Consider the following 144,179-nt stretch of genomic DNA (forward strand, 5'->3'; position numbering starts at 1 on the left):
TCATGATTTTCTATGGATATTGCTCATGGAGATTTGATGCTTTTATGCATATTTGATGATTTTATCATGGATATTTGATGATTCCTATTGTGGATATTTGATGATTTTATGGACTTTCTTTATGATTATGATACCATGAGCATTAGGGTAGGATATCTACATGTAGTGTCGGGAAGTGGCTTGCAATGGGGGTCAGGGCCCTAAGAAGCTGCCAGGGTAACTCATTGTAAGTTGGATTAATAAGTGATAACATTCACACTTAATACTAACTGAATGAACCTAAAAAGATAAGAGTTTTGGTTCTCGCCCATGCCTTGAGTGCTTGTATAGGCTAGGATGGGAGTAGAGAGAACACATGGTTGCGACCTTGCATTCCATAGTATGTCTTGTTAGTATGAAAGGATACTAGTGGCCACATGAGATCTGTATGGACCCGTGGAGTTTAGCTAACTGCAAGGGTAACTTGTACGAGATAAATGCGATGACACTTTTTCGCTTTCATAGTAGGTTCCTATATGTCATTGTGTGCCTCTGGGAAGTAGATGTATGTTTTGTGATTGGAACCTTTGAGTTAGTATACCTGGACTTTAGAGACTTGTGCTATGTGATTTTTGATAGCCTGTTTGGGACTTGAGATTATCTCCTCAGCACGGTGGGAGTGGACCACTTAGGTACCACGTGGTCGGGTGGTAGTGTATTTTCCACTCTTATCATTTGAGATTCATTGAGACATCGTGGCTGATGCGTCCTTCGTGATGGTGGATATGTATCCTTTCATTGATGATTAGCATATGTTAGATGATGTTATCTTATGCTTATATTTGCATATTAGATTACTTTCTACATATGATGTTGTATTTATTAGGAGTGACATTCCTACTATGTTAATACCGATGATCTCTTCGGTGATTTGGGATGTTACACACGGAGGGATGGCTAGGGCCCACGATGGTCTAATGATGCTATTAACGGTTGGGAGGAACCATGCACTTAGTTTATTTTATTTGATCTTTATGATGGATGTAAATGACTTTTATGATGATGTATCATGAGTATCATGTGATTATCTTTACTTTGATGTATCATGGATTAGAATAGGATGATGTACCTTATTCTACATATGTATATTCTTTTAAGCCTTCATACCCTGTGACATGTACAGTGGATGAATGAGCAGTTGGATATGTAATAATTGAACATTGGACTTATCATTATTATTTCATGTGGATGTTGTATTCATGTATGTAATCCAACGTTAAGGGATCTTAAAGAATGTAACATGTTGTGCATATTATGTTTACTCTTTAGATGGACATTACTGTTGCTTCCGTTATTGTGAATAAGTTTTATGTGGTATTTACTTTCAAAAAATAAAAAAAATGTTACCAAACTTAGTGAAATTCTAGGTTAATTCTTTGGATCCCTTGGCGGGGCATTACAGATAAAAACAATTGACATAAATAATTTTTTTTTTAGATTAAAAAATATGGTTACAAAGTAGAACAAAGTACTCAAAATGACTAGTTTATGTCATCTTGAAATTATTTATAGTTTTGGAGATATAGTCACTTGAACATGACGTTTGTTGCAAAAATATTGATTTCAGTGTCAAAATTGGTCAAAAAGTGGAACCCATTATTGTGGGATCACCCATATATATATATATATATATATATATATATATATATATATATATATATATATATATATATATATATATATATATATATATATATATATATATATATATATATATATATATATATATATTTTATACTATATATTATCAATTATAACTTACAATTTTTTATTTATTTCTAATAATTTATTAATGTTAACTTACTCTTAATATTCTAGTAATTTTTCATTATTAGTGATGTCTTTAAAAATAGTTTGATATACTAATTATTTTAAAATATATCTATTTTTCAAAAAATATTTAATATAACTTAATAATCTTTTTGAAACAACTATTTTATTATGTGAACACACCTAAAGAGTTTCTCCCAACATATTTTTTTCAATCAAATCACTAATTTAATATATAGTTAATTTTTAATTAAAAAATAAACATTTCAATACTTTTTAAAAATATATCTATTTAATTTTTTTTTAATAACTTAATCATCTTTTTGAAACAACTATTTTATCATGTGAAACACACCTTAAGAGTTTCTTCCAACATATTTTATCCAAAAAAACCACTAATTTAATATATAGTTATTTTCTAAATTAAAAAACAAGCATTTCAATACTTTAAAATGAATATCTATTGAGAAATCCAGCTTTATTAGACTCTCGTTCATGTCATTCACTTATAGTTTGCTTTTAAGCTATAGATATACTATTAGACTATGTATTATCAATTATAACTTACAATTTGTTATTTATACCTAATAATTTTTGATGTTAACTTACTCTTAATATTCTATTAATTTTTCATTGTTAGTGACGTCTTTAAAAATAGTTTGATATACTAGTTATTTTAAAATATATCTACTTTTCAAAAAATATTTAATATAAGTTAATAGTATTTTTGAAACAACTATTTTATTATGTGAAACACACCTAAAGAGTTTCTCCCAACATATATTTTTTTCAAAAAACTACTAATTTAATATATAATTATTTTTTAATATAAAAACAAACATTTCAATACTTTAAAATTATATATATGATTTTTCAATAAAAATATTTAATATAACCTAATCATCTTTTTGAAACAGCTATTTTATCATGTGAAACACACCTTAAGAGTTTCTTCCAACATATTTTTTTCCAAGAAACGGCTAATTTAATATATAGTTATTTTTTAATTAAAAAACAAACATTTCACTACTTTTAAATGAATATCTATTGCAGAAATCCAGCTGCAACTTAAAAAATATCAATTTGAAGCAATAATGGACCATAGTGATCATCAATAGCTGATCTTAAAACTAGAATAATAATAAAAATAATAAGAATAAGTGACAACGTTGCGAAAGAGACGAGTTGATTAGATTACATGGGTGGGAGTTTGGTCCGAGAAATGGGCGAAGCTGCTCAAGTAGCACAGTTATTAGAGGAGCGCCTTTCCACTTCATCGCCACCTCACAACAACCACGACAACAACAATGAACAACACCACCGCACCCACGACAAAGCCACGCGTGAAGTGGGCGAGGAGCGGCTCGAATCCATGACCTCCAATCGCTCGCACTGCAACCCCGCGCGCTTCAAACCCTCAGAGGAAGAGGAGGAGGACGAAGAAGCAGCAGCAGCCGCGCTCAATTCTAGTAAGCAGGTCTCAATCGATCGCATGCGATCCGTATTGCAGAAAATGATGGAAAAATCTCAGCCTTGTCATGACTCGATCGACAGAGTTGTTGCTTCTTCCGCTCCTCCCGCTTCATTGACGGTAACAGTAGCGCTGCCATGTAACAAGAGAAAGGAGATGGAGTCGTCTACTTCTAGGGTTTACAGAGAGGAGCTCTGGCCAAATCGTGCCATCGATGTGCTGCTACTGAAATTCGAAGATCTGTGTTACGATTCTCACAGAGGGCGCCTCTTGGGTAAGACTCACTGGGGAAGAATTGCAGCTGCCGTGAACGATGCCTGCAGCGCAAATTACAGCGGGGTTCAATGCAAATATAAATGGAACAGGTCAGGGAATTATTTCAAATTATCTTTTTTTTCGCTTGTGCTTTCGTTTTCCATTCGATTCTATATTGCATCTTTATGAAAAGACATGTATAGTGATTTGAATGCAAGATTCAGGAAGAGACAGATTTCTTGACAAATAGGGAATCTCAATTTTCACGTAAATTCATAAATAAGAGATAATTATTGACGTTGAATGAAGTTAAGTTGTAAAAACACGGGAAGCTTGAGTTTTACTCCCAGGAGATGGAAGCAGTATTTAACTTGACTGTGAAATAAAACATTCAAATCAGTGGTTGTATCGTACACTGATCGAATGTGGTTTGGATGACCTAGCAATTCCTTTTGAGTGTGATGACTAATGCAAAGGCTATGAAGAGGAACTAAGTAAATTTAATAGCTTTTCTCCATATATGGGATTAGGTACAAGTCTTAGATGAATTTGATGGAATCAAGAATCAAGTTATAAAAATATCACGAGCCTAAGTTCAAATCCAAAGAGACATTACAAATTGTTTAATTATACTTAAAATTCAACATGCAACTTGTTGGATATGGCATAGCCGATGGTGAGGATGGGTGCATGCTATTTGGGCAAAGGAAGACACGTGTCTAAGTTATGGCAATTAGGGCCAAGATTCTAAATTATAAAAAACAAAATTTGGTAAATAAAAAAGTCTGTCTCCTTTTGATGAGTGTAAGCGCAAATTCTGGGAGAATTGGCTGGAAGATGTTCGATAGGTTGTGGCAACTAGGATATACCTTAAATTGGGTTTACCATTTTAAAGCAAAAACCTATATTATACATGTAAATTGAAAGGTAAAAAGAGTGTTGGTCGTGTGTGTTTTCTCATGTTGAAAATAAATGTGAATTAATGATAACCTAAAATATGCTAAAACTAAGTTTTATCAACTATCAAACTTTCGATCCAATTTACAAATCAAAACAGAGGAAGCCTTTGGCCAATATATGACTAGTAATATGCACCAAATTGAACTCTGTTGATAATGCTTGGTGATTGAGTCACTGGTTTAGAAGAGAACAATTCACTCTCTAGGCATATGACAACTCTTAAGTCACCTTACCCATGACCACAATATGCAATGCGTCATTCTCTAGGAGCCCCAATTTCTATGTTCGCCTTTAGAAGGCTTATAAATACTTGATTACAATCCATGCACTCCTAGGTAGAATGCTTTTGCCTATAATTACCTCATGGAAAAGCCCCGAGCCTTGCATCTGTTAAATTTGAATCAGAATAAGAAAGAAGGTACATAAAATTCAATACAAGCAAGCACCCCCTAAGATTACCCCGGGAAATAACCCTTCTCACCAAGGGAAACAACCCAGCCCACCGTAAATAATTTCTTTATTGGAATTATTTAATACAACATTACAAGGTCTTAGTTCATATCAGTCTTTACAAAAGCATGATGATCATATGAAGATCAATGTTAATGTGGAAATACTGATCTACTTAAACATGAAGATGCAATACATAAATATAATGTCCCTCTGAGAAAAGCTGAATACGAAAACTGACTAACATTGGCAGACATGATATTCTGAATACAAAACTGAATATAAAAACTGCCGAGCATTTGACAGACATGATGTGCCGAATATCAAGAACTGTAAAACTTATGCAGATAGTCCTCCTTAATAGAATAGAAAAATGCTGACGATCTCAACATCATGACTCTTCAGCCAAAAAAAATGGCACCCAAAAACCAAAAGTGTATATGATGCTCACAATGCTCATTGGAATTCAATATGGGCAAGAAAAATACTGACGGTCCTAACATCATGACTCTTCAGCCAAAAAAAATGGCACCCAAAAACCAAAAGCGTATATGATGCTCACGATGCTCATTGGAATTCAATATGGGCAAGATGAATCATTTTCTCAAGACAACCCAATCCAATGGCAGTTACAAAACTGAAATCCATGAGCCATAAAGTTGTTCGTCTCACAAATGAGGAAAACCGACAATCATAAGGAAGACAAAATAATAGAGAGTATATGTGTCCTTCCAAGAGAATGGTAGAAAAGAGGACTTCCAGCCGAGCATGATTACGTGACACAAGGAATGGTACATCAGAAAAACACTTCATGTGCTGCTGAGGATGCTGAGATGGAAGACAATGATGCCACGACATCATAAATAATCTCTCACAAAATAAGTTGCTGGTTCAGATTCTGGTATGGATGTGGGTTCAACATTTGCTTAAAAACTTTTTTGGGCTGGGTTTGGGTTCGTTTTAGGTTCATTGTGACAAGATTTAAAAAAAAGAAGAAATTATATATGTGTGTGTGTGTGTAAAAATTTGCTGCAGCAAATAAGTTCATACACCACTATGCTAATATTAAAGCAATTTAATAAAATACACCACCATATATATTAATGATTTGGTTCGAATGACATGATAAAATGTCAAAATACACCACCATATCAATTTTTCAGTTCAAAAATAGTAATGTCAACATTACTTATCAGTCATATTTGATCAAATATTATAAACAATCATCAAAGAATTCATCATAATTAGTGCTAGTGCCACTAGCAGCAGCAGCCTTAGGATCAACTTCAACATCACTATGTATCTCATGATCACCATCATCAATTGCAAGTGCATCAAAGTGGGTTTCCAACTCTGCAGACTCTAGTTCAACACCCCAATGTTTCACCTCCCCTTTTTTGTAGGTATTCTCTTTGTGAGTTGTGAGCCTCAAGTTTGAATGTACAAAGACCAAGTTATTTGCCTTCTTGGAGTTTAGTCGGTTGTGTTTTTATTGAGTGGATGAAGGTGTATGTGCTCCAATTCCTCTCAGATGATGATGAATTAACAACCTATCAAGATTTACAAATTTGAAATTATAGAGTGAAAAGTTTTGAAAATTTATCAACAAGAAATTAGAATTTAGAATCTTAAGATTAAAGGACTTACTTGTGATAAAATTTTGATGGCAATGGGTTGCAAGTGCTGGTATATTTGTCAATGGAAGTACCACCATTTACGAGCATCAACCTTGTTGTTGTTTTCAAGACCACAATCATTGGTGCTCGCTAAACTCTTAAATTCATACTTCATTGTAGGTCGTAGGTGTAGACACCTAAATCTGATTACACCACTAAGTAATCAAATTTAGTCATCTTCTAGGACATTATTGATTAAATATTTTATATTTAATTAATTTATCATCATTCCCTAGTCAATTAATTAATTTAATTAACTATAGTCCAATTGATAAAATCAAATGATAACCCAAAATTAATTTATTAATTAAATCCTTATTCCTCTATTAAATTAAATAAATGCAAAAAACTATTTAATTTAATCCCACATCCCCATTTATTAAATAAAACATTTAATACATAAATTCCAAAACCCTAAACCAATCCTAAAACTCTATCATTACTTTAAACCAACCCATTCACCCATACTAACCTCGCTTAGCCAACTCACTAACCCATCGCATCAATGCTAAGCCACTTACCCTCTGACCCCCCTCTTAAGCTAAGCCTAATCCCCCTCCTAAGCATGTGCACAACTATAAGCATGGATTAAGACTTTCTAACCCAAGCCAAAGTTAAAAGTCTTCTTTCACCCTCTTACATTCCTATCCAAGAGCATTAATGGCTCTTACATGCCTTAATGACCCTTAAATGCCTCTTACATCCCTTTTCCACACCACTCCTCCCTCATAACTCCCTTTGACCCTCCACTTTGACCATCCAATCCCCTTGTGACACTTGTTACAAGGCTAGGGCTTTGAAGAAGCACAATCGATGTGCTCTCCTTTCCTTACATCCTAGCGCTTCCTCATCAAACCTCCATTTTCACCTCTTGATCCTCCATCTCACTACCCCTTGGCCTATAAAATGGACCCCTCCCCTCTCACAAATCATATTCAACTTCCATGCAAACTTATAATGTCCCTTTGGAAAACAAATCACTATACCACACCCTTGCCATGCAGGAATCCTCACTCACCCCATACACCATATTTCACTCATTTGAAGACTCTTATCCATTGAAGGCTTGAAGCATACTTGAACACACATACATCCACACTCAGACATATTGATAACATCAAGGTCACACTTGGGGAGCTTACAATTCTTGGTTTGCTTGCCTCAACGATGTTTCCTTCATCTTATCATAAGTATTGCTAATTTACTTAGTTTGTGAATGTTAGCTTAATTATTGATGTTCTTTGTACACTAGTTTAATAGCTTTATATTAGGTGCTTGGGATAGAGTCTTCAAAGGGCTGCCTTGTACCCTTGAGCAACTTTAGGATCTCTATATGGGGCAACTCTAGTGGTACTCCCCTTGAGGACTGATTGGCTATAGAACCTAGGGCTCTATGCAAAGGGAAGTAGATGCAAATGGCTAGTCATTTTGTTCCATCTCTCTACCATGATTACCTGTAGGTTCTTGAAGAACTTTTCATTAGTATCTTGTTCTTTCTCATTTATGATATTTCAAATATCCTCAATCATGGAGTCAATGCTATCATATGCCTCACTCAAGCAAGGCCTATCCATGTCAATGTATTAGATCATGCTCAATATAGGCTCGGTGAACTTCCGAAGGTATTCAACACAATCCCACCAAGTCATCTAGTATCAATGCCTTAATGGCAGCTGCCTTGGCACTATTAGATTGCTTTCATATGTTTCTATTAGCACTGGTTACCATTCTAGACAATGCCTCTTTAACATTCACAAGGCGTCTCAAAACATTAGTGTTGGAGGCAAAGGTGGGTCTCAACAACTTATTTAAAGATCAAAACAATAATAGATTAAAAATTAAAAATCAAGATTAAAATTAAAATTTAAATACATAGAAAATTTACTAAACTAAAGTCACTAGATTTCTAAAACATGTTTAAACTTTAAACAATTGAACTTACCTTCAAGAGTTCCAATTTTGAGAATTGTCTAAATATAGCTTGCATTGTATGGTGGTTCACAATAAACATTTGGATATCCTATGCTTCTTCATACATTTTTTTTATCCACTCAACCTTAGGGCCAATTTTTTGCAGCATTAGGTTGAGTGAGTGCACATCATAAGGTTTCCAAAAAATGTGTTTGTACCACCTCTCAACCAATAAACTGATAGCCCTACAATTCTTGGTATTGACTGTAACATCTTGATTTCGCGGGTCTTATTTAACAACTAACATCTCCAAGAAATACAATTATTACTTCAATTTCATAGGAAGACAATTTTAATGGTCATGTTCATGTGAAAGAGATTTACCGTAAAATATAGTTAAACAAAATTTCTTAACTTAAAACATCATGAATGAATTTATTGTAGAAAATAAAATCCACATACCATGGAATTCAAACCAAGAATTCATTTTAGGGATGCTTTGCAACCACCGAAGTTAGTCCACATATACCACTATAACAATATCAAACGACAACTACCATCCAATACCGCTATATTGAAACTAAATGACGATTACCATTAAATACCACTATATAAAATTAGGGCATCACATACCATTGTATCAATTAGGACATTGATTACCATTGGATCATTTAGGGCTTCTGATACCACTGTATCAATTAGGGTTTCTGATACCACTGATTCAATTAGGGCTTCCGATACCACTGTATCATTTAGGGTTCTAGTTACCACTGAATCAAATTAGGGCTTCAGATACTAGTGTATCATTTAGGGTTCCAGTTACCATTGAATTAATTAGGGCTTCAGATACCATTGTATCATTCCTTTCCTTCCAGTTTCTTAATTGTGGCAATAACTGAAGATTAGAAAATATGCTCTTATTCAATATTCATATAAAAGAAAAACAATCTATAAATCTAACTCTCGCATCTAGGTGTAAAATATTTGTAATGATGAAATAACTCAATTAATCTTACCTTCTCATATATAAAAGAGATAATACTTGTTATTAATAAACAATTGAATGCATAGCTTATCTCTGTTTGACGCACGTCCGACATCTTAGGGAGAGGTGAAACATTGTCAGGGGCTTAATTACGCAACCTCAGACCTCAACTTTATCCCCACACAATCTCTAACGAGAAAGGCCCTCCCTACCTGGAATTAGACTTGGAACATCTGTCATCCACTGAGCATCCATGTATTTTTTACACACCATACAACTTGATAGCCAGAGGGTACAATTTACAGGATCGTGCATGATCTATTAAATAATTCAAACTAAAATGATAAACATTTTAATGTCATATCTGATTCTGTTTAATGTTATTCAGATTCTTTTCTCTCACCTCATCACCCATTTCCTTGGCTACACAGCCGGGTGAGTCCCAGGTGTTCAGAATTCTGAAAACAACTGGCTCCTTCAGTTGATTCTCATCTGTTTCATAATTATCATATATTCTAGCTTATCACAATCTGTGACTTGAGAGTTTATATTCTTTAAAGATTAGAATTGATTGTTTGATTCTAATATTCTTTGGCATAACGATTTATGGATCCTTACTATGGTTACTTGGTTATCACTTGCCATGAACAAGGTTAAATTTTAAAGAAGTTCAATCAGTAAATTCAACAAGATACCATCATGATAAATGCTGAAACTTGCTGCCATGAATAATCAATAACAAAGACAAGGAATATTCAGCAAAACTTATAACTTATTCATGGAAGGGAAAGAAGTCTCTAAGTCTAGCTGGCTGCTATTGAGAATGATTTAAAACTTTGGTATATCACAATCTAAAATAACTAACACATTACTTGATAAGAGTTCGAAATTGCCTGAAAAACTTGCAAATTGATTGAAATCAGTTACTCTCCAGTTGCTTGAAGACGTTACCATAATGCAAATGATCTTTTATTCATAGGTAGAAATACTATAGGGCAGGGTGTATACAACGAGTTATTTGGTCAGAGAGGGGTTCGGGTGTGTATATAGTATCCGTCTACTACCCTCAACTCCAAATAACACTCACGAATTTCCAGCAGCAAAATCGATTGGTATGAAAACGTGAGAACAAAAAAATGCAAATTCGTATCAGCAGAGGAAGTACATGAAATATAAGTACGGGTATGGAGCAAGGAAGTTGAAACGCAAAGCAAGAAGAAGTCGGAAGGAAAGAATATATGTGCCCGACTCCTCTCACGGCTTCCTTAAAAGCAGAGTGAAAAATGACTCTTTGGCTCCCACCGGTTACAAAAAGAAAGAAATCTATTCAAATTCCCAAGTGTTTAATTCGATTAAAACAAAAAGAGGAAAAGATAAATAAAAGGTTGGAAGATAAAGTTGGAAAATTATAAGACAATTTGAATTGTCAAATATTAAATTGATTTCCAAGCCAAGTGTTAATTTAGTTAAAAGCAAGAATATTAAAATGGAAAGAATAGAGTTGGAAGATTGTAATTTGAACATTATAATAATTCAAATGTTATTATAATTCGAATATTATTATAATCTTATATGTACATTTAAACATCACTTTATTAAATTATTAAATTATAATGGTGCCAAATCATTTTTATATTATATGCACGTATATAAATATTTATTAAAATAATATGATGAAAGATAAATTAAAATCCTTTGAGATACGTTTTATATTTTAACTCAATTATTTTATGTTTCTCAATTTATTTATTTAAATAGCTCATGCGGGTCCCACAAATGTATTCTGTTTCAAGTTGCTAGGTTCTCAACCCATCTGCCCAGTGATGGTGATGCTCCTGTGCCTAATTCTTTTCTGACAATGCTTCCACCCCTTCGACGTGTTTCCTGCAAGGAAGTTCTCCACAGTTAAATTATATTATCATAATAAATTATTTAATCATAATGGTTAACCATCTTCTCAATTCCATGAATTCGTGACAAATGATCAACTAGCTTGTTATCTTCATTTTGAAATTATAACAACTAACCATCTTACCATTTCACATGATTATAATCAATATAATTGTCAAATGACTTCATGTGAACCTCAATGACTATATTTTAAATTAGGTCAAAAATTGAGATGTAACATTGACAATTACTACTTGAACAACATTTTGAAAGGCAATTTATTACAAAGTAATTGGAAAATATTTGCTTGTTATTAACAGTGATCAAGAGATCAATTTATATAAGAGATTGAATCATGTTTCCTTAAGAAACAATTGCAAAAAATATAAACATTCTATTCTAGAAACAAAAAACTAAATATTAGAAACATTCTAATATTTACAAAAGACTACAAGAGATAACCATTATATACTAAACAAAGATAATAGAAACTATTTATTATCATAATACCCTCCCTTAAGGGTTAATATATCCAAAGCATTAAGCTGTCAAAAAGTGTAAAAGACAAATTCTGTTTGCTCAAGGTGCTCCACAATGTTCGCTGTGGGCTGCGAACTAGATTGCTTGGATAGGACAGCTAAGTGCTTCTGACATTCAACCTTCATGTGCCCATACTTGTGGCAATAGGTGCATGGAATGTTCTTTTTCTAGGAGGCTTCTGAATTTGGAGCAAAGGATGTTTGCTAAGAAGACTTCTAATGCTACTTTGGATAATGCTCCAAAACTTTGCAGATGAGCATAATGCTCCAAAATAAACCGCAAAATTTTTAGGAGAAAAAAAAAAAAATCAAACATGATTTTTGGGGTGAAAAATCAATAAAAAACCAACATGATTTTTGAGATGAAAAATCAATCAAAACCCAACATGATTTTTAAAGTGAAAAATCAATCAAAACTTGACATACAAAGCTTTGATTTTTAGGAAAAATGGTAAAACCCAACAGATAATTTTTGAGGAAAAAATTACAAACCCACAAAGGAACCTCACCCAACTTTGCGAATTACAGAATTAGAAATGCTTAAAGGAAAATTAATAGAAACCCATAAGAATGTTTTTTAGGGAAAAAAAATTAAAACTCATAAGAATTTTTTTTGAGGAAAAAATTAATGAAAACCCACCAGAATTATTAAGGGAGGCAAAACACGAGACTTTGCATGGTAAAACAACACATTCAAACAAAATACAAGTACATGCAACAAACATGCAAGTACATGTAACTCTCAAAAAGTAGAGACCTAGAAAATTTGAAGGGTGACCCAGGAGAGCTCAAAAAACTCAGAGAGAATATGTTGTTGGTTTCTGGATCGCTGGCTCGAAAATCAAAGCACGAAAATTGAGGCACCTAGAAAAAATTAGACAACCCAATTGAAATCTCAAAAAACCCACCAAGAATCTGTAATTTTTTTTTTGATCTAGTACAAAAAAATATTGTTTTGAACAAAAATGACATGTGCAGAAAAAATAGTCTGATCTGGATAGAAATGGGTTGCAGAACTGAACCAAAAGTTGGCAAATTCAAATCTCTTAGAACGGAAACCCTAATCAGATTATAGAGAGAGTTGGAAGCAAATGGTGAGGGCAGTTAATGAGGCTCCAAAGGGTTCAAGGGCCTTGGTTATGAGAAGATTTGCACCACTTTATTGGATGATGAGTTGGCCTGTGTAGAGGCTGCCATGCTACCCATCAAGGATTTGTGGATTGAAACAAATGCGGTATCGGATGGATGGAAAGATGTGAGGAACCGTCCTTTGGTGAATGTAATTGTCGTGTCTACAAGAGGTGCAATTTTTTTGAAAGTTGTGAATTGTGAAGGAGAGGTAAAGGATAGTCTTTTCATTGCAAACATTCTCATCCAAGCCATTGAACAAGTTGGCCCTCATAATGTTGTTCAAGTAGTAACTACCAATGCCAAAAATTGTAGGGTTGGTAGTTTCTTCATTGGGGAGCGTTACAAACACATTTTTTGGACACCTTGTGCTATGCATTTACTCAACCTAATGCTGCAATGCCACCCCTCAAGGATTCATGGATTGAAATAGGTGTTGACAATAGTATCAGATGGAAGGGAAGATGCGAGGAACTGTCCTTCGGTGAATGTTATAGCAGTGTCTACAAGAGATGCAATGTTTTTTAAAGTTCATAATTTTGAAATGATGTTTCCAAGGGTTCCACTGTGCTCTTACTTACAATCTGTTGTTGAGGAGGATGCAAGAATGGATGGTCCTTTGCGGGTGGTTCATTGGGATTGGTAGTTGAAGACATAGATGATATTTTTTCTTTCTTTGAAGGCCTACCACTTTGCAACAAATGAGAAGAATTTGCCCTCCCAGCCGCTTCATCTGCTTGCTTTTGTTCTTGAATGTATCTATTCACACTGTGGGTTGGATTAAGGTTTTAGGTGCACTTTGTCAACTCTTGGCTTCCTTGTACAAAATGTAATGCCGTTTTGAGGAATAAAGGACAAATGTGCTTTCATTCTACTATAAGAGCTACTAAATTCCTCTTTGCAATGGTTGCAAATCCACATGTAACCTCCCCCACTTGGGATGGTTGAACCATTTCTACATATTTCCATAGTGGAGAGCATTTGAAGCAAGAGTTTCCGGTAGTAGAAGCACTTCCATCCATTCCTTGAAACAATTTCGTATCAAAAAAGATCTGTAGCTTGATCTGCAGTCAATATGTGTTTGCAATCACAGAACATGACACTACATCACAGTTTTTAAATTTTACATAATAGTAAATTTCAAATTTGTAAAATAATAAATATTACTAAATTGTAGTCAAATATTATAGTTTATAGCAAAATGAAATATTACATGGAGCTTCCAAGGGCAAATATTACAGTCAAATATACTCCTAGGTCTAGACGAGCATGGAGGTTTGTTAACATAAGGCAAAAGAAATATGTTATTTTTTATTTAAAAACAAAATGGCCTTGTATGCTCATTAATTAATAATATTCATTGTTCAAAATTAATAACTATAACCATCTATGAGATAAGCAAAAAAACAAAGGAAAAATCTTAAATAATAAATATTTAAAACATTTGAACATCTGATAAATATTAAACATACGTCCCATACCTGTAAGCTTTGATAAAAAAATTTGGTCGATGGAGGTTGTCTGCTATTGTGGAATGAAGATTAGTCTGCTGTTGTGAATGAAAATTGTCTGCTGCTGTGGACAAAAAATGTCTGCTGCTATGGAAGAAAAAATGTCTGCTGTGATGGAACAAATTGTAAGGCCAAAAAAAACTATTAAAAAATGTCTGCTGACCATGTTCTAGGGTTTTAAAACTTTGAAAACATTATTGAAAAGTCCAAAAATAAAATTCTTATGAAATTCATTGTAAATTCTTCCCAGGCTTACATCTTCATCTTGGAAGTTGGTCAAAGTCACTTCAAAGTCGTATGGGGTCCTTCACGCTGACTTTGCAGCAAATGTGTCAGTCATTAGCTGACTTTGATAAAAAAAGGTGGTCGATGGAGATCGTCTGCTATTGTGGGATGAAGATTAGTGTGCTGTTGTGAATGAAAATTGTCTGCTGCTGGGGACAAAAAATGTCTGCTGCTATGGAAGAAAAAATGTCTGCTGTGATGGAACAAATTGTAAGGTCAAAAAAAACTATTAAAAAATGTCTGCCAACCACGTTCTAGGGTTTTACTTGCCAAAACAAAACTTTGAAAACATTATTGAAAAGTCCAGAAATAAAATTCTTATGAAATTCATTGTATATTCTCCCAGGCTTACATCTTCATCTTGGAAGTTGGTCAAAGTCACTGCAAAGTCGTTTGGGGTCCTTTACGCTGACTTTGCAGCGAATGTGTCAGTCATTAGACGACTTTCCTACGAATTCACACTGAACCCAAATTACCAGTGAATCGACTTCTGAATTTGCTGTTTGGAGAATGAATGTTGTAGCTTAGCTCATAGACATCGCTGGAAGATAAGGAGAATTCATGGGAGTAAAACTAAACAGGTTCAATGAAGTGACTTACGCAACAGTACAGACAAAATACTGAGAAGTTATCATCAAAGAGGAATCACGAATATAAACAGAAGAAGATGCAAATCATACTTTGACCAAAATTTTGGAGTGATGGCAAGCATTAGATCTCTATCGCAGCTATAATCTCAACAACCTCAACTACACTTTAACATTCTGTAACATCAGATTGTTTTACCCATTCATTTAATATTCAAGCAAGATTTACATATTCACATGCACAAGATTATTAGTTATAACAAATTAACAGAATTTTCGGTATTGCTTTAACTAACAAATGAATTAGAGAAATCATAATCTAACTAATGCATTTATAAACTATCATCATAGCTAACCTTTGCATAATGAAAGAGAGAAATCATTTCCTACTCGATAAAATCTGGAAGGAAGTAATTGCAACAATCACATAATAATTTCCTAACTAATTGAACATGAATAAACATAAAAGGAGGAAAAACACCCGCTAACCAAAAAGGTTAAGAATGCAGTCTTGATTTGTCTTGTGCAAGACTTGGCATTAGGTGGAGAGGAGAAGCATTGTCAGAGGCTTGACCTCCCAACCATGGACCATATGTATCTCCTCTCATTCTCATTTAAGAATGGCCCTACTGCGGGATCAGGCACGTAACACCACCTCGACCTACCACCTGAGCATCCTGGTGTTAGAGTGTCAGCTATACCACTGACTAGACTGTGAAGTCCTTCCCATCAACCTATCCATCTGACTGCAAGCTATCCCGACCTCTAGTGATCACAGCAACATGTTTGCTGCTAACCTACCCTGACTAGGGATTTACATGGACACTTTGTACCCGATCACCCACCACTCGACTTGACAAACAATACTATACCCTATTGCCCACTATGAGCTAACTCGATCTATCATATAAGTTGCTTTTGTTTCTGTTGATGTTTGGTTTGTTCTTGTAGGTATTTTCCACAATCCTTTGATAGCAGCCTACACCTTTCATCTCGACCATGCTTGGTCGTCCTTGATGATCACGAGTGTGGCTGTCCATAAATCTTGAACAATTCTATTTACCACACTCATAAATTCTCTGCCCAACCTAGGCCTTATATGGATATTAGAAAGTCACACATCATACAATAATATTATCAACACATTGTGAAAGTACCTTATCTTAATCTCAAAGGCATATTATTTTATACCTCTGTATAAGAGTGTACAGTTTGTATCTTTCCCCAAATTATTTTAGTTCTGAGGGCAAAATAAATAAACATGTATACCAACTCTTAGCTGGACCGACTGTATACATTTTTTATTCGATTGCTTTTGATCATAAATTCTATTAGATTGGAAAGGTTAAGCATGTTTAGAGATCTTACATTCATGGATTCTAATTTGATTGGTATAGTTTGAAATATATTTAAATCTTTCATTCAAAATTAGCTCAATTGTAGAGCTTCACAATCATAAGAATTTGTAATGGAAAAGTGCATGAGAGATGTACGACTTGGCAGACTGCAAATGCAAGGGCGTTTTTAATCTCTTTATTGGATACAAATTGCTAAAATTGGCCTTGATCAGCTCCTCAGATGTAAATATTTTGATCCTTTGCTATTGCTAAATTCACCAGGCATGAAAGTAGAGAAGAGTTGTAGAGCTTAGAATGACTACGATAAGTCTGTCTTCGAGCTATGTTTGCTTTAAAATTATCATCCGCCAAGAGGAGTTACGTACAAGGTGACTTGAAAAGTGGTGGCATAAGTTACATTCTTGATTTCTAAATTCAAGGGTCGAAAATAAAAAGGCGATGGACTTAAAAATAATAATGCATTGACATAAGATGGAAATAATAATTTACTCCTTATGTTTTACTATAATGGTACTTATTATATTTACATATATTTGTATGTGTAGCATACATATATACATATATACACGTAATATTCCAAATGTATGTATTTTTGTGTATATGTTGTATTTTAAGTATACGTATGTATACATGCACGTCAAATTTGAATATATGCATGCATACATATACATGTATGTACATGTACAAATGAATGGAAGTAAAGTAAAACATGTCTGCCATTACAAGAAGGATTGGGATTGACCCATTTCTTAAAGGTAACAAATGTTCTTAATTCATTTTAATGTTCAAGTGAAAATTTATATATCTTATTAAACTTGTTGACCTGGTTAGCTCATTGTGGACGCATGGTATACCCTTGCTTACCTAGCTCATTTTCCCATGGCCATGTTGGTTAGGACTCGTACTTGTTGGCTCAGTGGTAGGTTGGTTCCCTTGTGCCCAATTCCTTCCTTGGTAATGCTTCTGCCCTTTGTCGTGCTCTTGCAAGAAGAAATTTATTGTGGTAATAACATATATTGTTCAAAAGAAAATCTAGTTATTATAGTTAATAGCCAATTTGATGAATCATTTCCAACTCTTATAGTGGCATAATGACTAACCGACACCTTCCATTTCTCATGAACATAACAAATAACAAATGTTCCTATTAGTAATAATAAAAAATGAGTAAGTCGGGTGAATGTGAAACATCAACAGCTAGATGATTTTTAAAGATTGCAAAATATGGGATGTAACACATTCACCCCTCTACACTCAACTTGTAGGATATCCCTTAGTGCATTCCCACCAAAATGGTCACCTTGTTTTGGAATTCTTGATCATACACCTCAATCACCCACGTTTGCCATAGACATCCAACTATTGAAGATTGAGTTCTTCATAACACTTTATTAGTGTCTATGTCTCCAAGTAACAATCTGTCCAATTTTCATCATAAGGATTTCATCAAACACCTCCACGGTTTAACCATTAGGATGACTATCTAGCTCTTCCGAATATTAAAAGAATGCTTTTATGCTATGATGCATTTTGTATTCCTTCATATTCTCCCCCACTATAAATTGTTGACATCCTTGGTATCTATAGTATGGCTTGAAGAGACAACTCACTTGTTTTCCTACTTGAAGACAGAGATGTTGTCTCCTTGCTCACCCAAGCTTCCATGATTGACTCCATTCTACTATGCCTATGTACAAATTGGTTGGATTCATTGAGTGCTTATTATGCCTGCAAAGTCTATAAATGTGGTGGTATTAATGGATAATGCCAAAATGAATGTACAAGAACAAGTGTGAAGAGCACTAGAGAATAGCACAATAATGTCTGTAATTAGAGAATAGTAATGAGAAATTTAGTAAGAATGAATTATGGAAATGAAATCTAACCAAGCAAGTGGATATGGCCCCTCTGTTGAGTGCTTGAAACAACACAACCTTGCTAGGGTATCTTCCCAACTTGGAAAATTCACTCTTAGACTTTCTATTATCATTCTCAAAACTTTTGATACAATTTACCTAGACTCAGATTAGTCTTTGGACCAGCCATGTTTTCAACACTTCCTATTTCCATTATCCCCCCCCACCTCTCTCTCTATGCATCAATGGGTGAAGAAGGCTGCTCTATATAGGCCCTTACTAATTGGCCACTTAGTTATTCTAAGATAAGATGAATTAACTTTTGTGGCATGTTTCGTATAAATCAACCAACTAGAAGTCATCTTTCATATAACATTCTATCACACCATGTATACTTCAAAATATGCTTATAATGTCATCCATCATAAATTGAACTGCTTTTGGACTATTATTGGCTATCCTCACTGCATGTGTATTCCTTGATTGCAACAAGATTCATCATCTTTCTGAATTGCAGACATTTCTCCCACTTATTTACCTTGAAAATGACACTTCTGCATTTGCCAAGGTCCTTTACGATTCTTCAAAATGTATTTTTACCTTTTGCCACTGCTACTTTCTTAATATTTCTATGAACTACTTCGATGATTGCCCTAGAATACTTATTGTTCAACAGATATTGTTGTGGGTGCCATTAGCTTGTCGAAAACTACCCATTTAACTACTTTTATGCTGATTATAAATTATGTGATGTTTTATTTGTTGGAGATATAGTGTTGGAAGCTATTCTTCTTTCCTAAATTTGAAGTTTATTATAATCTATTTTTATTTAAGACAATCTCACTTTGAAGGGACAAGACATTGAAGAGTCAAGACAATGAAGGGGTCTTCAATTTGTAATGGCAAGACAAGGAAGGGTCAAAACAATCTGTATATATTCTTCAAGGAGGAATTCATATATACATATGAACAGATTGATATTCTTTGATGGTCTGTGTATTTATATCTAGAGAGGTGCTATTATGAGTGCTGAAGTTCGGCCTAGTGTTTGGGGCCTGGGTAGATTGTAAAGCAATCTTCTGCTATTTCATTATTTATTTAAGAGATATATTTGTGGCTGGTTTTTTCTCCCTCGAGTTGGAGGGGGATCTCCCAGGATATTTTGCTGTGTTTTTTTCTCATTTATTTTGTTTTTCTGTTTATCTTCATTTCTGCTATGAAACTTTAACATTATTGGGATTCAGCCACATAGGTTTAGGTCAATCTTTGTCTACCCATATTTCATGAGTAGTGATTCATAGGAATCCTTATCTCATGATCATGTATTATATATGCTTATTAATAAATGCAAACATAATTTGGGAAGATAATTTAATGTATACAAATGTGATAGTTTCCTTTGTTATCTTGACCAATTCAATTCCCTAGATCAATTCCAAATCAAAGATATCCATCTCAATCATTGTGGAATTCTTGTGGTCCTACCAATCTCCTAGTAATAGAGTAACATCCTCAATGTGCTTTGTATTCCTAATAGTAACGAATCCACAAATTTACCAAATGTTTCTTATTTGATTGGAAGGCTTAGATCCCTTACTCACCTTGTTTATACATAGTTGTAAGTTGCATGTGTAAACATGCTCACCACTGACTTACTCCATACAACAAACTTAACAAATATCAACTTATTTATCTAATCCCTCAAATTTTCTTGATTTATCCTTTAGGCCCTAACATCATGTTAAGAAGTTGTAGGACAACCATCTTGAGTGTCCTTGAACTCGATTTGTTCCTTTCAACTGAGGTCTCACATTGTTGTGCTAGTTGGTTTTGACTGAAATGATCTTCCCCCAAAAATACCTTTGGTCTTTTTCCTAAAATGTTCACGCGGCCTTCCATCCCTTGCTAGACCTTTGACAAAGGTAGTAGGACTTTCCCTAAAGACAACTTGATGGAACGCCACTCCTCTTTGATGGCTTTACTCTCTCCTTTTCTACTTCTTACTCTTCCTATGTTCTTGACAACATGTTTAATAGACTGTCCAAAGTCCAACAACTGGCTTTTGGTTGTTATGTAAGCTACTCGATGTCGGAAACAACTTGTTTTCCTTTGGCACATTCTTAATCTGCAACATCAAGGATGAGAAGGTCCCTTGCAGTTTTAGTGATCCATAGCTTGCCTGAGAGGACTTGACCTTTTTGAGAGCTAGTCTAGACCTGCTTTTGCAAGAGCTATACATGCACAATGCACACAACTACACATCAGAAGTAATATGCTCAATCATATGAAGTATGTTCAAAATTAAATTGATAATGTTAACATCAGTCGTATACAATACATGATATGGGGAAAACATGTTCTTCATTGGGATTCACCCAATAGATGGCAATAGAGAAGGACTATACTGGTTTACAAGAGAGAGATTCTCACTCACATGGTCATGACAGATCTTTCAGCCACTGAAGAAAATGGATGATAATGGCCATCTTCCAGGAACTTTTCAACTACTCTGTTAAATTCTATAATGCTTTTGAACCTGGTTACACTCATGACAAAACTCCAGACTTGCCAGAAAATCCCAAAGATAGCTTGCCCTGCCTCCAGTTCACTTGAATCCCACTCCCCACTCCCTGAATGTTCAACTCATTAATTTCTTTATACTCCATAGCTGGAATTCCCACCCTTGGAAGCTTTTGGTTGAAGTACTTGTTTCCACTACAAGCCTCAACGATAACTCCCTTGCCATACAAGTTCATTATGACATCCACTTTTTTATTGTCTGTTTATCTGCACGCTTCCTAGAGCACTCATTTTCGCAAACAACAGGTCTCCTAGTTTAACATTACAAGGTTTTCATCCAAAAACTCCATTTCATTTTTAGAAGGTTTCTATATATATTTTATGATGCTTGCAGAATACTTGTAAGTTTTTTTTATGCAGTGAGGTGCTTTTGCCATTTCACTGCACCTTTTGTGTGTAAGTCCCCTGGTTGATGTGTGAGCATCATGGAAAAGGAAAAAGGTGTTAGGGGATACATTTCTCCGATGTTAATAATAATTGTGAGACATGGAAAGCTTAGAAGGTGTTTTGCCGTCCAAACATTTTCCCAACTTCACCGCCTCCTTTCTGTCAGTTAGATCTCTTAGAGCTGATTCCATACTTTGTCAGGCCCGTCGGCCCTTGCTTTGTAATTATTGGCAATGTAAATGTGAATTACTGCAAATTTCTGTAGTATATGATTTTATGAAAAGAAACTTCTGTAATAATTTTGTAATTTTGTATCGGACAAGTGTAAGTGTTGCTCAGAAATTTGCGAGCTAGTTGTAAACAAAATGGCATTACCCTCATTGAGGATTTTGTTTGACAGTTATATTCTAGTTATATGTAGATTGATTGGTAATATTAGTTTTGATTTTGATGCTGATAATGAGATTGAAACTAAACGGATACAGAATTTTGGCAATGCATATTTGAGGTGAAATAATGAAGTCACTTTATTTCCACAAAGGTCTAGGAGGTGTGATGGTTTGGCTATTAACAAAATCATCGCTATCCTTTTGTCATCAGAAAGACTTCACCAACTCTCACGAACTTTTATAAATAGTCAAAAACCATTCTATACTCTTGAAAATGTCTTCCGTTGTTTCAAATTGTCTCTTGTAATTAACCAGAAAGGTGGCATTGTTTATCTCTACCCTCGAATGACCTATAACTCCTTTTTCTCGACCAGAAATATTCATCAGCTATTTATATATATTAGTAGGTTACTATTCTATTGTCAAGTCATCCATTCCATAAAATCATCTTTTAACACTTTGTGAAAATCAGCATCAGAAAACTTTATTACTTATGTCAATGATACAAATAGTTAGCAGCATGAATACCTCACAAAGCGCTTATATGTTTGTCACGTTGTCCAACTATCACAATGTTTTAAAGCAGTTTTGGTATGAAAATCAACTAAATTTCATAAGATTTTAAGCATTTTTTCACTGTTGAATTTTGGCAAAAATTAAGTAAACTTTTCCATCCTTGAAATTTTTCTCAAAAATCAACCTGTAAAAAGGTTTAGTTATTTATTCTAATGACACTGATGTTGAGTTGAGTCAAAATTTATTATCATTCGTACCTTCCAATGCACTAATTTTTGTCTGTGTCTCAAGCTACTGCTTTTTAGTTGTGGCTTTGGATTGAAAGTCAACTTAGTAAACAACATTATTATTAACTCTTATTTTTACCTTAAGGTCAGATAAATGTTAGAAATGAACTAAACGTTGATGTCCTTTAAATAAATTTTAAAGAAAAATTCCTTCATTGGCATTTTGTATGAAATAGGTTGTAATAGATTAGCCACAAGCCTATATGTATTTTATTTTTCTAAAATTAAAATTGAACGTGGTCATGAACAGGTTAAAAAAATCTTACAACAAGGCCAAACTGCATGGTGATCCCTCCAGATTTGTATTTTATAATCACGTGGATCGTATTGTGAAGAAGGCCTCGGGGCAGAAGATTGAGGAGGAGCCAGAACCAGAGCCAGAGCCAGAGGAAGAACAAGAACCGGAGGATGATGAAGTGGCAGTGGAGGATGATGATGTGGATAGTACATGTGAAGCTGCTTCGAATGAGTCGAAGTCTAGTGGGTCACCTTCCATGAGTGCTACAGAGGATGATGATGACATGGATAGAAGGCCTAATAAGAGGAGAGAAGGGTTGGTATCCCTGAGCAGGTCCTCCTTTGGGAATAATATGGAAAAGCGCATGGCAAACCTTGCACAGACCATGGAAAGTATTCAAAGGACTAGAACTGATGAACTTAAGAAACTTCTGGATGCTCAGATGGAGATTACTACGGTTTTGGTCGCAAACAAAAAGGGGGTATGTTTAATTTCAAGCATGCTTACTGCCCTGTTTTTATGAAAACCTTTTGTTGTTTTTTAATGAATAAATTATAACACTTCCATTTCCAGTAAAAACACACCCACTCCCAGTGGATAGGGTTGTACATGAGGCTTAGATCACCATTAAGCTTGGAAGCCTCATTAATGTATGGGACCACACCCAATTGAGGTTAAGTTTTGTCACTGTTGTGGCATCTTTGTTGCACTAGACCTTGGACCTAAACTCTTGAATGAATGGGGCTTGATGCATTTTTTTAGAGGCGAAACATCACACATCTGCATACATTTTGATATTTTTTTAATGTTGAAATTTCACATATTTTTCATATGTTTCAGTAAATGAATTAAATGTGGGAAGGTAATTTTGTATATTTTCTTTGAGATATCATGTTTCTCATCTGCATACATTATCTACATATGCAGTTTTCCTTAGGAAACAATTGGGTTTGTGCAAATTTTTATAAGTGTAATGTTCCTTTTGTGCATCCATTTATAGTACCTGTACTACTTTTCTCGGGAAGTAGGCTGTCTGCATTTGTTCATGCTATTTATACTTCCTTATTGTTACATTTGGGGCAGGTGCATACAGCACAATCTAGAGATCAGATGCCCATTAACTGAACACATGCTTCACTATTGGGTGTAATGGGGCTTAGTGCATTTTTTTTGAGGCATAGTTTCAATCTTTATTCCATTTTGAATACTTGTTATCTATTATCTGCTGCAAGAAATAACTTTAGAGGCCATCCTTCGTTGTTGGGTATGCTTTTTTAATCTCTTTAGAGTTACGATCAATCTTTAGATGTAAGAGTTCTTCTGAGCTGCATCCATTTTTAGTTTATGCATTTCATTTTTGTGGTAACTGGAGTTTGGGTGAGTTTTTAGTGGTTTGCGATGCCTCTTATCTGGAGTGAAACTTAAATAGTATGTCCATGTGGAGATAGGTGGGGGAATGGTAACTAGGAAAACTGCTTATGCTCTGCACTCAATGATCCTATGGTTCATTTGAATTTTCAGTTGAAACGATGTGATGGATCTGCATCTGGAACTGTTACTCGGGAAATGAGAGAGTCAGGGTTGGCACTACCACGGCTAGGAGGCAGTGCTAGCTTTATTCCACCATTGAACTTTTCAATGGTTGATAAGGGGGTTTATAGATCAGGATTTCCAAACAGTTCAAACTTCTCATTTTTGAAGACCTTGAAGCTCCGCTCCATCATGTAAGTATTCTTGAGGCCGAACTTGAATTTTTATGGACCTTACTTGTGATTGTTACTATATTACTGGTCATATAGTTGTTTTTATTTGGAACTGATGTTACGAGTGGAGAAGACAGTCATGGTAAATCAAAGCATAGGGATAGCTAAAGATTATAATATATATACATGGGTTCTATTCCAGTTCAATCAAGGGAGACTTACATTGAGTCAATTGTAGTGTCTTGTTATGATGTGTTTCAACCATTCAAGATACACATATATTGAACATATTAATTCTCAGATACAAATCATGTTTGGATAGAGCTCATGCATGTTCAGGAGTGATATGAGATATGTCTGGTATGGAACCTGATGCAGATTGAATGGAAATTTAATAGATCTTAAAAAAATAGAAATTGAACAAGAGAGTTTTTCCCATACCATTGAAAAATGAGGCAAACTGGCTATTCTGTCAGACATTCCACTCATCTTCGAGCTTATATTTGAAGGACTTTGAATTATTTGCTATTCTTAGAAGTATTGAAATTTTCTTTGTGTGTGCGCACATTTGTACACAGGCATATTATCTATAAATACCTGAACAATTTGAGCAGTTGTGTCTCAAATATCCTATCTAATACCTATACACATTTGCATCCTTGTGTTCTTCCATGATTTCTTTGCTACACTATTTAAGAATCGCATATTATTCCTCTAATTTTTTAGGGTTCATATTTCCTTTAAACATTTTGTGATACACCCAATTTTCATACGAGTGATCTTGTGTTCATTTATTTGAAGATATTGATAATACTTAGGAAAATAGAAAGTCGGTAATTATCAAATATGAATTATATGCTAAGTTGCTAACAAGTCTCTTGTTACTGAATATATGCTAGCTATCTTTCTCAAGGTCCTTACCCAGAAGTTAACTTGGAGTTTCTAAGAGCTGAAAACATTCAAATTTACCATTTTGGAAAAGAAAGCTTTCAGGTCAGATACTTCCAAATATCTTCGTTCTTATATGCTTGGAACTTTGCAGTCTGTTGAATTTTTGTTATAAAAACAGGGATTGTTTTAATATTTTCTGTCAAAGGCTTTCAATATTGTACACAAATTTTTGGCGAACAATACTAATGCTACAAATGAAGAAGAAAATGATACATTAGAATCCAGTTTATTGAAATTGTACTTGGTAAATCATTCGCATGCTAACTTAATGATTTCTTAACTATTATTTACATACTCTTTCATTAAATGTTGTATTTTGATGTTTTTGATTTTACTTTAACAAAGAGGATTTTGATTGAAGGAATCAAACACATATAATGAATGGTAATGTCTCATTTGGCGGTGGTTGACATATGCAGTTTACATACGGGACCATGTGTCTTGGGATAGTACAATTGGAAATTGACATTGTCAAAGGAGTTGGCTGAAACATAATTTCAGCTAGCAGCCAAATAAATAGGAGTTGGTACCATCCATTCAAATTTATTCATAAATTGACTGTGTGAACTTAACATGACAGTTACTTACAGAATATTTAATGTCAGAAAAATCCAAGATATCAATTTGGAGTTGGTATCTTCCATTCAAATTTATAAAAAAATTGACTGTTTCACTTAGCATGCCAGCTACTCACAGAGTGGTCAATGTCAGAAAAATCCAAGATGTCAATATGGATTACAAAGATCAATGGCCACATTGTTAGTGTGAACAGGGTGTACTTTGAAACCAGTTCACCTATTAGTTCGATTCACACATGTTCACATGTTAACTTTACTTAGGGCTTGAGGAATCTTTCTAGATGTCTCTAGCATGCATTTGACCTTATCTATATTTGCTGCTTGAAACAGGATTAAGACATTTGTCACAATCTTGTTTTGTCTTCTTTCTTAATCTTGTGAATATAAGCAATGTTTCACATGTACGTTAAGTAGCATAATTGATCTATTGTTGACCATTGTACCATTATTGCATCCTTCATTAAGCGAAGTAATCCTTTAGCTTTACTCTCTTGTGGAAGATTACCTTTGGTTTTGTTGGTGATTTTGGGAGCTTGAGCCCTTGTCAAGATACATTTGGAACTGATGTTACAAGTGGATGATTCAGGGAAAGCAGAGAAAGTGAGCCAAAAAGTTCTTTAAATTGCATAGAAGACAGACAATTTGCTTTCATTCAAACTTCTCACTTCTCATAAATATCATATTGAAGTCAAGATTCATTGGTTGTTCCGCTTCAAGAGTTTATGGTCTACTTTGGATGAACATCAACCTGAATTCCATGGGGAGTATGAGTGATTTTCTCACACGAATAGATGTGATGCGTATGGGCTTGATTGCACTGCATATTTTTGACAAATTGTTGTTCCACATTGAGGAGTGTACTAGACTAAAGCAGGTACTGGATAGATAGAAAGGTTTGTTTGGTTAATGAATTTTTCGCTTTGCTTATAGAGGTAGAGTGGACATATCTTTCTCCTGGGTTCATTTCCTTCCATTGAGGATTGTTTGGTTAAGTTCGATTCATTGAGATGAAGATCTTAATTGGTTGGTTGTAGAAAAGCTAAATCTGATAAGGTGCATGTTTTCTTGATTTTTTCCAAGTTAAAAAGGATCATTTGCAGTGTTTTATTCCACTTTGTATTCCACCATGGATGCCTTAGATGAAGCACTTACATGCCTTCTTTTGAAACATTTTGTGGCTGTTTAATGAGAGAGCAAATAAAGCTTTATCTAGTTAGATGCATTTTGTAAGAGTCGAGCATTGCTAGCGCAAACACCCAAAGGAAAAGGAAAGAAGGATCCCAAAACTAACACAATAAAGCAAGGCTCCCACCTCATCAAGAGACCCATATTTGCATATTACAAAAATGGGCACAATGAACATAATTGTCACAAGAATTGGTTATAAAAGTTGAAGGATCTTCTTTAGGAAAATAATATCTCATTGCCCTCAACAATGTCTGTTGGCTCACTCTCTTCTTCTTCACAATTAGGGACAATAGGATTAGCTAATGAGACAACTAAGATGGAGAGTAGAGCACTTATTACTTGTAAGTCCCAAGTCTAGGAGACAACTTATTTTTGAAGCTTCATATCATATGGTTTTATCACAAGGTATGTTCTCTTCATTTGAGCATTTCACTTTAACACACATATTCATGGGCAAGAACACATTTTTGTGAGAAAAATATTTATTGACATGGGAGAAGGCACATTCAGTTATGTACTATTGCATTCCTTCCTTTTCAATCAATCAACTTTATATCTACTAGCACTTGTACTGAAAGGAGGTGCAATGATTATGCCGATTGTAATTTATATAGTGTTTTGAAACCTAGTGGCAAGTAATTATTTTATTTTCATTTGGAAAATATTATTAAACATATTAAATGAATTAAAGATAAATACTCAGGACATTTATAATTATAATTTATTTTTAATACATCCATTTGGCTATGGTGAGATGACCATGAGCCTGTACATTTGATCCTCTCCATCTGAGGAGCAGAAAAGAGATCTCCATTGTTCTTGATTAAGTTAGCAAATAAAGTAATTTCTAGATCATGCAGGCCCTCAAGGAAGAGAAACAAAGCTTTAGCAACCTTCTTTTTCTTTGTCACAACCTCAACATCAAAAATGCCTGCAATAATTTCCAGTTTGGGATTTATATTCATCTTTGAAATGGCAAAACTAACAGCACGTTTGTATCTCTCTTGTTGTGGTGCCTCAGCCATTCTGGAAGCCCTATAAACTGTTCCAAAAACCTCTTTCATAGTAGTAAAAAACTTCTCCAACAACACTACATTGTGACGATGTCTGGTATAAATGAGCCTAGCGACTTGTCTAATTGCAGGAAGCAGTGCCTCATCCTTGAGCTTATAAAGCATGTGGAGTTGATTGTCCACATTATCCTTCCCATAGTTGCAGAAAACACCGAAATGTTCTTACCTTGCCATTCTTTTCATGTACAAAACAACTTTCGCTGAATGCTCAGACTTTGTTTAGTGTTTTTATTAGAAATTAGAATAACAGTTATTACAAGAAATATCAAGATTGAAAATTCAAGATAGTTCTGATTTGTGTTTAAACTCTTCTAGACTTTACCTGATGTTCAGACCAATATATAGACACTGCTGAAACAGTATTGCTTCTAAAGGAAGATTGTATAAGGGCACTGCCTGTTTTTGGACAGAGTATAGAGAGAAACAGAAAGGTAAGTCTATGTCTCTGGCAGGTATTCTTGTATATTCAACTGTATATTTTCAACATAGAAAGTGATAAGAAATTATTTTTATGAGTCTTCTTAGCTTGATAACTTCATATAAGGAATGGTTTCCTTTCATTGAATTACAAACAACTTTCTCCTCCCCTCTTTTTCCATATGAAGGTCTGATGGTTTCTGACACAAACTTCCATGCTGACACATTTTAGTACATTGGATTCATAGCTTTCTATGTCTGTCCAAGTCAATGATAATAAATACTAAAGAAAAATGGATGCTCAGAGGTTATTGCTTCTCTTTGATTTTATCCCTTGGCGCGGTCTTAATAAACTGTATTAGCTCCTTTTAATTTGGTGACATGTGAAAATAACCAAACATGATAGCTGATGGGAATATAATACCCGATGATACTTTATGCACTCTAATATTCTGCACTACTTATATATTCTTTAACCTCTATCAAATATAACATTGGGTTCTATTGCAACTTGTCCTGAATATTTTTACCTAAATTTGACATGGATTTTTACCACCCAAAACATTTCTGTCACAGTGTATACTAATATTCTTAAGGGTTGCTTAAGCTTAAAATAATTCTCCATGCTTATTGCAGAAATATGCCTCATAGATATTCATCGTCAAGAAGCTTGAACTGACCACTCTAATCAATGCATTCAGTGGCCAAGACACAATTGATATGTCACTATAAACATGATCATAAACCAGGTGAGATTGAAGGATTCCTTCATTTGTCACCATCTCCGTGCACTTCGGGAAAGTGTACCCACTAGTTGTTTATGTTGAGCGCTTTCTATTCCAGATAAATATTCTCCCATCTCTGTCCTGGATGATTATATAATAAGATGTCTATATTTACTATACATTCACTATCTTTTAACGTCTTAAATAAATAATTTTCTCTCTTTTGCCTATTTGGTATAGTGTTTTGGTAAATGCATTAATTTTTTCCGTTCTTCATGGGGATCTATTCTATCTATATGATCCATGCAAGAAATGAAAAGATAGAGCAAGGAACGACAACAATCCAAATAAGTTAAGTGTGAAACAATGTTACCATGAGATAAACAAAATCCAAGAGCATACACCTAGATGGTTCAACAATGGAGACAAGGATTTATAAGGGGAAAGCAAAGAAAACCCGTTGTGAGTATTATGAATGTAGGCAAATGCCTAGAGAAGAGAGAGTGAGAGTGTTGGAGCAAAATAGCTCAATACAATAACATCAAAGTGATGTGTAGAGAAGAAAGAGAGAGGAGCATCTTTTTTAAAGAGATGAGAAAGGAGTTGCATGTGTTCGCATGTGTAACTCCCATTTTTATGAATGCCACATTCATAATAGGTGTGTGCAAAGTGTCAATATCCTCTTAAGAAGGATAAACTAAATTCCTTAATAAAGGAATTATAAAAATGAGTTGTCCTCACATGTGGAATAAAGGAAAAATAATGACATGTCCTCCAAATGTGTACAATAGGACAAACTACATTTAGGGATCCTTGGAATATCCCAATTAAATGCATCCAAGGGAAGATTAATGTTTCTAAGGGAAGATTAATGTTTCTAACAATCCAACACCTCATCTTGGGGTGTCTATACAATATTCATGTGCCAATAATTCCATGACCATTTGTCAAAAACACCAAAACTGAATATATTAAAAACCGGACTGGTATTTCATATTCTTGTGGCAGGGATTTTGTGGTAGATCAAATGTAGGGTGCATAGATGACGAAGAGAACAATGAGTCCAAAGCATGCTGCAATTTTTTTTATAAGAAAAAAATACATTTCTGTCGTGTATTATGGTGGCTCTTGCTATGAATATCATATATCCTGTCATTTCTCCTTGGTATTTCCTATCCAAAGGAGCCCATGCAAAGATGTAATGTTTTTCTGTGTTATTTTCCTCTCACGAGGCTTACAGACAGCTTAAGTGTTTTTATATAATGTTGCACAGGCAGCTGAGACGCAGAGATGTGTTCTGGAAAAATGATTTTGTGCAATTTTAATCCTACTTTTTCTTAATTCTAAGAGGGATCACTTATCTTTTACATTTCATCACAAAACCTTGTAGCTTTAATAGCCATATCATGGGTTGGCAGGATCGGAGCTCTGATACCATTTGTAATGTCCCCTGCCAGAACACTAAATTATTTATTATGGATATTTGCCATTCCCATTTTGACAGACTAAAGATTTTTATTTCTTCATCTTTGAATGGTGATTTCTCAAAGTTTTTTTATTTTACATGTTTACTCTTTCATTCTAAGAGTCATGTCTTTACATAAATAATAATTCTAATAATTATATTATATTGATAATATAATTATATTAATAACATATATTATATTAATAATATAGTTTATATCAAATATATTAGTATTAAAATTATTACTTTAATGCATAATATAGATACTTTATATATTTAGAGTATTAATCTTTTGGAAAAAGGGGATAAATTTTTTTCCATCAAATGCAAATTACAAAGCAAAGGCCAAAGACCCCCATCAACACTACATATTCCTATCTTCCATTATCAGCTGCTCAATAATCTCACAATACTCAGAAGGTAACTCATCCCTACCACTAATATTCCACCTAACCACGTTCTCTGAAGCCCACTTAGCCAAACAATCCGCTACTCAGTTCCATTCGCGAGGGATATGACGAAAGGAGACAGAGTCCAAGGAGCTACAAAGACTTAGAATTTGTCTGGCCAGAGAGGCAAGTTGCCAACTAACATCCTCCAAACTCTGATTATTCAACATATCCACAACAATCTGAGAATCAGACTCTCAGGTGATCTTACTCCATCCTAGAGAGCATCCTCTCTCAACAACAATCTTAATAGCAAGGGCCTCCATCAAATTATTAGAATGTTGGCCCTTGTAAATAGAGAAGAGAAAAACCGCACCACCATCATTACCTCTAGCTATAGCCCCAATACCAGCATGACCAGGGTTCTCCCGAGAAGAACCGTCTGTATTAATCTTCAAGATCCCAGCCGGGGGAGGAGACCACCTCTCATCTCGACAAACCCGTTGCTTACCATGGCGAGGTCTTTTTCCAAGAGTGCACCCCCGACTGTAATCCCCCAGGTTCAGATTCCTCACAATAACTTGATCACCAGGATCTATAGTTTCAGACATATCACACTTAGTAAAAATAGTCTGCTGAAACCTACTAAGAATCATCTTCCACAACTGAGAGCTACCTAATTTGGATTCACAGAAAATTCTGCGATTCATTTCCAACCAGAGGTTCCAGAGAATGAAGATCGGCCCAACCATCCAGGCAACCTGCAAGAAAGAACTCTTCACTGGAGGTTTGCCCAAGCTTTCCCAAAAATCAGTTAGAGAAGTAGTGTGAATACAACCATGACACCAAGCCTCCCACCATCTATGCCACATCTCTCTCGAAGAAGTAGAGAAAAAATAAGTGGGAGATATGCTCCTCATTGTGCGAACAAAGGAAGCAAACAGAAGGTCCCTGAAAACCTCGTTTGCGAAGATTCTCCCAAGTGAGACATTTCTTCTGAGCTAGCAGACATAAGAAAACATTACATTTGGGCCAAGAAAAGTTGCACCAAACCTTCTTCCACTAGTGCACTTCAGTTGGACCATGTAAGTTCCTGTCAAGTATAGCATAGCGTTGAGCCACAGTAAATTTACCTTTTGGGCTAGGACTCCATGCCAAAATGTCCCTTCCATTAAGGGAGCTACAAAACCTATTCTCCAAAGCTTTAGAAAGAAGGGCACGATCCTCCTCAAGGCCACCCACAGGCCACTCCTGAGGATCCTTCTAGCAAGTCACCTCTACCTAGCCCAAACGCTTGACAGTCTTAAAATGCTCCACCTTAAACCATCCAACATTAGTAAAAGAATGGAAAAGAGGCTGAAGCTGGGGAAAGCTAGAGAGAATGGGAGGATGTCCATCACAAGAGTCCTGCTAAAACAGAGCATTCGAGCCTTTGTTACAAATCCAGAAGAGATCCGCCTTAACAAGTTGGGCTCCCTTCTTGAGAGTGTCTCAAATACAAGAGCCTTTACCCACCAAAGCAAACTGTGGCAGATCAAAGCACTCGGCACTAGGAAAGTACTTATGGGCAAGAATCTTGGCCCAATCTTGATCCTGATTGTTGCACCATCTCTAGTATAGCTTGGTAGCCAAAGCCGTGACAACAAGAGCCATCGATCTAAGGCCAAGGCCACCAGCATGCTTCAACCTACACACAGACTCCCACTTGACTAGGCTCCACTTCGAGGATAGAAGGCTGCTAGACCAAAGAAATTGCTGAGATAAAGCATCAAATTCCCTCACAAAATTAGAGGGGGGAATCTAGACACAACACCTATAGATGGGGAGAGACTGCACTACAGTCTTTAGAAGGACCACTCTCCCAGCAGAAGATAACCATCTCTAAGTCCAGTGACTAACCTTACTCCGGAATTTATCCAAAATCCCCTGCTAGTAGCCCCTCCGTTGGGAACCCAAGGACAAAGGGACCCCAAGGTACATCAAAGGAAGGGAGCTAGTTTGAAATCTGAGAATTCTAGCAATCCTACTCTAAATAAGCCGAGGAGTATTAAAGAAATAAATAGAAGACTTATCATCGTTAATACTCTGACCTGAGGCTTTCAAATAGGTATCCAAAGCTTTCTTGATATTCACTGCCTGATTCTAGCCATGCCCATCAACCCATTGTCATCCACAAACTGAAGATGCGAGTAGGAAGGATAGTCATTCTTCCAGCTCCAACCTTGGATAAGACCCCGCCTCACTTGAGATTTCAGAAATCTGCTAAGACCCTTCGCCATGATCATGAATAAGTAGGGAGATAAGGGATCCCCTTGTCGAAGTCCTTGAGAGGCACCAAACAATTCTGAAGGTTCTCCATTAATAAGAACTGAGAAGGAGGACGAGGTCACACAACTAAGAACCCAATTCACCCCACTCCTCATCAAACCCAAAAGTCAAAAGGATTTTCTGTAAGAATTCCCAACTCACTCGATCATAAGCTTTAGCCATGTCAAGTTTAATGAACATAGTTTTCTCCTTAGAATTAGCCATAGAGTGAACTGCCTCCATTGCAATCACTAACCCATCCAAAATTTGTCTTCCTTCCACAAAGCCACCCTGTTCAATAGAGATCAAAGAACCAAGGAATGGCTTGAGCCTCTCTGCAATCAATTTGGTGATGATCTTGTAAACAACATTACATAACGCCATGGGCCTGAATTGATCCAACCGATTAGCCCCATCCTTCTTAGGTATGAGAGCCAAGAAAGTAGAGTTCAAAGATTTCAGCATCTGTTTGTTTCTATGAGATTCCTAGACCACATCTAGGAGATCAAACTTTATTATCTCCCAAAATTCTTGAAAAAATTCAATCGAGAATCCATCTGGGCCAGGGGCCTTACCTTTCTTCATATTAAACACAACTTTCTCCAATTCAGGTAACAAGATAGGGCTTAAGAGAGCCCCATTCATCTCAGTAGAAACAAGGTGAAGGATACAGTCCAAGATGACCTGCTGTTAAATCCCAATTTTTAACATAGCTTGAATATAGCCGTTGAGGTTTGCATGAAGTCAGTTGGCAGTTTAATTTGATATAATCAGGCGAAATGGTAAGATAGTTGGTCGTTATGATTTCAAGTGAAGATGACATATTAGATGATTGTTAATCGCGAATTCATGGAATTAAGATGAAAGGTTAATTGTTATAATTATTTATTATTAAATAATATATAATTTAATTACGAAGAATTTCCTTGCAGGAAGCATGTCGAAGGGGTGAAAGCATTGTCAGAAAAGAATTAGGCAGGACGTCACCATCACTGGGTAGACGGGTAAAAGACCTAGCCAAAATACATTTGCGGGACTTGCATGAGTTATTTAATATCTTAATTAAAATAATTGGGATAAAATATTAAATGCATATTAAAGGATTTTATATTATCTTTTGTCGTAGTATTTTTAAATAATTGTTTATAAATGCTCATTTAAATATAACAATGATTTGACACCATTATAATTTAATTAATAAAGTAATGTTGCTTGTATATGTAAGATTTTAATAACGTTAGAATTATAATAAATTATTATAGTTCTTGAAATATAACTTTGCAACTCTATTCTTCCAATTTGATATTATTTGCTTTTAAATGATAACCCCTGGCATAATTAATCGATTTAAACATTTGGCAAATTGAGTTTTTTCTTTTCCTTATCTTTAAATTGGAATTTTTGATGTATTCATATTTTCATTTTGGAAATTCGAGGGGGCTATCTTTATAACCAATGGGAGATGGAAAGTCATTATTTGTCTCTTAGATGGAAGCCGTGGAATATGTTCTTGTAACCATAGGAAGCCAAAGGTCTGGCTCGTAACTTTATTTTTAAAACCATCAACATAACTCGGCAAGAGGGGGGGGGGGGGGGGTAATCGGTTTTCTTTCATACATGAATTTCCATCGATTTCCTTGCTCAGAAATATTGTGTTAGTAACACCCGATTTTGAATTACTTGCATCCTTTCATAATGATATCATTCACCGTGGGATACAGACCAGAGAGGCAGGTTGGAGACAGGCGGAAGCCTTTTTAGGTTGCAGAGGCAGTATGTCACCGCTATCCACTGTGGAACTTCAAGCTTGGAAGGCAGGAGTAGTCGAGCAGAGAGGCCGTTTCAGACCATAGTGACAGAGGGTCTTGTAAGATCTTTTTAAAGCTGTATTACTTACCCTTTGATGATTCAAAATGCTAAAGTCTATTGTAAAATCGAACAGTCATATGATCATGAAATTCGTTCTTCTTCATTTGGGGTTACGAGTCATGTTTTAAGACAAACACAATTCTTATTATAGTAGTTTCTTCTTTATATTAGAGACTGCAATTTATGATTGAAGCCAATCATGTTTCCCATTTATAGTCTGCTTTATTTTAATAGCGATGACAGTTAATGATAAGCCGGTTAGAAACCTTTTCAAATTCATTGTAACTTACTAAAGATTATTTGACTGCCAGTTGCAATAACATAATAATGTTTTTACTTATAAACAAGACTGATAATCTTTTAATATTAGAATATGTAATCCTTTGACTTTTGCGTTTCTTTAATTACCTATTCTAATGCTGAGTCGGCTCTAAGTATAAAACATTAAAAGCTCCTTGATTCCAGTAATCATGCAAGTATGTCATCTTGCTTTCATGCAAAAGATTACAAACTGTATCCAAACGAAATTCATAGATTTGTCTTTGTTTACATTCTGAAGTTAAATAAAACCAAGTCGGTTTCATTCCTTTTAGATCAGTGAAATCCTTTGAATTCCGTCAATTGCCCTATGCAAGATTATAGCAATGGTTTATATTCATTAGAGTCGGAATACATCCGAAATATGGTATGACATTGAAATTATAGAGTCTGTTCTCTTATATTTTTTTAATATATATATGTATGTAGAGCTACTTGAATTATCTTCGGATCTATGATAAGAAAGTAAATCAACCCAGTTTAGAATTAGGCCCATCCTGAATTATACATTTAACTGAGAATGAGATAATGAAACCAAAAGGAAATCACTAGGTAAGATGACAGTATGTGGTGAAGAAGTTGTAAGATATCATTGTGATCTTTAACCTAATAACACTTGGGAATCACCGGCTTGGAGGCTTGAATAGGGCGAGGAGGAGAAAAGAAAGGAATCTTCAATAATATGAATCAACATTATCTATGTCATTTCAATATTTACCATTAATATGAATTAATTAATAACTCATGCATATTCCTGTTATGGTGATCTCTTGCTGCCAAGTCATATGGCGAGTTATATATCATGACACCCAGTGGATGGAATGATGTTCCCTATCAATTCCGGGTAGGGAGGGCCTTTCTCGTTAGAGATTGTGTGGGGATATGATGTGGTCCGAGGTTGGGTGGTTAAGCCCCTGACAATGTTTCACCTCTCACAAGATGTTGGAAATGCGTCAGACAGAGATAAGTCGTGCATTCAATTGTTTTTCGGAAACAACCATTATCATTTTTATTTATGAGGAGGTAAAATTAAATTGAAATATTTCATGATTATCATTACTTTACACTAGATTGATTTGTGAATTGTTTTCATTATAAGTATTTATCTAATCTTGAGAAACTGACACGGATAAGTAATTGGAAGGAAAAGAACTCTGAAGCCCTAATTGATTGGGTGACAGTTGGAACCTTAAATGATACAGTGGTAGTGGAAGCCCTAAATTGAATCTGTGGTTGCGAAAGCCCTAAATTGAAATTTGTGGTCGCAAAAGCCCTAAAATGAATCTGTGGTATTGGAAGCCCTAAGTGAGATAGCGGTATCAAAAGCCCTAAATGAACTGAAGGTAAACAATGCCCTAATTAATACTATGGTAAGTGATGCCCTAAATTAAAATAATAGACGTACTTAATTTGATTTAAGAAAACAGTCTTTTTTTAGATGATAGTTGTCATATGAAGTTGTTATAGCGTATTTGTGGACTAACCCAGGTGGTTGCAGAGGCATCCCTAATTTGATTCGAACTCAGTTTTTCGAGGTATGTGATTTTCACCTTCTGTAGTAATTTCATTTGATGGTAATTCAAGTCTTTTTAGTTAAGAAAATTTTGTATAACTGTTTTTTAACAATAATTCATATTCACATGAACATGAATGATGTAATTGCCTTCCTATGAAATTGAAGTTATAATTGTATTCTATGCTCATGTTAGATGATAAATTAGACCCTGGAAAACTGGTTGTTACACCTGCTCCTCAGTTATAGCAGAAAGTTGCCCTTGGTGAAGAGATTAGAAAAGTAATTGACAACTTCTCTAGACATTTCTTCACCAGAAAAGATCTGAGCACCATTAGTTGAGACAAGAGAGGAGAAAGAATTCCCTTGCCTCTGGGCCTTAATTGAGTTATGAAAGAAAGCAGTGTTCCTATCTCCCTCCTGAAGCCAATCAACATGAGATTTCTGTTTCCAGAAGATCTCCTCACGAAGCTCCCAGTCTATAAGTCCCTTGAGGGCTGAGGCTTCAGCTTTACTCAAATCATAAGTCAACCCCTGGTCTCAAATCTGGCTAGTAATATTATCCAACTTGGTCTGGGCATCTTTCTTCTGAGCATGTAGATTCTCAAAGGATTGTTTATTCCATCTCTTAAGCCTGTACTTCACATGTTGAAGCCTCTTGCTGAAGGTAAACATGGCTGTCCCATGGGCAGGCATCCCCTCATTCCACACAATCCACCATAAGGTCCAGGAGAGATAGGTCTCTTAGCCACATCAACTGAAATTTGAAAGAGGGATTTTTGGTGACCTTGTAAGAGATGATGTAGAGCTTCATAGGCCAGTGGTCAGAGCGTCTCTAGTCAAGAATCTTAGAACTAGTAATCCACCTGTTGTTTATCTAATAGCAGAACACCAAAAATCTATCAAGCCTCTTTGAGATAGCCTCATCCCCACATCTCCGATTATTCCATGTGTAGACACCATTGGTTGGCTCCACATCAATGAGTTTCAAGGAACCAATCATATCCCTAAGCAGATTTGAAGATAGGTCCAACTTGGTTAACCCCCCGCATTTTTCGTCTAGGCTAGTAACAACATTAAAACCTCCAGCCATAATCCATGGGAGAAATGGGTCTAGGGACTGGATGAATTTGATATGGGCCCATAATTGGGACTTGCCTGAAAAATCAGTAGGAAATAAATATTGGATAAAAGACACCTTTCTCCAGTCTCAAAACTAGAAGCAACCAAAGAAATGGAGGACCGACTAGAAATCCATTGCAAGGGGGAAGCCTTCCTCGGATTCCAGAAGCAAGCCACCCCCCCGAACTGTTTGAAGCACCCACACCCTACCAAGAGCCCTAGGGCCAAATACATGAAGCACAATTCGCCAAACCATCCATTGTAAGCTTAGTTTCTTGAATAAAGATCACATCCGGACCTTGAGATTCAATTAAACTTCGAACAACCTTTTGTTTGGTGATGTTGTTCAAATCCCTTACATTCCATGACAAAACAATCATTTATGGGGTTGGGAGAAGTGGGAATCAATGGGTTTCACAGCCCCAAACTCAACCAAAGTATCACCCATGATCTTTACCTTCTCTTGATCAGTCTTCTTGCCACACTATGCCAATTTATCTACAGTCCCCTTTTTAAAAGATTTTTGCTGAATGCCCAAAACAGGAGGAGCTTTAATACCCTTTAGAGAGTCAGAATCCCCCTTAGGAGTAATAGGAACAGGGACCACCAAAGCTAAGCCCTTCGGATCTTGTGACTCTCGAAGATCCCTAGATTCGAGAACTTGATGAGGCAGATTGATATCTATCTGTCCAACTTTTTAGTCTCTTGAAGATAATATCAGATCCTCTTTTTGCGTATCTTTAACTTGTGCTTCCTGCTGACCCTTAGCCCTAGAAGAAAGCTCAACTGGAATACCTTCCTCTTGGACCAAGTCACCAAGAACATCAAACCTGTTAAAGGTACCCATAGTCAGTTAGTCCATCATGGGTCTCTTCTTACCTTTGCCTTTGTTATGAGACTTAACCAGAGAAAATCCCTCACTATCAAAAGGTCCACTAGATAAAGGAGCCTTCCCCTTGTCCATCTTGGGAGGGCCGGGAGTAGCCAAGGGGGGAGACTTATTCCTGGGGCATTTGTGATGTAAATGGCCATACTCATGGCAAATTCTGCATCTAAATGGAAGGGTCTCGTAATCCAGCTGTTGGATCCAGGAAGATGATCCCATGCAAGTCTCCATAGAATCTGGTAACGGATTATTTAAATCAACTTCTACACAAATACAGGCAAAAGAAATTACCTTACGGTCTTGGGTTTGTGTAGCCGAACCCACAAGTTTTCCCAGAAGCAAAGAGATTGAGTGAAGGATATGTTCCCTCCAGAATTCCAAAGGAAGCCTTGGTAGGCGAACCCAAACCGAAACCCGTGAGGGAATCTCCTCAGCCGAATTGAACCCGTATGCCAAGGCTTGATGAAGAGCCTCACTTAAAGAAGTAAGGGCCGCCTTCAAATGCCTTATTCCTGTCTGTCATGCTTGAAAAGATAACCAGAAAATAGTTATTAGCCGCTAACAAAATCTCCATATCCCCTTTTGGGTTCCATACCCGGCGTGCCTAGGAATCCAACACAGGCAAAGAAAGGCGAAGACCCAGAAATTTGCAAATAAGGGCATAATTGCACCAATATTCGACATTCTTTGAAACTTGTGTAGGTTGAATAATCAAAACTGGCAGGTCCTCGAACCTCTGCAAACATCCATTAACTTGTCTTAATTGGGGCATCCCTTTTGGAGAGGAATCACCATCTCCGGATTGGGATTTACTAGTTATAACCTTATCACTACCATGCATTAGAAAAGATGGCTCACCCATCTCCATGTTGCTGAAGGAAATCTGAGAGGAGGCTATACCTCGGTCCCCCATGTGAACAAACCAAGGCTCAGCAGAATGAGTGAAAGATGGGGCAAGAGCCCCACAATCACAGGATTCCTCAAGCCCTCCACCAAGGACACACCAAGGGTGGAGCAAGGACTGAGATCACACCCATAAGCTGGAAAATGGCCACGGCAGCGATTAGACCAGCACCCACCCAGCCGACCAATCAACGTCCTCTAGAGTATTAATCTAAATATTATATTTATCGTTTAATTTTAAATAGCATATTTAGTATTAATATATTATGCAATGATTATAGCAATATTATAACTCTAACATTATTAATATTTTATCATTATTTTATTATTTATCCATATATATGAATTCAGGGATATCACAGTCCTCTCCTCTCAGATTTTGCTTGATTAGATTAAGTTGAGAAGGGAGATTAATGAGCTGAATAATCAAGCTGATTCAGCTAAACAGGCCGCTGCTGGAGCAGCCACACCCAATGAGAACAGGTCAAGGCTAGGTAACATCATTAACAAGTTGGTCAAGGATAACAACATATCTAATATGGTGGTAGTTACAGAGAATGTGCCTGAAACCAACGCTGGTAGGACTCCATGTCTTATGATTAGTGCAGCCCCACGTGCTCCAGCCCTACTATGGAAAGCTCTAATGAACAATTCAGCAAATGTAATCAGAGATGGAGCACTTAGGCTCAAATGGTCAGATGGCCATCTTCCAGTGGCAGCTTGGTTTGAGGATTAAGTGTAATTGATCTTTATTTTGTTTTGTCTATTTTTGATTGGTCTGATGTTATAATGGATGATCTGAATGGGCCACAGATCGATTTACTTAGTATGTTTATTCCGTAAACTGTGGTTGGTATAATAATACTCATATGATTTAGCAGACTTTCAATTATATCTAATAGAATATATATATTTTTTATCATTATTTTATTCATCTATTATTTATCTATATATATGAATTCAGGGATATCACTTTGTAAATCTTTGACTCGACTGGCCGAGGATTACCTTGTGGAGCTCTATCAAAGTTAAATTTGTATCTGTTGCGATGATTGGCAAGCTACATTGAGATGATTGGCAAGCTTGATTAGAGTTTTTCAACAGGGTTAAGTTCATGCTATGTGATTAGTCGTTATGTGATCAGGAGGCATTACATGGGTACTGTCATGAGAGATTCTTGTTAAATACACTGTTGTTTAAGGGCTGCTATCTAGAGGTTTGCGGTGATTACATTTGGTCATCATTTTTTTTAATTGTTAATATTTCGCTTTTTGATTGGAGCTACGAACCAGTGAGGCCACATGTCTGGGGGATCTCATCCCCAAATCCAACACCCAAGATATACGAGCACATAAGCCCAGCAGGGACACCAAGCGTGAGGGGTACAGCTAGTGCACCCAACGTGGGTCCGACACAGGGTCCACGAGCACTTCTAGCTCAATGATGATCTTGAAAGTTGACCACTGTCATCTCTATCTCCATTGGTGATTGGCTTGAATACCATAATCTCCATCATCATTACTTTGCCATACACATGCACCAAGCCATCACCACACACGACAATCAGGATGGGCCCAACCAGTATCCACACTGTTTGGGACAAGCGGGGATGTGAACCTTGGTTGTACCATTGATAGTGCAACCACATCACCACTACACCACAAGGCGATCCCCATTTGGTCATTATTGTGATAGGAGTTAGCGGTTACAAAAAAGTTTGATAATAGGATTAATATGTGTGCTAACAAAGAAGAGTTATGAAGTGTTCGTCTACATTGTGAGTTGAGGTGATCGATATCAATATGGATAATGATTAGAATAGAACATTTGTGAGTTAAACATGGGTATGAAATATTCTCATTATTTTAAAAAGATTGAGGATTGAGTTGCAATCACCGAATGATCATCAAACTGCGTCATAAAATTCATATCATGTTCGCATGGTGTCATAATGTAGACATATTAGTTAAAGTTGAATCGAGAGCATATAGTATAAGTTTTTGGTTTCTGGCACTGTGGTGGCAGAAGTAAAGCCATATGACAACAGGATAGGTTTTTGTTAAGAGATCAAATGTGCAGGAGCTTTGATGTGACTATAAACATTATAATTTCAAACATTAATGTTCGTAGGCGTCAATGTGATTTTCATGGTCATGATTAACATCAAAATACACACTTCAAGGTATTCAGATATGATGTTCTAGTTTTTGGTATTTTCAAATTCTTATTAAGATATTATTTTTAATATCTTTATTAAGGTATTATCTCCTTAGTTAAATACTTTCTATAATAGTCAACTACTTGTCTGTGGTTCATCTTTCAGTATAGATAGGAATGTTTCCTATCCTGTCTTCAGTTTTGTTTCTAAATTCGTCTTCAGTCTACGTTGTTTCTAACTAAACAACGTCCTTGTAATTCTTTATAAGGAACACATTTGTTCCTCAATTAATCAATCAATCATTTAGAAATTTGTTAATCTGCCAATTCTTGAATCTTGTAACATGGTATCAGCGCTAATACTTAATTTTTTTTGAATTTTTTTTTTATAATTTCTTCTTGAAATTATTTGTTAAAATTTTTTTCACAATTTTTCCTTCGATTTTTCTCTCAAACCCGCTTAGGGTTTTCGGCCTAGAGAAAAAAATCCTGAATTTGGGTTTGTTTGCAAGTCATCTATCAAAATCATGTCTGTTTCTTGTATGGCTATTTCTCTGCTCACGCTAGATTCGTAATTGCTACTTCACACGACAGCTAGGGTTTCTATTCGGCCAATGAATCGCAGTTTTTTTCGAGAAGAAACATTGGTATCTGCTGCAATGAATCACGACTTCCAGTTCATGCGTCTTTGTACATTGTGTTTTTTTCTTGGAGGGTCAAATGACAAGTTCTGCCGGTGTTCTTCGCATGCAACTCGGAAACAGTGAAGGTCATTTTTTACCCAAAAATGGAGAACTTCGTGTTGTTTTTTCTTTTGTTCGAGTGACCTCTAGGTGTTGTTTTTTCCTCCTCCAAACTGCTCTGACTTCATTCCAACATCGATTGTCTCTTCAAATGGCAGTTTCTACTCAAAACAACATTATTTCTGCATTTTTCGACCTCCATTTCCACCAACTAGTTTTTTACGTGAAACCCTAATGTTTGGGGTTGGAAATTTTTTTTGATTGCATATTCTTGGTTGGTTTTCCGAGATCTCAAATGGGTCTTCATCAGTTTTTTGTGGGTGCCTTGTTTTCCGTGCCTCAATTTTTGAGCCTGTGGATTTGAAATCCGACTCTAGATTCTTTCTGGGTTTTGTATCAATTCTTCTGGGTACCTGTCAATTTTTTTTGGGTCAACTAGGAATTTGCCTTGAAATTCGTGCTTGTTGAATTTCAGTCTTGAAGTTTGTACCTGAATTCTTCGAAATGGCATCTTTGACTAATCTGATGTTGGAGGGCAGTCTACGATTCAATGGCCGCAATTCTAACCACTGGACGTAGCGCATGTTGTTGAGCTTCCTGATCAAGGCGAAGCTGCATTTGTTGCCTTTTGAATCCGTTTCTGTTTTTTTTTCTGGGTTTGTTGATTTTCTCCTTAAAAATCATTTCATGTTGTCTGTAATACGCAAGGTTGCGTGAGATTCTGGGTTTTACTGTTTTTTCCACAAAAACGAAGTTTTGTAATTGCAATCTGTTTTGAGTCATAGCACTCTTCTGGCAAAGCTTCTTGGTTTCAGCATTCTGTAGATCCAGGGAGGGTCTCAGTTATCCCAGAATGTTCCGACATCCGTACGTTGACCATTAAGGGAGGGTATTAAGATAATATCTTTAATATCTATATTAAGATATTATCTTCTTAGTTAAATACTTTCTATAATGGTCAACTATTTGTGTATAGTCCGTCTTTCAGTCTAGATAGGGATGTTTCCTATCCTGTCTCTTTTGTCTTCAGTCCAAGTAGGAATGTTTTCTATCCTATCTTCAATTTTGTTTCTAAATTCGTCTTTAGTCTACGTTGTTTCTTTTAGAAACAATGTCCTTGTAATTCTCTATAAGGAACACATTTGTTCCTTTTTTAATCAATCATTCGGAAATCCTTTAATCTGTCAATTCTTGAATCTTGTAACAATTCTAATGGTTGTGTTTGGTGGGTACAAAAGTTGTAACGACTCTATGGATTTGGGAAAATTTGTTAGTCAAGAAACTATGATATATTGAAAGATATGATTAACATATAATGACTGGCAAACGGTTATGATATATTATCGGTGGTTAGAGTACATGTTAATTCAGTTCTTAGATGAATATACTTCTCTAACAATTTCATAGAGATAGAAATTGACAGAAGCTTGTTAGACTACGACTGATTATTGGGTGGGATGAATGATGCAGTAAGTCCTCTGCAAAAAGAGTTTTAACTTAGTTAATGTATGCAGATTGAATGACATGTAATTGCTGTAATAAAATTGCAGTAATGATGTTTGATTAGTGAGGTTGGTTGGAACAAGATTGTGAATAACAAAGTTATGTTTTTCTTCCTGTTGACATTGTATGGAGTTCGGACCAAAGTATTAATGTGATGTCTTACCATATGTGAAAGAAGGGTTTTATGAAATGCATATAAATAGAGTAACTCTATGATATGGTTTTTATTCTAAATCTTTATAAGGGATTGGTGGTCCTTGACGTAGGTGCTTCTAAAGTTTGTAAGGGGTTGATGCTTGTTGGAGTGGGTACTCCTAAAACTTGTAAGGAGTTGGTGCTCTGAATTTTGCCAGTGAAGCCTACCATAAAATTTGCTTATATTGGTTTTTCACACTTTTAAGGGATTTCCACTCAAATATTGGTGTTATGGTGTTATACTGGCATCTTGAATCTCTTGATTGTTTCATCTAATGTTGTTGATGTGGCTCTATGATCTGCTGCAAATGTTAATATTATTATGATAAAATTTTTACTGATTAAGAGTCTCTTTTTTTATATAGATCATTGATTCATCCCCTCCCCTATTAGTGATCCTAGTATTCCAATACTATCTCCCTTCTCAAGGTCTCTTACACCTAGACCCAATTCTCTTATGCAGCTCACTAGTAATATTCCCATGGGGTGTCATGGATATGGTCATAGAAGGTGATGATCAAACAATGGAATAATGCTCAAGGTTGAGTCTCTTCATGTGCAAGGATGATTCCAACACCAAGGTGGACATGGAGCATCAACAAGGCATTTACAAGTCATTCATCAAGCTAGCAAGGAGTTTTAAAGTTGGAAACAAAGATGGAAAATGGAGGTGCTTAAGGTTGGAAATAAAGATGGAAAATGGAAATGCAAGTGCAATAACTTACAAGGGAAAGGATTGTGAGATGCCTTGCTTACATTTTTGCTTGCAAACTGATTCAATGTTTCATAATAAGGCGTTGTTTATGTGATGATCAATGTTGTAATCCAAATTTGTTAGAAATCTCAACTAAGAGTGGTGATCGAATTGTATACACATCTCATGGAATAAGGAAAGTTAGGATCTAAATCAAGTTCAAATACAAAATGATTGCAAGAGAAGATGAAAGTCTACAAGTTCAATGTCATGAAGGAATATCTGGGCCAAGACAAGATAATAACTATTTCAAGTATACAGAATTTCAAACACAACTTAATGAGAAGATTTCCAAAAGGAAGGAGGATGAAGAAGTGGAGTTGAAACTAAGATTGCTAGATAAATGTGCTGAGGTGATGTCCACTCATCTTTAAACCATTCAGAAGATTCCCACAGCACGTCTAAGAACATTCAATCAAGTTGTTCCAAGTGTACATTTGCATTGCATTTAATGCTTTACTGCGGTGAATTTTCTCATTGTTTCATCCTCTAGTGGATATGTATCTCACAACAATACAATTTTCTTACTGGATAACTTTCAATGCTTGTAGGAGGTAGTTGTATCAGGGTTTTATTGATTAATTTAAGTCATTGATCTTGAATCAATCTAAGCAATTCATTGTACCTGGAGCCTCTGTATAAGGCTTGGTCAAATCATTTGTAATGGGAAATCTTGTGAAATTGATACTATAATGCTATCCAAGTAATTGTAGATTCATTATTGAATGCATCATGAATTACTTGTATTATTTTGGAGTATTGCATGGTTTCCTATTTTCTTAGTTAGAATAGGATTTGTTTATGTTGAGTTGAAGTAGTTGATTAGTTGAATGGAAAATATTATTGTTAATTTATGGTCTGACATAGGTTCATACCTTTTGGTACTTGCTGCATGCAAGTGACAGTGCAAGGTTAGGTTAAACTCCTTACAAGCACTTTACTTTAAATGAGTTTTAATTTGGATTGTGCCAGAATTCGATATTTGAGTGCATGTTAGCAATTTGAAATAGAATTGCACTTTCTCTTGTGTAGTTGTTTAATTTGGCGAAGCAAATGGTTGGTTTAGTTTTATCTCATTATCAATAGTTTCTTGCATTGCTAGAATTAAAGATAGGATTAGCATATATTCCTAAATCCAATTCCTTTTGCACTTCGTGTTATTATAAGTAGTTGAAGAGCTTGCATTTGCATTTAGAAAGGTTGATCTCCCATTGAATGAGTAGGGTAAGTCCCTATGTGGTTATCAACAAATCTCTTCACATTCATCAAGTTATATCTAACACAAAGTTGCTAGTTTATAGTGTAAACCTTAGGGTTGCCTTATTTGATCACACAATCGCCAAATTGTTTAGAATATGGAGCTTCCTTGTTTAGGAGAGGATAGAGTCCTTGATATTTTATTCAGCATTTTGGAGTGGTCACAAAACTCACATCAACAGAATTGACAGTAGGAGGGCATGAATGAATTTAGTCATGAATGCTGGATTGTATTAATTCATCAAGAAAAAGAAGAATCACCAAGAGTAGAAATATCAATTGAAGCCGTTATTTCAAGAACCACCTTCAATTATCACACAACATCAACAAAATTTGTGTTAGGAGGGTTTGTTTAAATTTATTTATGGAGATAATCAGCAAGTATGAGCTTTCAAAAGTTACATCTGAGATATGAGAGATTTCTTTATGTTAAAAAATAAAAAAAAATGAAAAATTAGAAAAATCCATAAACGAGAAAAGGTTTCTCAATGAATGGGCAGCAGCTTCATTGTCAAGGTGTTTGTCAAGTTGATATTTCTCAAGTTTGGTTGGCTTTCAATGGACATTTAAGTAGTCTAACTGGAATCAATTTGCTAATCACGTGTAACTTTATCCAGTTGACTTTTGTTTGGAACCTTCCTCCTTGAAGGTTGTTTTGCCTTTAAAGCAGTAATAAATGTGGACCTTTATTCTGGTTTATTCTTCCTTTCACCTGTGTTATTTTCAAGTCTGCATAGCATAGCTTCTCTAGTTTCCCCTTCAAAGCATCAGTCCTCTGGGCATGACATTCATATTATCTATAAACTAACCAAGTTGAAGGAATTTTTTTTCTGTGAAGGTTCTTTAGGTTTTCTGTAGTTGATATTGAGTGTCTTGTCTAATACTAATCTTTTTTAAAACAAAACCTTTAATATTAGTTTAGTTTGAGTAAAAGAGATACAACCTGAACCTCATTTTGCTCAGATCTAATAAAAGAACGTTTGATGCACCTTTTGATAAGTTTCTTTGTAATTATTTTGGTTCTAAATTCTGGAAAGATTGTATTATCATTGATTGTGGTCCTTGCCTAATTTTATTGATACTTTTTCACCTATGATTTTAAGCAATTTTCTTCACTTTAGACAATTCTAAAATTTTCACAATCTTCAATCAATGTTATGCTTGACAGGGCTCTACAATGGGTATTTCTGAGGATGTTATATGTGAAGCATTGAAGATATTACTTGGTACAAATTAATATAGTAGGAGCTGTTTGCTATTATATTTTTCTCGAGTGAAATTTTATATTCTTTGTGTTATTGAAGTTAGTCTATTTTGATTCAGATTTAAGAAATCATCCTGTGCTAATTCATTGCAAAAGAGGAAAGGTGTGTATGATTAATTTGGGCAATAATGTTTTTAGCTTTCTTTAAAAGTTGTTTGCATGAGTGGCTAGGTTGTAAAAACAAGATATTAGTGACCCTGAGTTTTTATTTAAAAATCTTAATTTCATATTCAGAACATGCTGACAAATTGAATTTACGCAGCGTCCTACAAGTTGTTTGGTAGCATGCTTGCGCAAAGTACAGAATTGGTGCTTGGCATCAGTGTTCGATGAATATCAACGATTTGCTGGGATAAAATCCCAAATAACAGATTTGCAATTTATTGAAAGGTTCAATTTACATCATATTTAGGTCATGGTTATTCGTTTCCATTTCTTCATCATCCCAGGGAATCAAATGATGGGAACTTGAGACTCATAATATACATGTAAGCAAGCCCTGTATTATAAAGAATGTAATTTGTTTCTTGTTACATGAAGGGTTTATTATTTTACCAAACTAATCAGGGAAGTGATTTACCTTTTCTGTTGTAGTATATGACCGTTAACAACAACATTGGTAATAATCCATTGATTAGATAGGAAGGTTGGCTAATTTAACAATGCTACGAAAGTATGTCCATGGCATCAAAAGTGTGCAACCACTTTGTCTACTTCCTACTAGTTTTCAACTGGGTCTTGTAAATGGGGTTTCACTAGCAGGGAAACCAATGCCAGTTTTGGCTTCAGTTTAAAGAAACTGGTTCACCAATGCTGTATGTATCAAGTCTTGATTGAAATCCTTTTTGGGTTTCCTTGTGCTTGTACCAAACCTTGTTACATTCTTCTAAATTGTATTGTTCCTTAAACAAACAGAAATATATACAGCAGCATGCTTTGTATAAAGCTATTCTGAACTACCCTGTTCTATCTTTTCAAGTCATCTATCAGCATATGAGACATTTTGTGTTTTAGAAAGCTGCTAGAAGAGCAAATAAAAGCATGTGGTAAGTAGATGAATTTACAAGGAGCAAGTAAAGCATCTAAGTGAGTGTAACTGATATGATTACACGATTTAAAGAAGATAATGAAGTTAAATCTCTTATCTGATCATCTTTTTACTGGAACTGTGTAAATTCAGATAATTCATCGCGTTTTGGTTGTACAGAATAGGTAAGTCTGTATGGATACTCTATTAGGCATTACATGTGTCAAAATCTTTTCCAACCTTGAAGCAGGCTATGGGGTAGAAGGTTCCAGTTGATTTGCTAGCAGCTTCCTTATACTGGGAGTTTGGACGTCATGCTTGATGGGCCCTCTTGAGAAAAAAATGTACTATTGACCAGGATTACACTGTAGAGTTTGGAGGATCATCTTTGCACTATAATTCTGATTGTCAGCCATGGTGTAAACAGTGTTTCCAGTCGCTATTTTCATTGATTTTGAAAATTTTTTTGGCATCTGAAAAAGGAGTGACATGCTTCAGAACCATTCATCAAATGACTAAATATAGATGCACAAATGCCAGGCAAGTGGAATGTTAATGAACAAAAAAGACACCAATGGAAGCCACATGTATTGGTTGTTTTTATTTTAATATAATGTTGAAGTAGGTTATACTTGGTGAAGATACAAATCATTTGCCAATTATTTGGATCCTACATCGACAGATCCACTCCTATTCATTTATGAGTAACTTAATGGGGTGCTTTGAAAATTTGGCTGGCATTGATGTGTCTGCTTGTCTACAGATCTAAGAAGAATTAAAGTAGCAAATTATAATAATATTCAGTTAAGATGGGGGCAAAGTTTGATTGATTGCCATCTTTTATGTGTTTTGAACTGTATGGTTATTCAAAGCAAATGGAATGGTTTTTTAGGTCCATCAGTTGTCTGTAAAAATGAAATCAATGTCAAGGACAACCATTGGGAAATGCTAATAATCCTGTAACATTAGAGATGGTTACCTCAGCAACACTTCTGTTTGGTTCCCGCAATCAATTACCTGAGCCAGCACAAGGCACAAGTTGATTGTGTTACAAATGTAAATGGCAGAAAATTTGAATGAATTAATCAGAGATCAAACTGATCTATATATACAAAGAGGAGAGTCGAATAGAATAGAAACATTCTATTCTAGACTATACTAAATATTAGAAACATTCTAATATTTACAGAGATATAAGATACAATAGTGAGCATTAAAAGGAAACATGGAGGTTATTTTAATACCCCCCCTTAATGCTCAATCTATTTACTACACCAATAGATCCCCTGAATTTAACAAACTTGTCAGGACCAAGGGGTTTAGTGAAAATATCTGCTGATTGCTCTGAGGTAGGAACATAGCGTAACTAAATAGATCCATCTTCTACTAATTGTCGGATGTAATGGCAATGAAGCTCGATGTGCTTGGTTCGTTCATGAAACACTGGGTTCTTGGCAAGTTTGAGTACACCCTGATTGTCTGAAAACAAAGAAGTCGGACCTACTTGAGGAATATGCATATCTGCAAGCATCTACCGGAGCCAAACTGCTTCACAAGCTGCCTTGACAGCTCCTCTATATTCTGCTTCTGTAGAGGAGAGTGCATGTGCCTGTTGCTTTTTACTGGTCCAAGTAACTGCTGCAGATCCGATACTAAACACATAGCCAGAAGTAGATTTCCTATCATCAACTGAGCCGGCCCAATCGGAATTAGTGAATCCACTGAGCTGAGGAGTAGTACTCCTTGTGTAAAGAAGACCATAATCTGAAGTACCATGTACATAGCGTAACACACGTTTCGCTGCAATCCAATGATCAGTCTTGGGGTTTGTCATGAACCGTGAGATTTAGCTGACTGCAAAACTGAGATCAGGTCTAGTAGTAGTAAGGTAGATGAGACTACCTACTAGCTGCCTGAAGAGTGTTTCATCTACAGGAGGAGAAACAGATTGTGCGGACAATTTCAGACCAGTCTCCATAGGAGTGGAGGCAGATTTGCAATCCTGCATTCGAAACCTATCAAGCAAACTTCTGGCATACTTGGACTGAGACAAAAAAATGCTGTTGTCAGTTTGCCAAACCTCAATACCTAAACAATAATGAAGTAATCCGAGATCTGTCATATCAAAAGTTCTGCATAGATCTTGTTTGATTTCTGAAGTCAAATGTTCTGAATTTTCAGTAATGATCAAATCATCCACATAGACAACAAGAAAAAGAATATCATTACCAGAGTGTTTAATATACAGATTACTGTCTGACGGACTACGCTGAAATCCTTGAGTAACCAAGTAATGATCAATCTTTATGTACCAAGCCCTAGGGGCCTGTTTAAGACCATAGAGGGACTTCTGGAGTCTACATACTTTGTGTTTTGAACTAGCAACCTTAAAACCTGGGGGCTGCGTCATGTAGACTTCTTCTTGTAATTCACCATTGAGAAAGGCGCTCTTCACATCCATCTGATGAACTTTCCAACCATACTGAGCTGCAATTGCAAGAAGAATGCGAATAGTGCTCATTTTGGTTGTCGGTGCAAATGTCTCCTCATAATCAATGCCTTCGCACTGGGTGAATCCTCGAGCAACAAGTCTAGCTTTGTATTTGTCCAAGGTACCATCTGCATGGTACTTGACCTTATAGACCCATTTACAGCTAATGGGTTTCTTCCCAGGAGGAAGATCTGAAAGAACCCAAGTGTGGTTCTTTTGAAGACTCTGAAGCTCAGAATCCATTGCTTGTTCCCATTCTGGAATTCCTTTGGCCTCTGCATATATCTGGGGCTCAGGGATATTGTGGATGTTGGCCATAAGAGCTATATTAACTGTGTTGTGCTGAAGGCTCTTATTTCTGGAGGTTCTACCCTCAATGAGTTCATCAGGACAAAGATCACTAAGCGTTTGAGCCCACCATTTTGGCCGAAGAGTCGAGGAGCTAATATCAGATGCTGTCGGAATAGCTGGAGGAGAAGCAGGAGCAGGAGTTGTATTATCTGAAAGTGACTGAGGTGGTGTATCAGTAGCATCAGATGACTCATATAAAATAGAAGAACCTAAGTCAGAGATTGCTGAAGACTGAATCTCAGAATGTGGTGGGGAGTCAGAGAGCGGAAATGGTCCAAATTCCTCATCAAACACAACATCACGACTGAAGATTAAACGATCAGTATTTACATCAATCAGTCTGTAGGCCTTATGTGTGTGACTGTATCCTGTAAACATAAGTTTCTGGCTTTTGGAATCCAACTTAGTGCGTTTGGCATCAGGAATCCATACATATGCCAGAGAGCCAAAAACTTTCAAATGGTTGATCCTAGGTTTGCGACTAGACCAGGCTTCCTCAGGAGTCTTATGATTAACTGCAAGGGTGGGTGACCGATTAAGAAGGTAGACAACTGTGGATACTGCTTTTGCCCAATATTTTCTGGGAACATTTCTATGTTCTAGCATAGCCCTAGCCATTTCTGTGATGGTACGGTTTCGACGCTCTACAACACCATTTTGCTGAGGGGTGTGAGGTGTGGTGAACTGACGTTTAATGCCATGAGTAGTACAGAAGGCAGAGAAAGCAAAAGAACAAAATTCCCCCCCATTATCAGTCCTAAGAGTACGGATGGAGGAACCAGACTCTTTTTCTACTAGAGCTTTAAACTGCTGAAATACAAGAAAGGCATCTGATTTTTGCTTAAGAAAATATACCCACATTTTGCGACTGAAATCATCCACAAAGAGTAAAAAATACCTGTTCCCAGTAATAGGAGTATTCATAGGACAACATACATCAGCATGGACTAGCTGGAGTACTCTGTATGCTCGCCATGTTTCACCATTCTTAAATGGTGTCCTATGTTGCTTCCCTGCTTGGCAAGCTCCGCAAACGCGATGGTTCTGGGTCTGAATATTAGGTAGGCCATGGACTAAATTATCTCGAGCAAGTTGTGCTAGATATTGAATGTTCAGATGACCGTATCGCTGATGCCAGAGATTGCTGAGAGCGGATGATTCGGCGATGAAGGCATGCTTAAGGGAATCGCCTGAATCTACAAGCCTATAAATACCATGATCCTCAAGACCGGAAGCAAGGGTAGTGCAAGAAGCACGATCAATAATCGAACACTTATTTCCACTGAAAACGACATCCAACTGAGGGGAGTGCTTTATAATCTGACTAACAGACAGAAGATTATGTTTCATGCCAAGAACATAACATACATTGAGAAACATGAGTTTTCTTCCTCCAGTCTGAATCTGAACATTGACCTTGCCGACAATATTGTATTCTTCACCGCCTCCAAAGATTACTGAGTCAGAATAGGGAGTGAATTCAACAAACCAATCACGCCTATGAGTGAAATGTCGGGAGGCACCAGAATCGATGTACCAGGCAGAAGATTTCACATGATTTGTAGGTATGCTGGCCATAAAGGCATGGTAGATAGATTCTTTCTGCTCTGAGTGTTGGGTAGCATTGGCGTACTGTTTAATTGAGTCCGACTTCTGATGCTGCTGATACAGATGCTTATAATATGTGAATATTTCAAATGGCACAAACTTCGAGGTGAGAAAATGAAAGACCCAGAAAAATTGGAGAAGTACCCAGAAAAGAGCTCGAAAAACCCAGAAATAAAGTGTTGTCGAAATTCGAATCCGCTAGCTCGAAAATCGAGGCACAAAAAACGAGGCACCCAGAAAAATCTGATGAAGACCCATTTGAGATTTCAAAAAACCCACAAAGAATATGTGATTAGAAAATTTTTGGAGGTAAAAAAACTAGGGTTTCGAGCAAAAACCTAGTCGGTAGCTTCGAAGGTCAAATTTGCAGGAAAAATGGCAGATATAGGCAGATTTTGGAACAAGCGGATTTGAGATAGACAGATCCAGGCAGATAAGGGCGGATTGAACACGTTTTCACTCACACAAAATGCCGAGTTGCAAAAAAACGGTGAGTTGCAGAAAAACGACGGTAGAAACCCGCGATTTGTAGAAGATCAGACGTGAGCCAAAGAAACCTGCGATTTAAAAAACGTGAACTCGGGATTTGCAGAATGAATTTCAAATTTCTCAGAACAGAAACCCTAGACGGGTTGTAGAGAAAATGGCAGAAATAATTTCGAAATTTAGAGCAGATAATTTTGAAAGAAATTATAAACTATTCAAAACCATTTGAAGCAATAGCTCTGATACCATGTTACAAATGTAAATGGCGGAAAATTTGAATGAATTAATCAGAGATCAAACTGATCTATATATACAAAGAGGAGAGTCGAATAGAATAGAAACATTCTATTCTAGACTATACTAAATATTAGAAACATTCTAATATTTACAGAGATATAATAAGATACAATAGTGAGCATTAAAAGGAAACATGAAGGTTATTTTAATAGATTGTTCTGCCAAGAGTGTGGAGAGTATTGATGTTGAAGGCCATCAAGGCTTTGGTTAGAAGAGTGCAATGACTAGTCAGTTTGAGATATATTTCAGACATGCAGCTAAGTAATATATGAATTTATATGCAGTGCAAATAGGAGTACTCAACAAGAAGATTCCTACTTTGAGGACCACACATTCCTAGAACTATCTTGAATGATGACTCAAACTATTCAATCTTAAAACTTATATGCAGTGCAAATAGGGATGTGCAGGGCGAGAAGATTCCACCTTTGAGGACCACACAGTCCTACAACATGTGTCTTCATGGCTTGTTCTCAATTTAAATAAGAGGTCGCTGTCATTTGTATAACAGATACCGAATTCATGGCAGTGCTATTACATTTGCAGCGATCCAGAAAATTCATCATGGTATCAGAGCCAACTACAAATGTAACAAAGAGAAAAATGTACATAGCATCTAGAAGATAGATATGTTAGAAGGGCTTTAGATCCTTTCGAGTAAGTGTATTGACAAACATAAAGCCATGTTCAATGGCCACTGCCATGCCTCTCACGCACAAAATGACAACATACGATGCAGATTATAAAGCATCAGATTTGCATTTGTTTGGGGGTGGGGATTCTCAAGTAAACATTTCACATCCTTTCCTTATAGGTGCAAATGACGATGATCTTAAAATCAAGCACTCCAATTAATTGAAACAATTAGAGACTCAAAAATGATGATAATTTTTTCATGGATGTACATCTCCTCCACACTCTGTACAAAATGACCTCCTTGATTGTGTTCTTTTAGCTTAATGCTTAATACCAAGACATGATGTAGCGTTTGACATAGTTAATGACATAATTAAAAGCAGATTTGGTTTGCTCTAAGCTAGGTTTGGAGAAGTCTATTAGAAGACTAGTCTTTATGACATGTTTGGTCCCATGGTAAGGAATGCGACACTCCAATTGTCATGCACAACCATGGAAATCCTTCATTTACTAACATAGTGACACCAAACAATGTAGATGAGTTGCCTATAATTGGTTCAGATGCCATATCATTGTCATACTGCATAGATTCATGAGAGACTTGACCCACATGTATCCAGTAGCTCCTTATGAATTATAAAATTTGATAATACAACCTTATTAATCAAATTTCAATCCCTTTTTGCAAACATCGTTAGACCATTCAAATGATGAATTCTTCCCATTATATTGGCACGCTTGGAACACCACAACAACACTGAACTTCTTGACCTGAATTTGGGTCAAAGTGGATAGTTCTAAAATAGGGAGTCTTGGATACTCTTTCAAACCTCTGCCAATAAGATATTTTGATAATAGAAACCATTTACAAATGGACATCAACATTACTACCTATTGATAGATTTAAAATTCCAATTCCCTTAGGGTGATATTTGCAAGAGTTTTGCATTATGAAGGTGATAAATATAGGAAGTAATTCAAAACAAGATGATTGGTTGAAAGAAAAACTCAATGCAAGGAAGAAGGTAGGTCACTAAGAAATAGATATTAAAAACCATATGTAAGGTGGAGATAATATAGTCCAAGGCGACCACTTTGATTATGTAGATTATAATCAGGTTATCTCATTAAGGACAATATGCATACATTGCTTGCACAAATATTAAGCCTATCACAAAGAGAGTGTAGTGTTGAAGGGAATAGACCTAATAAGAATGGCTCATCGATTGATAATATAGAACTTTGCTTAATAATCAAGACCTACAATAATTTGCATCAAGAAATGATGTGGTCTTTTGACTTGTATACTACTTGACAAAATCTAGTTGATGGACAAAAGATTGAATGGGAAAAGTATAATATACAACAACACCTCTTTGTTAAGTCGACCCCTTTTGCACAATATATAGCTACCGTAGGGAGATGGGGATCCACCACAAGAGCAAAGATATGTATACGGCAACATTGATTAACACATTCAATCAATTGGGTAATAAAATTGATTAGTATAAAAGACTGAATGACAACTCATATTATCACGGAAGCCACCATGGACGATATGAGGAGGTGAGTATTATAAGAGGATCATACGGACAATATGGAAGACACCTTACACTGAACATGAAGGTTTGTCACATGATTTGGGTATTTAACATCTCATTGATGGGATAACATCATGACACCAACCTAAATTCTTCATCAAAGTTATATTAGGATGAAGAGGGAGCCTAACATTTCATTTGAGTCAACCTTTAAAAAGAGGAAGCAAATAGAGGATGTGATTTAGTCAAACCTTCGATGATCTCGATCGTATTATTTTAGAGGGAGTGAATAGTGTTTAGATGGATTCTCTAGTGATCAATAAATTGTAACAATCAAGAGACTATGATTCATGAACATACCTCGTGACTATATGACTTAATGGGCCTACCCCTTATGTACATCATGAAGAAGTGACGACTTTTTGATGCAGGAGCATCTTGCATGGGAAAATTATTGGGGAAAAAAATAAAAAAAATTGAAAGAAAAAAAAAAAATTGTGGAGAGAGAAAGTGACGAAAATTAGAGGAGAAATAATAAAAAAATAAAAAAGGGAGAAAAAGGAGAAAAGAAAGGAAAAGAGGATTTTTATTTTCAAGGTGCATAGGTGGCATAATAGAAAAAATAAAAAATAAATGGTTGTCATTCCATTTATCGAGGTGTGTGGGAAGAATTCTAGAAAGTTATGAATATTGTAGAAAGTTTTGGAAGTTGTAGAAGGTTGTGGAAGTTGTAGAAGGTTGTGGAGGAATTCTAGAAGGTTGTGGATAAGTCATGCATGGGGTGGTAAGTGCCTATTTAAGCAAGGCATATGAGCATTTCTAAATCAAGCTCAAGGGGAAGCTTGAGGAGTAGAAGCTCAAGGGGAAGCTTGAGGAGTAGAAGCTCAAGGAGAAGCTTGAGAAGAAGGGAAAAACTCAAGGAGAAGCTTGAGAAGTGGAAGCTTGGAAAGCTTGGAAGGCTTCAAGGTGCGAAAGAGAAGAAGGAAGTGAAGAGTGAGTTTTCCTGAGTCTGCAGATAGAGCGCCGAATGTGAGGCAGTTTACAACAGGATTATTGTGGACTTGTGAGTGTGTAGACAGAGCGCTGAATGTGACGCAGTTTACACTTGGATCTTGGATAAAGTTGGAGAAGAGCTAGTGGCTGCGGTTTAGAAACAAGGAGATTGCTTGGTGGCTTGCGAGCACAAGTTGAGATCTCAGAGGTTTCTACCAGAGTGTGAATCTGGACTAGCTTAGGCTTGGATTGGATCTTGAGAGATCTTGGAAAAATGTTATTGTAATTGCTATTAGATTTTTAAGTTTAATAAAATTGCTTGGGAAGCATTTTATTTTCTTGGTCTTTATATTGTTGCATTCTTGGTTGTGAGTTGGTAAGGGTGGTGAGGCCCTTCGTCTGTGGTATCAGAGCAGACCGTCATTAGTGGTATCAGAGCAGGAGATCCTGAGTGTACAAGCAGATCGCCGAAGTGTGAGGCAGTTTGTACCAGGACCTTGGTTGGGTGAAATTTATCAGAGCAGGAGTTCCTGAGTGTACAAGCAGATCGCTGAAGTGTGAGGCAGTTTGTACCAAGACCTTGGTTGGGTGAAGTTTATTAGAGTGGGAGTTCTTGAGTGTGTAAACAGATCGCCGAAGCTGAGGCAGTTTGCACTAGGACCTTGGGAGGACATGCAGATTGATGGATTGATGTGGAGATGGAAGACTGAACTTGTTGAGAAATGATTGTGGAGAGTTGGTGGATTGCAAATCCGTTGTCCTAGACTTGTGATGTGGTTCCTAATTGTTCGTGTGAGGTGGCAGGTTGCAATCTGACTTGCAAATAATTTGGTTGTCACAAGGAGCGTGGGAAGGATTTGTTGCAGAGGGTTTACGAAGATCTTGGAAGATGGCTCCAAGAGGATTGGACCCTAAGATGATTGTGAAAATCCATGATATAGTGGAGAGGAATTTTTCTAAGATGATTTCTCGATTGGATGATAGATTGGCTGATCAAGTTAAGGAGGTTCGTGAGAGAAGATGGCATCGCAAGGTTGAGGTGGAAGAGGTTGGTTTTGCTAATCAGTTTGTGGAGTCTGATGCAGAACCTGCAGAGCAACTAGAGGTTGTTGTTGAAGATATTCCTAATGTTGTTGATGGTGGGACAAAGGTTGGTTTTCATGATCAGTTGGTTGAGTCTGACATGGAGACTGTAGAGCATTTGGTCATGGATGATCTAGTTGATGCTGGTGGTGACTTGAATGTTGCAGAGCACTTGGTCATGGATGATCCGGTTGTTGGAGGTGAGTTATGTATTGCAGAGCATCTTGTTGTGAGCAATGAGGTTGCTGGTGTTAAGAGTTTGGAATGTGTTGATGGAGATCTACATGTGGTTGTTAATGTGGAGTTTGTTATTGCTGGTATGAATTCACTAGTTGCTGATGTGGATGAGAGTTTTCTATTGAAGCATTATGTTCAGTTCGTTCCTGGGAATGAGCATGTTGATTGGATGGTTGAGATGCTAGTGTGGAGGATTTGCATGGTGGTTTTGTTGTCCTTATTGAGGTGGAAGCCTTTGGTGAAGATGAAGATGGTGGTAGATCTTTCTTTTGGCATCAAAGTGTGGGACACACTTTTCTATCTACTGGGGGAGTCTGATGCAGGAGCATCTTGCATGGGAAAATTATTGGGGAAAAAAAAAAAAAAATTGAAAAAAAAAAAAAAAATTGTGGAGGAGAGAGAAAGTGACGAAAATTAGAGGAGAAATAAAAAAAAAATAAAAAAGGGAGAAAAAGGAGAAAAGAAAGGAAAAGAGGATTTTTATTTTCGAGGTGCATAGGTGGCATAATAGAAAAAATAAAAAATAAATGGTTGTCCTTCCATTTATCGAGGTGTGTGGGAAGAATTCTAGAAAGTTATGAATATTGTAGAAAGTTTTGGAAGTTGTAGAAGGTTGTGGAAGTTGTAGAAGGTTGTGGAGGAATTCTAGAAGGTTGTGGATAAGTCATACATGGGGTGGTAAGTGCCTATTTAAGCAGGGCATATGAGCATTTCTAAATCAAGCTCAAGGGGAAGCTTGAGGAGTAGAAGCTCAAGGAGAAGCTTGAGAAGAAGGGAAAAGCTCAAGGAGAAGCTTGAGAAGTGGAAGCTTGGAAAGCTTGGAAGGCTTCAAGGTGCGAAAGAGAAGAAGGAAGTGAAGAGTGAGTTTTCCTGAGTCTGTAGATAGAACACCGAATGTGAGGCAGTTTACAGTAGGATTATTGTGGACTTGTGAGTGTGTAGACAGAGCGCCGAATGTGACGCAGTTTACACTTGGATCTTGGATAAAGTTGGAGAAGAGCTAGTGGCTGCGGTTTAGAAACAAGGAGATTGCTTGGTGGCTTGCGAGCACAAGTTGAGATCTCAGAGGTTTCTACTAGAGTGTGAATCTGGACTAGCTTAGGCTTGGATTGGATCTTGAGAGATCTTGGAGAAATGTTATTGTAATTGCTATTAGATTTTCAAGTTTAATAAAATTGCTTGGGAAGCATTTTATTTTCTTGGTCTTTATATTGTTGCATTCTTGGTTGTGAGTTGGTAAGGGTGGTGTGGCCCTTCGTCTGTGGTATCAGAGCAGACCTTCATCACTTTCAAAATGATATCACTTGTATCTACAAAAGTTATTGAAAGGTGACGATATGCAATAACTTAATTTTCTATTATGTTGGATATCTTATGATATCTCTGTAGATCATGATAGATTAACTTTTGCATGTTAAATGTTTATATGGTAAGCATTACGAGAATGTGTGTGCACATACCTTATACATATATTTTTGAGTATATGGTGAATGTTACACGAATTGAAATTGTAGACCATTACCTTATTGAGTACATGGTGAGTATTAAGTGTTGATACTTTGGAGATCATTACTTAGAGTATTTGGTGAATATCATATATTTTGAAGGCCAATATTCAATGTGATATCAAAATGAAAGATGTCCTTAATCTTGCTAATTATAGGTGAGGAACATCTTATAGTGAAATGTAAACAAGATCTGGCTTCTGAATTTGATATGAATGGCTGAGGTCTACTACATTACTTCTTGGGACTAGAAGTATGGTAACATATTAATAGAATTCTTCTAGATCAAGGGAAGTATACATTGGATACATTAAGAAGATTTGGAATAATGGAAAGAAAACCAAAGGAAATTCATCTAATAGGTGCAAAACACAATCTAAGATATCTTTGTGGAACTATTGGATATGGTGTAGAATACAAGAATGAAGAACTAAAGCTTAAGAGGGTACATAGACTCTAATTGGGCAAGAAATTTTGTAGACCGGAAGAGCACTTTGGGATGTTGCTTTACCTTAGGGTTAGGAATGATATCATGGTTCAGTAGAAAGTGATCATTAGTAGCTCAGAGTTCTACTGAAGTAGAATACATTGTTGCTGAAATGGGAATCAAAGAGGTAGTATGGTTAAGGAAGCTTATCTTTGATCCATTTAAGAATCCAATGGAACCTATTATAATCAATTGTGATAACTAGAGTTGTAATAAACTCTCCCTAAATCCGATTTTTCATAATAGGTCAAAACATATTGAGTTACCATATCACTATGTACGAGATATGGTTGAGAAAAATGCAATTGAGCTTAAATACATACGTTGGTACCAAGAATCAGATTTCTGATATACTTACCAAGTCCCTTGCCAAAACCAAAGTGGAATCATTTACAAAAGGTCTTGATATGATTGTGATTCCTGAGAATGAGTCTCAATGAATTTGATTTTTTTGTTTGTACTTAAAATTGTTGTATTTATATGAGTCTTATTGTAAGTAATGACTTTCAAATGATTATCTTTTTGTGAGAGTTATTATAAGGAGATATTCTTATCAATAACTATGATATACATTTTGAGTAAGTGTTGTACTTAAATCATGAGAATATGCATCTTGTGAGACTTACAATTGAGTGCTTAGATGCCATTCATTTGAGCATCTTTGAGTTGTTTGTATAGATGCATATAGGGTATGTTGGAAGTATGCATTTTGTGAGACTAACAACTAAAAGCTTAGATGTCATCAAATTGACTATCTTTGGGTTGTTTGTATAAATGCATACTAGGTATTTTAATTAACTATGAGCTTAGATGTCATCTCATTGACTATCTTTGGGTTATACAAAATATTGATTGCCCCTTACCTATGATTATCAAAATGTATTTATCCTTCTTGACTAAGAGGGAGTGTTAAAATCTTGTAGCCATTTCGGATAAAATGCATCCTGAATATATTGGATATCTAAAGAGCAATGTTATTATTAATATAATTGAAATTAAAGTATATTATTTAAAACCATGATTAAATTAAATTATCTAACTAATTAAAAGATATGTCCCATTAATGGGACATGTCTATTCGTAGCTTGTTCTCAATTTAAATAAGAAGTCATTGCCATTTGGAAAATAGATATTGAATTCATGGCAATGCTATTACATTTGCAGCAATCCAAAAAATTCATCAAAAATATTGGTTGAAGTAGTAAGGAGATATTGAGATACACATAACGAATGCCCGTTCAAATATTCTATTGAAGTGATAAAATGTGCGATAAGTTCTTTTAATTCCATTTTATCCTCTTGACTTAATGTAATAGTAAGACATACAATATATGTATACAATGGTATTTAAGCATTGGGCTAAAGTATTTTACATAACTACAAGTATTAATAATTATTGATCCTTTGAGTATAAGAACCTCAATGTTGAACCTATCAATGGAATTTCCTTTTATGGGTTTTGTGTGAATTGACTTAAATTTGGGTTGAGAAATCAACCTAGCACCTATGTTGATGTGACAAAGCTTGAGAGCTTGTGTGTAGATATCCTTTGAGAAGCATTGTAAGGAGAACTACATGTAACTTTGACCTATTTGAGTGCAGGAATGTAGGTAGCACTTAGTGAAGGATACCTTTATGACCTCAAGTCCATATGGGAGGGTTTGGGGAGGATAACTCTAGGGATTAGGATTGTTCCTTGTTTAACATTTCCTCTTTAGTAGGCTTCAAATGAGGATGACATAGGTAATAATGGTTAACTTAAAAACATATATTTAAGTAGGCCTCAAAAGAGTTAGAAAAGTATTGGAAGTGCAATAAAAATAAACAAGTGTAGAAAATTTCAGAGAATACAAAACACACAACATAAAATTTACATGGAAAAACCTGGCAAATGTATACTAGTAAAAGCCCACAACTAAATGTTTCTCAATTTTATTTCTCAAAAACTATTACAGTTACAACAATGTTCAAAGCGTATCAACAATCATGACTTCGAGTTACATATAACAACTAAGTTGCATAGTCTTGAATTACAGACCACTTAATTTAGTAAGTGACTCGTACAACTGCATGTAAATCACTTGTCAAAATTACTATTTTTGGTAAGTCACCAAATCAATTTACTATTTATAGCAAGCCAACTTATACAATTTTTTTGATTATAGTAAGTTTACTCAAGCCTGTTTAATGAATTAACCACAACCATATGTTACCTATTATGACTTGACATTCCAATAGGAAGTCTACTGGGTTGGCTACTTATAGTTGGTATATACTTAGGGTTAGATGTTAAAGCAAGACCATATGGCATTGCTTCTATAAGTGATAGGAATTTGAGAAATTCAATCCCAAACTGAAAATACTTTTTAATTATACTGCTAGAGCTTTCAATTATGATCTACTTTCTTCGAGTTAGTAACCTCTCTTCCAATTATAATGTTAAGCCAAGTACAAGTGTTGACTTTTATGGCAATAAATAGAGTTTGGACCTTACAAAGGGATATCTAGAGTTTTTTAATCCTCTAGCACAAAGATTAGTCTTCTTAATTTGAGGTGATCATCGAAGGATAAATCTATGACCCTCTTAAGATAAGATAATCTTCTCAAGATTGGTTGTAGTCAAGGAGCTTATTATGTTGCTAGACTGTAAGTCAGACCACCTAGCTAGAAGACGGTTTCCACTGGTTGCATGTAGCTAAAGATTACCCACATTGATCTAGGGGATTTGAATGATTCCACTAAGAGCATAAGGGGTCTAGGGGCTAATTTGATGCTGAAAATGGAGGTCCTTGTTTCTTAGTTGTTTGATGGGCTATAGGGAAGAGAAATTCTAATGAAGAATAGGTAGGTGACAATCTCATGGTATAAATTTGGGCATATATTGGGTTGAGGACGGACCCTAGGTGTGGGATGTATCGAATCCTCATCCCAAGTATCGGTTGGTGCAAAAGTGTAGAGAGAAGAATGGGACCCACATTGTAGTGCACAATGCATTGACATTATTTCTCTTTGGGATGCACTATGGATGAGGGATAATTATGCATTGTATATGAGGTAGTATTTTTATTATTACACTTGCACAAGCTAATAACTATTGGCTTGTGATTCTTTTACGAGTTAACCACCATTAACTTTTTGATATATGATAGAGCTATTCAATGTGTATTTGATTTATGGAAAATCTAGTCAATTGTGTGCATGTGATGTGTATGAGCTAGTCCTTCATATACGTGACATATGCTCGAGATAATCACCATGTACAAATCATGATATGACACTTATGTATTTGTATAAGTAGGTCAAAGTAATGATTGACATTGATTGGAACCAATAGTTGATGATAATTAATATATATTATTGTGATGGGACCAAGTTCGTGAAATTCTTTAAAAATCAAGCTTAAAAGAGATCAAATATTTGATTAAGATCAGCGAGTAAATCCCTTCCAAGTGCGAACAACAAAGCCTCTTACTTCCTAGAGAGGATAAGTAGGAAGAGTCATCAAGAGTGAACCCTCAAGGCTTTGGTCAAGATCAAGGGATGACCCTAAATATTGAAGTTAAACACTATCATGAGAAATCATAAAGTGTTTTATTGAGTTTTAAAATTGCCACTTTTAAACTAAATGAAAGATGATAGCGTTGAATAAGTTTTTGATTAATATAAAAATAGGTTTTGAAGGGACGTGAAATCCTTAACAACTTTTACAACATAAATATACTCAACAAAAGGTCTCCAAAACAATGTTGCTAGTAGACAATAAAAATCATAGGTTTTGAAGGGACCTGGAACTCTTCACAACTTTCAGAGCATAAAGATATTTAATGAAAGCTCCACAAAACAAAGTTACCAACAACCACTAAGAAGTAGCCCAAGACAAACAAAAGGAACAATGTAAAAGATAAAACTATTCAAGACCAAAAGAAATTGACAAAATAGAAGAAATAAATAAAAATCTAAATCTACCCAAAAGGATTGAAACTAGGAACCCACAACCTGCACAAAACAAGGAAAAAATTAAGATTTTCCTCTTCCTGGCGATGGTTGTTACTTACATCAAGTGTTGATCTCTATTCTTTTATTTGTTGATGATGTGATTCTCCTAGCATCTTCCCTCGATGGTCTTTAACGGCTCCTTGATGGCTTGGCCACTTTCTATGACTCACATGAGCTAGTTGTAAATTTGGGGAAGACTCGGGTTATGGTCTTCAATTGTTTGAGGACATCACACCTCCATTTTTACTTCTAGGGTACTAAGATCGAGATTGCATCTTCATATACTTACTTGGGGGTTAAGTTTTCTGGACCTTGATTCAATTTGAGACCAACCATGCAACCTAGAGTCAATAAGGGGCTCGACTCCCTAGTCAAGTCAACTATCCTTTATGGCTCTACTCTTTGGGCCCCCTCCCTCTTGGAGTCTGACTGGGCCTCTATTGAGAGAGTCCAAACTATTTTCCTTCTGTGCATTATCAGATGTCATCGGTCCACACCACACAACATCGTTCTGGCAGAGTTTGGTGCTCACCCTTTCAGATTGGGGACCATCTTTGATTTAGTTTGGCTTCTTCACTAGCTTCGGAGCTTCACTGATTCCTCTGATGGTTTTCACAGATATTCCTACTTGGCTTACTGTTCCTCTATGGAGGTTGCGGATTCAAACTCTGGAAATAGGTCTCGTTACTAGTACACCCAAGTCTCTGTCCTCTTGGGCTTGATTGGTATTAGTTTGGATCGTCTTCCCCCCTTTTAGTTTTCTCTGGATGCTCTAGCCCATCTTGTCCCACCTCAGCAGGAATTGAATGAGTATGTTAGACTTGACATCTATAGACAGTATGTTATCACGACCTAGAGGAATCCTCCAGGTGGGTTCCATCCACGTATGGCTTTCTATGCTAAGCACTTCCTTGATATCCGGGACGGGATCATCTTACGCCCCTGGTATCTCACTCGTCATTGGACTCACACTCTTTGCATCTCCTTGGGATCTTTTAGAGTGAGATCTCACTGACTATGTATTTGGACTGGTCACTAGATTGACAGGGAGGATAGAATCTGTCGGCTTTGTCACCTTGGGGAGGTTGAGACCAAGTCTTACTTTATTTTTTGTTGTCCCATTTACTATGAGATCTGAGGGAGATTCTACTATTTGTTGAGAGAGTGTCAGTCTCTTCCCTCATTCTTCAGATATATTGACCAACACTGTCTTGCACTCTACCTTCAGGAGACCATGCGGCTTTGCGAGCACAGTATACAGCTCCAGTTTTGCTCCACATCAATCCCTATGCAACTCATTACCTCTTTCTTCAGTCCTACAATCCCTGCCCGAAGATTGAAGTGGCTTCCTTGTATTATCTTGTGTCACACCAGATTTGTGAGACCCTGTAGAGATCACACTCGACAACGTCCTTCCAGAGTACCTGTTAGTGTAAATAATTAATTATTATTACACTTTACTTAAGTTTACTTAGGTTAAATGCATTATTTTATTATTTATCATATAGACACCTAGAAGTATGCATAGTTAAATGAGTTGTCTTGTTGACAACGTAGGAGTTTTTATAATCATTCGAGTTGTCATGTAGACAACACAATTGTTTGCACTCTGATTAAGCACATGGTGTCTACAACATCTCTTTATGAGATATACCTTGGTATTCTTATCCTCTCATCATTGCACTAACTTCTGTGCTCAATGGAGGATAATCCACTCTTGGTGGACATGTGCTTAGGTGTGAGGCTTATCAATTTGCTAACTCCTAGTCATTTGCCTATATATACAGGCACTTCTAGTGTGTATGTACACATATAATATTCTCATTATTGTTATTTTGATAATCCATTATTGGTCCATATTGTGCTAATGTTTGAGCTTCTTGATCTTGGTGTTATTTTGTCGTAAAACAAATTCTTACATGGTATCAGAGCTGAGGGAGCTTCTCTTCACATAGCCGTTGGAGACCATTTTTGCTTCACCTCTCGGAGGACCACGATTCAAATTCGGAGTATATGCAATTATTGAGAGCATCTAGAGCCAAAGTGTACCTCACCATTGCATTCGAAGGATTGATTCGATAAATTTTGACTATAAATTTGCCTACCCTAGGCCATAGTAAAATTTGAGGCAATTTTTTTTGCAAACCGGAACCCGAAGGCTCGATTTGCAAAATTGGTATGATCTCTTTAGATTTGTGTAATTAATTTTTTAGATTTGAATATTTTTGGGTCTCTACATTTTTTCTTTTCGGATTTACATTTTATTTCAGAAATTTTGTGAAAAAATTGGCCTTTTAGGTCAGTAGGAGAGATTTTTTGTAGGACAAGATTGGAGCTTGCTGGTGTAAATTAGATATTGGCATCATATTCAGAGGGTCAAAAAACTCCCAAATCAACTTGTTTTTATCAAAATCAGACATCTAAGGTGAAATCTAGAGTCAATTGATTTTTGGAGGTGCGACAACGGCGATTTAAGAAAAATAATTGCAGAGGTGATTATCAAACAACGATATCTCCCTCATATGGACTCTTTTTTCTGAGCAATTTTTTTTTTTTTGGGTAGAATTTCATGATCTACACATTGGTACAGGATGTTTGAGATCTTTGTTCCTGAATTTTTTTGCAAATCACAAATCCTAATTTTTGCAACTTTAAAGGCTTATTTTGGGCTCATCTGGACACATTCAGGTTCCGTTTTGTTTTGAAAGTGCATAAATTTTCATCTACTTTCCAGATTTGCAATTAGATTATAGGCTTGTGTGGATAGAAATACCACTTTCAAAAATAGGTCCTTTTTTGCATTGTATTGCTTTCATTAAACTTCAAATTTGTTGTATATCTGAGCTACATTGCTAATTACTAGATTTGAACTCCAAGAGGAGGTTGTAAATAGCAAAATTAGAAGTCCACTTTTGTCCATTTTGACAAGTGGCCAGTTGTAAACACACTACATATAAAGTGCCTAATGCATTCATTTGGCGGGGGGGGGGTTCTTTGATTGAGCGAAAGGGAGGGTGTGTCTTATGTTCTATTGTCTCCTTGATATTGTGCTCTTTCTTTTGCATTATGGGTTCTTTCTCTAAGTTAAAGCCACATAATTATGCTACTTGAAAAGAAAAGATAAAGGAACCATTGGTTGAAAAAGGTTTATCGCGTTATGTAACTGGTACAACAAAGAAACTTGATGATGATGATGAGTCTCGTAAATAAGACTGGGCATCAAAAAATGAAATGGCCCTAAGAACCTTGTTAAAGAATATCTTAGATCCTGTCAATATCACATTAGGAACCTTAACAATCCAATAGAAGTCTGAGAAAAACTTGAAGCATTGTATGGAATAGTAGATGAAGATATGACCTACACCATTGAGGACAATCTTCTCAAATTGGATCCTAGGAATTTCGACACCATTAAAGACTATCTTACCCAAGTAGACATGTATAGGGCACAACTTAAGGATTGTGGTGAACCCATCAAGGATAGAAAGTTGATCAAACATGTGATGACTCATCTTCCTCTTGAATATGCAACTTTTTTTTCTAGTTATAATACTCACAAGTTAACAATGGGTAGTGCCTTCACTAAGCCTTCATTCGAGTCATTTTCAAGAATGTTGGTCTTAGCACATGAAAAGTTAGTATGGGAATTCTCCAATCTTCCAAGACCAAAGCCTTGGTAGCTAATCAAGGGAATTAAGGTGGTAAAAATTCCAATAAGAAGCAAAAGCAGTGGAAGGCTAAGCCACAAGATGACACACAACTATCTTCCTCTACACTTCAATCTTCCTCTACACAACAATCTTCTTCACAACAAGGGAAGTCTCTTTCCAAAAATAATAAGGGTACTATTGTAAGAAGAATGGTCATGATGAACATGAGTGTAAGGATAAGAAAATTGATGAGTTGCTAAACTTAATGAGGAAACATAAAATTGATGTACCAAATGCCTATAAGGATTTAAGGGATCTTCAACCACTTCAGAAGGTAAGGGACAAGCTTTGGTAGCAAGTACAAACAATTCTGAGGAATGGGTTCTTGATTGAGGAGTTACACATCATATGGGTGCTTCAAGGGGGCATTTTTCCTCTTTGAAATTGTCAAATGTACCTTACATCTATGTGGGAAATGACACTCAAGTGGAAGTTGAAGGAAAAGGAAATGTTGAGTTGGACAATGGAGTCTTCAAGGGTGTTCTTCATGTTCCCAACCTTAGCACCAACCTTCTTTCAATCTACCAAATAACTCATTACGGATGTGGCAATAAAGTGGAGTTCCTTCTTGATTTGGTTGTGGTGAAAAATCTAAAAGATGATTCTATGGTGGTAATTGGAAAGGCTAATTATGAGACAAGACTTTATTCTTTTTCTCATTTTGTGCCTAAGTCCACTTCTCTTGTGTTGTTGACCCACTCAAATTCACAAAGTAAATTGTGGCATGAGAGGTTTGGACATCTCAATTACCGATACCTTCAACAACTTAGCAACAAGGATATGGTCATTGGTCTACCTCAAGTCAAGTATTTAGAGGGTGTATGTTTAGGTTGTGAAGCAGACAAGCATCCCAAAGAGAAATTTGACAAAGGGAAGTCTTGGAGAGCTACTGTTGTTCTTGAATTGGTTCATAGTGATGTAGCTAGCCCATTTCCAATACCATCATTTGGAAAGGCTTGTTATGTTATCATCTTCATTGATGACTTTTCACGCTACACTTGGGTCTTATTTCTAGCTCATAAGAGTGAAGTGTCTGATAAGTTTATCACCTTCAAAGCTCAAGTTGAGAAGTAATCAGGGAAAGCCATCAAGATTCTTCAAACAAATAATGGAAGGGGATATGTAAACTGAAGGCTTCTAGACTTTTGTACTCATGAGGGTATGATCTTCAACATTCAGTTGCATACACGCCACAACAAAATGGTGTTGTTGAAAGGAAGAATATAACCCTTAAGGAGATGACCACTTGTATGCTACAATATAAGTCTCTAGATCAAGTTTTTTGGGCAGAAGCCATGTGTTGTGCCAATTACATCTAGAACAGAAGTCTCCATAAGGCCTTAGATGGAATTACACCCTTTGAGGCTTGGTGTGGCAGAATACCAAGTGTAAAACACTTACAAAGTTTTTGGTTGTGCAGCATGGGCAAGGATGCCTCCACAAAGATGGAAGGCATTGGAACCTCAAAGAAAACCTTGTATATTTGTTGGATATCCTAACCATCTTAAGCCATACAAACTCATGGATCCAGAGACACATGAAATCTTCTTTGAGAGGAGTGTTCACTTTGAAGAGACTTGTCCAAGTTTGGTTCCTTCAACTCCTCCTTCCTCCTTCATGGAAAGTGATGATAGTGACTTGGAAGATGATATTCCTTCAACTTTGACTTGTAGGAAACCAGCTTCACAAAGTCCATAAATAGTTGAGGATAGTCCTTCTTCTTCTTCCACTAAACCTCGTTGGGCACAACAAGTACTTGATTCAACAGGTTTATTGGTGGGGAATCCTTCAGATACTAGGAGGAAAAGGTCACAACACAAATCATTTCCACATGCATATATTACCATTGCTTCTAATTCACAGTCATTTAAGGAAGCATCAAGGATTACTGAATGGGACAAGGCCAGGGAGGAAGAATATAACTCTATAATGAAAAACAACACTTGGGATTAGTTCCTCTTCCGAAGGGAAGAAAGTTGGTTCGGTGTAAGTGGATCTATCGAACCAAGTTTGCGGTGGATGGAAGTGTGGATAAGTATAAGGCTAGACTTGTTGCCAAAGGTTTCTCATAGGTTCTTGGTATTGACTATACTGAGACCTTTGCACCGGTAGCTAAGATGAACTCCATTTGTTTGACATTAGCTATTGTTGCAGCTCATGGTTGGGTTGTCCATCAAATGGATGTGACAAGTGCATTCTTGAATGGTGATCTTCTTGAAGATATTTATAGAGCAGCCATAGGGTTTCATTTAGGATTCTACTTTGGTTTGCATATTGAAAAAATCTATCTATGGCCTTAAGCAAGCTCCTCGAGTTTGGTATGCCAAGATGGATTCCTTCCTACTCTTAGTAGGATTCACCAGGTGTCATTCAAATTCAAATTTCTACATTCTTCAGAGAGATGACTCACACTTGATACTCGTGCTTTATGTAGATGACTTGATAATTATAGGAAGTACTTCATCCATCATTGCCAGTGTCAAGACTTCTTTGCTGGACAAATTTGCTATGATAAATTTAGGTTTACTTCATTATTTCTTTGGTATTGAGATCACATAGTCTTCAGTTGGGATCACACTTTCTCAACCCAAGTATGCTCTTGATTTACTTGTTCGATTTCACATGAGTGATTGTAAGCCTGCTCGTACTCCCTTTCTTTCAAGTGTTAAGTTAGAGGCCAAGTGTTCCACTCCACTTGTTGATGCTACATTGTACATACAATTGGTCGGGAGTTTCATCTACTTGACACATACATGCCCTAACATAGCTTTTTTAGTTGGCATGGTTTCTCGATTCATGCAAGAGCCACATGAGCTTCATTGGAAGGCTGCCAAATGCATCTTGCACTATATACAGGGTACACATACACATGGGATACACTGTGCAACAGGTTCTGGACTACAGTTGGTTGGTTATACAGACTCAGACTATGTAGGGGATCTTGATTTTCGCAAGTCTACTTCAGATTACATGTTTCATCTTGGTTCTAGCCCCATTTGTTGGCAGAGTAAGAAGCAAAATACTATTGCTCTTTCTTCAACTAAGGTTGAGTATCGCAGAGCTGTCATTGTGGCTACAAAAGCTACTTGGTTACAACTTATTCTGAAGGAATTTGGATTTGACATACCTGAACCCACAATCATTTATTGTGATAATTAGAGTGCTATCGAGATCTCAAAACATCCAATTCAACATCAATAGACCAAACATATTGAGGTTCATATGCACTACATTAGAGAGCTGATTCATGAGTAGGTCATTGCATTGCAGTATTGTCCTACAACAAAGCAGGTTGCAGATATCTTCACCAAACCCTTCACTGAGGTCAAGTATCTTCATTTGCGAGATCTCTTGGGGGTGCAAGATATTTCAGAAAGGGGAGTCCCTTGACTTCTCTCTTCTTTCTTATGGGAGGGATCTTTTCCTTACATAAGGTCTTCTTCTTTCTCATCTTCTTTATTGTACTTATCTCTCTTTTTGGGGGAGGGCTTTTCCCATGCAGTTTTTCCTCTTTCTCCATTTTCAGAGAGATAGCATTGCATTGCACAACATTGTATGTAGAGTATTGCATTTGTACATGGGTACCTAACATGGCCTAGTAGTCGAGACCCATCATGCATTTTCATCATAGCTTTTGTGAGCTTAAGTGCACTCCCCTAAGTTGCACTTAAGGGGGGTTGTTAGTATAAATAATTGATTATTATTACACTTAAGTTTACTTAGGTTAAATGCATTATTTTATTATTTATCATATAGACACCTAGAAGTATGCATAGTTAGATGAATTGTCTTGTTGACAACGTAGGAGTTTTTATAATCATTCGAGTTGTCATGTAGACAACACAATTGTTTGCACTCTAATTAAGCACATGGTGTCTACAACATCTCTTTATGAGATACACCTTGGTATTCTTATCCTCTTATCATTGCACTAACTTCTGTGCTCAATGGAGGATAATCCACTCTTGGTGAACATGTGCTTAGTTGTGAGGATTATAACTTTGCTAACTCCTAGTCATTCTAGATGCCTTTATATACAGGCACTTCTAGTGTGTATGTAAACATATGGTATTCTCATTATTGTTATTCTGATCATCCATTATTGGTCCATATTGTGCTAGTGTTTGAGCTTCTTGATCTTGGTGTTATTTTGCCCTAAAAAAAATTCTTACACTTGATTGCTCTAATTCCCACCTTTCCATTATGGACTACTTCTTGCCTATGAGAAGTTTCTAGTTGTTGTTATTCATTTTCTTGGTTCTTTTTTTGTTTTTCTTTCATATTCTTTCTGTGGACACCGTTTGGTGCTCCCCTTGTTGGCGTTTGCGCTTTGTACTATTTTCAGTCCCTTAGACCCTCGTTGGTCTAGTATTGGACATTAATAAATTTATTTTATCTTATCTTATCTTTGTCTCCTTCCTTTGGGAGCACATAGTCATGTCAAAATTAGAAGGAGACTTCTTATGGTTTTTTCTAATAAATGAGATCCACCTCTCCACCATAGAAGCCTTCTCTTACTAGTCTTGAGGCACCAAAGCTTGAGACCCTAAGAAAGAAGAAAGAGAAGAACCAACCACGACAAAACCAATAAGAGAGTTTTGGACAAAACCTACAATGAGACCCTCCACTAGAGGAAAGACATAAGAAACAACAATAATATATTCAACAACATTGTGCTTGATAGTGCCAATATTAGTAGATTTCTTGGTACAAACAATTCTCACCTCCTCTAGTAAAGGAGAAATAATGGGATTATATTTACCATGTACAATAGATAGATCAATAGGAATGGAACCCCTAGCCTATAAAGAAGAATCAACAAGCCCAAGTTTACCATCTACAATAGATAGATCAACATGAATAAAACTCCTAGCCCACAAAGAAGTATCTGAAGGCTCTTTGACTGATGCAAAGCTAGAGTTGAATAAGTTAATGGTTGGTGTTAAAAATAATTTAGTCTCAACTAATGGTAATTATTACGTTTTGGCCAAAAAAAAGTAGATACAAACATTCTCATATTACAACTATCATAACTTCTATTGGTGGGATTACAAGTAGTTAATGGGAGCACCTCACCTCTTCACAAGTTTCAACTAGGAGAGATATTACATCAACGAATAAGACATAATACTTGAAAAAAATGAGTAAATCTCATTAACTTAAAGATAAATACAAAATAAATTCCTATTGACTAGTGGGGACTCATTATAACCATTATTAATACAATTGATAATCTTGATTGATTAAGTAGTTAAGGATATAACATTGTAGAAAGATACAATGAAACAAAAATAATAATAAAGCTCCACACACACACACATGCAGAGAGAGAGAGAGAGAGAGAGTTGAGTTGGTTGTTACAAACTCAACTTTGAAAAACAAAATTAATGCGATGAGGAATATAGAGGGAGACTAAATAGTCTTAGACCAATCTTTCTTGCAACAAAAAATGTGATAACACCAACCAAAGCCCAAACAGATTAAATAGAGCTTCAAAAAATTCAAAGATCATTTGATTATGATGCCTTAAGATATTTGGATGACCAAGACCAAGTAAATATTGATGTATTGCATGGCTCATTTTGACAACTAAAAGATTAAGGTACAAAAATTGACACCTCTTTCATCAACTTAAAAAAGGTATCTATTTAAGGTTGGTCTCTATTGTTAGGATTATTTAAGAAGCTCTTCCCTAGAAAATTTAAATACCTACCAAAGTTTTAGAAGAAGAGAAACTACTATTTTAGATTCAAGTCCACATGTAGCAACTATAGTTAGCCAAAATAAAATGTTACAACAATTTTGAAATCCTAAAGGAGACATAAGGATATTCTTTTGGCACAATATAGTTGAGGAAAAGTCAAGATTTTTAAGGGAGGTGACGTTGGTAGGAAAATGAACAATAGAAACAACTTAGGAAAGAATACTATATCATGCAATAAAAAGCCCATGGGGCATAAGATTTGGAAGATATCATGTAGATTGGGATACTATGTATGGGTTACCACCCATCCCTTTGACATATCATAAGTTGTAAATGTTAGAAGAGGGAGATATATATATAATATATGAGAAGAATATAATTAAATATAAGAATGCACACATATGATATGAATTGTGTACATGGATATAAGGAGATTTAAGGATGTAAATGATGTACTTATTCATACAAATTATCAATGTATTTTTGTGTTCCATACACAATGTGTTATGATATTTTTTTGATATTCCATTAAGTATTGTCTCATGTCTAGATCTTATTTCTTGTTCCCTTAATAGGAAAATCTATGGTATAAATTACAACATTAGGAAAGTCGTCATGGTTCATAAAAGTATGTGTCACCTAGATCATTTGCTAACACACTTCAAAATAGGCAGAATAACCTAGAATCAACACAAAATAGGTTAGCATAACATGCAAACTCTGAAAAGAATTAACCTAGCATATATGAACAAAGATGAGGTAGAAATTTGTAGATTTCATTAATATAAAAGCATGACAAGTCTAAATAATAAACATTAATCAAAATGGCTAGGAGATTCCTAGGAGTCTCCTATCCATTATGGGGACTTCTGGTTGTCGCTTATAGCCCAAGCTACTTTTATATGACTATTTTAAAAATATACATATTTTAAATTTGTAAAAAATGTTGTCCAATCCCATAACGACATATAAAGCACATTAAACAGTACCAAGACCTAATATAAGCATAAAATAACCAAAAACAATAGAAAAAAAATTCATTTTTATATTTGAAAAGAAGGCGGAGAGGAATACGAGTAGCTAGTCAAGGAGTAAACAAAAATTGAAGAGGAAGTTAGTGCATCAAATCTACTTTATTATGGACAATATAATAATATTATTATATTTTCTTAGTTCTATGTTTATTGTTTACAATTTATGTCATTTCATAGTTGGAGCTTGGAGCCTTAGGGTATTTTTGGTGTAATTCAAATATAATATTTAAAATATTGATAGTGAAAATTTTCACAATGGTGAATCATTTTTTCAAATCCTTCTAACTTTATTAAGATTCTAGAATGTCTATGATGAATGCTTTACAATTGTTTTTGATTAAGGAAAACAAGTTTTGAAGGATGCCTGAAACACTTTACAGATCTTATAATTTTCAATGAAGCCCAAACTTAAAAACAACAAACCTTAGATGAGACAGGTCGCCTGACAAAACAAGGTGACTAGGGTGGCCTCACAGATAACATAGTGCAACACTACCACCTAAATAGGTTTTGAACGGGATCCTGAAATCCCATGGTTACAAAAGAAGACTTTTAATCTCAAACCATGTCAAACTACAAGACAATAGGCCAAAGAGACCATGTTAACCAAAACAAAAAGGGACAACCTAAAAAAAGGCTAGGCAAGCAGTTGGACAAGAAATCCGAACCTCAAGATTTATTTCTAGATCTTGTCTTTTGAGATTGTAGAGACATATCAAATGATGGAAAATAGGGCTTTCCCTTTTTTCCTTTTATTTTTTTCCATCCTTCCTCCACCATCCCAACAACCTTCTATCCAAAAAAGTCATCCAAACCACAAGCATCCCCCAAATCCCTCGCAGCTAGGGAAGAAGTACCACCACCACATGAAAGAGTGACAACAAATCCCCCTAGAGCTAGAGCCACATGAGGAGCATCGACCGAATTAGAGATAGCAACATTCAAAGGAGGGTCAATAGTATTGGCCACCACCGTAGGGGAAACATCATGCAGAGCAACTACATAATCCGCCTCCAAGGAATCCTGAGATGAATCAACCAACCCACCCCCAATAGAGGGAGCTTTCTGAATACTGTAGTGATCATCCAAAATCCCCTTCCACCAAGAAGGTGACTTTTTCGATCTAACCTTCCTAGAGGAGCATTGCACTATGAGGTGGCCTCTTTTATGACATTTTCAACATCTGAACAGAATGCTCTCATAATCAAGAAGTTGAATCTAAGAGCCATTGGGAGAGGCCAATTTGATCATTTCTAGAAGCCCCTTAAAGACATCTATCTCCACAAGAATACAAGCATACATCATCCAAAACACATTGGAAGACATAGAGTCAACCAATAAAAAACCCCGCGGAGCCTCCTCCACAGCCTCCAAGATTGAATCCATCCGTAAGTGAAGGGGAAGATTAGGTAGCCTTACCAATAGAGGAATCTTGTTAAAGGATTCAATAGACGGATCAAAATCCACATACCATTGTTTGGTCATCAAGGGGAACCTCTCCTCCCAAGAGAAACCATGCTTGAGGATGGCATTTTGATCCTCCTTAGAAGCAAATTTCACAATGAAAAATCCCCTTGCTATAGGGAAAATCAAGAAAATATCTGAAACTATAGGCTCCTAAAATTTGGAAATCTAGGCATGTAAATTTGATAGAGAGGGCCAAAAACCCCTAAAATGAAAAATGGCAATGGTAGAGGAGAAGTCCTCCACATAGGTATAGAAATATCATTGACAAGATCAAACTATAGATTGATCAGAATAGGGTTACATACTGCAACATGCGCAACAACACGAGGCCCTAGATGCACAGCCTAACCACCAAGACCAGCTTCATAAGCGGTCGCATCAGCATAGGAAATGGCCAAACCACCCATAGCTCCTGGGGAACGAATATCCCCCTAGGATTAGGAGAAGCCCTAGCTCAAAAAGCAACAGAATTCCTAGCTCGAAAAGCAGTAGAAGCCAGAGTCAGGATGGAAGCCAGAGCGACTACCATAAAGTTGGATGTAGAAGCCAGATGTAGGAGCCGAAGCTGGACACAAAAACTTAACTTTTCAGCTTTGTTATGATGCTTTACAATTGTTACAATATGCATATTTGGATTTTCTCTATATTTTATTAGAAATGCTCTATTTATTTAATAGGAATCCCTTGACATATTCTAAAAAGTGATTGAAAAGTACCTACATTTTGGAAACATGTCTCCAACTTTCTCATTTCAAAATTTAGTAGAACAACACAAATACAAAGTAAAAAACAAAAAATAAAGTGAATAAATATTTTAATGCATTCAATCTATGTTAATACAAAAATTCAATGATAAATTAAAATGTGCTCTTTGTTTTGATTAAAATCAACTACAAACAAGGGTACTATTGCTTACATAACTATAACTAAAAGACATCGATAGAGATCAACAACACACTAATAGTAAAGCTAGTAGTTACAAGGATAGTCCATGAATAACATGCTAGCATAAAGGCTAGTAGCCCACCTCAAGAGTTGGTAGAAACCTCATCCATGAATATGGGAAGGAAAATGAATGGCAATGAACAATTTTTCTTACACCATTAGACAATTATTCGAGCAATGCTATCACTAGAATGACCATTGTGGGGAAAGAAAATGATGAATCTCTATTTAGTAAACTATCAACACAAGCAACAAAGTGTTGAGAAAGGTTAAAATCATTAGCAAAAGTTTGGATTAGAGTAATAACAATAAATGAAGAAGAGTCCATATGACTAGAGGGGGTTGTATAGACAAGAGGGGTAGGATTCATAGGGACTATAGAGGCAAGATTTGTAGTAGGATCATCACCCATATTTGTACCAAGAGCTTTATGTAGAGGGGACTCATCATCAGCATGTGATGCATCATTAGAATAATTAGAAGCCAAAATAGTCAAATGTTCATCATTAAAATCCTTCCACCAAGTGACAATGAATTTATATTGCAAGACATAATAATTAGCTATCATGTGACTAGTAGAGAGCATCGATGATAATGAAATAAGGGTGCCTCATAATGCACCAATTGAGTCCATGGTTTATCTCGCACCATGAGAACCATATCTCTAGGAAGAGATGCAAAGATCATATCAATGCCAACAAAAATGCATGCAAAGGTAGAAAGACCAATATCAACAATAGCCTCATTCAACCTTTAAAGAATGACCATTTGGTGTAGTACAAGGCAGGGGAATCCCCAAAGGAGATTTCCTAGCCTCTAGCAAATAGCCACACAATGAAAAGACAACACAAGAAATAAGATCTGATACCAAACACAACTCTTTATTCATAAATCAACTAATTACATGCAATGTGCCGAGTTGTAAGGCCTTCCTAGTTATGGTCAAATACAAAGCAAGTAATATTTCTGCAAGATCCTTCAAGATCCAATTCAAACCCTACCTAGTTCAAATCCACACTCTGGTAGAAACCTCCAAGGAAAATCTAAACTGGTTCTCGCAAGCCACCAAGGAATCTCCTTGTTTCTCAAGCCACAACTACTGGCTCTTCTCAAACTTTGCTCCTATGCTTCATCCTTATCTCCAAGCTTCTATACAAGGAGAGATCACACCTTGAGAGTTTGATTACAAATTCTCACATGGCTTTTTTAATTAGGCACTTACCACCCAAGTTGTTACAAACAAAACCAATGTGGGATAAAAGATAAATGCAACTACCTTACAACAAATATTTAATTCCCACCCAAATATGTACTAAGCACCACCATGTGTGTTAGGATAAAACCACAGATAGAAATAAAAATTACATGCAAATATAAACAATAACAAAAAATAATGGATCACATAGAAGAGAACACAAGACACCAAGATTTAATGTGGTTCACCCAATTCCTGTGCTACGTCCACCAAACAACAAGTCCAATATTATTAGGATCCAGTGATTACAATCGGATTACAATCTGTAATCCCTTACAACTCAATACCACCATAAGAAACAATCTTCATATCACACCTTATGAAAAACCCCTAACCCTAAGCCCTTTTATACAAGTATTGTTACCGCTTTAGGGTTATAATTAATAATTACATATCAGCCCAAAATCTTGATAAAATATGGCCCAATTTTTTTTGAGGCGATGCCCTGAGGCCCAAATAATTATGAAGTATGTATAGTACTTCCCTAATCAGTCATCACAAACTAACAATCTCCCACTTGAGGACTAATCAGACTCCACACTAGACAATAATCTCCCACATGGAGATTGATCCTATAGCAACATCTCTACCACATAGGGCTCACACTGGATCAAACCACTTTGGACTCTGCTGTTCTTTTATTCTTATTCAGTCTAGAAGACCAACCGAAGCTGAAGAGAAAATTGACTCTTCTCTCTTTTCACTAACTTTGTAAACATATCCATGGGATTGTCATCTATATGTATCTTTTTCGAGTTTAACTGTCCATCATCCAAAATTGAATGAATGAAATGGTACCACAATTGTATGTGTTTTGTCTTTGAATATAGAGCTGAATTCTTTGCAAGATGAATGACACTCTGACTATCAGTAAACAAATAATTATCCCTTTGAGGGTGTCCCAATTCTTCTAGAAAGAATTGAAGCCATGTCATCTCCTTGACTGCCTCTATAGTAGCAACATACTCTGCCTCTATAGTGGACTTTCTGCAAATGATAAACCCAGCTTATGACTGCCCCACTAACAATAAATACATAACCTATAGTACTCCACCTGGTATTAATATCCCCTAGCAAATTCGAGTCAATATATCCTTGTAAAGCAGTAGTAGAGTCTCCAAAGTGTAAACACTTACTAGATGTACCTCTCAAATATCTGAAAATCCATTTAACTGTATTCTAATGCTCAATTCCTAGATGACTCATATACCTACTAACAACTCCCATTGCATGTGAAATATCTAGCCTTGTACATACCATATCATGCATCAATCTTCCTACAGCTAAAAAATAAGGTACCTTAGACATCTTAACCTCCTCTTCTTGTGTCTTGGGACACATCTCCTTAGTCAACTTCAAATGACCAAGTAAAGGTGTGTTGATATTTTGAGCATTCTCTATAGAGAAAAATTACACACCTTCACAATATAATCTACTTGAGATAATGTCAATTTCCTATTCTTCCTATCTCTACGAATCTTCATACCAAAGATTTTTTTTTCTACCCCCAAATCTTTCATAGCAAATGCATGTACTAACTGGCGTTTCAACCCCTTAATATGATCCATGTCAAATTCAGTTACAAGCATATCGTCAACATGTAGACATAAAATAATGTAGCTGTCATCATCCAACCTTTTTAAGTAAACACAATGATCTGAGTGCCACCTACTATATTTATGCTCATGCATAAAAGTGTCAAATTTCAGATACCATTGCTGAGGTGCCTGCTTCAAGCCATATAAACTTTTCTTCAATCTTCACTAAGTTCTCCTTACCTTTGACCTCAAATCCCTGTGATTGCGTCATATATATCTCTTCATCCAAATCACCATCAAGGAAGGTTGTTTTAACATCAAGCTACTCCAAATGCAAATATTCAGTAGCCACAATACTTAAAACAGTGTGAACATAAGTCATTTTAATAACAGGAGAGAATATCTCATCAAAATCAATGCCTTTTTTCTGTGCAAATCCTTTTACAACTAACCTAGCTTTAAATATTTTCTTATCTCCATCTTCTTTTAACATGTAAACCCATTTATTCTATAAAGCCCTTTTACCTGGAGGCAACTTGCATAAATCCCAAGTCTTATTTTTCAACAAAGAGTCTATTTCGTCTTTCATTACATTCTCTCACAGAATCTAAGTATCCACTTGCACAGCTTCATCATAATATTCAGGTTCACCATCATCTGGTAGTACAATAGAGTACAAAGAAGGAGAAAATCTTTTTGGAGGTCTATTGAGCCTTTTTAATTGTCTAACATTCACTAGTGTGTGTGTGGTATTTGTTGTTGTGGTTGTTGCACATCATGAGGAATTGTTGGAACATCATTTTTTAGAGTATCATCCAGTACTACATAATCATCTTCTTTCTTCTCATGTTGCTGCAATAGATCTTTGTACAATACTTTCTCATTGAATATGACATCTCTATTTCTTACAATTTTACAATTTTTAAAATCCAAAATCTTATAATTAAATTTATTAATGCCATATCCAAAAAATATACATTTCTTTGACTTAGCTTCCAACCTACTTCTATTTTCAGAATCTATATGAGCAAATACTTCACAACCAAAGGTTTTGAGTAAAGAATAACTCACCTTCTTACCAGTCCATGCTTTCTCTAGAATACCACAACCCAAAAGACTAGAGGGACCTCTATTAATCAAATATACAATAGTATTGACAACCTCTGCCCACATGTTTAAGGGCAACCCAACATGCAACTTAATGCTCTCCATTTTAGTCTTGTTCATGCATTTAACCACTCCATTTTCCTATGAAGTCCTTGGAACAATTTTTAGTCTACGAATACCATTAGTGGAGAAATAATCTTCAAATTCATGATTGAAATACTCACCACCATTATTAGATTTGAGACATTTTAATATCTTACTAGTCTCATTTTGAACCAAACATTTCCATTTCTTAAAAGTTTGAAATACATCAGATTTCTATCTAAGAAAATAAACTCATACTTTTCTAGTTGCATCATCAATAAATGTAACTTAATAATGAGAGCCACCAAAGGAAGATACCTAAGCCGATCCCCATACATTTGTATGCACAAGCTCTAACCTCTCACTTTTCTTTTCCTTCCTAGTCTTCACAAAAGTCACTCTCTTTTGTTTTCCATATATACAACTTTCACATTAATCCATATTAGCGCATTTTAGATCTGGTAAAATTTGCCTTGAACGAATTACTTTCATACTATTCTCACTCATGTGATCAAATTTGTTGTGCCATAGTGCTATATCAAAATCTACAACAACTATTTATTCTCCCTACTCAATTGTAGCAACTGTTCTTGAACATTCATTTTTCTCTTAAACAATTAAAGTAGAAGGAATAATATGACATATACAAAGATATAAGGTGCCTACTTTCACACTTTTTGCTACTACAATGAAACCTTTTGAACCTTCCATTTTTTATCATTAAAAGTAGCTACACAACCCTCATCATTGAGTTGTCCAGCTGAAATTAAATTCCTACTCAGCCTTGGAACATGTCTTACCCCATGTTATAGCTAATGTTTTCCATTCTGTAACTTAATCTTAACTTTTCCCTTTCCAATAATCTGATAGGGTTTATTATCCCCCAAATAAATAAGCCCAAAATCCCCTTGGACATAATCAATGAAATAACCTCTATGAGGTGTAGCATAAAATGAAGCACCAAAATTTAAAACCCATGAATTATCAACACTTTCTAAAGACAGAAGCAAAGCATCCTCTTTGGATTTGTTACTTACCACATTTGCCTCCTTTTTCCCTTCTAGTTTATCTCCTTCATTGTTCTTTCGAGTCCAACAATCTTTCATCTTATGCCCTATTTTACCACAGTACCAACAATCTCTCGGTCTTTTGGATTGAGACCTCTTCCCCTTTGACTTTCCTCTTGATTTTCCATGATTTCTAAAATTATTTCCTCTCTTAGTCGTTCTACCTCTTCTTTGTGCGTTCAAAGCACTTCCTGATGTAGATCCACTTGAGGATTTCTTACGAGTTTCTTCACTCAAAATAACACCGATCAAATCATCATATTTTAGGGTATTAGATCTAGAAAAAAAATTACTCACAACCATTACCAAGCCATTCCAAATTTCAAGCAAAGAACACAAAATTAAGAGAGCCCTAATTTATTCATCGAAATTAACACCCACAAAAGAGAACCGAATAGTAATAATATTAAACTCATTTAAATGATCTACAATGAAATCCACATTTTGCCATTTTCATGTTAAATAAATGCTTCATTAGAAATTCCTTATTTGAAGCGGAGGGCTTTTCATAAAATTTCTCTAGGGTTTCCATCAACTCTTCCGTCATCTTTTCTTTTGTAATGTTAAATGCCACTGATGGTGTTAGGCATAATCGAATGCTTCAAAGTGCCTTTCTGTCTAAAATCTCCCATTCTTCATTTGTTATAGTTCCCTGGTTTTTATTTTTTCCTTCTAATGACTTCCATAAATCCTTTTGATAAAGATACTCCTCATTTTCATTTTTCATAACTAAAAAATCCACCCATTAAAGTTGTCAACCCTCATCTTACCCTCATTTGTCATCGCTTCCATTCAACTATGAGACTCTGACTCAACTGTGAGACTTTTTTGTAGAGGATAAGTAAAAAAGAAAACCTCACTTTGATACCACTTGTTAGGATAAAACTACAGTCATAAATAACAATTACACTCAAATATAAACAATAATAGAAAATAATAGATCACATAGAAGAGAACACTAGAAACTATGATTTAATGTCATTCACTCAATTCCAGGGCTACTTCCAGCAAACAACAAGTCTAATATTATTATGATCCAATGATTACAACCTGATTAAAATCTATAATCCTCGAGCCCCAAGGAATTATGAAGTATGTGCAATACTACTCTGATCAATCACCACAAACTAACAATGTGGCCAATTAGAAAATTACATTGCCTTTGTGGATCAAAAAAAATATTAAATGCATGATTTAAGGAACTTTTCACAAAATTATGAGATGCCATCTACACACCTCGATAAATGAAATGACACAATTTTTCTTATTTTTATTTTTATGTCACCCATGCACTTAGGTAAATGAAAAAGTCTTTTCTCTCCATTTTCTATTTTTAAAAATTATTTTTCCTGTAATTTTCATCAGTTTCTCTCTCCTCTAATATTTATTTATTTATCTATCTTTTAATTTTTTTTATCACACCTTTTTTTATTTTGTGATGCAAGATGCTCCTACATCAGACTCCTCGGGTAGATAGAAACTTGTATGTCTCATACTTTGATTCTAAAAAAAATTTCTCCAACCAACTTCATCTTCACCAAAGGTTTCCAATCCATCCCAGAAAAAAGAAAAAAAATGTACACCAACCATACTAGCTTCATCCATACAAACATCTAAGTCGAATTAATCTCAACAATCTAATTAACATGCTCACTCCTAGGAACAAATTGAACATAATGCATCACCAAAAATCCCTGTAACTCAGGCAAATTAGGAACACACAAATCCACAGTATCATGCAGACCCTCAACCACAACAACAACATCCAACTCCACATTAGTAGCAACATCCATATCAACCACATTAGTAGTATCTGATACATCCTCAATCATCTCAGCAACAACATATGAATGCAAATCCATATTAGCAACCATATTCAAATCCTCATCCATATGTAAATCCTCATAATCAACAATCTCATCATCCACAATAAGATGCTCTACAATTTTCATGTCTCAATAAGGTTAGACATCTCTTCTGTAAGCTTAGGTATCTCAGCAACAACTACAAGTTTTTCTACAGGTTTCATATCAGATTCCACAAAATGATCATCAAAACCAACCATACATACCTCTTTAGCTTCAACGAAGTCATCCTTTACCTCTTCCTCAACATCAAATTGTCTTCTTCTCTGCACAATCTTCGTAATCAGCCAGACCACTCTCTTTTGGATCTGTAGGTTCTAGCTCCATAAATCTCTATGAAACTCAACTATCACTTTCTTAACTTAATCAATCAATCTAGCTTCCAACTGAGAAGACATCTCTAAAATCTTCTTCTCCACCACATCACAGATATCTACAATCACTCAGGGTCCAATCTTCTCAGAGACATCTTCCGAATCTTCACAAACCCACTACAATAAATCCACACTCTTAATAATCGCCAACCAGATCAAACTTTTGGTCAGTAAGATTGAATTTCCATCTTCAAAACTATTGATCCATCTGCTAGTCCCATGCAGTTGTAAGTCAAAACCATGATCCACTAACTCACAAACAAGATATCTAAGACTTCAAAAGAAACAATCCATCACAAGATCGATAAGATCCAATCATGATAAGATAATCTTCACCCCAGGTCCTGGTGCAAACTGCCTCAACTTCAACAATATGTCTAAATACTCAGGAAAACTTTCCCTCTAATACCACCTGACATAGTGCAAGGCATTGGAATCCCCAAACAAGATTTCCCAGCCCCAAAAAAATAGCCACACAACGAAAACACAACACACCAAATAAGATCTGATACCAAATACAACTCTTTATTCATAAATCAACTAATTACATGCAATGCGTCGGGCTGTAAGGCCTTCCTAGTTATGACCAAATACAAAGCAAGTAATAATTCTGCAAGATCCCTCAAGATCCAATCCAAATTCTAGCTAGTGCAGATCCACATTCTGGTAGAAACCTGCAAGGAAAATTTAAACTTGTTCTTGCAAAGCACCAAGCAATCTCCTTGTTTCTCAAGCAACAACTATTAGTTCTTCTCAAACTTTGCTCCTCTACTTCATCCTTCTCTCCAAGCTTCTATACAAGAAGAGATCACACCTTGAGAGCTTGACTATAAATGCTCATATGACTTGCTTAAATAAGTACTTACCACCTAAGATGTTACAAACAAAACCAATGTGGTATAAAAGGTAAATGCAACTACCTTACAACAAATATTTAATTCCCACCCAAATATAACTAAGCATCACCATATGACCAATTAGAAAGTTACATTGCCTTTGTGGATCACAACAAGTATTAAATGCATGATTTAAGGAACTTTCCAAAAAATTCTAAGATGCCACCTACACACCTCGATACATGAAATGACAACTATTTTTCTTATTTTTCTTTTTATGCCGCCCGTGCACCCTAGTAAACAAAATATTATTTTCTCTCCATTTTCTATTTTAAAGAATTATTTTTCCTCTAGTTTTTGTCACATTCTCTCCCTTGCAATATTTTATTTATTTATTTTAATTTTTTATCACACCCCCTTCTATTTTGATGGTATTAGATCAAATTTCCATCTTCGTAACCATTGATCCATCTGCAAGTGCAGGCCAGGTCACAATCTGCCACCCTACACAAAGAATCACCAACTAGGACTCCAGAAGCAATCGATCCTCAACGAGTAAAAGTACAAAGTTGTATCACCTTTCAGGCTAACTTATCAAAACGACTGAATTTTAGTATTTCTATCTAAAAGTCAATTTTCTTCAAGGATATGATCTAGATAAATTGATTATAGCTAAGTTATATATGGTCTCATACATTTCCAATTGGAAATGTCTACTAAATGCATATTTATACTAGTTTGTAACCAATTACTAAAGAAATAAAATTATTTCAGAAAATTAACATTTCAATAACTCTTACTATTTTTTATTATATTATTTTACTAACATACAAACACCATTTTATAGAGCTCAAAGTCAAGAATATTCTCGTATAGAGTTTATAGTGTTTTAATTAGATATAGTATATTGTAATTAAAAATTTCTACAAGCACGTATTTTAACACTAAAAAAGATGTTGATTTTGAGAGAGAAAAAAATTAAATCATATCAAATAAATTAAAAATTATATGATGTTCTAGAGGAGAATGTATAATTTTTCTTTTTGTTAGAATATATTTGTTTTGAAAATTGTGGTGGGAGATGAAGACTATTGATTTCAGGTGTGTTGAAATTTGAATCATTATATAAGAAAAAATATAGGTCTAAAGTCAATTTTTATTTTTGTTTGTTCTAGCTATATATGTTAGCTATAACACAGTTTGATTTCAAATGAAAATAAGTTTGTTTTCATATAATTTTTTGGTGGGAACTAAACCCCTAATTTTCATCATTTTTTAGCAACTAAAAAATTATTTATAAAAATTAGAAAAATGTATCAATTCTTATTCCAAATGATTATTAAAAATTATAATCCTAAAATTCATCCATTTCTACACATTTCATTAGTTTACTTCATTTCCAAATTCTAAATAATAATACTAGTTTTATTTCATTGAAGGTGAACAATTATACTTTTGTTAGCCTTTTCCTTTACAAAAGGGTGACACAGGTTTGTGCTATTACCCCAACACACTCACCACTAGATCAAGATCTTCTCAGACCAACTTCTTCCAACCCAAGGTCCTAGTGCAAATTGCCTCATGTTTGACGATCTGTCTACATTCTTAAGAACAACTGTGCTCTCATACCACCTGACGTGGCAGGAGAATCCCTAAAGGAGATGTCCTAGCCCTTAGAAAATAATCATACAATGGAAACACAACACAAGATATAAGATTTGATACCAAACACAACTGTTTAGTCATAAAATAACTATTTACATGCAATGTGTTGGGCCGTAAAGCCTTCTCGGTTATGGCCAAATACAAAGTAAGTAATAGTTTTACAAGATCTCTTAAGAGCCAACTCAAACCCTAGCTAGTCCAGATCCACACTTTGGTAGAAATCTTCAAGTAAAATCTAAACTTGTTTTCATAAGCCACCAAGAAATCTCCTTATTTCCCAAGCCTCAACTAATAGATTTTCTCAAACTTCGCTCCTCTGCTTCATCGTTCTCTCCAAGCTTCTATACAAGAAGAGATCACACCTTGAGAGCTTGATTACAAATGCTAATATGCCTTTCTTAAACAAACACTTACCACCCAAGATGTTATAAACACAAACAATGTGGGATAAAAGGTAAATGCAACTACCTTACAATAAATATTTAATTCTCACCCAAATACAACTAAACACCACTAGGTGGCCAATTAGAAAATTACATTGCCTTTGTGGATCACAACAAATATTAAATGCATGATTTAAGGAACTTTTCACAAAATTCTAAGATGCCACCTACACACCTCGATAAATGAAATAACAACTATTTTTATTTATTTCTTTTTTATGTCACCTATGCAACCATCAATCCATCCACAAGTTCCATGGCCTCAAAACAAGAGTTTTTCTAAATAATGAAGGGGAATATTGGGGAGATGAACTCACATTGGATGCACACTAAGTGGATTAGCAAGAGGGGAGATTGTCTAGGGTTTGGCTGAGAGAAAATAAGTCCCTCAAACTTGTAGCATGTTTAGCGTCAAATCTTGATCTTCATAAGAAGAAAAAAAACAACAATAAAAGGCTCCTTTGCACAAGGGAAAACTCAATGTTACCAAAAATTAAAGATTTTCTAGAATCCATCATCCAATGATGAAGATTTGAAAGAGAAGGCTAGAAACCAATGAATTTATAAGCCAAATCACTACATTGGTAAAAATCTATATTATCCACCACACCTAGACCAAATACCACTACAAGGGATGTCTTGACATGGGCAAGAGGTTGAGATTGGAGGTGGAACCATCTCATTTACCACCTTAGTAGACCCAACTAGGTCTTTGAGTGTCCAATGAGCACCACTCCAACATGTACCCTTCGACCAATAGTGTTGAGAACAACAACCAACTCTACATCCGAAATTGGAGGTGGAGCAATACCTAGCACCATAGACAAAACCCAAACTTGGGGAGCACTGAAGAAGGAGGATGAGAAAGGGAACCGGGGACGATAGTAACTGTTATTGCCAAAGTACCTTGCATAAAACCACGGTCATGACTTGCATCCAAGCCATCCAACTTAGCTCCTTGGAACACATTAGGGATAGTTGTTGGCGATGCAGAGGGAATAGGAGAAACTAATTTCAGAAGAATTCATATAGTGCTCATTCCTTAACACCCAATGCATGTGAGATTAAACAAGTCTTCAAGATGAAAGAATTAAGAAATTTTAAGCATTTCTGACCGCTCCTACTCATGATGTGCTGCCACTTCGTTCATGCACATTGTTAATGTGAGAGAGTTTTTTGGACTACCTTTAATTTTACTGTTAATATCGAAAAACATAAAATTAAAATATATGTATTAATAAGAAAAAGGGAATTTAAAATAAACCATTCTGCAGTAGAAATACAATAAAGAAACACAAAATGCAAGGAGAACGCCTATACAATAACTAAAAAGCTTAGCTTACCAAACGAACACTTAGTTTTTTTAATTTAAAAGTTATTTGAGGCTCGGTTTGCTGGATAACCACGGGCTGTTAAATTCTTATTATTATATATTTTGAGTTTTATTAGTTCGGTGGATAGCCACGAATGAATGCAATTAAAGAATTGAGAATCCAAAACAGGTATTATTAGTTATGAATTATTAAAATTTCAAATTTATAAATTTGATGTAAATATATTTGAACTTTGAATCAGAAATTTCCTTTTAAGACATTATCATTGATGGAGCAGCATTGTGCAATATAAACTTAATATAATAAAATAAAAAGATCCTAGAATCCAAGTATAACGCCTACAATAGATTTACAGAAATCACAAAATCTAGGGACATGGGCAAAAGCTTAATTGCATCGATAAACAGTTTCTGAAATTGGACATAAAAATATAACTTTCTGGCCATGTTTCAAGCTCCCCTGTATCCACATCTACAGAAAAAATATGGCTGATACATCCATCGTTCTTTTGAATTATCCAAATATAATCTCCTCCACAGCAGATTGTTGCAGGAGGCAAACTATGGCGCAATACAACTGCTTTAAATTTAGATTTCCACAACAAATCAAGCTCATCAAATTCATAAAAAAACAAAGCTTGTGTAGATGATGGGAAACCCATTTGGAGACTTTTACAAATCAATATTATTCTAGTGCTCTTGTACATAACAACTCCCAAGGTCCTGTGAAATACACCTTGCATCCCCAAAATGTATTCAAATCTACCATCCCTATCTCCCTTCATATCATACATACCCATGTCTTTACCGTCTCTAGAAAAACAGTAGATGTTTTGGTTTTGCACAAAAATGCTTGGAAAATAGCTAATTGACATGCTTCTATTCACTTTCATTGCCATTCTAATGCGTCTAACTTCCCATTCCTTTCTTGCAGATCTATAAATTGAAACATAGAGTTTCTCTATTCTGATAAGATAAGTATTTCCAATTAGAACAATTACCTGATAAGTCTTATCCTTTGGATCAACCTTGAGGTGCACACCCACATTATGATGATTACTCATCATGTGAAATGAAATTTTGGTCTTCCTTGTCAGTCTTGCATCTTGAAGTTGATGAAATTGCATAGTCAATGGATTCAGCACTCTGAGGCGTCCATTTGTCTTGGAGCTATAAACCAAGAGCCCCCCATCTCCCGCTCTGAGAAACCATTGTGAGTCATCACATCTCCACTCAGCATTAAATATCTTATTCATCCTTAGGTTTGCCCTCTTATCAAAGAGTGCTAGCCCATTAGAAGACCCACTTGTTTCATCATATAGATCCATCGCCAACCACATTTGCCTATTACTCCGATCCCATAGATTGTGAAAGTCAGGAGAGTTAGAAATAGTAGTTTTCCATGAAGTACAAACGCTTTTAACTTGGAATAGAATAGGAAGAGGAAGTTTGCAAAAGATCATGTTCAAGATGTCCTCTGGAATATGATCTATGAGGCTTAATGCTTGTTTTTTAATATATGAAATACCAGCGCTAATTATACATGATGACCTCTCACCTTTCTTCTCCGCATCCTTGCTTGACTCATCTTCTATACCTAACCCAATTCCAAGTGCAAAGCAATTGTTTGATCTAGAATCGCCTTTCTTCTCTACATCCATTACTTTACCCTTGTCATACTTATTTTTAATTGAGTCATCCTCTCTGCACGATCCAATTCCAAGTGTGAGCCAATCGCTATAAGATACTTTTTCTTCACCTGTAATCATGCTATTCCAATTCATTCTCATTCTTTTAATGAGATTGTCAGATTCTCTCCATGGAGAGACCATTTCTCTGTTCGAAAAAACTAAAAGAAAAATTAGAGCAATTTCCATTTCTTGAGCAATTCTAATCTGCTATGGAAATTTCTGATCCGCCACGAGCCTTGCTTTATGGTGTGTAGTCCATTAATTTCTGTAATAGATTGTATTCCAAGAGCAAACCCCTACCGACTACTTCGACTTGTACATGGTTTATAACGATGGTAGTAAAGTTTATCAGTTTTTAGTTTTGCAGTTGTAAAATTTTAGTTTAGTTTAGTTTTGAGAAAACATCAAGAAGAATTTTTGATAACCATAGAGAGAGTTTTGGCAGAGATTAGTAAGGGATACGAAGTTGCATTAAATTTGTGTACAAATGATTGAAATGTACGTATAGGAAGTTGTATTAAATTTGTGTACAAATCATTAAAAACATATTGTATTATTATGTTAATTATATGATTTATTATTATTATTATTATGGATTTATCTTTTACTAATTATTTTATTTTATTGATGCATATAATTGCACAGTTATAGTTTTTATAGTAATTAGAAATTAGAATTTAAATAATAAAAATTAGTACTTTTATTATAATAATATATATAATTTGAAAAAAAATTTAAAAAAATTCTAATACATTGTTCATAATTTTAGAAAAATATTTTATATAACATATAAAATTTTGATAAAATAAATAACAAAACTTTACAAATATTTAAATAACTCAAAAGTCATTATTTGTATGAGTAATAGAAGAAAAAATGAATGCAATAATTTATTGCCTACATAAGTGTGTTAAATTATTTTGAACTTATTTTAAATTAGTGCAGAGATATGCATATATATAGGTTAGCTTAGAAATTAACTTCTAGAATAAGAATAACATTAATTGATGCATAGATGAAAGCATTAATTGATGCATAGATTTATGTATAGTTAAAAAAGGGTTTCTCTAGATCTTAGATTAATAGATAGACTTTAACATTTAAATTTTTTCAAAATGTTAAAACTAATGTACATACTTTTTTTAATCAATAAAAGGCCAAAGCCGATTGATTATTATGTGTTTTAATTAATTATTATTATTTAATTATTTAACTTGAATAAAATAATTTTTATCTTTTACATTTTAAATTAGCTTATTTCCAAATAATAAATATTTTTATATTTTTAAATTCCTAATTTTGTATCATATAATTTAGCTTAGAAATTAACTTTGAGAATAAGAATAACATTCATTGATCAATAGATATAAGCAATGGTAAGATAATTTTTATGTATAGTTAAAAATGGATTGCTCTACATCATTTATTAATAGATAGATTTTAACATATGAAAAATTTAGAAATGTAAAAACCATAACTTGACATGAAAATACTTCAAAATTAAAAGAAACTTAGACTATAATAATTTTCTCATTTATTGTACTTGTTATTGCATTCATTCGAAGTAGTTTTCACCAATCACCAATAACTATTTTTAATATATTTATAAAGTTTTAAAATTTATTTACGAGTTTATATATTCTAAAAAATATTTTTCACCAATTTGATTGCTCAATTCCATTTTGTGTTATAGGACTCATTTTTTTAGCACAATTTTAAGAGATGGATTAAGAAACTAAAACTAAAACTAATAATATTATTAAATATATTATATATTTAATAAATAATCACAAAACTATACAATATGTTTATAAAAAATAATAATCTTCATATATATATAATTTTAATAACATTACATTTAACAAAACCATAATTATTTCAAATAAATAATTTAATTTAATTTAAGTTTTTAATACATTACCATCCATTAATTTTTTATCATAAAATTTTAATGTTGCATGACACCTACATTTTAATGAATGTGACACAAAATTATAGAATAGGACATTTATTGATTTTTTTGTGTGAAATTAATCTCCTATTATAATATATAATCCTTTAGTCTACTATTTTAATTTTCTTATTCTAATTTTAAATCATTATAATTTTTTTTTGATCAATAAACGATCGAAGCCTTCTATTATATTAATAAATTTAAAATGATTACAAGAGTTTCTCCGTTCTGACGGGCACTAGTAGGAAAGAACGGAGTAAGAAAACCTCTAGTCTAGCCCAAGACCGAAGTCCTATTCTTATACATAAATAAAAGGGGCATACCCTAGTAGGAATTAATCAAAAAATTACATGATAGTCTACGAGTTGTTATGCTTTTTAACTTTGATCTTTATAATCCATCAGATCTCCGAGTACTGTAGTCTTGGATTAATTATCGCCCTGGTTACTACAAAACATCACACACTAACCACTAAAAAGTGTTAGAAGTTAGAGTAAAAAAAAATCCTTCAGATTTATTCATGGAGGGCTAGACTATAATAAACCCGAAAGGTGTGAAAAATGATACTCAGTATAAAGAGAGAACAAATTGCTTTTGTTATAATATTCTAAAAATTTAAATTTAAGTAGTATGCAACGTTAAGATGATGGGTGTCAGTAACTTTAGTAGAAAATAACAAATGATAGATCTAAGCATAAATTTTTAAAATTATGATGTCCTTATTTCGATTTGATTTCAAGATCTAACGAATAGATTTTGAGAGCCTGTATGTACCAAATATTGCTCTGAAAATAGAACAAGGGATACACATGAATCAAGGACAAACCCAAAAGGAAAAACCAGTAAAGGAGTCATAAATCAAATTCATAGGGGTCACCAAAGCCAACTTTCAAATGATAAAGAAACAAAATAACAAGGAATAAAGAGTATATTATATTCCATTTAGTGATTTTTACAGAGGAAGTTGATAAACTAGACAACAGAGAAAGTGTTTATACTAACGGCTAAAGGGTTGCTTATAAAATGTAGCCTTAGATCATACATATAATGTACTTTATACTACTACTTAAGGGAAAAAAGTAGCTAGGCTAAATTAAGTGAGCTTGATCAAATACAAGGTCTATACTCGATACAAAATTGGGTCAGAACTATACATCAAAATAGACCCTATACTTCTACTGTTATTATTAACTCTGTTTCTTAAAAACCATAATAACTTCTGAAGCTTCCTGGAGGTTTTTGGCCTTCGAAGTTGGCAAAAATTCATAGGTAGTCCTTCCTCTGCTGGATTTATCATAGTTTGGAAGGCAAAATTCCATTGCTTCCAAATTTGAGAAGTCCGCTTCTAGATGGATGTATGCATTGAAAGCCCACAAGTAATTTATCAGTCAATCTCTGTTGGGATCCTCAATGATTCCTCTCCACCTCAGTAAGAAATGAATGCTTGCTTCCATCCTCGAGCACTCTCTAAAAAAGAGAATATTGTCTCTGATGACCAAACACGGATACTTAGGGCTACTTGCTAACTTTGAGCTTCCCACTTTATGTTCCATATAAGCTTTGGACAGGGGGACTCTTAGCCTTTCATCAATGTTGGCTACAACTATCTCTAACCCTACTAACTAGCAAGGATTAAATAGATTGTAGCTAAGCCTAACGATATCCCATTTCTCAACCCCCACCCTAACAAGGCAACCTACCCATAGCCCTAGGATGTTACTATTAGTTCTCCATGAATAATCATAATTGAAGACCCCCTCTCCTAATGCTCTACTGACTGCAATATGACTCATGCCATCTATTGGCCTGAAAATCCTATTCTATCTTTCTTGTTTTATAGGACTGCGGAAAGCCATGGTATAATTTTCGTGAGCATGATACAAACAAATGTTAGTATCCATGGGGAGGCAATGTGACTAATCTAAGATCTACAATGCAAGGTATGAACTTCAAATCAAAAAACCACTTAATATAGACTAAGGGGGAAGAGTCTAGAACCCAAAATGATGACACGATCACCCACAAGGTTTTAATTATATCACTCAATCTCATGATTAGGTGGACACTTAAGGCACAGGAGAAAGATATGCATCAAATTTGCATCAAATTCTAGTACAAGGCCCGATATAATGATAGTTATAAAAATCATGAATACATAGGATAGTTGGGGGTGAAAATTTAAAGGGGGGTATGATAAGATTATCCTAGCTTGCTTTGATTATATAATAACCAAATTTCTCCATTTGTGCCTTGGTTTGCTAGGCTATCTGCTTCAGTATTACCTTCTCTGTATATATGTGAGAATCTTACCTCTTCAAATTTTCCTAATAATTTTAGGGTTGCTTCTAGTCTGGAGTTCCCCCTTTTCTAAGAGTCTCCTTCGATTATAATCTTTTTAATGCTAAGGTTAATACATATTTTTAGACCTTCTTCTACTACTTCTAGTTTTGCCATGTTATTAGTCATTATGTCCAGTGACTTTGCCCCTTTTTACTAGCCAGTTTCCTTTATCTTCCCTAATTATACATCTTATTCCTTGCTTGCCTGGGTTGCCTCTAGATGCTTCATCAAAGTTCAGTTTTTTCCATCCACTCGGCAGGGGTTTCCATTTACATTCTTTCCTAGCTGTAATATTTTTCTTCTTGTATGTGAGGGGAGGGTTAATTAGGTGAGGCCATAGTTTTTTAATCTTAACATCCCATTCTGTGAATGATCCTTCTTCTCTTGATCTTTTCCTTAAGTCATTATTCATAACTTTTGTAATAACAACTTTGATTTTTGTACAGATAGCTTGAGGGTTAAGTTCTTGATCTTGAAAGATATGTCTATTTCTTTCTTTCCAAAATTTCCAGGTTAAGATAGCTGGGGTGATATTCCAAAGTTTCCCATATACTTTATTGGTTGGGTCTTTTGGCCAACCAATTAATTGATCTTTCCAATTACCTGCTAGGGGGGCTGTCTAGTTGAGTTTGCTTTTGAGCCACCTCCAACATTCCTGTTTATATTTATAGAGGTATAGAAGATGTTTTGCAGTTTTTGCATTTTCTTTATAGAGAGTGCATCTTGAAGGTCCTTTGATTCCCATTTTTTGGATTCTATCTACTATTAGGATTCTCTTTTGGATGGCCACCCATAAAAATATGCCTGCTTTAGGGAGCCCAACTGAATCTCAACATAGATTGACTAGGAGGTGCTTGCTTCCCATCTCTGAGAATTAGTGATTAGTCTATACCCATCTTTGACTTTATAAATCTCATCCTTTGAAGCTACCTAAATTAGTCTATCCTCTCTATTTTTAACTAAAATTGAACAATTTTTTAGGATGTTTTCTAAAATCCTATTGATCTGCCTAGTTTAGCCCACAGTTATCAAGAGATTTCCATTTCCAGTACGTTTCTGACTTAGAGTAAGTTGTTTGTATACAGTCTTTCACTTTTGCACCCCAAGTTGACTACAGGTGAGTTTTAACATCTTGGGTAACTTATGAGAGATCTATAGGGGGGTGCCCATTCCATGAGTCTTTCTAGAACATTGCTTCTTCACCTCTTCCAATGTCCCATGTATTTAGTTATTAGATGCCAACCATTTACTAGGAAGTTCCAAGCTGCAGAGCCATTAGGGGGCTTTCGGGTTCTGAATAAAGAGGTACTATCTGATGCATTAAGATATTTGTTAAAAAGGATTCTAGCCCATTTGTTGTCTCGCTCTTGATACGTTCTCTAGAATTGTTTAGCTCCTAGCACTTCATTTTGCCTCTCTAGATTTTTGATTCCTAGACCCCCTACCTCTTTGGGTTTGCATATTTTGTCCCAACTGATTAATGCTGCCTTCTTTTAATCCTCTAATCCATTCCAAAAGAAATCTCATAATTTCTTTTCAATTTTTAGGTTTATGTTCTTAGGTATTTGTGAGCATGAGAGCTGATAGGTGGGAATAGCTGATAAAAATGACTTTAATTTTTTTCGTTCTCCCAACCTTGGTCAACCATCTTCCTTTTCATGTTTCAGTTTTTTTATCAATTTTCCTTAGGATGTGGTCCCATCCTAGATTGTTCTTGCTACCTTTGTCTAGGAATATTCCTAGATATTTAAATGGTAGGGTGCTCTTTTTGAAGCCTAATTTGTTGCAAATGTGATCTTCTCTTTTCGTAGGTGTGTTTAAGAAGAAGATTTTTGATCTTTCTGCATTAATTCTTTGACCTGAGGCTTTAGCATATGTTTCTAGAACATTTTGCATGTGTTCAGCCTCATTCATGGTGCTGATTCTTGCTAAGATTTGTCGTCAACAAACAATTGATGCATCATATTTTCCACATTATTGGTTACTTTTACTCCTTTAATTCTGTTGTGGAGTTGCATAGATTTAATTGCTCTTCCAAATGATTTTGCAATAATGATAAAGAGAAATGGGGAGATAGGGTCTCCTTGTCAAATCCCCCTAGATATTGAAGAAGCCTTCCAAAGTACCATTGATGAGGAGGGAAATTTTTGGGGTGGATATGCATTGAAAGGTGATGTTTATCTTTTTTTTTGAAAACCCAAAAGCTTCCAGAGTTTTGCAAAGAAATCTCTAGTCTACTTTGTCATAATCTTTTTGGATGTCTAATTTTAATAGCATGCATGTTTCGATATTTTTGTTGGTTGAATGGATTGTTTCTTGGATGATAGAGATACCATCAAGGATGGACCTCCCTAGAACAAACCCTATTTGTTCTTATGATATGAGTTTAGGTAGAAATCTTTTAAGATAGTTAAAATTTTTGAGAATACTTTATAAATAGTGTTACATAGAGCAATGGGTTTGAAGTCTCCTGGTTCTTCACTTATGCTTTTTTTGGGAATAAGTGCTAGGAAGGTATGGTTGACTTCAGATAAGAGGGATGCTTGATTCTTGGAAGCTTCCAAAGCTTTCTATAAGTCTTCACCTAGGATATCCCAACATTTTTGCATGAAGAATACTTGAAATCCATTAGGTCAAGGGGATTTATTTGGGTTAATATTAAAAAGAGCCTCTTTGAATTGTTGGAGAGAGAAGGGCTTGTTTAAGGTTCTATTGTCTTCTTCTATAATCAGCTTAGGAATAGATTTAAGGATTTCCTCTTGTTCTACTTTCTTCGATATGTCATAATTATTGAGGATTTCTTTAAAATAGTCAATGAAGATTTCTGCTATTTTTTCTAGGTTTTCTGTTTGCTCACATTGTAGATTTTTTATTTTTGTTATATTATTACGTGACCTATTGTGGAGTTGCTGTTATGAAAGAATTTCATATTGCGATCTCCTTCTGATAGCCACTTCTCCTTGGATTTTTGCTTCTAGTATATCTCCTCTTTTTCTAGTATCTCTTCTTGTTTTAGGAGGTATTCTTTTTCTAATAGACAAGTTGCATTATTCATTCCTTTTATAATAATTTCTTTGTTTAATTTATCTAATTTTTCTTCAATATCCAATTTTTCTTTAAATATGTTTGTAAATTATGTTTTGTTCCATTTTATAATCTTTTCTTTTATGCTTTTTAACTTTGAAACAAAACAAAACATTTTTAAACCTTGGAAATGTTCTTCCTACCACCATCCTTTTATTTGTTCCATGAATGTTTTGTCCATAAACCACATATTTTCACATTTAAACAGGTTCCTGCTTGGTTTCATCTACTCTTTGATTTCCATTCTTACGGGGAAATGATCTGAACCTGCCATTGGTAGTATTTCTACATTAATCTCTTTATCTAGAGTGCTAACCTCTCCTTTTAGGAAGAATCTTTCTAGTCTTTCTACAATGTAACAAAAGCCTTTCCTTCTATTGTTCCAAGAATATAAGCCATTTTTGGTAGAGATGTCTATTAGAGTGTTCTTCCCAATCCATTTCCTAAAATCATCCATAGCTCTAGATTCTTTACTTATCCCACCATATTTTTCCTCTTTTCTTAATATAACATTAAAGTCTCCTCCTATGATGATGACCTCATTTGGTTTTGTATTAATGAATAAATTGATTTCATTCCAAATTGCTAATTTCTTTGTTAATAGAGTAGGCCCGTAGACATTTATTACAGTCATCTGTATGTTTGATTTTGTGCTTATGACTCTGCTTCTCATCTAATTGGTGTGGGTAGATATATCTTCTATATTGATTTTCTAAGTATTCCATATGATTCCGAGTCCACCTGAAGCACCCTGTGCTTGTTTACACTCTGATTTCTATTTTCCCAGTTTTTGATTAATTTTATGCCTTCTTCTTTGTTTAATTTAGTTTCTTGAATTAATATATTATCTGAGTCAAACAGTGTGAGATTACTCTTTAATAAACATTTCTTGCTAGGGGCATTAAGGCCCCTAACATTCCAAGTGGTAATTTTCATTAATCCTTGGGAAGGCTCTTCCCCTTCCCACCTTGTAGAATTTCAGAGATCTTAGTTTGTTCCTTTACCTATCTTGCAGCCTCCCTCAATTCTTTTAGTGATTTTATTCCTCACTTTTGCTTGGATTTTTTGTAATTAGGTGTCCTTAGCCCTTCTTGATTTATTGATAGGCCTATCTTTTCCAAGTTTTGTTCTTTTAACAAATTTTCAGCTATATTTGAATCTTCTCTTACCTAAGTGTCTTTTGTTAGTATTTATTTGAGTAGCATTTTATTTATTTTATAGTCTTCTACTTCTAATTTTTTCTCTTTTTCTTCTAATCTAAATCTTTGATATCTTTTCCTTTGCTAGGGCTCTCCTCTAAAACACCTAAATCAATCCATAGTGCTCGCTCTTCATTTTGCAAATTTATTTGCTCTATCTTTGGGGTTGTTTTCCTTGCTTCTACTTTTGGTTATTTTCCTTCTCTGATTGGGTCAAACATGTCCTTACCATTGCTGAGAGTCTACCAAAATTTGTAGCTCTTCTTTTTTTCTTTTTTCCTGATAGTAATATTTCTCCATTGAGCTGAATCTGTTGGTGGGATAGTTAGTTCTTGTTCTGGAGTCACCGATTTATGGGCTTCTTCTAGATTTCTATCTTGCTCTAAATCCTTTTCTTTATAGTTCTCTTGTTCCATTTGTTTAATACCTAGTTTTTCAGCTTGGTCTTTTGATGGCCCTTCTTCCAGACCTTTGGTCTGGTTTTTACTATTTTTTGGTATCTCCTCTATTTTTGGTGATAATATCCTTGTGCCTTTGTGCTCTGTGTGGATAGCTTTAGCTATTAAGCTTTGATCTATCAGATCATTCTATAGTAATAGTATCTTGTGTGATAGCATATTCATTTTTTTGATGTTGATTTCCATTTCTTCTATTATCTCTTTTTTCATCTCACAGTCCGTACATTTTTTGAACTTGTCTAGTGAGTGCTAGTAGTTCATGTTTGTCATCCATTCATTTTCCTCCTTGCCTTCTCCTTCCAAGTTTCCCCCCCTAATGCTCCTCTACTGTCTCTATAGTTCCCATATTTTGATTTATAATATTTTTTGATATTCTTTGGCTTTCTTTGGTATCCTTTTCTATTGATTTTTCTGCCACGATTTTCCCCTTTTCCTTGTCTATTCCTTTCCTTATCTCTGGACTACTTTTTAAACTGTTCTTGATGTGCATATAGGTAAAATTTGGATACTTGATTTTTCCTATTTCTCCTAAATATTCTCTGAAGGTTAAATTGTAAATCGATCTGTTGGTTATTATTTTCCTGTTTACTTTATTGCTTAGGTCTGTTTTCACCAGTACTCTAATTTTATTGGTTCTAATTTTTCTAGCTTCGATTCCTATGAGAGATCATAGAGATTCGCCTATTCTCTTAGTGATTTTATTCTCCATTAACTCCGATGGTATGTTTGTACATTCCATCCATTTGATTGATTATTTACTTTTATTATGGTTTTCATTAAAGTTTGGTTGCTAAGCTATGAAATTAATGTGATGGCCCTTACAATATCAATTTGATAAATTTAAGATTTCATGTTTAGTTTTTGTGTTCATGCATTGTATAAACCAATGTTTGTTAGAGTAGGGGGTTATATTACTTACCTTTTTGCCCCATTTCTTGGCTAGATTGCATTCCAACTTACTTCTGAATTTTGTTGGCTCGTTCCAGTGTGCATAAATGCCCTTCTTAGCGCATTCCATCCATCTAGCTTCACTGTGAGCATTTTTGATGATTACAGTGTCACTGTTCTTGATTTTGGCTAAATGCCCTAGATTAGGCTTCTTCCCTTGCTTAGATTAATTTCTTCTTGATTTTTCTTCCAATGTGGTGGGATGTATGCCCCCTTTGCTGGATGGATTGGTTCCTTCCCTATGTTGTTTTTGAAGCTAAATGCTTGAGAGTCATATACTCTAGTTTGTGCCCGAGTACTGGTCAATGGAGGTCCTAGAGGTATATTGTTGGGCTTTGTAATTGCTATTGGTCGATTCAGTTGCTTTTTGTGGATGATCTTCCCTGAGCTAGGGGTTTGGTCCTTCGAAATTGAGTATTTCATTTTGGTAAAGAAATATTTTTGAGTTTGCAATCCTAGTTCAATGTAATCTTTTTTGCTTTGTGGTAACGATCGTCATTTATGCCTTTTCTTATTTTGGATGAGCTGCCATCCATCCTTGATTTTGCTATGTTGGTTCTCTTGGATGACTGCATTTCATTTTAAATGTAGCTAGATTGGGTTTTCAAAGTTGTTTGTTTTGCTTTTGTACGTTCAGAGATTTTGCTAGGTAGAATAGAGGGCTTCAAACTGGTTCCTTTTTTGCAATAGGCTGATTTCCTTTTTCTGATGCTGATTTGCCTGGTGGTGGGGAGCAAATTTTTTCGGTGAATTCGTTTGAATGAGGATTCCTTCGAGGGGTTCACAGTGTTCGTAATTTTGTAGAGCAAAGCAAAAAAGTAAATATTTTAATATTAAATCACTATAATTATCCTTATAATAAATTTCCTTTAATTAGTCTTATTAATTAATTTTATTTTATATATTTTAAACTTACCATGTTTTAATAGTTTAATTATTTGTTACAATTCATTAATTCAAATGCTATTTATGAGTATGGCCACTATGTGGCACTTATTCTTTATTAAATCTAAACTAATATTTATCATGAACCTAAAGAAAAGCAAGATGGAGGAAGCCTGGGACAAAAAGGGTCCTATAAGACCAAATCATATCAACCAATTAAATTTTTGAAAAATAATTTCTTTAACATATAAAATTGATAAGTAAATCAAAAAACTTTATAAGTATATAAATGACCCAAAAATATTTATTTCTAATTGGTGAAAACTAATTTAGTGATAGAAGAAAGTAAATACAATAGTATATATTGCTTAGACAAATACAATAATATGGATTAGGATATTTTTGAAAGAAAAATTATTTTTCTTTAAAATATTATATAGTAAACTTTATTATTATTTTTCTTAAATATTTAAAAATTTAAAAATATATTTTCATATTAAATTTAAATTTACAGTTAATCTTTTCAAGTTGGTTTATAAAATTTAATTCTTTTTAATTTGTTTGATTTATAAAATTTGATTCTTTTAATTTGTTTGAGGTCTTATTTATGCCATTCTAAAATAATAAACTTTCTTTCTATTTTAGTTTTTGAATTTTGAGTATCTTATTAAAAAAATTATTTTATGTATTATGTAGTAAAATAAATATTATCTTATTGGTACTTGTTTGGTAGGTTAAGTATATTGCATCATTTTTTGAACACCTTCATTTAGCTAGTGATTAAAATTATACCTATGAACCAATTATAATATATCACTTTTTATTTTTGATATTAAGGCATCCAAAAATAAGGGATCTATCCCTTAAAACAAAATAATGGCTAAACCATTCACAAAAAATAACTAGTAACTAAATTACTAGCACATTTACAACTCCATCCCTTAATATAAAAAATACGATCCCCCAAAACTTGCACAACCAAAACAAGTTCTTATGTAACATAGTAGTAGAATTACTAGCAACCATAACATTGTTCTTTCGATTAATAGAAATATAAACATACCGATTATACCCACTTATAAAAAATCTATAACAAGTACTTAAAAAAGTTATTAAAGTCCATATGTCCAAAAAGTAACCAGCTAGAACATTCCAATAGAAATAGAGCATAGCAAATTAAACCTAAAACAATAAATGCTTCAAAAATTTAGCCTTCTCTTTTCACTTTTTGGCTAGCAAGACCTTGGTCCAATCATCTGTCGGGAAACCACATAAGTTATTTGAGTCCTCTATGTTGAGACCCTCATTCTCCTCTTGGTTGAATAGTTAGAATGTGGTAACCACCACGTGAGTCACCTTGACTAAAAACCTAGACAACATCACAAAGACCTCGTTAAGAGAAGCAAATTGAAATTTGAGAGCTTCAATCTCTCGTTTTGTATCTTCCGCTATACCACTCAATTTCTGATAGCTAACTTATTTACCTTTGGGTATCATGATATCATGAACCTACAACACATTGGGGTTACTAGAAACCATACCTTTTTATTTTTTCTCAGTCCTCACTGGGGAGGTAGTAGTCATTGGGGAAGTGTCTTTGGCAGTATGGGTAAGAGGATGGGTAGTGGAGGTGAAGTTAAAGGTATTCATAGTGAAACTAGTAGACATGTGTAGAGTCACATTTTACCTCCATCTTTTTATATTTCCCTACCCTTGAGTCCAAGGTCTCCTCCTCTATCTCATCATTAATGCCATCTTCCTCCATAGTAACATAAATTTTCCTAACTATTATCTCCTTTATTCTCGCCTTCCTCTTCTCACTGGCTCCCAACTCTAAGTTGTACTCTCCAATACCCATTTTTTTATTAACCATCTATTTTTTCCTTGCATGAATCTTGGCTAGTCTACTTGACATCTTATGATGTAGTACCAAAGTACCTATTCACAGTAATTCATTCTACATAAGAAAAACATATAGAAAAATACAAATGCAATAATCATATTTCAAAACTCGCATATCTTCCATTAACCAACCTCCTTCCACATCATTTTACAACTTCTTAAATAACTAAATACTTTCTAAAGTCAAAAAAATAGAAAATGACATATTTGGCAAATTTTAACAAATCTCCAATTTTGCCATTTTAGGCAACCTTTGAAATCAACTCCTAAAAAGATGAAAATAAAAATGGAGTTTCCTTAAGCTACGACAACTTGATCTACCAACTAATCTTCAAATTTGGAAATATCAATTCAAAGTTATTACAAAAAGAAGACTCTAAAAAGCACAGAAAGATTACGACAATTGAGTTTTGGGGTTTAAATGGATTTTTTGGGACCTAAAAAACAAATTTTTTTGGACACAATAGAGCTAAGCTAAATTTTTGGGCCATCAAACTCCCTCTTACGAAACCATTGTAAAAATTTGAGAGAAAACCAGGTCCGACTCAAAAGTTATGACTCTTGGAATTTGATGCACCATTGTCACCTTCTTGAAAGAAACACAGCTCCTGCAAGTTGCTGTCTATGAATTTATCCAACTTTTTTAGCTCTAACTGCATTACTTCCTACTCAGATAACCATGTACTTTCTATTTCAGGTAACTCATCCCACTATATTAAGTATCTATTATGTTGGCCATGCCTTGTGGAGGTAGTCTTCTTGTCAAGAATTTTGATAATCTTTTCCTTCTTCTTATTCGGAAGGTGATGTTTCCACTCCATTCCCTATACATCATTTTTATTTGGAACATATCCACAGAATGTGTATAGATCAAAAACATGGGAGATATCAAGATTTTCTAGTAAGCTAACCTCATAAGCATTATCATTGATCTTTTTGATGATTTCGCAAGGCCCAATCTTTTTATACTTCAATTTATGATATGTGCCTATAGGAAACCATTCATGCCTCAAGTAAATCATCACCAAGTCACCTGCAACAAATATTTGTTGTCTCTAAGTAGCATCTACAATGATCTTGTAAGCCATAATTAATAGAATGACTCTGGTTTGTGTTAGGCTTTCAGGACTCCCCTTGGAGTTTTGGGATCAACTCCTTTGGACACTTTGTTGTGGTAGACACGGTCACCCTTCAGAAATCTAGACTAGTGTTTGCAAGGTTTAGTGTGAATTTTGTGATTGGTACCACTTTACTCGAGTCCATTGTGCTAAGCTCTAAGTGGGGTAAGAGGGTACAACCCATTGTATTTAAGAATGCAGGGCTATTCTGCCAAAACTGTTCTTCATTTGGAAATTTGTTTATAGGCTGCAAAAAGAACATTAAGTCCATAGGGAATGATGGGTTTGTAGGGGAAAAATAAGTTCAAGTTGTATCAAGAAACAAGGGGGAGAACGAGTTGGGAGAGAAGGTGACAATGGATACTATTGAGATGGAGGTTTCTATGCCTCCGGGTAGGGAAAAGATAGAACTAGTGGAAGCTGCTAGGAAGATCCTAGAGCCAAGTGGGTCTATTGGTGTGTTGGAGGAAGGTGAGATAGTGAATATTGATGATGGGAATCCTCTCCCTTTTCTATATGGAATTTAGGGGTTCCTGGGAACCCCAATGAGAAATATGGTGATTCAGGAGGTGTATGGGGGATTGGAGGACAAAACTAGAGAGATTATGGAAGATAAAGGGAAATATTTGGAAGTGGTAGAAGTGGCCAAAGTGCTTAGTTGGAGTGAAGATGTTTCCCCAACTGCTAAGAAGATACATAAAACCATTACCCCTTTGTCCCTACTTGAGGATGATGAGGGGATGAAAAACTCAAAGAAGACAAACAAGAGTCTCAAGAAAACTTGAGGAGGAGAAGGAGTTGAAGCTAGATGTGGGAAAATATGGGAAGCAGAATAGAAGAATGGAGTAGATGGTGAGGGAGGTGGCTAGTGATAGGCAACCAACCTTAGAGTTTATGAACAAGGGTAGAAGATGATTATTCTATCATGGAATATGAGGGGGTTGAATAGCCCTTAGAATTCAAGCAAAAACTATCTAACATGAGAGTTGATATCCTCTTGATCTAGGAAGTTAAAATGACCATGTCTAATTTTGAAAGTATTGCTAGTTATATTTGGCTAGGGGCCAATTTTTACTATAGTGAAGTGGAGGGAGCTTCAAGAGGTGTGGCTACCTTCTAAAACCCAAGTGTAGGTAAAGGAAATTTTATACATTTTTCTAAATATTACCTTATTACTAAACATGGGAAATATGATAAGATCTAGAATGTCATTAATGTGTATACCCCAAACTCAAGACAATGAAGAGGTCATCTTGTTGGAAATGATTGAAAAGCTCATGAATGAAGAGTAATGGAACTGGTAAAGAATGTTTTCAATCATTGTTTTGTCATTGATGTCAAACTTGCTACTTGCAAGAATGTCAATTGCTTTAGTGATCCAAATACTATAAGTTGGTTGATTGACAAGGAGATGGCAATCAATAAGATGTAACTAGAGTACCTAGAGAAAGGTTGAAATTATGATGTTGTAATGAAGTATAAGGATCGGCTAAGCCATTGATAAAATAGTGCATTGATGTCAGACATAGAGAATGGGCACACTAAAACACATCAAAGATGTAAGGTCTAGCTAAGTCATTTGTAAAGCCTAACTAAGTTCATTAGAAAGAGCCAAGCAAGCTAGTTAGTGCCGAACAGATTCTCAGTTGAAGCCGAGAAAAGTCGAGTGATCTTCAGGTGCCGAGCAGTCTTCAGGTGCCTAGTGAAGATCAGGTGCCAAGTAGCAGAAAAGATAATAGGTGCCGAGTAAGTTTCCAAGTGTTGAGCAGGATATAAGTGCTGAGTGAATTGCAAGAGCCGAGTTTCACAAAATTTATTCAGGTGCCAAGCATCAGTAAATCAATAATGCCAAGTTGCTGCATTATTTTGAAAATCGAAGATTTGTCAAATCTGAGCTAACATGGTAGTTATCTAGAATTTTGTGAATCAGATAGAAGATAAGAATGATGAGTTGGTGACATAGAACACTATGTAAAACATTTTTCACGAATATAATTGGATTCTAGACGAAGTTTCTAGATAAGAGCAAGATATGGGATGGATACATTGTATCTTACCTAATCTATTGAAACCCTAAAGTTGGAGAGGGAGAATTGAGCAGGAAAGGTATTCCAAATTTCTATTTAAGGAGTGATAAGGTCACAAAGCAAAGAGAAGGGGGTCAAGCATGAAAGCATGGACTACTGAAGAAGGTGCTAAGGTGGAAGAGAGCACATATACTCTACTTTGATAGGTGACCATTGATATGATTGCATTGGTATGATGAGTAAGAAGACTCAAGGTGACAAATCTTGAGATGACAAGCTTACAGAGTTGTAGTGATTAAAGCCAAGAAATTGATTAAACTGAAGTGTGATCTGTAATTTGTAAGATATGTTGTAAGTTGTATCAGATCAAAAGCCATTATTATTACTCTCTAGCAATTGTAATAGTTAAAATAAATCCTATGGACTTAGGTTGGTTTAATAGCCATGTTGTAAATCTTTTAACAGGATGATATTCCAAGTGAATGTTTCAAAGTCCTTTAACTAGGCCCATTCCTAATAGTATGGTGAAATCCTCTAACAAGGTCACATTTAACAATATGTTGTAGCCTTTAACAAGGCAAGCCTTTAATAGGGCAGACCATCAAAAGTGGTTGAAATCAATTGTGCAGTTATTTTGTGGGTATCATCCCCACTCCAATTTTACCTTCTTATTCCTGGAGGGTTTCTGGGTTACCAAATTCTTAGTATTATGGTGTGATGCATGTTTACTTTTCATAGTTGTTTAAATGTTCAATTGCATGCATGATAATTTTAGTTATGCACCATTAAGGATTTGTAGAAAAAGTTGCATTGGATAACTAATTCACCCCCCCCCCCCCCCCCTCTCAGTTATTCTAAAGAATTATAACAATTGGTATCAGAGCGTTGCTGCTGACTTAGTTTAAAGGGACTAGAAGCAGAAAAGATCAAAATGCCTAAGAAAGAAGTTTCCAAGCTCAACAAAGACAAATTTGTTGCATGGAAAAGCTTGATGAAGCTACATCTTGGATCCATAGGAGATTATGCCCAAAATTCAATTGTTACTAAACATGTTGATCCAACTGGTACTCTTACTGCAGAAGATTTGAAAAACAAACAGGAACACAATCAGACAATGCTGGAAATTGCTTCTGCACTCAACTATGCTGAATTTGATGATATCAAAGGATGTGACACTGCATTCAAGATGTGGAAAGCTCTATTAGACATTAATGGAGGAGATTAGAATGTCCAAAGAGAAAAAAGAGAGAGCCTCAGAGGAAAGTTCGATGATATGAAAATGGAAGAAAGTGAGAATGCTGCTCAGTATGCCTCTAGAATAAAGGAAGTGGTAAGTGAAATAAGATGTTTGAGTGGTCACTTAGATGATGATACTATTAATAGTAAGTTTTTAAGAACCTTACTCCCTATTTATGCTATTAGAGTATCAGCTATACAAGAGCTAAGATGTGTGCCAGGAAACAATCTAAGTTTTGAAGGTATAGTGGGCAGACTCACTGCATTTGAGTTATCTAACTTTGACAACTATAGACCTGAGAATGTTGAATCTACTTTCAAGGCCAAGATATCACTGAAAGATGCTGAACAGGTGAAATCAAAGAAGGGAAGAAAGATTAAATATGTATCTAGTGACAGTAGCACTGATGAGGAAGATGTGGAACAATTAGAAGCATTACTAGCTAGAAGATTTCATAGAGGCAAAGGAAAATTCAAAGGTAAGGTGCCTATCATTTGTTTCAATTGCAATGAAGTAGGACATATTGCTGCAAGGTATACATAGAAAAATGAATACAAGGAAGGCAACAAGTACAAACATAGAAGAGAAGATGATAAGAGAGATTACAAAGACAAAGGCAAGAACTGCTATATTGTTGAAGAAGATTCTGATGATAATGATGATGAAGTTGTTTATGTGGCCATGAAGGACCAATATGATGAAGAAGAGCCTACAACACTGGTAACATGTATGAACAAGAATGACAGATGGATCATACATAGCGGATGCTCACATCACATAACAAGAGAAAAAAGTAAGTTTGTTAACTTTACTCAGTATGATGGAAATAGTATTAGATTTGGTAATGATGCTCCATGTCAAATCAAAGGTTCCATTAAGCTTACAGAAAAATTTTCATGTGATAATGTATACTATGTTGAAGGACTAAACTACAATTTGTTAAGTGTCTCACAGTTAGGCAATGTAGGGTGCAAAGTAGAATTTGGAAATAAAACTACAAAAATCTATGATACTGATGGTAAATTGATAGGAAAAGGAGATCAAACAAGAAGTAATCTATTTTATCTTAGTATGGAAAATAATTCTTGTCTTGTTGCAAAATTTGATGACATGTTGTTATGGCATAGAAGGCTATGTCATGTCAACTTTGATAATTTGATCAATATCAGTAAAATGAAGAAAGTCAGAGGTTTACCCAAACTGAAGAAGCCTGACAATATCATATGCAAACAATCTCAGCTAGGAAAGATGACCAAGTCAAGTTTCAAGAGTAAAAACTATACATCTAAAGAAGTAATTGAATTAGTCCATACTGACTTATGTGGTCCAATAGAAGTACAGAGCTACAAAGGAGATAAATATATAATGTTGTTTGTTGATGACTATTCCAGGATGATGACTGTTATGTTCTTAAAGAAAAAATATGATGCTTTTCAAACGTTTAAGTGGTATGTGGCTAGAGTTGAAAAAGAAATAGGAAAGAGTTTGAAATGCCTGAGATCAGATAGAGGTGGTGAATTCGCATCAAATGAATTTGAGATATTTTTCAAAGACAAAGGAATCAAGAGACAAACATCAGCTCCTAGAATTCCCCCACAAAATGGAATTGCCGAGAGAAGAAATAGATCTATGATTGACTGTGCCAAAACATTAATGATGGAAAAGACTGTTGCTCTAAAATATTGGAGAGAAGCTGTAAGTGTGGCTGTTCATACACTGAACCGAGTACAAGTCAAGAAAGGTACTAATGCAACACCTTTTGAATTATGATATGGTCGCTCACCCAATGTAAAGCATTTCAAAGTATTTGGTTGCAAATGCTTTATCCTTAAAGATGCTAAAAATAGAAAATTTGATGCAAAAAGTGATGAAGGCATATTCTTTGGTTACTCCACTAGAAGTAAAGCGTATAAGTGTTTAAATACTAACACTAAAAAAATTGTGGAAAGTGCAAATGTAAACTTTGATGACCATGTAGATGTCCAAGTTGAAAAATCAAAGAGAATGAATGACTACAGAACCTTTGTGTATTCTTATGAAGGAATGCCTATTGACAAGGATACTACCAATCAAATTGGGATTCAACAACAAGTTTCTGTCTTAGCCAAGTCACAACCAGTGAATGCTGAGCTACATTCAGAAGCTGAGTTGCAGAATGAAGGAAATGCTCATTCTAAATCTAAAGTTAGTACACATGACAGAGATGTAGAACTAAAAACAATGAAGTGCATAGTGATCCTGAATCTGAAAGATCAAACATGGAAACAAGGACAGAACCAAGATTGTCCAAATATGTGAAGAGGCATCACCCTACTGAATAGATAATTGGTCTTAAAGATGCAAGACCAATGACAAGGAATAGACTAAGAAATGAATCATGTCTATTAAGAAAATTTGAACCTAAGACAGTATATGATGCATTACAAGATGGTGACTGGTATAAAGCTATCTAAGAAGAGATTGATCAAATAAAGAAGAACAAAACCTTGAGTTTGGTTCACAAACCAGTTGACAAGAATGTGATTGGCACCAAGTGGGTATTCAAAAACAAGCTAAATGATAATGGTGAGATTACTAGAAATAAAGCCAGACTAGTATGTAAGGGTTATGCTCAAGAAGAAAGATTGGACTATGGGGAAACATTTTCCCCTGTTGCGAGAATGGAGGGAGTAAGAAATTTACTTGCATATGTTGCATATAAAGGTTTTAAAGTCTATCAGATGGATGTAAAGTCTACTTTTATGAATGTTATATTGGAAGCAGAAGTCTATATTAAACAACCAGAGGGATTTTTTGATGAGAACAATAGGGATATGGTTTGTAAACTACATAAAGCACTCTATGGTCTGAAACAAGCACCTAGAGCATGGTATGAGAGACTTCACAAGTATCTAGTGCAAATAGGATTTGAAAGAACTAATGATAACAATATGTACATCAAATCAAAAGAAGGTAAGGATATTATTGTATCTAAAATCTGTGGATGAAATAGTGTTTGGAGGAAAGGAAGTGCTTTGCAAAAGTTTTACTGACAAAATGAAACATGAGTTTGAGATGTCTATGTTTTGAGAGATCATTTTTTTTGTTGGATTGCAAGTACATCAACTGAAACATGGTATATTTATGACACAATAAAAGTACATCAAAGAGATACTTAAAAGGTTTGGATTGGAAGACTCCAAACCAGTCAGCACACCAATGGCAACAAGACATAAATTAACCAAAAATGATGTATCAACTAAAGTTAATCAAAAAATGTACAGATCCATGATTGGAAAATTGCAATATGTTGTACATAGCAGACCAGACATAGCACTAGCAGTTGGAATAGTGGCTAGATTCTATGCTAATCCTAAAGAAAATCATCTCATAGCAGTAAAAAGAATAATGAGGTATCTCAAAGGAACCAATGGTTTTGGCCTATATTATAAAAAGAATGAAAAGTTTGACCTCAATGCATACATAGATGTAGATTGGGGAGGCAACATTGATGACATAAAGAGCACAAGTGGAGGAGCATTATTTTTAGGTAAAAGACTAGTTACTTGGACTAGTAAGAAGCAAACATGCACATCTCAGTCCACTACAGAATCAAAATATGTGGCAGTAGCAGTCAATAGCACAAACATTGTGTGGCTCACACATCTATTGAAAGGAATGAAAGAAGAGGTAACCAAACCTGTGATATTGTATTGTGATAATACAAGTGCTATAAACATATCCAAGAATCCAGTAATGCATGCAAAAACTAAGCATATTGCAATTAAGTATCACTATGTCAGAGAATTGGTAGAAGACAAACAAGTGAAGATGGAGTACATTCACACAAAGGAACAAACTGTAGATATCTTCACCAAACCATTGCCCAAGGATGCTTATGAACATCTTAGAGGAAAGTTGGAGGTAATGCCCCTAACTCAAGTAGTTTAAAGAAAAGAAGCTGCCCTACATCAACAAGAACAAATCATTGAAATATCAGAAGAATGATGCAGAGGATTACAACAGGAGCAAGAACTCCAAATAAGTCACAATCATGGTGATAGAGGAAGAAAACATGAGATGCAAAGCTTATATTTCACATGTTAAAGATGCTACATCTTTGGCATTTATGTCAAATAGGGAGATATATGCAAAAAATTGATCAATACAAAGTAAGAGGGATATTTATGAGAAACTGAAAGGTAAGATATGGAGATATATGAGATCAGAAGTAAAGGAAGCAGTAGTTAAGAAGGAAGCAGAATGTAGCAGAAAACGTATATAATTTTGGTGGTAACTAAGTTGATCAAGTGATCAGTTTGGTTTGCCATCAATGCCAAAGAGGGAGATTGTTGGAAATGATTGAAAAGCTCATGAATGAAGAGTAATGGAATTGGTAAAGAATATTTTCAATCATTGTTTTGTCATTGATGTCAAACTTGCTACTTGTAGGAATGACAATTGCTTTAGTGATCCAAATACTATAAGTTGGTTGATTGACAAGGAGGTGGGAATCAATAAGATGTAACTAGAGTACCTAGAGAAAGGTTGAAATTATGATGCTGTAATGAAGTATAAGGATCAGCTAAGCCATTGATGAAATAGTGCATTGATGTCAGACATAGAGAATGGGCACACTAAAACCCATCAAAGATGTAAGGTCTAGCTAAGTCATTTGTAAAGCCTAACTAAGTTCATTAGAAAGAGCTGAGCAAGCTAGTTAGTGCCAAATAGATTCTTAGTTGAAGCCAAGAAAAGTTCAACTTAGTGTGTGCCGAGTGATCTTCAGGTGTCGAGCAATCTTTAGGTGTCGAGTGAAGATTAGGTGCCAAGTAGTAGAAAAGATAATAGGTGCTGAGTAAGTTTCCAAGTGCTGAGCAGGATATAAGTGCCAAATGATATTAAAGTGCCGAGTGAATTACAAGAGCCAAGTTTTACAGAATTTCTTTAGGTGTCGAGCATCAGTAAATCAATAATGCTGAGTTGCTGCATTATTTTGAAAATTGAAGATTCATTAGATCTGAGCTGACATGGTAGTTATCTAAAATTATGTGAATTAGATAGAAGATAAGAATGATGAGCTGGTGACACAGAACACTATGTAAATTTTTTTTGATGAATATAATTATATTCTAGACAAAGTTTCTAGATAAGAGCAAGATATGGGATGGATACATTGTATCTTACCTAATCTATTGAAACCCTAAATTTGGAGAGGGAGAATCGAGCAGGAAAGGTATTTTAGATTTCTATTTAAGGAGTCATAAGGTCACAAAGCAAAGAGAAGGGGGTCAAGCATGAAAGCATGGACTACTGAAGAAGGTGCTAAGGTGGAAGAGAGCACAGATACTTTGCTTCGATAGGTGACTATTGATATGATTGCATTGGTATGATGAGTAAGAAGACTCAAGGTGATAAAGCTTGAGATGACAAGCTTACAGAGCTGTAGTGATTAAAGCCAAGCAAAGGATTGAACTAAAGTGTGATATGTAATTTGCAAGATATGTTGTAAGTTGTATCAGATCAAAAGCCATTATTGTTACTCTCTAGCAATTGTAACAGTTAAAATACATCCTATGGACTTAGGTTGGTTTAATAGCCATGTTGTAAATCCTTTAACAGGGTGACATTCCAAGTGAATGTTCCAAAGTCCTTTAACCAGGCCCATTCCTAATAGTATGGTGAAATCCTCTACCAAGTTCACATTTAACAATGTGTTGTAGCCTTTAACAGGGCAGGCCTTTAACAAGGTAGACCATCAAAGGTGGTTGAAATCAATTGTGTAGTTATTTTGTGGGTATCATCCCCACTCCAATTTTACCTTCTTATTCCTAGAAGGTTTCTGGGTTATCAAATTCTCAGTATTATGGTGTGATGCATGTTTACTTTTCATAGTTGTTTAAATGTTCAATTGCATGCATGATAATTTCAGTTATGCACCATTAAGGATTTGTAGAAAAAGTTGCATTGGACCTTGAATAAAGGATTCAACCCCCCTCTCAGTTATTCTAAATAATTATAACACATCTCTGGGAGGAACTATCTATTTTCCTTTCCTATAACAAGAATACTTTTTGTATAGGAGATTTCAACTTCCCACTTTACCCCTTGGAGAAAGCTGGAGGAGTGGTAGATTTTATAGATAGTATGAAGGATTTAGCTGAGTTCATAAATAAAAATGACTTGATGGACATGGAGATGTGTGGTGTCAAGTTTACTTGGTTGAGCAATAGGAAGGCAACTGACCTTATCCAAGTCAAACTAGATAGACTTCTCATCCCAGTTGTCTGGAAGAATTAACTTTTTCCTCTCTCACAAGATTACCTAAGATGGTATCGGATGACATCCCTATCATTTTTAATTGGAAAGAGAAGATGTAGGGGGCCCAATATCATTTAGATATGAAATAATGTGGCAATCTCATCCTAACTTTTGTGCTCAGGTGGTGGAGTGGTGGGGGATATGAGTTGAAGGAACTGCTATGTTGAGACTCTCTACCAAATTGGATAATGTTAGAAGGAATGTCCGACCTTGGCAAAAATAATACTTTGGTGATATCTTCAAGATAAAGAAGGAGGTGGAAAGAAAGTTAGAGGAGCTCCAAAAAATGATAGGGGTGGGCTTGGCCCCAAAAGCTATGATCTTGGAAGAGAATAATTATAGGAGGGTGTGGAAAGATACAATGATGAGAGAGGAGACCTTCTAGAAGAAAAGATCAAGGGTTTTATGGCTCAAGCTGGGAGATAGAAATACTAGGTTTTTCCATAGATCAGCCTCCATCCACAAAAAGAGAAACACCATAGATGCTATCAGAGACAATAATAATGCAAAGCTAACAAGAACAAAAGATATTTGTAGCTAGGATAGCACATATTTAAAAAATCCTCTTAAGGAGGAGCATAGAACCATCAATGAGGAGGGTAGACTATGGCTGGTTGATTCCATTCCCACAGTGATTTTGGTAGAGGAGAATGAGGAACTATCATTCTAGGTCACTTAGGAGGAAGTTTGTAAAGCTGTCTTCTCCATGAAAGCCTATAAGTCCTTGGGCCCTGATGGTTTCCCCCCAACCATTTTCCAACATTTTAGAGATGATTAAGATTGATTTGCTTTGGGCTACACATGATTTCTTCAAAACTGGGAAACTCCTAAAGCAACTTACTAAAACACTTATTATTTTGATCCCCAAAGTTAAGGATCCAGGGGTTCTCTTTGACTTAAGACCAATTACCCTATGTAACACTACTTACAATATTTTTTCTAAGATAATCGTGAAGAGATTAATGCTGCGATTGCACAAATTTATTGGAAAAACCTAGAATGGGTTTTTCCTGGGTTGTTAGATCCTTGATGCTACTATAACTATTCATGAGGTGCTCCACTCTTTGGAGAAGAGTGGTAATCTTGGTATGGATTTGAAGTTAGATATTTTGAAAGCTTATGATAGGATAAATTGGACTTTTTTGTAAAGGAAATTTTATACATTTTTCTAGATATTACCTTATTACTAAACATGGGAAAGATGATAAGATCTTGAACGTCATTAATGTGTATGCCCCAAACTCAAGACAAGGAAGAGGTAATCTCTGGGAGGAACTATCTCTTTTCCTTTTCCATAAAAAGAATACTTTCTGTATGAGAGATTTCAACTCCTTGCTTTACCCCTTGGAGAAAGCTAGCTGAGAGGGTTTGACTTCTTCCTCTCTCATGAGATTTCCCAAGATAGTCTCAGATCATGCCCCTATCATTTTTTAACTAAAAAGAGGAGATGTAGGGGGGACCAAGATCATTTAGATATGAAATAATGTGGCAATCTCATCCTGACTTTTGTGCTCGAGTGGTGGGGGATAAGAGTTGAAGGAACTGCTATGTTTAGATTCTCCACCAAATTGGATAATGTTAGAAGGAATGTTTGACCTTGGTAGAAACATACTTTGGTGACATCTTCAAGATAAAGAAGGAGGTGGAGAGGAAGTTAAAGGAGTTCTAGAAAATGATGGGGGTGGGCCTGGCCTCATAAGCTGTTATCCTGGAAGGGGAAAACTATAGGAGGGTGTGGAAAGATACAATGATGAGAGATGAGACTTTCTGGAAGCAAAGATCTAGGGTTTTATGGCTCAAGCTAGGAGATAGAAATACTAGATTTTTCAATAGATTAGTTTCCATCCACAAAAGGAGAAATACTATAGATGCTATGAGAGATGATAATAATGCAAAGGTAACAAGAACAAAAGAGATTGGTAGCTAGGCTAGGACATATTTCAAAAATTCTCTTAAGGAGGAGCATATAACCATCAATGAGGAGGATAGACTATGGCTGGTTGATTCCATGCCCATAGTGATTTTGGTGGAGAAGAATGAGGAACTGACACTGCAGGTCACTAAGGAGGAAGTTTGTAAAGTTATCTTCTCCATGAAAGCCTATAAGTTCCCAGGCCCTGATAGTTTCCCCCAACATTTTTCCAACATTTCTGGGAGATGATTAAGGTTGATTTGCTTTGGGCTATTTGTGATTTCCTTTGAACTAAGAAGCTCCTAAAGTGACTTAATAAAACACCTATTGTTCTGATCCCCAAAGTCAAGGACCTAGGGGTTCTATCTAACTTCAGACTGTTAGCCTATGTAACACTAGTTATAATATTTTTTCTAAGATAATGGTGAATAGATCAAAGCCGCTGTTGCACAAATTTATTGGGAAAACCCAAAATGGGTTTTTCTTGGTTTGTTAGATCCTTGACGCTACTATAACTATTCATGAGGCACTTCACTCTATGGAGAATAGTGGTAATCTTGGGATGACTTTGAAGTTAGATATTTTGAAAGCTCATGATAGGATTAATTGGACTTTTTTGTATGAAAACATGGGGAAAATTGTCCTTAAGTAAGGAGTTATAAAATTGGTTAAATCGATGATATAGACTATCAATTATTTAGTGCTGGTGAATGGATTGACTTGGGAAACTTCATTTGGGAGAGAGGTCTAAGACAAGGGGACCCTATTTCTCCTTATCTGTTCATTATGGTTGCTGAAGTGTTGGGAAGAAATTTCTTGAGAAAGATGGAGGGAGGGAAGATAAAAGGTATTTAACCTGCTACCTCTCTAGTGGTGGAGGTTATCCAATAGTTTGTTGATGACACTTTCCTTAAATGGGACTCCTTAGTGGCAGAAGAAAAAGTTTGGAAATTTGTCCTGGAGATATATGCTGTTAATGCAGGACAAAACATTAATCTAGATAAAACTAAGGTGTTTTTCTTCAACACTATGTTGGATGTCTAGAGAAGGGTCATAAATATCCTAGGTTGCAATACTACCTTGGTCCTTGATATGTACCTTGGGCTTTCTTTGATTGTGAAAGAAGTTAGCAATAATTTTTGGAATACAATTATGGAAAAAATGCAAAAGAAGTTGATTGGGTGGAAAGGTAAAATTTTGAGGTAAGTTACAGCTTTTGACTTCATCTCTTCAAGGAATCCTAATTTACTTCCTCTCCTTGTTCAAAATCACAAAGAGTATGATGGAGAAACTAGAGAAAATCCAAAAAAGTTTCCTTTGGTAAGGAGAGAGGAATAGATTAAGCATGGTAAGTTGGGAAATAATTTGTAGACCTAAAAGTAGAGGAGGTTTAGGAATTAGAAGGATTTAATATTTGAATAATCCTCTTCTTACTAAGGTGGGGTGGAAAATGTTGAAGGATGAGGCTAATTAGTGTAAGATTTTAAAAGCTAAGTAATTTGGAAATTTGAATTTTATTCATTGCATTTGAAGAAATGACCTCCCATTGGCATCAAGGATTTGGGGTAATATATTAAAAAGTAGAAACTTAAATAGGGAAAGAGTGAGGTGGCTAGTGGGCAATGACACTCAGGTTAATTTTTTGTGAGGATGCTTGGTTGGTTGACTAACCTCTGATCAAAACAAAGTTTGGGTTCCTCTAGAACCACCTCTAGGGGTAGTCGGGGAATAAGGTGCACAATTTTATTGGTCTAGGGAGGAAGTGGAAAAATTTAGAATTGCAGCAAGATTTCTTAGATGGTTAGAAGTTGGTCAAGGAGTTAAATGAGTTCCTCAAAAGCTACAGAATCTTGAGAGTGGCTAATAATGATACCTTTATTTGCAAGGTGAATATGATGGGGGATTTTACAATTAGTTTTGCCTATAAATTAATTTTTGAAAAGGAATTAGAGCCTAATTACTTGGGGAAACTTGGTTTAGCCCTTTAATCCTTAATGCCAATATTTTTTAGTGGACCTCCATACATGGGAAGATCCTTACCATGGATAATCTAAGTAAAAGTGGATTCTAACTACCTAATAGATGCTACCTTTGTAAGAAAGCAGAAGAGAATATTCCTCATCTGTTCCTAGAGTATAACTATGCTATTGACATATGGGGTAGATTGCTATAGAAGTTGGATATAGTTTGGGTATTTAATAATGGGATTGACCAATATGTTAAGAGTTGGCAATGCTCGTTCACCCACCCCCTCCTCATTCAACTATGGAAGGTTATTCCCCCCCTTGTTTTTTGGGGCATTTGGAATGAGAGAAATATTAGGGCTTTCAGGAATGAAGAGAGAAGTGAGGAGATTGTAGCATATATTATTTGTAAGCTTCTAGTGGCTAATATGAGGAGCTATAAGTGGAGGAAACCGACAATCCCACCCAATTAGAAGGAAAAATGGATAGCCAGATCTTGGGATCTTAAAGAAGGGTTCAAGGAGATTGATGATTAAAAGAAACTTGCTAGGAAAAGGACGAGATGGAGGGATCAACTGGAGGGGGTATAGTTAGAGATGGTAAGGGTAGAATGCTTCTGGCCTATGCTGGAAACTTGAGGAAAGTCTCAAATAATATTGCGAATGTAATGGCTCTATTCTGGGGTTTAAAAATGGTTATCAATGTAGGATGGGAGAATGTGGAAATAGAAGACGACTCAAAAATTATAATTGAAATGGTGAAAGGAAAAACAAATGAAGGCTAGGCAATCAAAAAGATTGTTGGAGATATAAAGCATTTTTAAACCATTTTGAATAGATTCAAGCTACTCCATATTTTTGGGAGGGAAATGGGGTGGTAGATGGGATAGTGACACTAGGAATGAACGTGCACGGTCTACGGTGCTGGAGAGTATTTAGAGTCTTAGCAAACTTGGTAAGATATTTAGTGAACAAAGAAATTAAATAATGAGTATGTTTAGTTGGGGGGATTCATTGATTAATAATGAAAACTTGTTGTTGAGTGGGCCGATGATGAAGGGGAAATATGGATAGATCGAAAGGTACGAAGATAGGGGTACTGGTGATTATAATTTTGCTTGGTTCAAAAGGGAAAGGATATTGAAATATGATACATGTGTATTTTTAATGATTTCTTATGCATGTCCTTATATTTGGTGTTGAGTAAAAGGTCAAATTTTAAAAGGTTTGGGTTTATTGGGAATGATGGAAAAGATTAGAGTTGGGGCAATGATAGTCAAGATGTGATAACTAAGCCTAGATGTGACATTTCCATTCATAATAATAAAGGCCTTTATGAATACTTAAAGCCACCCATTTGTTTGCCTAACTGTGACTACATTTTTAGTGATTGCCTCTGGTTTTTTTTAAGGTAGAGTATTCTAGTGAAAATTATTGTGATGGGTGGTGATCTTCTATGCATTGAGCCTTCGATGATTGAGGACGGTGCTCATAAACCATTGGTCTAGTATACACTTAAAGAGGGAAGGTTTATCCCATTCATGGAGGAATTGAATAGATATGATGAAAGTTTTTCTTTGCAATTTGTTAACTCTTGGGAGGACATAAAAGTTACTGTTAATGGTATTTCATTCAAAATTTTTGAGGAAATTATCTCTTTGGCTACAAATCTTACAGTAAAGGGGAGAAAGTGGCAGAAGGTGACTAGGGTGGCTGATGAAGTGAGCCTAAATCATTTCTTTCTGGAAGGTGAGGAACCCATTCATCATAGGGGAGAGTTTATGAGGGAGAAGCTTCTAGAGCCTTGGAATGAAATCTTCTTGGTGTTGGTGAAGTATTTAAAGGTCGAAGGGAGGAATGGTGTTTTCTAGTACTACCACTTTCCTCTTTTGAACCATTTCCTTCACCCTGATCACATTTCTATTCCATTTTTTCTATTACACAATTTGGTTAATACAGTTATTGATGTTGAATAAAAAATGAGGAAGGGGGTAAATTATACTATATTCCATCAAGGGTTCAAGTTCCACCTATATCAATTTCACCTAGCTTTGTTGCCCTCCAAGATAATCAAAGTTGATATCCCTACTTTGCCTAACCCTCGACCCCACCAACTCCTACTAAGAATTACTATTAGATTGTGGTCACTAATTAGAAAAGTACTATACATACTTCATAAATTCTTTGGGGCTCAACAATTTTTTTTTTGGGCCCTATTTTATCAGGATTTTGGGCCAACATGTAATTATTAATTATAACCCTAAATCAATAAAAATACTTGTATAAAAGTGCTTAGGGTTAGGGATAGTTTCATAAGGTGATGCAAAAAATTGGTTTTTGCAGTGGTATTGAGCTGTAAGGGATTATGGATTGTAATCAGGTTGTAATCACTAGATCATAATAATATTAGACTTTCTATTTGGTGGACATAGACCAGGGATTGGGTAAACCACGTTAAATTTTGGTGTCTTGTGTTCCTTTCTATGTGATCTAATATTTTCTAATATTGTTTATATTTGCATGTAATTGTTATTTTTCTCTGTGGTTTTTTCCTAAAAAGTTGTATCAGAGAGAGGTTTTTTTTAGTTATCCTCTGTAGGAAAGTCTCATGGTTAAGTGGAAGCAATGGTAGATGAGGGTAAGCTAAGGGTTGATAGGTTTAATAGGTATAACTTCTAGTTATGAAAAATACAAATGGAAGATTATCTTTATTAGAAGGATTTATGGAAGCCATTGGAAGGCAAAGCCAAGAATTAGGGATCTATGTCAAATGATGAATGTGATATTTTGGATAGAAAGGCACTTGGAAGCATTTGATTATGCTTGGCACCATTTGTGGCTTTTAATATTACAAAAGCAAAGACAACATAAGATTTTCTGAAAACCCTAGCAACACTGTATGAAAATCCCTCCGCTTCAAATAAGGTATTTATCATGAAGTGTTCATTTAGTATGAAAATGGAAAAAGGTCGATTTGTTACAGATCATTTAAATGAGTTTAACACTATTACTAGTTAGTTATCTTTTGTGGGTATCAATCTTGATGAAGAAATTAGGGCTCTCTTGATTTTGTGCTCTTTGCTTGAAAGTTGGAATGACTTGGTAATGGCTATGAGTAATTCTATTCCTAGATCTAGTACCCTAAAATATAATGATGTGATTGGTGTTGTATTGAGTGAGAAAACTCATAGGAAAACCTCAGGTGGATCTACATCAGGAAGTGCTTTGAATGCACAAATTAGGGGCAAAATGACTAAGAGAGGAAGTAATTTTGGAAATCGTGAGAAATCAAGAGGAAAGTCAAAGGGGAGGAGGTCTTGATCGAGAGGTCTTGATCGAGAGGACTGAATGATTGTTGGTACTATGGGAAACTAGGGCACAAAAAGAAAGATTGTTGGAATTGAAAGAAATTTGAAGGAGATAAACTAGATGGAGACAAGGAGGAAAATGTGGTAAGTAACAAATCTGAAGAGGATGCTTTGCTTCTATCTTTAGAAAGTAGTGATGATTCATGAGTTTTAGATTTTGGTGCTTCATTTCATGCTACACCTCATAGAGGTTATTTCATTGATTATGGCCAAGGGGATTTTGGACTTGTTTATTTGGGGGATAATGAACCCTGTTAGATTGTTGGAAAGGGAAAAGTTAAGATTAAGTTGTAGAATGGGAATCATTGGCTACTACACGAGGTCAGATATGTTCCAAGGTTGAGTAGGAATTTAATTTTAGTAGGAAAATTCGGTGATGAGGGTTGTGTAGTTACTTTTAATGATAAAAATTGGAAGGTTTCAAAAGGTTCCCTTGTAGTAGCAAAAGGTGTGAACATAACCTTATATCTTTGTATAGGTCATACTGTTCCTTTTACTTTAATTATTTTAGAGAAAAATAAATGTTTAGGAACAATTGTTGTTATTGAGTAAGGAGAACAAATAGCTGCTGTAAATTCTGATACAACATTGTGGTACAATAAACTTGAGCACATGAGTGAGAAAGGTATGAAAGTACTTCATTTAAAGAATGTTTTACCAAGTCTAAAATGTGTTAATATGGATTTTTGTGAAAGTTGCATGTATGGAAAACAAAAGAGAGTGAGTTTTATGAAGCTTGGGAAGGAAACAAAAAGGAGGCATTAGAGCTTGTGCATACCAATGTATGGGGACCAGCTCAGGTATCTTCCCTTAGTGGATCTCATTATTATGTTACATTTATTGATGACACAACTAGAAAAGTATGGGTTTATTTCCTTAGATAGAAGTATGATGTATTTCAAACTTTTAAGGAATGGAAATGCTTGGTTGAAAATGAGACTGGTAAAAAATTAAAATGTCTCAGATTTGATAATGGCGGTGAGTATTGCAATCATGAATTTGAAGATTATTGCTCCAATAATGGTATTTGTAGATAGAAAATTGTTCTAAGGACTCCACAGAAAAATGGAGTGGCTGAACACATGAACATGACTATAATGGAGTGTGCAAGGAGCATGAGGTTGCATGCTGGGCTTCCCTTACACATGTGGGTAGAGCTATCAATACTATTGTATATTTGATTAATAGAGGTCCCTCTACTCCTTTGGGTTGTGGTATCCCAGAGGAATAATTGATTGGTAAGAAGGTGAGTTATTCTTTTCTCAAAACCTTTAGTTGTGAAGCATTTGCTCATATAGATTTTGAAAATAGAACCAAGCTGAAAGCTAAGTCAAAGAAATGTGTATTTGTTGGATATGGCTTTAATGAATTTGGTTATAGGCTTTGGAATTTTGAAAATCATAAAATTGTAAGAAGCAAGGATGTCATATTCAATGAGAAAGTGTTGTACAAAGATTTTTTGAATCGACATGAGAAGAAAGAAGATGATTATGTAGTGCTAGATGATACTCCAAAAGATGATGTTCCAACCATTCCTCATGATGTGCAACAACCACAAAAAAATACCATACACACTAGTGAATGTTAGATGGTCAATTAAGAAAATTAGACCTCCAGAATGATTTTCTCCCTCTTTGTGTTCTATTTTACTTAGTAATGTTGGTGAAACTAAATGTTATGATGAAGCTGTATAGGTGGATACTAAGATTCAGTGGGAGTCTGCAATGAAAGATGAAATGGACTCTTTGTTGAAGAATAAAACATGGGATTTATGCAAGTTTCCTACAGGTAAAAGAGCTTTACAGAATAAGTGGGTTTACAGGTTAAAGATGGAGGTAAGAAAAGATTTAAAGCTAGGTTAGTTGTGAAAGGATTTGCACAAAAAAAAGGGCATTGATTTTGATGAGATATTTTCTCCTGTTGTTAAGATGACTTCTATCCATATTATTTTAAGTCTTATGGCTACTGAAGATTTGCATTTAGAGTAGGTTGATGTTAAAACAATCTTTCTTCATGGTGATTTGGATGGAGAGATATATATGGATCAGCCACATGGATTTGAGGTCAAAGGTAAGCAGAACTTAGTGTGCAAATTGAAGAAAAGTTTATGTGGCTTGAAGCAAGCACCTCGGCAATGGTATTTGAAATTTGACAATTTTATGCATGAGCATGGATACAATAGGTTTCATTCAAATCAATATGTTTACTTCAAGAGATTGTATGATGACAACTATATTAATTTATGTTTATATGTTGATGATATGCTTGCAGCTGGGTCTAACATGGATCATATTAAGGGGCTAAAATGCTAGTTAGCACATGCATTTGCTATGAAGTATTTGTGGGCAAAAAAATAAATCCTTGGTATGAAGATTTGAAGAGATAGGAAGAACAAGAAATTGATGCTATCTTAGGTTGATTAGGTTGAGAAGGTGTTGCAATGTTTCTCTATGGAGAATGCTAAAGCTATCAGCACACCTTTACCTAGTCATTTGAAGTTGACTAAGAAGATGTGTCTCAAGACACAAGAAGAGGATGATAAGATTTCCAAGGTACCCTATGCTTTAGCTATAGGAAGCTTGATGTATGCTATGGTATATACTAGGCCAGATATTGCACATGTAGTGGGAGTTGTTAGCAGGTATATAAGTCATCCAAGAATTGAGCATTGCAACATCCAATAAGTGTTTACACTTTTGGGGCTCTACTATTGATTTATAGGGCTATGTTGACTCAAATTTGGTAGAGAATATTGATACTAGGCAGAGTACTACAAGTTATATCTTTACTATTGGTGGGGTAGCCATGAGCTAGGTTTCTAAGTTACAAAAGGTTATTGCTTTATCCACTATAGAGGCAGAGTCTATAGCTGCTACAGAGGTAGCCAAGGAGATGATATGGCTTTAGTTCTTCTTAGAAGAATTGGGACACCCTTAGAAGGATAATTAATTATTTATAGATAGTCAAAGTTCCATTCATCTTGCAAAGAATTTAGCTCTGCATTCAAAGACTAAACACATATAGTTGCGGTACCATTTCATTTAGTTAGTTTTGGAGGATGGACAATTAAAGTTGGACAAGATACATATAGATGACAATCTAGCAAATATGTTTACAAAGGTAGTAACAAGGGAGAAGCTAAATTCCTCTTTAGATTCAGTTGGTCTTCTAGACTAAACATGAATAAAAGAACAGTAGAGTCCAGGGTGGTTTGATCCAATGGGAGCCTCATGGAGTAACAACATAGCTACGAGATTAGTCTCCAAGTGGGAGATTGTTAGATTGTGGTGACTGATAAAAAAAGTACTCTACATACTTGTAGAAAAGTACTTAGGGTTAGGGATTATTTCATAAGGTGATGCAAAAAATTGGTTCTTGTGGTAGTATTGAGCTGTAAGGGATTACAGATTGTAATCAGGTTGTAATCACTAGATCATAATAATATTAGACTTGCTATTTGGTGGACATAGCCTAGGGATTGGGTGAACCACGTTAAATCTTGGTGTCTTATGCTCCTTTCTTTGTGATCTATTATTTTTTGATATTGTTTATATTTGCATGTAATTGTTATTTCTGTCCGTGGTTTAATCCTAGCAATTACTGGGCCTAGAGACCCTGCCCTAGAATATTCTCATAATGGGTTCCCTATGGAGAGGAAGATGAACAAAGTAAAGTTAGAGAAAGGTAAAGAGAAAGAGCTAGAGGAATCTGAAGATGAGGAGAGAGGTGGTAGGAGGAGGTCTGGCAGAATTGTGAAATCCAATGCTAAAAGGAAGTTGAGGTCTGGAGGCTTGCAAGAGGAGGATTCTGATTCAAAGGAGATGACCCACCCTATACAAAGATTAATACAAAAGAATTATAATTATGGTGGGGGGAGCATGGAGGAGGAGGAGGTGGAGGTCTTGGACTCCTCAATATCTAGCTTGAGAGGAGTGATTAAAGGTGAGAAATAAATGACTCATGTTTTGGCTTCCATAGTACTGGGGTGTGTGGACCTCATGTGGGACCAGTTCCTAGACACAAAGTAAAAAGCACCCTCCCCTATGATAGTGTCGTCACCTACTAGGGTTATAACCAATGATAATGCTATCTCTAACCCCCTAGTTTTGAAGGAATCACAAAGGATTTGGTGGATGGTAATTAGTATGGGAAGTAGGAGATTCCTAAGGAGGCTCAAAAACTAGCTGACAAAGAGTTGTGGGAGAGAGTGTATGCCCTGAAGAAAAGAATGAGACTTTTGGCTAAATTCACTATCAAGGTGACACATGTCGTGACTACAACTTTGCACCTATTGGAGGATAACTAGGAGGGAGATTTGACCAATAAAGATGCCAAAATGTCATTTGACTTCCTGGTAGAGGACTGGGCCAACATTCTCCTTAAATGGAAGGATGTGAAGAATCCCAATTAGGGCCTTTTCCTCTTTGTTTTCTATGTTTCTAGTTTGCTAGTTCATGAACTATGTTATTTTTAAGGCGATCGTGCATTGGTTTATAAACTTTTACAATTTATGTTGTTATGGTACAAACAATAGTAGTATGATGCATGGTGAAAATCTTATTTTTATCTTTTTGGGTGATGCTTTTGTGATTAAAAGCATTAGGAGGTAATTTTGACTGGTGGTTATCTACTGGTTGTTGACTAGTTTGACTGTTGTAAGGGTTAGCCCCCTTGTTTTGGCTACTTTTTAATTCAAAAAAAATCTTGTAATTCACATTACTATCCTATAAATTTTTCTTGATATCTTGTTGGAGCTGGTGAAGGTGTTCAACAAAAGCATTTCCATCATCAGTAATTCTGTCTCCCCATGGAAGTGACACAAGATCTAGAACACATTGAAGGTTTTGACCATAGACAATTTGAAATAGAGATTTTTTTGGTTGGTCCATTAACAAAACTATTATAGGCAAATTTTGCCTGCAAAAACTTGCCAAGTACCACTATTTGGGCTTCTTACCCAGAATGCAATGTAACAAATTTCCCAAGCTCCAATTGACTATCTTTGTTTGACCATTAGTTTGAGGATGATAGGCACTACTAAACCATAAATTTTTTCCTAATTTCATTCAGAAAGTCCTCCAAAAATGACTCAAGAACTTAGTATCTCTATTAGAGGCAATGATGTTTGGAAGACCATTTAAATAGACAACTTCTAAGAAGAGTAGTTCTGCTATTCTAGTTGCATCATTGGTCTTTTTACAAGAAAAAAAGTGGACCAATTTTTGAAAATTGATCAACAACCACAAAAATAGAATCATTACCTCACTAAATGTGTGGAAGACCCAATACAAAATCCATGCTCAAGTGAGTCCATGGTTTGGTGGATACTGGTAAAGGCATGTATAATCTCATATTCTATGAATGTCCTTTAGCCACTTGATTCATTCTATACCTTGCCATATATTTAGTGATATCCCTTTTTATCTTAGGCCAATAATACTTATCTTCAACTAAGTTTATTGTTTTATCCTTTCCAAAGTGTCCAGCTAGTCCACCACTATAAAATTCCCTGATAATGTTTTCCCGCCTAGATCTGCCTGGTATATATAGTTGTTTACCTTTAAAGAGGTAACGATCCAATATAAAATAATCACCTTTCACATGATACAACTTACTATAAGATGAAGCCTTTAGCTGTTCTACAATTTCCCAAAAATCATCATCAATTTCATACAAGGCCTTAATAACATCAAAGCCAATAACTTTGGTTTCCATTGTTTTTAATATTGTAGTGCACCTTCTCAAGGTATCAATAACCTAATTTTGTTTTCCAAACATGTTTAAGGACTAAGGTATATCGACTATTCAACTTCTTTTGTGTGTTGAGATATTTCAAAGTAATATGATCAGTAAATAATATAAAATCATTTGTGACCAGATAGTGCCTCCAGTATCTTCATGCTTGAACAATTGCATAAAACTCTAGATCATAGGTAGAATAATTCTTTCTCACTTGATTCAATTTATTGCTAAAGAAGGCTACAGGCTTACCTGCTTGGCCAGGAAAAAAATCTATCTCAACATGTGAAGCATCACACTCTAATTCAAAAACTTTGTGAAAATTTAGAAGTGTCAATATAGGAGCTTCAATTACCATTTTCTTCAAGAATTTAGAACTCTCCTTGACACTCGTTCTCCATGTAAATTCCCTTCCTTTGGTATAGTATGTTATGGGTGTTAAAATACTACTAAAATTTCAAATAAAATTTTAGTAGAAATTTTCCAACCCATGAAAAATTCTTACTCCTATTATACTAGAAGGAATGAGCCATTCTAGGTTTTCTTTTACCTTTTCTAGATCCATCTGAAAACCAACTTGAGAAATGACAAAGCCTAGAAAGGTCAAACTAGTTTGCATGAATCTACACTTCTTTGAGTTTGAAAAGAGCTTCTCCTTCCTTAATACACTCAAGATGATCCTTAGGTGTTTTAAGTGGTCTTCCTTTCTTCTACTATAGATGAAGATATCATCAAAATAACTACAATAAACTTACTGATGTAAGGTCACAACACAATATTCATCAACTACATAAATGTGCTAGGTGCATTAGAAAGCCCAAAATCCATAACCATCCATTCATACAAACCATCTCTTGTCTTAAATGCTATCTTCCATTCACCCCCTTTCAGATGTGGATATGGTGGTAGCCACTTTGGAGATCAATCTTGCTGCAATACACAGCCCCCACTAATTCATCCATCATGTCCTCTATTTGAGGAATAGGAAACTAGAACTTAATGGTAATGTTATTAATTTCTCTACTATTAGTGCACATCCTCCATGTTCTATCCTTCTTTGGATTCAACAATGTGGGTATTGCACATGGACTCACGCTTTCTCTGAACAGATCCTTTTGCATTAGTTCCAAAGAATCACCTGCATGGAAACACCTGTCATAAAAATAGAGAAGTAAAAGCTATGAAGGATAGAATTCCTAGATCCACACATGATACATTCTTGATGTGTAGAAAATAAATTGCAATTATATTAAATAAATGAATTATTATAGATAAGTAAATCCTTGTAAAGGAGATCAAAATCCTATAAGGTAAAACCTAGGTTGCATGATAATAATTAATAAAAGAATTAATTATTATATGCCCAAAGTTTAGCTTAGGTAAAATAGAAATAATAAGGGACTTAATAATTAAATCAGTATGATTTAATTAGTAAGAAATAAATTTATTACTCTAACATCCCTCCTTAACATAAACTTAGGGAATAGCTAAAAACCTAGAAACTAGTATTGAAAGAAAATTTGGATCCCAACAATAAAGCTTGATGAGGTACCCAAGCACAACCAAATCTCTAAAAAAGAGGAGAAATAGAGAAAACCACATTGGAAAGACCCCACTCCAAAAATAATAATGAAAGAATGTTTTAATGGTAAATGAGCTATCTCATTGAAATACATAGGTATCCAACCACTGTAATTACCTAGTACATATGATCAAATACTAAATACATAGCCACTCCATTGAACTGAGAAAGAGATAGAACCAATATAACCTACCTCTAATGATGAGAGGTAAGACATGAACACTGAAACTAAATACAATATCTCCTATAGAAAGAAGAACTAGGAGCATTGAGAGTGCAAAAGAAGTACAAACACCTATAGTGGCATCTATCATCAACACATCATGAGGCGAATGTCATGGAAGGAACACTCACTTGAAAAAGGAAGATGGAAAATATGGCCAACACGAAACCCCCCAAGATACTTTATAATGTAGTGAAAACAAAACAAAACACAAACATGTGCAAGATCCCTAAATACAAACATGGTCACCCTTTAGAAATCTAGACTGGTGTTTGCAAGGTTTAGTGTGAATGTTGCAATTGGTGCCACTTTAATCGAGTCCATTATGCTAAGCTGTAAGTGGGGTAAGAGGGTACAACCCATTGTATATGAGAATGTAGAGCTATTCCACCAAAACTATTCTTTGTTTGGAGATTTGTTTGTAGATTGTAAAAAGAACATTAAGTCCATAGGAAAGGAGGGGTTTGTAGGGAAAAAATAAGCTCAAGTTGTATCAACACACAAGGTGGAGGAAGAGTTGGGAGAGAAGGTGACCATGGATACTATTGAGATGGAGGTTTCTTTTCCCCCAAGCAGGGAAAAGATACAATTGGTGGAAGCTGTTGGGAAGATCGTAGAGTTGGGTAGGTCTATTGGTGTGTTGGAGGAAGGTGAGATAGTGGATATTGATGATGGGGATCCTCTCCCTTTTTTGCATGGCATTAAGGAGCTCCTAGGAACCCTAGTGATAAATATGGTGATTGAGGAAGTGGGTGAGGGATTGGAGGACAAAAGTAAAGAGATTATGGAAGATAAAGGGAAATATTTGTAAGTGGTAGAGGTGGCCAGAATGCTTAGTTGGAATGAAGATGTTCCCCCAGCCACTAAGAAAGATAAAACCATTACCCCTTTGTCCCTAATTAAGGATGATGAGGGGAAATGAAAAAATTAGAGAAGATAGACTAGACTCTCAAGAAAACTTGAGGAGGAGAAGGAGCCTAAGTTGGATATGGGGAAATCTAGGAAGTAGAATAGAAGAATGAAGTAGACGGTGAGAGAGGTGGCTAGTGGTAAGCAACTGACCCTGGAGTCTATGACCAAGGGTAGAAGATGATAATTCTATTATGTAATATGAGGGGGTTGAATAGCCCTAAAAATTCAAGTAGCAATTGTCTAACACAAGAGTTGATATCCTCCCAATCTAGGAAGTTAAAATGAGCATGTCTAATTTTGAAAGTATTGCTAGTTATATCTAGTCAGGGGCCAGTTTTTGTTGCAGTGAAGTGGAAGGAGCTTCAAGAGGTGTGGCTACCTTCTGGAACCTAAGTGTAGGTAAAGGAAATTTTATACATTGTTTCAAAAATTTCCTTATTATTGAATATGGGAAAGATGATAAGATCTAGAAAGTCATTAATGTGTATGCCCCAAACTCAAGACAAGGAAGAGGTCATCTTTGAGAGGAATTGTCTCTTTTCCTTTCACATAACAAGAATACTTTGTGTATGGGATATTTCAAGTCCCTAATTTATCCCTTGGAGAAAGCTGGCTGGGAGGGTTTGACTTCTTCCTCTCTCATGGGATTACCCAAGATGGTCTTGGATCACGTCCCTATCATTTTTAATTTGAAAGAGGAGATGCAAGGGGCCCCAAGAATGTTTAGATATGAAATAATGTGGCAATATCATCCTAAATTTTGTGCTTGGGTGGTAGAATGGTGGTAGATAAGAGTTGAAAGAATTGCTATGTTCAGACTCTCCACCAAATTGGATAATGTTAGAAGGAATGTCCAACCTTGGTAGAAAAAATATTTTGCTGACATCTTCAAGACAAAGAAGGAGGTGCAAAAGAAGTTAAAGGAGCTCCAAAAAATGATGGGGGTGGGCCTGGCCTCAAAAGCTATGATCTTGGATGAGGAAAACTATAGGAGGGTGTGGAAAGATACAATGATGAGATAGGAGACCTTCATGAAGCGAAGATCAAGGGTTCTATGGCTCAAGCTAGGAGATATAAATACTTCATTTTTCCATAGGTTAAACCCCATCTATGAAAGGAGAAACACCATAGATGTTGTGAGAGATGATAATAATGCAAAGCTAACAAGAAAAAAAGAGATTGGTAGCTAGGCTAGTAAATATTTCAAAAATTCTCTTAAGGAGGAGCATATAAAAATCAATGAGTATGATAGACTATGGCTAGTTGATTCCTTGCCCATAGTGATTTTAGTGGAGAACAATGAGGAACTGTCACTATAGGTCACTAAGGAGGAAGTTCATAAAGATGTCTTCTCCATGAAAGTCGATAAGTCCCCAAGCCTTGATGGTTTCCCCCCAACATTTTTCCAACATTTCTAGGAGATGATTAAGATTGATTTTCTCTAGCCTGTGCATGATTTCTTCAAAACTAAGAAGCTCCTAAAGCAACTTAATAAAATGCTTATCCCAAAAGTCAAGAACCTAGGGGTTCTCTCTAACTTTAGAGAAATTAGCCTATGTAACACTACTTACAGTATTTTTTCTAAGATAATGGTGAATATATTAAAGCTGCTATTGCACAAATTTATTGGGAAAACCCTGAATGGGTTTTTCCTAGGTTGTTAGATCCTTTATGCTGCTATAACTATTCATGAGGTGCTTCACTCTATGGAGAAGAGTGGTAATCTTGGTATGTCTTTGAATTTAGATATTTCAAAAGCTTATGATAGGATCAATTAGACATTTTTGTCTTTAACCAAGGAGTTATAAAATTGGCTAAATCGATGATATATATTGTCAATTATTTGATGCTGGTGAATAGATCAACTTGGGGAAACTTCAGTGGGGAGAGAGGTCTAAGACAGGGGGACCCTATTTCTCCTTATCTATTCATTATGGTTGTTGAAGTGTTGAGAAGAACTTTCTTGAGAAAGATGGAGGGAGGGGAGATAAAAGATATTAAACCTACTACCTCTCTACTAGCAAAGGTTATCCAATAGTTCATTGATGAAAATTTCCTTATCAAGGACTCAGTGGTAGAAGCAAAATTTTGGAAATCTGTCCTAGAGATATATGTTATTAATGTGGGACAAAGTTAATCTAGATAAAAGTAAGGTATTTTTCTTCAACACTATGCCAGATGTCCAGAGTGTTGAGATAATGGGTGTTGCACACATTGCATAATATTGTTATTTTATTATTTTATTTTATTATGTAATGTTGTACCTAGATGGACGTGCAACATGTAAAGATTCCCATGGAATATTCTTGATAAGTTGTATTGTAACATTGTGATAATATTTCATGTAATTATTTAATATTGGGGAAAAGAATTAAATGCCCAATATTAAATGTGGGGTCAGTGGGTTAGGTAGCACATGGTTTTAGCACATGGTTTATGTAATACCACTTGGTGGTTTTGTGAGACTTGCTACTATATAAGCAGCCACAAGGGTAGTTGTTGTAGATAGAGAAAGAGTGACAAGGAGAAGACAAAAGGCAAGAGTCGAGCGGGACAAGGCTTGACAAGTTAGCCAAGGAAGCATTTGTGAAGGTTGGAAGCATGGCATGGGATGTGTGGATTCATGCTTGTTCAGATAGTTTTCTTGGTTGTGGCTATGGCCATGAAAGCTTCCATGGTTGTATGGCAATGGTATTTTTGCTGAATAATACATGGTGATGGATGCTTTTGGAGGCTGGGTTTTTCCCTCAATGAGGGTTTCCCAGGGTATATCTTGTGTCACAATTTTGTGGGTATGTTGTCTATTCTCTTGCATGTGGATTTTAATTTCGTATTTATTTTAAATCTATTATGGGTTATGTGGAAATGGTTATATTCTTTGTTGCCAAGTTTCCTTACAAGTGGTATCAGAGCTATGGTTTTATTATTGTAACCCTAGATTGAATCCATGGGAATGCATGAGAGGATAAAAGAAAAGGGCAAGATATATGAATGATTTATTGCAGATCTAAGGGCTTTGGATTTGCTGTTATGATGGGATGTTAAAATATTTGGGCATGGGAAATTGTTGGACAAAAAATTTTTTTTGGATGTTTCATTTAAATGAGGGTTTTGGGGGGTAGCTTGCAGAAATGACCTCCTGGATAAAAACATACCTCACCATTGGATCCGGGTCGACATTTCCATAAATTTTGATATATAATATGCCCTAGTTTGGCCATGTTCAGAGAAAATGAAAGAGTTTTTTTGGTTTCAGCCCATGATGGCCATCAAATTTAATCCCGTCGGAATTTTCGTCACTGAAAAAATAAAAAATAAAAAATCGTACTAAAAATGGTAAAAAGACTGTCTTAGTAAAATGGCCATAACTTTCTCTCAGAATATCGAATTTCAGAGTTCTTATAGGTGTTGGAAAGCTAATTCAGAGCACTACAAGATGGTGTAGGTTTGATTCTATGGTTTTGAAATTTTTTCAGGTTTTAAGAGCCCTAAAGTCAGATGTTCTTTATTTTGAGCACGGATTAGGGCATAACTTGGGCATACGGAGTTGGATTTTGGACTTCGAGTAGTCAACGAAAAGATCTTGGAGAGCTCTACACATTGGTTCAGATTGGTGCAGGTTTGACATGATTTATTTGTTGATATATTGATCTGAATAGTTTATAGGTATATTTTGACTATGGTAACATTGTGAGTTTATGGCATTGAAGATTTAAGATTTGATGTCATTGTATACTCAGTTCATATTTCAGTTTGGTCTCATGATGATATGGTTATTAGTGTTTGGTTTGGATATGCATGATGACTTGTTGGGTCTACAAGTTGTGCAGTGTTCTAAGCGGTCTATACTTATAGGTTGCATTTATAGCTTGGTTATGGGTTGTCTTTGCCCATTGATCTTTCATTATTGATGCATATTCAAATTGGTGGCTTGGATTTGGGTTGTCTATGCCCTAAGTCACATGATTTACTATTTTCTTCATGTAGAAGGGATGAGATGTTGTTAGCAGGTACAGTCATGGCAGAGGATTGTGGTTGACTATGCTGACAGGTTGGACACTTTGAGAGCCAGATGCTCGGTTCATGGATGTGATCATGGTGTCATAGATTTTGGCATGACATGATTGGTTATACAGGTACATCCTTCATGTTCATTAGCTTGGATTTCTGATTCAATTATGGTGGTATATCTTCTTGGTTGAGAATCATAGTTATTTAGTTTCTTTTGAGGAGCTCATGATGTGCACTTTGAGTTCTTTGATGGTTTGATGCTTTGGTTGATTCTCATGGTTAGAGGATGGATTTTCATCATTATGTCATGAATAGCTTGGATACACATTTTAGTGGGAGCTTGTGACAGTGATGGGGTGACATTGTAGGATTAGTTCCTGGTTTGGTTTATATCTTCTTGGTTTGGAGAGGATGGATTTTATGATGCCATAGGTGACTTGGTACCACAGTTGAGTGGGAGTTTTTGGCATTGATATATTTATTGAGTTTTTGTAGATGTTGGAAGTTTGTCTTAGATCCTGTTGCTGCAGAAGCGTCTTTGACATTTGCATGGTGCACTTGTTATCTTCATGGTGGGTGAAGATGGTTAGATCTTGAGGACTCATGGAGTTCTTGGTTATCTTCATGGTATGTGGAGATGGTTTTTCATGGTGTGTGGAGATGGTTGCATTTTGAGGACTCACAAGGTTCTTGAAAAAGGTGTGGTTTATGCTTTTATTAGTATGATATCCTTGGTATGAGGATGTTTCAATATTATGTCATGGTATACTCTTGATACGCGTTTTGAGTTGTGACATGTTATGATGTGTTCATATGGAGCATGTTATCTCTTTAGTTGAGATGGTAAGATCATGTTGTCATGTTTATGTTCCTGAGGCCATGGTTGGAACTTTGACATTGATCTTGGTATAGTTTCTTGGTATTGAGTACACTGATCATAAGCTGGATACTTCATGATATTGCTATGTTGCATTTGGAGTTGGCATGGATTTATTGGTTATAGGTGCTCATGGATACTTAGAGATGGTGGTGATGTTGATTTCTCTTGGATTAGAGAAGTATTTGTTGGGATGGTTGATGGTTTCAGCAGGAAGTCCAAGGGGCAGTCACCTGATATGGACTTGAGAGGAGATTGTTCTTAGATGAGTCTTGGTTGGAGACTTGGGTATCTTGATGAGCATTCTCATTCCCCACTCTTGGTCTACTCGGCGGTTTGCTACTTGAGAGGTATAGCCCATTGTTTCTCTCAGTTGCATTATAGTTATGCTTGTCTTTCATGGATATGGATCTTGAGCTATGGTACATGAGTTAGTTCTGGAGGGTTCATTTGAGAGATGGTTAAGCATTGGTTATCTCCATGTACATATGTTGTTATGCTGGTTGAGTTTGGGAGATGGTTTTATATTGGGCATATTCCTTGGATTAGGAATGGTTATTCCTTGGTTTAGGAATGGTTTATGAGTTTGATATTCTTGTGAGAGGCTTACATCCATGATTAGTTATATGCTATGGTTTGGGTGTTGTTGAGGCTTCTTGTTGGGGTTTTATGGAGGAGATCATACTTGCACAATTTACATCTAGAGGTGTGTGTAGAAGGACATGATATAGGTTATGATTTGCATGGTTTTCTCTGGTCTTGGTTATCTTCCTGAATGTTCAGTTTTTCTTACATTGGATTTGAGATTGGTTGGAGATTGTGATCACTGGTTTGTGCTCATGTTTGTCATGTGAGAGATGACATGGTTATTACTTTATCTCTTTCCTCTGTTGGTTGTGGAGAACTTGGGAGAGCATTGGAGACTTGTTATGAGAATTTTTCTTGCAGGATATCAGTTTATGTATTGTGGATGTCCTTGATACTACATGGATTCACTTCTTTGAGATGTTGTGAGTGGATTGGTTATAGATTTGACATTATCTTTTGCAGTGGGAGCTTCTTGGTATATATGTGGCAGATATTGCTCTTGAGGCTTGTGATTGCAGGTTATAGATTGGATATGTTGGTGATATAAGATTCACTTGTTATACCTTTGAGGTATGGATAGTTGGATGGGTTTGTCACTTGCTGTGGGTGCTATTTCAGCTATGGATATTTTGACAACTACGGATACATGTGATTACCTTTGGATCAGGTTTTTTTTTGGTGCTCATAATTTTTAGTTGGTAAAGGATTTTATGATCTTCTAATGTGACAGGTTGGGTGTTTTTTTCTCTTTGGATGGCTTCTATGTATGTCCAGTAGGAGTGGCATAATAGGAGGTGAGATCATTCATGTTTGAGATGCTAGATACTTTGATTTTGTTGCGGGTACCTGGATGGAGCACTTGGTGTATTTTGATCCATGATGGTGGATGTGCTGGGAGAGATTGTTCCCTTGTTCATTTATGTGGCTACAGATTGACCCTATGCAATGTATACAACAAGTGGGAGATTGTTGAGATAATGGGTGTTGCACACATTGCATAATATTGTTATTTTATTATTTTATTTTATTATGTAATGTTATACCTAGATGGACGTGCAACATGTAAAGATTCCCATGGAATATTCTTGATAAGTTGTATTGTAACATTGTGATAATATTTCATGTAATTATTTAATATTGGGGAAAAGAATTAAATGCCCAATATTAAATGTGGGGTCAGTGGGTTAGGTAGCACATGGTTTTAGCACATGGTTTATGTAATACCACTTGGTGGTTTTGTGGGACTTGCTACTATATAAGTAGCCACAAGGGTAGTTGTTGTAGATAGAGAAAGAGTGACAAGGAGAAGACAAAAGGCAAGAGTCGAGCGGGACAAGGCTTGACAAGTTAGCCAAGGAAGCATTTGTGAAGGTTGGAAGCATGGCATGGGATGTGTGGATTCATGCTTGTTCACATAGTTTGCTTGGTTGTGGCTATGGCCATGAAGGCTTCCATGGTTGTATGGCAATGGTATTTTTGCTGAATAATACATGGTGATGGATGCTTTTGGAGGCTGGGTTTGTCCCTCAATGAGGGTTTCCCAGGGTATATCTTGTGTCACAATTTTGTGGGTATGTTGTCTATTCTCTTGCATGTGGATTTTAATTTCGTATTTATTTTAAATCTATTATGGGTTATGTGGAAACGGTTATAATTTTTGTTGCCAAGTTTCCTTACACAGAGAGGGATCATAAATATCCTAGGTCGCAATACTACCTCACTCCCTGATATGTACCTGGGGCTTACTTTCTTACTTTGACTATGAAAGAAGTTAGCAATAATTTTTGGAATACCATTTTGGAAAAGATGCAAAAGAAATTAATTGGGTGGAAAGGTAAAACTTTTAGTAGTGAGGGTAAGTTATAGCTTTTAACTTCATCTCTTCAAGGAATCCCAATTTACTTCCTCTCCTTATTCAAAATCACCTAGAGTATGATGGAGAAACTGGAGAAAATCCAAAGAAATTTCCTTTGGTCAGGGGGAGGAGAGAGGAATAGATTAAACTTGGTAAGTTGGGAAACAATTTGTAGACCTAAAAGTAGAGGAGGTTTAAGAATTAAAAGGATTTTTAATTTGACTAATGCCCTTATTATTAAGGTGGGGTGGAAAATGTTGAAGGATGAGGCTGATTGGTATAAGATTTTAAAAGCTAAGTATCTAGGAAATTTGAATTTTACTCATTGCATTTGGAGAAATTACCTTCGATTGGGATGAAGGATTTGGGGTAATATATTAAAAAATAGAAGCTTACATAGGGAAAGAGTGAGGTGGCTGGTGGACGATGACACTCATGTTAATTTTTGGGAGGATACTTGGCTAGTTGACAAACCTTTAATTAGAAAAAAGTTTGGGTTCCTTCGGAACCACCTCTAGGGGCAGTCAAGGAATAAGGTGTACAATTTTATTGGTCTAGGGAGGAAGTGGAAAAAGTTAGAATTGCAACAAGATTTCTTAGATGGTGAGAATCTAGTCAAGGAGTTAAATGGGTTCCTCAAAAGCTACAGAATCCCAAGAGTGACTCAAAATGATACCTTTATTTGGAAGGTAAGCATGACGGGGGATTTTATAGTCAGTTTGGCCTATAAATTAATTTTTGAAAAGGAATTAGAGTCTAATTACTAGGTGAAAATCTTGTTTAGCCATGTGATCCTGAAGGTCAATATTTTTTGGTGGACCTCCATACATGGGAAGATCCTTACTATGGATAATCTAAGGAAAAGGGGACTCCACCTACCTAATAGATGCTATCTTTGTAAGAAAGTGGAAGAGAATATTCCTCATCTGTTCCTAGAGTGTAACTATGCTATTAACATATGGGGTAGGTTGCTACAGAAATTGGATATTTTTTGGGTTTTTAATAATGAGATTGACCAATTCGTTGAGAGTTGGCAATGTTTGTTCAGCCACCATCTCCTTATCCAACTATGGAAGGTTATCACCGCCATGTTTTTTGGGGCATTTAGAAGGAGAGAAATAATAGGGCTTTTAGGAATTAAGTGAGAAGTGAGGAGATTGTAATAGATATTATTTGCAAGCTTCTAGTGGAAAATATGAAGAGCTATAAGTGGAGGAAACCAACGATCCCACCTAATCAAAAGGAATAAAGGATTGCTAGATCCTAGGATCTTGAAGAAGGGTTCATGGAGATTGATGATTCTAAGAAACTTGCTAGGAAAAGGATGAGATGGAGACCCCCTAGGGAGAATTGGGTTAAAATTAATTTTGATGGAGCCGTGAGGATGGAGGGATTGATTAAAGGGAGTATAGTTAGAGACATCATGGGTAGAATGCTTCTAGTCTATGCTGGAAACCTAGGGAAAGTCTTGGATAATATTGCGTAAGAAATGACTCTATTCTAGGGTTTGAAAATGGTTATCAATGTAGGATGGAAGAATGTGGAAATAGAAGGCAACTCAAAAATTATAATTGAAATGGTGAAAGGCACAATGAATGAAGGCTAGGAAATCAAAAGAATTGTTGAAGATAGCAGGCATTTTAAAATCATTTTGAATATATTTGAGCTACACCATATTTTTGGGAGGGAAATGGGGTGGCAGATGGGATGGTGATGCTGGGACTGAATGTGTAGGGTCTACAATGCTAAAGATAATTTAGAGTCTTACCAAACTTGATAAGATCTTTAGTGAACAAAGAAATTAAATCAGGATTATGTTTTGTTGGGGGGATTCATTGATTAATAATGATAACTTGTTTCTGAGTGGGTTGATGAGGTAGGGAAATACAAACAGATGGTAAGGTATGATGAAAGGGGTACTGGTGATTATAATTTCACTTGGTTTGAAAGGGAAAGGATACTGAAATAAGATACATGTGTATTTTTAATGATTTTCTTATCCATGTCCTCATACTTGGTGCTGAGTAAAAGTTCAAATTTTAAAAGGTTTGGGTTTATTAGGAATGATGGAAAAGATTGGAGTTTGGACAATGACAGTTGAGACATGACAACTAATCCTAGATGTGATGTTGCCATTCATAATAGTAAAGGCCTTTATGAATACTAAAAGCCACCCTTTTGTTTTGCCTAAGTGTGACTGCATTGTGAGTAATTACTTCTAGTTTTTGTTAATGGAGAGTATTCTTGTGAAAATTATTGTAATGGGTGCTAATCTTCTATGTATTGAGCCTTTGATGATTCGAGGACAGTGCTTGTAGACCACTGGTTTAGTATATGCTTAAAGAGTGAGGGTTTATCCCATTCATGGAGGCACTAAACATATATGATGAAAGTTGTTCTTTGTAATTTGTTAACTCTTGGGAGAACAGAAAAGTTACTATTAATGGTATTTCATTCCACATTTATGAGGAAATTATCTCTTTGGCTACAAGCCTTGTGATGAAGGGGAGAAAGTGGTAGAAGGTGACTAGGGTGGCTGATGAAGCACATTTAAATTGTTTCCTTCTGGAAGGTGAGGAACCTATTCATCACAAGGGAGGGTTTATGAGGGAGAAGCTTTCAAAGCCTTGGAGTGAAGTCTACCTGTGCTAATGAAGTATTTAATGCTCAAAAGGAGGTATGGTGTTTGATACTACTACTTCTTTCCTATTTTGAACCATTTCCCTCACTGTGATCACATTTCTATTCCATTTTTTCTTTTACACAATTTGGCTGATACATTTGCTGATGTTAAAGAAAAAATGAGGAAGGGGGTAAATTATAATATACTCCACAAAGGGTTAATGTTGTACCTATATCAATTTCACCTAGCTTTGTTACCCCCTAGAATAGTCAAAGTTGATATCCCTACCCTTCCTAACCCCCACCCCCACCAAATCCCACTGAGAATTATTGGGCCTAGAGCCCCTACCCCACAATGTAATGCTAATAGGTCCCATGTAGAGAGGAAGATTAAAAAAGTGAAGTTGGAGAAAGGTAAAGAGAAAGATATGGAAGAATCTAAAGATGAGGGGAGAGGTAGTAGGAGGAGGTTTGGTAGAATTACAAAATCCAATGCTAAAAGGAAGTTGAGGTCTAGGGCCTCATAGGAGGAGTTTTTGATTTGAAGGAGATGATCAACACTAAACAAAGATTAAAACAAGACTTCTGATTATGGTGGGGGGATCATGGAGGAGGAGGAGGTGGAGGTCTCACACTCCTTAATATATGGTTCGTGAGGAGTGACTAAAGGTGGGAAATAAATGATTCATGTTCTGGCTTCCATTGTGCTTGGGTGGGTGGACCTCATGCAGGACTAGTTTCTAGACATGGAGGAAAAATAGCCTTCCCCTATGATAGTGTCCTCACCTTCTAGGGTTATTACCAATGATAATGTTATCTCTAACCCCTTGGTTTTGTAGGAAGTTGCAAAGGATTTTGGGGATGGTAATCAACATGGGAAGTAGGAGGTCCTTGATGAGGCTGAGAAACTAGCTGACAAAGAGCTATGGAAGGGAGTGTATGCCCTAGAGGAAAGAATGAGATTTTTGGCTAAATTCACTATCAAGGTGACACATGCTGTGGCTACTACTTTGCACCCATTGAAGGATAACTAGGAGGGAGATCTGACCAATGAAGATGCTTGAATGTTGTTCAACTTCTTGGCAAAGGACTGGGCCAACATCCTCCTTAAAGGGAAGGATGAGAAGAAGCCCAATTAGGGCCTTTCCCTCTTTGTTTTCTATGTTTCTAGTTTGCTAGTTCATGAACTATGTTACTTTTAAGGTGATTGTGTCTTGGTTTATAAACTTTTACAATTTATGTTGTTATGGTACATAAATAGTAGTATGATGCCTAGTAAAACTCTTATTTTTATCTTTTCATGTGATATTTTTGTGAGTAAAAGCATTAGGGGGTAATTTTGACTTGTGGTTATCTACTGGTTCTTGACTAGTTTGACTATTGTAAGGGCTAGCCCCCTTGTTTTGGTTTCTTTTTAATTCAAAAACAATCTTGTAATTCACATTACTATCCTGTAACTTTTTTCTGACATCTTGTTGTAGCTGGTGAAGGTGTTCAACAAAAGTAACTCCATCATCAATAATTTTTTCTCCACATGGAAGTGACACAAGATCTAGAGCACCTTGAGAGTTTTGACCATAGAAAATTTGAGCTAGAGATTTTTTGGTTGGTGTATTAACAAAACTATTATAAGAAAATTCTACCTAGGGCAACTTGCCAAATCCCACTGTTTGGGCCTCTCACCCATAATGCAACATAGCAAATTTTCCAAGCTCCAATTGACTGCCTCTATTTGTCCATTAGTTTGAGGATGATAGGCACTAATAAATCATAACATTGTTCCTAATTTCCTTTAGTGAGTCCTCCAAAAATGACTCAATAACTTAGTATCTCTATCAGATGCAATGATCTTTGGAAGACCATGTAAATAGACAATGTTTGAGAAGAATAGTTCTGCTATTCTAGTTGTATCATTGGTCATTTTAAAAGAAATAATGTGGACCATTTTGAAAATTAATCAACAACCACAAAAATAGAATCATTACCTCGCTAAGTGTGTGGAAGACCCAATACAAAATCCATGCTCAAGTGAGTCCATGGTTCAATGGGTATTGGTAAAGGCATATATAGTCCAATATTTTGTGAATGTCCTTTAGCCACTTGAAAAAATTCTACACCTTTCCATATATTTAGTGATGTCCCTCTTTATCTTATGCCAATAATACTTATCTTTAATTATGTTTATTGTTTTATCCTTTCCAAAGTGTCTAGCTAGTCCACCACTATGAAATTCACTGATAATATTTTCCCACATAGATTTTTCTAACATATATAGTTGTTTACCTTTAAAGATGTAACCATAGTACAAAAAATAGTCATCTTTCACATGAATTAACTTACTAGAAGATAAAGCCTTTAGATGTTCTACAATTTCTCAGAAATCATCATCAATTTCATACAAGGCCTGAATAGCATCATAATTAGAAACTTTAGTTTGCATTGTGGCTTATGTAGCACATCTTCTTAAGGCATCAATAACCTACTTTTTTTTATAGACTTATGTTTCAAGAAAAAGGTATATCCCTGTAAGAAAGATACCCTCTTGGCATTTCAACTATTCAACTTCTTTTGTCTGTTGAGATATTTCAGAGCAATATGATTAGTAAATAGCACAAACTTCTGTGTGATTAGATAGTGCCTCCAATGTCTTAATTCTTGAACAATTGCATAAAACTCCAAATCATGGTTTGAATAATTCTTTATCACTTGATTCAATTTATTGCTAAAGAAGGCTATAGGCTTACCTTCTTGGCTAAGAGCAATGTCTATCCCAACATGTGAAGCATCACATTCTACTTCAAAAAAATTGTTAAAATTTGGAAGTGTCAATATAGGAGCTTCAATTGCCTTTTCCTTGAAGAATTTAGAACTCTCCTCAAACACCTGTCCTCCATGTAAATTCCCTTCCTTTGGTATAGTCTATTAAGGGTGCTACAATATTGCTAAAATTTTAGATAAACTTTCAGTAGAAAGTTGCCAACCCATGAAAAATTCTTACATCTATTATACTAGAAGGATAGGGCCATTCTAGGATTAATTTTACCTTTTTAGATCCATCTAAACACCAACTTGAGAAATGAAAAAGCCTAGAAATGTCAAACTAGTTTGCATGAATCTACAGTTCTTCAAGTTTGAAAAGAGCTTCTCCTTCCTTAATACACTCAAGATGATCCTCAGGTGTTGTATGTGGTCTTCCTTTCTTCTACTATAGATTGAGATATCATCAAAATAAACTACAATAAACTTACCAATGTAAGGTCGCAACACAATATTCATCAACCCCATAAATGTGCTAGGTGCATTAGAAATCCCAAAATCCATAACCATCCATTCATACAATCCATCATTTGTCTTAAATGTTATCTTCCATTCATCCCCCTCTCAAATGCGGATATGGTGGTAGCCGCTTTGGAGATCAATCTTGCTGAAGTACTTAGCCCCCACTAATTCATCCATCATGTCATCTATTAGAGGAATATGAAATTGGTACTTAATGGTAATCTTATTAATTGCTCTACTATCAGTGCACATCCTCCATGTGCCATTCTTCTTTGGATTCAACAATGTAGGTACTACACATGGATTCATGCTTTCTTTGACTAGACCCTTTTGCATCAGTTCCAAAGAATCGCTTGGTTGGAGACACCTATCACAAAAAGAGAAGTAAAAGCTATGAAGGATAAAATTCCTAGATCCACACACAAGACATTCTTGATGTACAAAAAAGAAATTGCAATTATGTTGCATGAATGAATTATTACAAAGAGATCAATCCTTATAAAGGAGATCAAAATCCTAAAAGGTAAAACCTAGTTTGCATGATAATAATTAATAAAAGAATTAATTATTATGTGCCCAAATTTTAGCTTAA

The 144,179-nt window shown here is 35.5% G+C and overlaps 2 protein-coding genes across 3 annotated transcripts; one reads left to right on the forward strand and one right to left on the reverse strand.

The window, feature by feature from the left end:
- Positions 1-2,949: 2,949 nt before the first annotated feature.
- LOC149566293 (uncharacterized) lies at positions 2,950-49,307 on the forward strand. 2 transcript variants are annotated; one of them, XM_089819698.1, is made up of 7 exons: positions 2,950-3,645; positions 23,081-23,549; positions 24,590-24,792; positions 25,671-25,764; positions 48,253-48,310; positions 48,408-48,451; positions 48,611-49,307. In XM_089819698.1, the coding sequence occupies exons 1-7, from the start codon at positions 3,008-3,010 to the stop codon at positions 48,758-48,760; spliced, it is 1,656 nt and encodes a 551-aa protein (XP_089675824.1). In that variant the 5' UTR covers positions 2,950-3,007; the 3' UTR covers positions 48,761-49,307. The 2 variants fall into 2 exon arrangements, 1 of the variants encoding a protein (XP_089675824.1); XR_016362153.1 differs by lacking the exon at positions 25,671-25,764 and having other exon boundaries at positions 2,976-3,645.
- A 38,443-nt stretch (positions 49,308-87,750) lies between these two features.
- Positions 87,751-90,998, reverse strand: LOC149566294 (uncharacterized). Its single transcript, XM_089817375.1, has 2 exons — positions 90,515-90,998; positions 87,751-88,078 (listed from the first exon to the last, which is right to left on the reverse strand). Exons 1-2 carry the CDS (start codon positions 90,974-90,976, stop codon positions 88,022-88,024), a joined length of 519 nt encoding a protein of 172 aa, XP_089673501.1. The 5' UTR covers positions 90,977-90,998; the 3' UTR covers positions 87,751-88,021.
- Between the last annotated feature and the right edge of the window lie 53,181 nt (positions 90,999-144,179).

This window comes from Cupressus sempervirens, chromosome 3 (genome assembly GCF_028749045.1).
Source record: "Cupressus sempervirens isolate cs-2001-9-10 chromosome 3, ASM2874904v1, whole genome shotgun sequence".
In the NCBI taxonomy this organism is placed as follows: Eukaryota; Viridiplantae; Streptophyta; class Pinopsida; order Cupressales; family Cupressaceae; genus Cupressus; species Cupressus sempervirens.

What these genes read in the sequence shown, in the direction of transcription:
- LOC149566293 (XM_089819698.1), top strand. Translation starts at nt 3,008, where the DNA reads ATGGGTGGGAGTTTGGTCCGAGAAATGGGCGAAGCTGCTCAAGTAGCA. An exon ending in TGCAAATATAAATGGAACAG is followed by an intron (nt 3,646 to 23,080) that starts GTCAGGGAATTA and finishes GGTCATGAACAG; the next exon opens with GTTAAAAAAATCTTACAACA. An exon ending in TTGAAGCTCCGCTCCATCAT is followed by an intron (nt 24,793 to 25,670) that starts GTAAGTATTCTT and finishes AATATATGCTAG; the next exon opens with CTATCTTTCTCAAGGTCCTT.
- LOC149566294 (XM_089817375.1), bottom strand. Translation starts at nt 90,976, where the DNA reads ATGATCTTTTGCAAACTTCCTCTTCCTATTCTATTCCAAGTTAAAAGC. An exon ending in CAAAGGATAAGACTTATCAG is followed by an intron (nt 88,079 to 90,514) that starts GTAATTGTTCTA and finishes CTTCTTGTATAG; the next exon opens with AAGCTTGGAGAGAACGATGA.